General features: G+C 33.9%; 5 protein-coding genes, 1 long non-coding RNA gene and 1 pseudogene across 21 annotated transcripts; 3 read left to right on the top strand and 4 right to left on the bottom strand.

Annotated features, from left to right (window-relative positions):
• Positions 1-33112: 33112 nt before the first annotated feature.
• On the bottom strand, positions 33113-35438 carry LOC110632876 (dof zinc finger protein DOF1.4). The gene is made up of 2 exons (XM_021781240.2): positions 35019-35438; positions 33113-34816 (listed from the first exon to the last, which is right to left on the bottom strand). Exons 1-2 carry the CDS (start codon positions 35073-35075, stop codon positions 33824-33826), a joined length of 1050 nt encoding a protein of 349 aa, XP_021636932.1. The 5' UTR covers positions 35076-35438; the 3' UTR covers positions 33113-33823.
• Positions 35439-40340: 4902 nt separating this feature from the next.
• LOC110632867 (uncharacterized) lies at positions 40341-62246 on the top strand. Of its 13 annotated transcripts, none has more exons than XR_009141433.1 (8): positions 40341-40448; positions 40584-40690; positions 41091-41309; positions 42590-42885; positions 60817-60943; positions 61019-61224; positions 61458-61602; positions 61683-62246. It is a non-coding gene; the product is annotated as an uncharacterized LOC110632867 (long non-coding RNA). The 13 variants fall into 13 exon arrangements; XR_009141434.1 differs by having other exon boundaries at positions 42587-42885; XR_009141431.1 differs by having other exon boundaries at positions 41091-41324.
• Positions 62247-64065: 1819 nt separating this feature from the next.
• LOC110632866 (squamosa promoter-binding-like protein 3) lies at positions 64066-68635 on the top strand. Its single transcript, XM_058130272.1, has 2 exons — positions 64066-64541; positions 68359-68635. Exons 1-2 carry the CDS (start codon positions 64237-64239, stop codon positions 68474-68476), a joined length of 423 nt encoding a protein of 140 aa, XP_057986255.1. The 5' UTR covers positions 64066-64236; the 3' UTR covers positions 68477-68635.
• Positions 68487-72585, bottom strand: LOC110632865 (mitochondrial arginine transporter BAC1). Of its 3 annotated transcripts, XR_009141421.1 has the most exons (9): positions 72130-72585; positions 71903-71992; positions 70589-70690; positions 70183-70290; positions 69994-70092; positions 69738-69926; positions 69527-69625; positions 69261-69392; positions 68487-68830 (listed from the first exon to the last, which is right to left on the bottom strand). XR_009141421.1 is itself a non-coding variant. In XM_021781228.2 (8 exons), exons 1-8 carry the CDS (start codon positions 72220-72222, stop codon positions 69266-69268), a joined length of 915 nt encoding a protein of 304 aa, XP_021636920.2. In that variant the 5' UTR covers positions 72223-72585; the 3' UTR covers positions 68915-69265. The 3 variants fall into 3 exon arrangements, 2 of the variants coding, with proteins under 2 accessions (XP_021636920.2, XP_021636921.2); XM_021781228.2 differs by lacking the exon at positions 68487-68830 and having other exon boundaries at positions 68915-69400; XM_021781229.2 differs by lacking the exon at positions 68487-68830 and having other exon boundaries at positions 68915-69400; positions 70183-70287.
• A 318-nt stretch (positions 72586-72903) lies between these two features.
• Positions 72904-83050, bottom strand: LOC110632868 (glyoxysomal processing protease, glyoxysomal-like; annotated as a pseudogene).
• Positions 83051-125765: 42715 nt separating this feature from the next.
• LOC110632881 (putative E3 ubiquitin-protein ligase RING1a) lies at positions 125766-131319 on the top strand. Of its 2 annotated transcripts, XM_058130270.1 has the most exons (10): positions 125766-126159; positions 126299-126344; positions 128761-128819; positions 128987-129068; positions 129192-129312; positions 129405-129446; positions 129768-130286; positions 130485-130592; positions 130701-130910; positions 131003-131319. In XM_058130270.1, exons 1-10 carry the CDS (start codon positions 126030-126032, stop codon positions 131042-131044), a joined length of 1359 nt encoding a protein of 452 aa, XP_057986253.1. In that variant the 5' UTR covers positions 125766-126029; the 3' UTR covers positions 131045-131319. The 2 variants fall into 2 exon arrangements, with proteins under 2 accessions (XP_057986253.1, XP_057986254.1); XM_058130271.1 differs by lacking the exons at positions 125766-126159; positions 126299-126344 and adding an exon at positions 126364-127655.
• Positions 131320-135873: 4554 nt separating this feature from the next.
• On the bottom strand, positions 135874-137236 carry LOC110632873 (auxin-repressed 12.5 kDa protein). The gene is made up of 3 exons (XM_021781239.2): positions 136956-137236; positions 136630-136846; positions 135874-136236 (listed from the first exon to the last, which is right to left on the bottom strand). Exons 1-3 carry the CDS (start codon positions 137053-137055, stop codon positions 136200-136202), a joined length of 354 nt encoding a protein of 117 aa, XP_021636931.1. The 5' UTR covers positions 137056-137236; the 3' UTR covers positions 135874-136199.
• Positions 137237-144179: the final 6943 nt, after the last annotated feature.

Here is a 144179-nt window from a genome sequence, read left to right as displayed (position 1 = left end):
TTAAAAATATTTATTTGATTTGGGTCTATAATATAATTTACCATGTTAGACCTGTAAACTTATTATATGCATGTATGTTGGACTGGATGAGGGAGCTGAGCTCCCATTTGACTTTATGTTATTATGAGTATGTGGAGGGTGAGCTGAGCTCCCCAATTGATTATATATTATGTTTATAGGTCGGGTGAGTCAAAAACTCCTCATTAAAAGGTCCATTTTATGGACGGACTCTGTTCAGTTGAATACTTGAAATTGGGCCCAAATGGGCCTTAGAGTTGGGTTGAGGAATAGTTAGGCTTACTACGGGCCTCGAGGGCTTTAGGCTGGCCCAGGTCCTAATGCCGGTCGGGCCCATAGGTTGGGTCATGACATAAACGAAGAATTCAAGAAGCTTTTAATTGTTGTGATTTCAGTCATATCATTTCCTGCCAATATTAAGTCATCTACATATACCAAAATGATAGTAAAAGATTGACCAATAGCTTTGACAAAAAGTGAGTAATCATATTTAGATTGAATATAGCCACAAGACAACAAAGCATGAGATAACTTGGAAAACCATTGTCTACTAGCTTGTTTAAACCCATATAAAGACTTTTGTAACCTGCATACTTGATTAGGTTTGGGTGAGTGGAATCTAGGAGGTAAAGTCATGTAAACCTCTTCATTGAAGTCCCCATGTAAGAAAGCATTATTCAAATCACATTGCTACAAATGCCAATGATTAATAGAGGCTAAAGCTAATAAAATTCGGATAGTGGTCATCTTAGCAATAGGTGAAAAGGTGTAAAAATAATCTATCCCTTCAGTCTGTGTATATCCCTTAGCCACCAACCTAGCTTTGTACCTCTCTATTGTCCCATCTGCCTTGTACTTTATTCTATATACCCACTTGCATCCAATAGGAGTCTTTCCTTATGGTAAATCCATCAATTTCCATGTATGATTTTGCTCTAAAGCAGATATTTCAGAGGCCATGGCTTCTTTCCATACATCTAATTTAACAGCTTGTTGATAAGTTTTAGGTTCAGTATGGGTAGAAATGGACAATGTATAATGTTTGTGTGAAGAAAACAAGGAATGATAAGATAAAACAGAAGATAAAGGATATAGAATACCTGAGGAAGACTGATTAGTAGCAGTTAAAGAGGTAAAGATTACAATGGTAATCTTGTAAATATGTCGGTGGTCTTTTGACTTTGTTTGAAGTTCTGGTTGATGAAGCAGGTTGGGAATGGAGTTGTTGAGATTGAGCTGCATGTGTATGATGAGATGTGGAAGAATTAGGAAGAGCATAAAAAGAATTTGGATAAGGAAAAGGATATTCTGATTGAGAAGTTAGAGAAGGTTGAGAAACAGAAATAGAGGGACAGTGGACAACATAGGGAAAAACATTTTCTTAGAAAGTGACATTCCTGGAAACAAAAATTTCCCTATTATGAAGATCCATTAATATAAAGCCTTTTGTGCCAGTTTTGAATAAAAAAAAAATATACATTTTCTGGCCTTGGGGTCAAACTTGGACCTTTCAACAACAAGGGTTAAGGTATAACACAAAGATCCGGACTTTTAGTTGGAGGTAATCAGGTGGATGAAGATACAAAAGTTAGAATGGTGATTGGTTTTGAAAATGTGGTGTTGGTAGTCTATTGATAAAAAAAAAAAAAAAAACAGCATGGAGAATAGTGTAGGACTAGCTTGGACTGAAATAACAATGCCCTTGCAACATTCAAAATATGCTAATGTTTTCTTTCCACAACAGCATTTTTTTGAGGTGTCTCAACACAAGAAGTTTGGTGCAAAATGCCCTTTCTGTTATAAAAATTAGTCATTAAGAATTTAGAGCCATTATCACTTCGAATGACTTTGATTTTTGTTTCAAATTGGGTTTCAATCATTTTAACAAAGGTTTGCACATGCTCTCTAGTTTTAGACTTACTTTTCAACAAAAAAACCCAAGTAAATCTGCTATAATCATCAACTACTGTAAGGAAGTATTTGTGACCAGTTATAGAAACAGTGGAGAATGGACCCCATATGTCCATATGTACAATTTCAAAAGGCTTTATAGATTGAGAAGTATTAAGTGGAAATGGCAATTTCTTTTGTTTTGTCATATGACAAGTATCACAAGCAACATTATTTTTAGTTATAGGAATAAAGGGACATATAAAATGCCAAAACAAAAAAAATTGAATTTGAGGGGTGTCCAAGTCTGTAATGCCATATGTCAAAGGTGGTAGGTTTAGTATTGACAGCAAGAACTATAAAAGAATTGAAAGTGGGTTTAATCAGAACATATAGACCATCTTTTGCCTCAGCTGTACCAATCATCTTCTAGGTACTCATTTCCTGGATAAAGCAATAATCATTTTGAAAAGCTAAACAATAATTGAGTGAGGATGTGATTTTTGTGGCTAAAATAAGATTGAAAGTGAATGCTGCTATATAAAGAACATTAGTAAGAAATAAATCCGGATTGAAATGAACTGTTCCAAAATAGTGTGCAACAATCTGGCTACCATTTGGCATTTTAACAAAGATAGGTTGAATTTTCGTATAAGTGGTAAAAAGGGACAAGTTGGAACATATATGATCTGTGGCACTAGTATCTAAGATCCATGAATTTTGTTTAGAAATGCAACTAAGGGAAAATGAATTACCTTGGGATAAGGAAGGAAGAGTGTTACTAGTATTAATTTGAATACTTATATGTGGTGAAGCTATCAAATTTGGATTCTGAATCAAAGGCAATAATTGTTGTATCTGCTCTTGAGTAAAAGGCATACTTAGAGAATAAGAGGAATTCACTACTTGGATTGACTCAGTGTTATCAGATGGATCTGTAACTTCTTCAGCAGAGACCTAATTAGCAAAAGGTCCAAATTTTTTAATTTAAAACTAGGAGGAAATCCATGTTTTCTATAGCATGTATCCACTGTGTGATTCTGTTTACCATAATAAGTACATACTTTTTTGGTCACATTCTTATTAAACTGCATATTCTAACCTCTGCTATAATTGTTCCCTTTCTGATAATTGTTTCCAGTATTCATCACTTTCATGTTCACAAACACTTTGGAGTTAACAACTTCTCCTATATCCATTTGTCTCTCCTGCTGAACAACTAATGAGAAGACTCTGTTTATAGAGTGTAAAGGATCCATGAGCATAATCTGGGATCTTACACTAGCAAATCTATCATTTAAACCCTCAAGAAATCAAATCACATAATCAATTTTCCAATAATTCGCAAAAGTATCAATTGCACCACAAGAACATGGATTAGGGCATGAACATATAGGAAAAGGCCTAAAATTAATCAATTCAACCCAAAGAGTCTTTAATTCAGTGAAATATTCAATAATTGATAAATCACCTTGTTTAAAGGCGTAGAGTTCTTCTTGCAGATCGGAAATTCTAAAAATATCTCCTTGTGAAAATCTTTCTTTTAAATCTTTCTATACATCAGAAGTCTTATCTAACCAGATGATACTTTGAGCAATATAATGAAGGAGCAGAAGCATAAAAAAAACAAGTTTATACCATTGAACACCTATGGCAGCCCTTGAACAGCTTCTAAAGCTTTTTCTATTAATTAGAAAATTAAGTTTTGCCTTTTAAGAGATTAAAGATGTAAACATGACACTAGAAACGATTTCTAATATTTTTAATTCAAGAGATTATTTGCTAATCTCTTGGAATAGATGAGAGAAGAAGATGAAGAGAAGGGGAACCTCTTGGGTGGCGGCACCAAAGAGAATAGCTGCTAGTTGTATTTTTTTTTCTTTTCATAACAACACTTATATAGGTAGGTCAACACATAAAACCCTTGCCACATGTCACCCTCTGATTGATTCTAAGTTTAATTGACCCAATCACATTGTGCCAAGTGTTAAACCTATATTTAATCTTAATTTTAATCATCTTACATAATTAAAAGACATTTGACAAGCTTATATGTATTGCCATGTGTCACCATCACATGGTGCCATGTGTCACCATCACCCTGTGAAATGACCAAAATACCCCTGTATCTTAATTTTGAGTTCTCAGCCCAAAATAATTATTTCTCTTCTTCTAATTAATTTATATCAAATATAAATTAATTAATTAATCTCTATTAATTAATTTCTCATTAATTAAATTAATATTTAAATATTTTAAATATAAATTTAACTTATATTATACATCCAATAATTTATATTTGGTTTCAAGCCATGCTAGGGACTTTGCAATCTAATTGCAAACCAAACCTATTTAATTAATCAATTAAACTCTTTAATTAATTAATTAAAGCATATTTAATTAGGTGATAACTTATGCATGTGTGTGACTTACTAGGCTCATCACTAATTGGCAATGAGATATGATATCAACTCTTAATATCATCAAAACTCTTTCTTACCATAAATGATTTTTCTAAACCATTTTGTGTACCTCATAGACCATGGTTAACACCTAGCATAGCATGCCATTGCCATCCAATTAGTAATAAGGTTTACCTTAAATTAACCTATAATCATATGTTACCATGCACTAGAATCTCTCTGTTACAAAATCCCAACTCAAGCTGGAGTCATGGTTTATGTCAAACTCCATTTGCTATGAATATTATGTTCTCTTTTAATTCCAGTTCTTGATTAAAAAGATTTTCTCATTAGAAACTCTTTCTGAATAAATCTATCTGTCCTGGCCAGAAACTTGAAACATCAAGAACAATTAAATGAACATAGGATTTTATCTTTATTTTCTTAGAGGAACATATTCCATCTTGATCAATACCTACCTCCATATATAACTAGTAGGAGCCAACACATGCCCATATACCCATACACAGTACAAGTATGAAAGCAGTATCAAACTCAAACTACCTATATACAAGATAACCGTGCTATCTCAGGTCTAAAGATTATATGCACTGATATGATTTATGACAATACATTGACAAGAGTAAACTCCATGTGCTTGTCATAAGTGTCACTGGTTCGGCCTACTTATCATGTATAAGTGCCTATCATGTTTGTCATATGGTATGAGACTCACCATTCTATCTTATTTATATCTCATATAAATAACTTGGGAACAAACATGAATACAATCTTTCTGGATAAGTCATGTCCTTATTGTGAAGTATCCTCGATTGTGAACCTATTTATGATACTTTGTGCTAGAAATGCTGTCACTCATATTCTTAACAACTTAAGAATAGAATTTCTAACAAAATATCAATGGACTTTTTCTATTACACATAAATATATTATGTAAACGGAAAAGTGAAAATGCCTTTTATTAATAAAAGATGTACAAGATACATACTAAATGATATGCTCTAGGGCATACTACTAACAATCTCCCACTAGCACTAGAGCCATTCATTACAATGTTTTAGACCCATCTTCTCAAAATGTCGGTCTAGCTGAGTCTGTGACATAGGCTTATTGAATGGATCAGCTGGATTTTCAGCTGATGATATTTTCTGCATGGCTACATTGCCTCGTCCAACTATTTCTCTGATAATGTGGTAGCGCCTTTCTATGTGTTTGGATTTCTGGTGAGACCTTGGTTCTTTAGCCTGTATGACTGCTCCATTGTTGTCACAGTGTAGTGGAACTGCTGACTCAATGGAAGGAACTACTGCAAGTTCTGTCATGAACTTCTTTATCCAAATAACTTTTTCTTTGCAGCATCTGATGCAGCAATATACTCAGCCTCTGTAGTGGAATCTATAGTCGTGCTCTGTTTGGAACTCTTTCAACTGACTGCACCTCCATTACAAATGAACACATACCCAGAGATAGACTTTCTATCATCGATATCTGATTGGAAATTAGAATCAGTATAACCATCCAATTGCAAGTCTCCACCTCTATAGATCAAGAATAAATCCTTAGTTCTTCTCAAGTACTTAAGGATATTCTTGACAGCTATCCAGTGTTCTAAACCTGGATTGGATTGATACCTGCTAGTCAAACTAACAGCATATGCAATATCCGACCTAGTACACAACATTGTATACATTAAATCCTTAGTTCTTCTCAAGTACTTAAGGATATTCTTATTTTGGGTTGAGAACTCAAAATTAAAACACAGGGGCATTTTGGTTATTTCACAGGGTGACATATGGCACCATGTGATGGTGACACATGGCACTACACATAAGCTTACCAAATGTCTTTTAATCATGTAAGATTATTAAAATTAAGATTAAATATAGGTTTGACACTTGGCACAATGTGATTGGGTCAATTAAACCTAGAACCAATCAGAGGGTGACATGTGGTGAGGGTGACATGTGGCAAGGGTTTTATGTGTTGACCTACCTATATAAGTATTGTTATGAAAAGAAAAAAAATACAACCAGCAGCTATTCTCTTTGGTGCCGCCACCCAAGAGGTTCCCCTTCTCTTCATCTTCTTCTCTCATCTATTCTAAGAGATTAGCAAATAATCTTTTGAATTAAAAATACTAGAAATCGTTTCTAATTAAATATCCTATGATTAATGTATGCAATGTTGTGTACTAGGCCAATTGTGCACTTCGGCTATTGGAAGTTTAATGTATGCAATATTGTGTACTAGGCCGAATATCGCATATGCTGTTAGTTTGACTAGCAGGTATCAATCCAATCCAGGTTTAGAACACTGGATAACTGTCAAGAATATCCTTAAGTACTTGAGAATAACTAAGGATTTATTATTGATCTATGGAGGTGGAAACTTACAATTGGATGGTTATACTGATTCTGATTTCCAATCAGATATCGATGATAGAAAGTCTACCTCTGAGTATGTGTTCATTTGTAATGGAGGTGCAGTCAGTTGGAAGAGTTCCAAACAGAGCACGACTGCAGATTCCACTATAGAGGCTGAGTATATTGCTGCATCAGATGCTGCAAAGAAAGCTGTTTGGATAAAGAAGTTCGTGATAGAACTTGCAGTAGTTCCTTCCATTGAGTCAGCAGTTCCACTACACTGTGACAACAATGGAGCAGTCATACAGGCTAAAGAACCAAGGTCTCACCAGAAATCCAAACACATAGAAAAGCGCTACCACATTATCAGAGAAATAGTTGGACGAGGCAATATAGCCATGCAGAAAATAGCATCAGCTGAAAATCCAGCTGATCCATTCACTAAGCCTATGTCACAGACTCAGCTAGACCGACATCTTGAGAAGATGGGTCTAAGATATTGTAATGAATGGCTCTAGTGCTAGTGAGAGATTGTTAGTAGTATGCTCTAGGGCATACTACTAACATATAAGGTGATAGGGATCTTGTGATCCATGAAAGTACCATTGTATTACACCTTTCCCAGGCTGAATACATCAGATCTGTAGTTGCAGGAGCTAGTCATGTGCCATCGATAAATCTCATCTTATTCTTCAAAAGAAGCGCCATTTTCATGGCTCGAGCCCAAGAGTGATAATTCTTTCCTGTGAGAACAGGTGATACAAGTACAAGTGCTAGATTCTCATTAGGATGAAGAAAATAAGGGTTTGATGGATTCTGCAGGTAATCTTGATTTGCAAGTTGAAGCGGTTGATTAGTCATTGAAGAAATAGAATGAAACCTAAAGAAATCTTAAAGAGGGCAAAATTCGAGAGAAAAGAGAAAAAATTACTCTGATACCATATTAATTTTATAAGAAAGTGAAAAATGAAACTTGTATTGATCAAAAAACATTATTGTTCTTTATATATAGGAAGTAGTTAGCTAAGCGACTAAAGATGAGAAAAAAATTAAAACTAACTAACTGATTAACTCCTTCCTTAACTGACAAACTAAATAAGTTAAACAGTTAAAAAAACTCATCCATTCTCTTCTTGATTCTGCGTTAATAATTATTGCCCTCGTCACCGTCCAATAAGAATTTGGAATCAGGGTGGGAACTTCCCTGTAGGAAAGTACGGTAAGGCAAATTTTCTCATAGAGATTTTTTTTCATTTTAATTTTTTATTTATATAATATAAATTTATTTATTAAAAATAAATTATAAATATAAGTTTTAAATATAATTTTAATAATATATTTATATATTTTTTTAATTATAATATTTAAATACATAAATACATATAAATAAATTATTTTTTAATAAGTAAGGGACTTCTCCCTATCCCCGCTCTGCACAATATTAAGACTAGAGAAAATTAATCGAGTGTTGGAGAATCAAATATGATTCGAAAATAATTACCATCCCTAAGATTTAAGTTTATCTCTGGATCATAAATTTCTAAGTTTAATCACTAGAGTTTTAATATTAAACTTCATTTTTCGATTTTCATTCAATATTTAAAATCACGCAATTATAGAATACAAATATAATGCGAGCATTAAACAGGCTCGAAATAATTAAAAGCAAAATATCAATCCGTTAAATTAAATTAAAACTATAGTTAAAATTGAAGAGTGGCATCCCTAACTTAGAATAATTTTTTTCGATTTAAAAGTTAATTGAATGTTTTCATATTTAACTTTTTATATCATAAAAAAAGTTTATTTTCACGTGAGAAATTATTATCTTTTAAAAATAATAATTGCAAATAATTTAAAATTTTAATTTAGACATTAAATTTTAAACAATATATAAAAAAGTTAGATTAAAAAAATTTAGCATAATTTAAATAGTAATTAATTTTAAAATTTATTATTATAAATCTGTTATTAAATTTTAAATAATCAGTAAGTACTTAATAAATAACATTCATAATTATAATTAACATTCATTGCAGTTTTTTTTTTTTTGACGATTAGAAGATTAATTTTTTAATTTAGAGATTGAGAGTTAAAGAATTAAAGTGTCATAGAAAAATTAAATTAATTTTTAAGAGTTTAACTATATATAAAAATACTCTTAATTAATTAATATTTTAAAAAATAATTTATAATTATTATAATAAGTAGCAACTACAAATTTTGAGTCTATAATGACAAAATAAATAGTGATAATTTTTTATGCCACAATTTTTTTTTCAATATTCAATATGTTTTTATAATTGGTGCTAAATCTAATTTTAAATAATAAATTTAATAAAAAAATTATTCCAAAATTTGAAGAGAAATTTTTAGAGACAAATTGGTAAAATTAATCATTAAAATTAAAATTTTTAATAATTAAAATAAATATAAAAATTATTAAAGCTTTATATCTAATTTTTTTTAAACAATAAGGATTATTTTAAATTTGGGGAGCTGGAGCGCCCCAAAACATAACATTGGTACATCCCTGAGCTCAGGCTGCTTAGGTTGAGCACAGTCTCAACTCATATAGAAAACAAAACAAATATCAATAAGCCAAAGTTTGGCTTGTTTATAAAATAAGTCAAATCAAATCAAGTTGAACTTAACCCTAACAAATTTTAAGTTTAAAGTTATAAAATTCAAAATCATATAGTTTTAATTAAGTTTAAGATAATAAATATAAATTTAAATAATTTTAATTAAATAAATCGATTCACGAACTTATTAAATTTGAGGTTAGTTTGTTTAAGTCAAGTCAAACTTTTATCAACTTTGAGGTTAGTTCGATTCTTAGCTAGATTTTAATTCTTCATTAAAAATCAAACTGTACTGAATTAAAAACGAACTGATAATCAAATTTATACGTATGTTTTTTTTATGATTTGTATATGTATTATATATTTTTAATATAATTATATATTTATATATATGTATATATAATTATCAACTAAATATAATGTAATATTTTATTTTATTTTTTAATAATTTTAGTTATAAATATATTATATTATCTTATAATTTTTAATTATAAGATATATATATATGTGTGTGCGTGTGCACACATGTGCATATATATGTGTTAATTAATAATTATATTTATATCTTATAATTAATAAATAATTAAAATATATATCTCTTATACTACTATATTTTACGGTATATTTAATAATAAATTATATATGTACTTAATTATAAATTATATAATTTAGAAATAGTTAAAAATATATTTTCTTAATATACGTTAAATTATCTTATAATTTTTTACTATTATACTATATAACTCAATTAAAAATTTAAATATTAATTAAGTATAATTTTTAAGAAAATAGTTATATAAAATTATTTCAAGAATTAAGAACTAAATTATATCTTATTAAATCAAATCAAAATTGAAAATTTTAGAATAACGTTTAACTGAAATTAAAATAATAAAAAATTAAATTAAAATAAAAATTATATTAAATTTTTTATTAAATTTTAATTTTTAGAATAATTTTAAATCGAATCGAAACCACACTCCTCTCGTTGGTGATAGGTTGATGCATGGAAGAACAATCCAGTGTCCACCTTTAACACCACATCTACATCTTCATGATGTTGAATTGTGGAGCGTCCTCTCTCAAGTGTACCACAACATTGCACAGGTGGTGATCCCACTTTGTATCGAACGTCCCCATCGGCTAAGGCCCCATTCCCACTACCCTAAATGCATCATTAATTTCTTCAGCAATGTCTTCATGTTACTTTGCTTGTTGGGCAAATGGGTTTTGGGATATTCATAATCTCTTTTCTGGTGATGATTTTGCTTGGTGAATTAGGATTAATTATGTACTTCTACTGCCATTTCAATAACTTGAAATTCTTTCTGAATTGAGTAATCATAAGCCGCTTTTTCATATAGAAATTATATAGTAAAACGAAGATATCATGTCAATATTTTATATAAAATAATAATAAATAAATAAATATTGTAACACCCTAGATAAATTTTACATCGATAAAACACGAGAGAGATACTGGGTCTATAAGTTGACAGTTCGTAACCCCTAGTGACGCATTTTAAAACTGTGAGGGTTTTGACCTAGAACGGATAATATCACTAGTGGCCGAGCTGTTACAAATATAATTATTAAAATTAAAAAAATAATAATACCCGCTTAGTGATTACAATTTTTCAAGACTCATTTTGTATATATATTTATTTATTATTAATTTATAATTATATATAAATTATTTTACACAAAATAACCGATATATAATATAATTTCTCATTTTCACAGGAGTTATAATTAAACATGGCTGTGCTATGGTTGAAGCAAAAATTAAATTGAAATTGATCTGATTAATTTTAGGATTAAAATTAAAATTGATTAATTAATTAATTATTCACTAGAATTAGATTGAAATATTCTTAAAAGAGAGTAAGATATTCACTATAATAAAAGTTAGAATTATTAATAACAAATTTACAACAACATTAATTTTGATATCTATAAAATTAATATGCAACAATAATATAAAAAATTATCACTAATAGTACATAAAAAAAATGAAAATAATAATAATTATTATTATTATTATTAAATTTTTTTTACAATAATAATTATTATCATCGATTTTTTTTTTCAGCAACTACAATTTTATTATAAAATTTATGATATATTATTATTGTAAATTTACGATAGCAAATTTTATACTTTGACATTAATTTTTTTTTGTAAATTGAATAAAATTAAATTTAAATTGGTGTTTTTATTTGTTTGAATCTTTCTTTTTTTAAATAGAAAATTTTGAAAAAAAATTAATGGATCAATTTAACTGAATTCAATTGAAATTAAAATTATTCTTCAATTGAAATCGAATTAAACTGAAATTGTTGAAATCAAAATGATCTCTTACTGTTTAATTCAAGACTTTTTCTTCATGGACTGTAACTGTTTATTATGATCCAAAATAAAAAAATAAAAAAATAAAAAAGTCTGTCTCATTTAAAAAAAAAAAAAAGAGAATAGTCTGAAAAAAATATTAATAAATTGACTTAAAATTGAAATCAAAACCATTCTTAAATTAAAATTAAAATTGATATATATATATATATATATATATATATATATATATATATATATATATATATATATATATATGATAATTTATTTATTCATTTAATAGATAAAAATTTCAAATTTAAGAATGTAATTTGAATCGTTTATTACTTTCACGATTACCAAGTTGGAAATCAAAGGTTCATTTATTTTATAAAAATATTTTTTACTTTTTTTAATGCTTGGGTACTTAAAAAAAAAGAGATATTTTATTGATCAAAGAAAAATTAAGTTATTTTTTAGAAAAAAGATTTTCTCTTTTTAAAAAAGAAAGTTATTTTTTATTTTTTTAGACTTTAATAATTTTATTAAAATGTGAAAATATTTTTACATACGTGAAATAATACATACCATTAATTTAATATTGTAACAAATAGCGAAAATATTTTCATGACATATTAACAAATATTTTTCATATTCAAATTATTTTTCGCATAACAAATGAAACCTAAGTATTTATTAATTTTAAATTTTTATTTTTTTATAATTCCTCTATTTACTTTTTATTGAAAATATTTTATTTTTATAAATGAAATTAAAATTTTTTAATTTATATATTAGTAGCTGTGATAAAAAGTGAAAGTAATTTCTTTTATTCATTTAAATTAATAAATTATAGGTTAATTGTATCAAAATTTTATTTATATTGATTCTTTTGAACTAGGAGCAAACAAAAAAATTTTTACATTATTTCTTTAAAAAAAAATCTCAAGAGTAGAGCAAGCACAGTGATCAAACAAAAGGAATAATTCTTAAAGAGCGCCCTTTCAAATTTGGGGGACACATTTTATTTTATTATTGCTTATTAATTTATAAATTATTATATTTATATTTACATTTTTATTATTTATATAATATAAGAAAAAATTTAAATATAAATTTAAGTTTTGCCTCCAAATTTAAGGTCCAAACTTTTCCATTGCAAAATTAGAGTTGACAATTCGTATTCGCGGGTTATAAGTGTGTCGTGTCAACTTATATATATAACACTAAAATGACTAATCTAAATATAACCCATTTAATTAATTGTATCAAAATATTTGATCATAATATAGATATATTTATGACACAAGTTATACGATATAACATTTGTAATCCGTTTAAATAAATAGGTAATTAACGTGTCATACGATACCTATTTAAATAAGTTGGTCATTATATAAATCTCATATGACACAATAACCTATTTAATAAGTTAAGACACAAAAACATCAAAATACATTCTTATATGTATGTAATAAAATAACATAATTTAACAATATATATAAATGAGTCATAACAGATTTAAATAGATTAAAATTAAATAAATTAACCTGTTAACCATTTAAATAAATGGATGGTTATGTATTTAATCAGATTAAGTAGAACAAACGAGTTAACCCATTTATGACTTCAATCGATTTATATTAAATCCAAAACTGCCTAACTCCATGTTAAATCGATCTATCTTGTAAACGAGTCAAAAATGGCCAACCCTGCTCGAATCCAGCCGGTGCCCCTCTCTCTAGCTATGATGAAAATGAACATAGTTCCTGTACAAGGATTTGGTAGAACGCCCACGTGTGTTTCCCACTTCGATTTTCAATCCCTAATCTTAACTTGCTTTAACATCTGATCATTTCCTTTGACCATGTTTACTTCATAATGATTTCAGTAAATTCGTGAAGTAATTAAAAGGGAAATACTTATGAAGCAAGCAAGGCATGAGAGCTACTTAATGAGAGCTTTTCCTTTCTTTCTTTTTTTTTTTTTTTTATTATATAGTTATTCCAAGCAAAAATATATTAGTCTAAGCTATAATGTTTGCCCACTATAGCTTTTTCTTAGGAGCTAGTTATAGTTCTCACAACACCTTTAAAGTCATAAACATGTCAATTATTCCACCTTATATGATGGTCCCAATTCTAGGATTATACTATTTTTTCTTTCTTGTGTAAAATTAACACCATAACTATTCTTTTAAAAAAAATAAATATTTATAGCACGATGTGATAGATTATTAAATAAATAAATATGTGAATTTAATATTAATTCTTGGCTTACAATGTAAGTGAAAATATATACGAAATATTATAAGTGATAGAATGATTTTGCTGGTACAATCTACTTAGATTCAACTTTTTCATCTCTTGGATTCGTCCACAACTATAAGCGTGTGTCAAGAATTCAAGAATGTGCTGACTAGAAGGAGCATATGCATGCTTAGGGGTGCTTAGAAGCAAAGGGTTGACGCCATAATATTGGGAGCAAATGTACATTCTTGCCTTGGTCGCTAGCTATATTTTTTTTATTGGGACCAAATTTTATACTTTGGCAGTATTTTTTTTTCACTGAATAAAATTAAATTAAAATTGGTGTTTTTAAAAATTTTGAAAAAAATTGGTGGACCAACATAATTGAATTCAATTGAAATCAAAATTATTTTTGAATTGAAATCGAATTAAACTGAAATAACTGAAATCAAAATAATCCCTTACTAATTAATTCAAGGCTTTTTCTTCAATGGACTGAAACTGTTTATTATGATAAAAAAAAAAAGTAGTGTCATTAAAAAAAAAGAGAATAGTCTGAAAAAAATATTAATAAATTGACTTAAAATTGAAATCAAAGCCATTCTTAAATTAAAATTAAAATTGATATATATATATATATATATATCATAATTTATTAATAAATAAAAATTTCAGATTTAATAATATAATTTGAATCGTTAATCACTTTCACGATTACAAAGTTGAAAGTCAAATACAACTAAGGCTTCATTTATTTTAAAAAAAATATTTTTATAAAAAGCATTTCTCGTTTTTTTTAATATTTGAGTACTTAAAAAAATAGGTTAACAGAAAATATTTTCTCTATTAAAAGAAAAAATTAAGTGATTTTTTAGAAAAATAACTTTTTTTAAAAAGACAGTTATTTTTTATTTTTTAAATTTTTATAATTTTATTAAAATGTTAAGACACTTTTATATGCATGAAATAATATATATCATTAGTTTAATATTATAATAAATAATAAAAATATTTTCGTGAAAAATATTTTTTTTCATATTCAAATTATTTTCACAAAATAAACGAAACCTAAGTATTTATTAAATTGTCATTACTTTTTAAATTTTTAATTTTTTATAATTACTCTATTTACTTTTTTTATTGAAAATATTTTATTTTTATAAATGAAATTAAAATTTTTTAATTTATATATTAGTAGCTGTGCTAAAAAGGGAAAGTAATTTCTTTTATCCATTTAAATTAAGAAATTATAGGTTAATTGTATCAAAATTTTATTGATTATTTAGAACTAATTAAGGAGCAAACAAAAATATTTTACATTATTTCTTTAAAAAAAAATCTCAAGAGAAGAGCAAGTACAAATGATCAAACAATGTCACACCTTACCCCTTTGTAAGGCATAACATGATCTCGTAAAATACCTAATGAACTACCGCACTTCATCTATCGATAACTCATTAAGTACCCTACAAAGGATTTTAAAACAATTTTCTTATTTTTGATAAGTGGTAAGCGTTTTCTAATAGGTGTTTAAAACATTTAATTAAGTTTGAAAGCTAGTTGGAAATTTTGGCCCATTTTATTTTTCCACAAATTTTATAAAAATTTTGACAGAGTTCTGTCTGTATTTTGAGAAAACAATTCTTCAAATACCTGTAAAAAACACTTCTAAAAAAATTTCTCTCAACCACTACTTCAATTTCACAATCAAACTCAATCAATTTCAACAACTCCATAATCATTTCAATCAATTTCTCAAGTTCAAAATTCAATAATCCTCAAGGTACAGTCAATCAATTTTATACATTCATATTTCTTTAAAGATAAACAATTTATATATACATCATACAAAAATTTACATTAAGAAAATCCAAACTAAAATTTATTACGAATTTTATACAGATTTTGTACAAGCTGCTCAAGACCGATTTTCATATGTCCATACATTTATGTGCATTACATACATCAAAATAAATATTTACAATCAGGGTATATATTATACCCGATAGCTTCAAAGCAGGAAGATCCTCAATCCTCAGCAGCTCAGTCTGCTGCTCCACTAGTCTCTAAATCTGCAACAGCAATAAAAGCTATCGCTGAGTACTAGGACTCAGTGGTGCACAACATACTAAAATAATCTTTATGCAGAAATAAAATCACATTTATTCAAAATTTGAATTGAGCATGCGAGTTAAACACAAAACATAATTTATGAGATTTTAATCCTAAACAATTTTATTTTGAAATACCAAATCACATTTCATAAAACCCATAATTAGATCATGCCATTCGAAACAAATAGAATCTCAATAGCCAGAGGCTAAAGAGAAATCACATCACAAGGCTAGCTAGCTCAAATATATGGATATCCATTCACATCCTCTTCTACTGGCACACCTCAACACTTCTCCAGAGAAGGAATCAAAATTCGAAACTAATTACCCCCACTAGTCGTGCTAGTGAGGTGTTCAAATATATAGTCATGACACTGTGGTTTCAAAACTTATCTTAACAATTTGCTAAATATTGTCATTTCAAATATACACCATAACTTTCACAATTTAAATCAAAACATCATAAATAAGGTCACAATACTTTCAACAATTCAAAATAAAAGTAAAATGCATATTTCATTCACTTAATCAATGAATTTTTAAAGCATAGTGATGTTGTGCACAAACCTCAAACGAGTCGCCTCTTGGCCTTGACTCGGTTCCTCGGGTTCTTTCCCGGTATTCTTTTCAACTGAAACACACAATTTTACAGTGTTTCGGTACCATAACTTAGCATAAATCCAAAAATAAATTTAACTTCACTTTTACCTAACTCTAACGTGCTAAACTCGACATTCTTGAAATTGTGTTTCGGGTTACTATTCACTACACTATTCAAGTCAAATTATTGACTTTCTAAGGCTTAATAGGTATGGGAATTCCAACTTTACCCACATACCACATTTTGGTCACCAAACTTGTTGGTTTTGGTTGTTTTCTCAAAACTTAGGTCTTTTAGGCAAAATTGCCAATTTTCAGTTTTGGAATCCTAAGTTGCACTGTTCCATTGATCACTTTACTGTTGGAATTTGGCAAAACTTTCTTCATAGAAAATGTTCCCTAATGTCTTAAGTTTATTCTCCTTTTTGAATCACCCCAATTGGAGTTTTGTAACTCAAGTTATGGCCATTTGAACTATGACTGCCAGATTGGACACAACCTAGAATTCTGGGTAACTTAGAAGCTTTTTAAGATTTAGGGTTGAAATTTGTGGGGGAAGAACTAAATTTTTCAAGCTTTAAAAGCTTGTTAATGGAGGAAAGTGAGGGTGAGGGAGAGAGAGGTGAGCGACGGGTTGAGAGATAAGTTTTCTCTTTTTTTTTTTTCTTTTCTTTATGCTTCTTTTATGTCTTATGAATGACCAAAAATCTAATTAATTAAATTCACAAATTCTTATTTTTATGGCATCATGCATGATGTCATGCATGATGTCATCTTCCTACACCTTTTTCATTTTCTTTCTTTTATTTATTTTTCTATTAGTTCTTTAATTTAATTCTCGATTCCAAAATTTTCTTTTCTCCTATTTTATTTGACAGTTAGGTCAGGAGTCAGCTCTCGGGGTCAATTGACCAAATTACCCCTCGCCGGTTCATCCCGGTTTGTAAATAATTCAATATTTTTTCTGGCTCCCTGACCTAATTATTTGACTGACTTAACAGTTCTTTTTTGTGATTTTCTTTTTTCCACTGTGTTCATAAGGGTCCTAAGGACCGCAGCGTCACATTTTACGATTCGAAATTTGAGTTTAAAATGACTTCGCAGTCCTTCCCAAGAAGGTCACCCATCGCTGTGACTCTCGGCTCGTTTAGCTTCTTATGTTCTGTTTTTCTTATTTATACTTAACTAATTGGCAATTACTAATTATTTGTGTTTATAGGTTATCTAGTTGTCTTAAGCGTAGTTCTAATCCCCTTAATTGTCCGGACTGACACCGATCACCGGAACAGTGAAATATACCAGGCTATGCAAATAGGGGTGTTACAATTCTCCCCCTCTTAAAATAAATTTCGTCTCAAAATTTTACCTGATATCAATCTCTGAACAGCTGTGGGTGCTGTCTCCACATGTCCTCCTCTCGTTCCCTAGTAGCCTCCTGGACCGAATGATGGTTCCACAGCACTTTTACCAATGGTATCTGCTTGTTCCGTAGCTGCTTTACCTCATAAGCCAGAATCTCTATGGGTTCTTCTTCATATTTGAGGTCTGGATTTACTTCAATTTCCTCTACTGGTAGTACATGAGATGGGTCTGATCCATACCTCCTCAACATAGACACATGGAAGACATTATGTATCTTCTCAAACTTTGGAGGTAGTGCCAAACGGTATGCCAAATGACCCACTCTTTCTAGAACCTCATATGGTTCGATAAAACGAGGACTCAGTTTTCCCTTTTTGCCGAATCTCATAATTCTCTTCCAAGGAGAAACCTTGAGGAAAACTTTCTCACCCACTGCATACTCAATATCTCTTCTCTTTAGATCAATGTAGGACTTCTGACGGTCTGATGCAGTTTTAAGTCGATCTCTAATTACTCTGATCTTCTCCTCAGTTTGCTGAATAATTTCGGGTCCAATCATCTTTCTTTCACCCACGTCATTCCAACACAACGGGGTTCTACATTTTCTGCAATATAAAGCTTCATATGGAGGCATCCCAATGCCTGATTGGTAGCTGTTGTTGTAAGCAAACTCAATCAAAGGCAAGTGTGTATCCCAACTGCCCTTAAATTCAATCACACAAGCCCGTAGCATGTCCTCCAAGATCTGAATTACCCTTTCAGACTGGCCATCTGTTTGTGGGTGGAATGCAGTACTGAAGTTCAATCTAGTTCCTAGGGCTCTCTGAAGACTACCCCAGAATCTAGAAGCGAACCTAGGATCCCTGTCTGATACGATGGATACTGGCACTCCATGTAGTCTTACAATCTCTTCAATGTACAACTTGGCCAATCTTTCTAAACTATAGTCCATTCAAACTGGCAGAAAATGAGCAGACTTGGTTAGTCTGCCAACAATGATCCAAACTGCATCATGACTCTTCTGTGTCTTCGAAAGTCCCATTACAAAATCCATCATTATTCTCTCCCATTTCCATTCTGGTACTGGTAGTGGATGTAACAACCCAGCAGGTACTTGATGCTCTGCCTTCACTTGCTGACAAGTTAGGCATTTGGAAATAAACTCTGCCACATCTCTTTTCATACCCATCCACTAGTAATGCTCCTTTAGCCCTCTATACATTTTTGTGCCACCAGGGTGCATGGCAAAAGGAGACTCATGTGCTTCCTTCAAAATGATCTGCCTCAAATCAACATCATTAGGAACACACATTATGCCCTGGTGTAGCAGTAAACCATCATCTCTTATTGAGAATTCCAGTTTCTTGCCCTACCTGACTTCTTCCAATAGCTTCTGATACTTCTGATCATTCTGAGCAGCCATTCTGATCTGATTAATCAACACTGGCTGTACATGTCATGCAACTACTGTCTGTCCATCATCATTAATCTCTAAGCTGGCATGCAATGATCTTAACTCATATACCAAAGACAAAGGAGTAACCCGTAGGCTTGCCATAGTCTTGCGACTTAAGGTGTCAGCCACAACATTAGCTTTCCCTGGCTGATAGTCTATTAGACAATCATAGTCTTTTATCAACTCTAACCATCTCCTCTGCCTCAAATTCAGCTCTTTCTGAGTGCCCAAATACTTCAAACTCTTATGATATGTGTAGATGTAACATTTCTCCCCATACAGATAATGTCTCCAGATCTTAAGAGCAAACACAATAGCTGCAAGCTCCAAATCATGTGTCGGATAGTTCCTCTCATACGGTTTCAGTTGGCATGATGCATAGGCAATGACATTTCGATCTTGCATCAATACACAGCCTAACCCATTGTGAAAAGCATCACTGTAAACTATGTATTATTTACCTGGAGTAGGTAAAGTTAGGACTGGAGCTTCAGTCAAACATCTCTTCAATTCATCAAAACTCTATTGGCATTTATCCGTCCACTGAAATTTCACATCTTTTCTAAGCAGCTTGGTCAATGGAGATGCCAACATGGAGAATCCTTTCACAAATCTACGGTAGTATCCAGCTAAACCCAGAAAACTGCGAATTTCTGTGACATTTCTGGGTGGCCTCCAATTAAGGACAGCTTCTATCTTACTTAGATCTACCTTAATGCCCTCTTCTAATACTACATGCCCCAAAAAGGATATCTCCTTCAGCCAAAATTCACACTTCGACAATTTGGCATATAGTTGTTTCTCCCTCAAAGTCTGCGGTACAATCCGTAGATGTCTATCATGCTCTTCTGCATTCCTCGAATAGACCAATATATCATCTATGAATACCACAATAAACTGATAGAGGTATGGTCTGAAGATAGTGTTCATCAGATCCATAAAAGCAGCCGGAGCATTAGTTAACCCAAATGGCATGACTAGGAACTCATAATGGCCATAGCGGGTTCTGAAGGCAGTTTTAGGAATACTCTGCTCTTGTACTTTCAGCTGATAATAACCTGATCTCAGGTTAATTTTGGAGAACACAGCTGCACCCCTTAACTGATCAAATAAGTCATCAATGCGGGGCAATGGATATCTGTTCTTTATAGTCACCTTATTCAACTGTCGATAATCAATACACAAGCGGAGAGTGCCATCCTTCTTCTTAACAAACAACACTGGCGCTCCCCAAGGTGACACACTAGGGCGGATAAAGCCCTTGTCAAGCAATTCTTGCAGCTGCACTTTCAACTCTTTTAATTCTGCAGGTGCCATTCTATATGGCGTTATGAAGATTGGGTCCACACCAGGCATAACATCAATCTCAAACTACACCTCTCTTTCTGGAGGTAATCCTGGCAATTCATCAGGAAATACATCCTAAAAATCACATACAGTAGGGATGTCCCTTAGTGCTGGACTCCCCACTTGGGTGTCTATCACATGTGCCAAGTATGCTTCACACCCTTTCTGATCATCCTTCTGGCTAGTGCAGCCGAAATGATGTTTGATGGCAGTAAATACCTCTCCTCATGTATTACCACATCACTGTACAAAGGGAGACCAAAAGTGATTGTCTTCAGTCTACAGTCAATCATGGCGTGATGCCTGGCTAACCAATCCATGCCCAAGATGATATCATACTCTCTGAAGGGCATTTCAATCAAGTCTGACAGCAAAACATGTCCTTGGATCACCAAAGGACAGTCTCTATAAATTTTGTTGACCCAGACCTCTTGTCCTAACGGACTAGTTACTAGCACTTCAAAACCCATTTGCACACATGGAACAGCAAGTGAACTGACTATGTTAGCACTAACATATGAATGGGTTGAACCCGGATCAAACAATACAAATACTTATTGATCAGAGATAGAAAATATACCAGCTACTACATCAGAAGTCTCAGCCTCTTCTCGTTGTCTCATTGAATAAACCCTAACTGAAGCACTTTCCTGTGCTGACTGACTAATTGTGCCCTGACTGCCTGAAGCAGTGCCTTTACCTCTGCCTCTTCCTTTGCCAACTGACTGTGAACCTCTGGGAGCAGGACTCTGAATAGATCCCTCGGCAGTAGTAGGAGCTGGACCATATCTCGGAGACGGAGCACTAGTGCTGTGTTTAGCTATATGGCCCTTGCCTCCACAGTTAAAACAGGCTCCAGTGGCCCAATAACATTCCCCCCCATGAATCTTGCCACAAGTCTCACAGGGGTGGGCAGACCTAGGGGGTCTCTGTCCGGAAAATCTACCCTTACCAAATCTTCCACCTCGACTCCTGCTGGGTCCACTAAATTTCTTCTTCTTCCCAGAAGTCCCACCAGAACTCTGTTCTACTGACTTTTCCCCCTTGTCTTTTTTCTGATTTCTCAGCTTTCTCTGATTTTTCTTTCACTTGGATTGCTTCTGATTCTATTCTTTCCAACTCAAGTGCTTGAGACATGAGCTCTGAGAAGTTGCTGTGTCGAAATTCCACAACTTGCATCCTTATGCTAGGCTTCAAACCCGTCTCAAAATTTTATGCAGAAATAAAATCACATTTATTCAAAATTTGAATTGAGCATGCGAGTTAAACACAAAACATAATTTATGAGATTTTAATCCTAAACAATTTTATTTTGAAATACCAAATCACATTTCATAAAACCCATAATTAGATCATGCCATTCGAAACAAATAGAATCTCAATAGCCAGAGGCTAAAGAGAAATCACATCACAAGGCTAGCTAGCTCAAATATATGGATATCCATTCACATCCTCTTCTACTGGCACACCTCAACACTTATCCAGAGAAGGAATCAAAATTCGAAACTAATTACCCCCACTAGTCGTGCTAGTGAGGTGTTCAAATATATGGTCATGACACTGTGGTTTCAAAACTTATCTTAACAATTTGCTAAACATTGTCATTTCAAATATACACCATAACTTTCACAATTTAAATCAAAACATCATAAATAAGGTCACAATACTTTCAACAATTCAAAGCAAAAGTAAAATGCATATTTCATTCACTTAATCAATGAATTTTTAAAGCATAGTGATGTTGTGCACAAACCTCAAACGAGTCACCTCTTGGCCTTGACTCGGTTCCTCGGGTTCTTTCCCGGTATTCTTTTCAATTGAAACACACAATTTTACAGTGTTTCAGTACCATAACTTAGCATAAATCCAAAAATAAATTTAACTTCACTTTTACCTAACTCTAACGTGCTAAACTCGACGTTCTTGAAATTTTGTGTTTCGGGTTACTATTCACTATACTATTCAAGTCAAATTATTGACTTTCTAAGGCTTAATAGGTATGAAAATTCCAACTTTACCCACATACCACATTTTGGTCACCAAACTTGTTGGTTTTGGTTGTTTTCTCAAAACTTAGGTCTTTTAGGCAAAATTGCCAATTTTTAGTTTTGAAGTCCTAAGTTGCACTATTCCATTGGTCACTTTACTGTTAGAATTTGGCAAAACTTTCTTCATAGAAAATGTTTCCTAATGTCTTAAGTTTATTCTCCTTTTTGAATCACCCAAATTGGAGTTTTGTAGCTCAAGTTATGGCCATTTGAACCATGGCTGCTAGATTGGACACAACCCAGAATTCTGGGTAACTTAGAAGCTTTTTAAGATTTAGGGTTGAAATTTGTGGGGGAAGAACTAAATTTTTCAAGCTTTAAAAGCTTGTTAATGGAGGAAAGTGAGGGTGAGGGAGAGAGAGAGGTGAGTGACGGGTTGAGAGATAAGTTTTCTCTCTTTTTTTTTTTTTTCTTTTCTTTATGCTTCTTTTATGTCTTATGAAAGACCAAAAATCTAATTAATTAAATTCACAAATTCTTATTTTTATGGCATCATGCATGATGTCATCTTCCTACACCTTTTTCATTTTCTTTCTTTTATTTATTTTTCTATTAGTTCTTTAATTTAATTCTCAATTCCAAAATTTTCTGTTCTCCAATTTTATTTGACAGTTAGGTTAGGAGTCAGCTCTCGGGGTCAATTGACCAAATTGCCCCTCGCCGATTCATCCCGGTTTGCAAATAATTCAATATTTTTTCTGGCTCCCTAACCTAATTATTTGACTGACTTAACAGTTCTTTTTTGTGATTTTCTCTTTTTCACTGTGTTCATAAGGGTCCTAAGGACCGTAGCGTAATATTTTACGGTTCGAAATTTGAATTTAAAACGACTTCGTAGTCCTTCCCGATAAGGTCACCCATTACTGTAACTCTCGGCTCGTTTAATTTCTTATGTTCTGTTTTTCTTATTTATACTTAACTAATTGGCAATTACTAATTATTTGTATTTATAGGTTATCTAGTTGTCTTAAGTGTGGTTCTAATCCCCTTAATTGTCCGAATCGACACCGATCACCTGAACAGTGAAATATACCAGGCTATGCAAATAGGGGTGTTACAAACAAAAGGATTAATTCTACAAAAGGATTAATTCTTAAAGGGTGTCCTTTCAAATTTGGGGGACACATTTTATTTTATTATTACTTATTAATTTATAAATTGTTATATTTATATTTACATTTTTATTATTTATATAATATAAGAAAAAATTTAAATATAAATTTAAGTTTGGCCTCCAAATTTAATAACCAAGCTTTTCCATTGCTCAAAATTAGGGCTGGCAATTCTTGTTCATGGATTATAAATGTGTCATGCCAACCTATATATATAATACTAAAATGACTAACCTGAATACAACTTGTTTAATTAATCGTGTCAAAATATCTGATCTTAACAAGGATATGTTTATGACATAGGTTACACGGTACAACCTGTGTAACCCATTTAAATAAATGGGTCATTAACGTGTCATATGACATGACATGATATGTTTTACCCATTTAAATAAATAAGCCATTATAAATCTCATATGACACGATGCGTTTAACTCATTTGACACATTTAACCTATTTAACGAGTTAAGACATATTAAAATACATTCTTATATGTATGTATTAAAACAACATAATTTAGCAATATATATAGATGAGTCATAAGAGATTTAAATATGTTGTGCACTACGAAAGCGTATAAAATACAAACAAATAAAGCAAACACACAAAACAACAATATTTACGTGGTTCACCCTTTCAACATTATCTTCCACGGGATGTTATCTTCCATTATCTATAATAATAATTATCAATTACAAACTCCAAGTTATACTAACCATTAATCCAATTACACCCAAGAGAGCCCACAGTACATTAAACTGCTTATAGTAAATATATTAGTTAGTCCCTCTCAATCTTCTTTAGAAATAACCTAATATATTTATTATTCTAACACTATATCACAAAGGCTGTCTTTAACTATATGGGCAAAAGTTCTCTCATAAATGGACAAGAATTCCTTCATCTTGAATTATATATCCTTTCTTCACCTTAGATTGAAACCTCTCTCCATTGCAATGGGCAATTATCTCTCATTAATCGGCAGCTCTAAATCCTTAACAACTGGCAAAGCCTCTCTCTACAATGGGTGACAATCTCACTCCATGAGCTGAAAGCCAAATAACCTTTTCCACCATTTTTCTATTTATAGTATTAATTATCTCAATCCTATTCTGATTAGGAGTCCCACTCAATTTAGAAATAATACTAAAATAAGAGTTCTACCCTATATAGAAAATATTCTTCTATCCTATTGAGGAATATTTTGCCATTCAAATTAGAAAAAATGTCTCTCTCCAAATCCCACTAGGATTTTGAGTTATAATTCTAACAATCTCTACCCTGACTTAAAATCTATCAACCATTGCATATCTCGAATTTTTAGGTGTCATCAAATCATCAATTCTTCATGCATGAACTTGAACCCTTTAAATCATCAACCTGTTCAATCTTTATCTTGGATGTAACTTACTTCTTTCTTCAGAAAATCTTCACGTTATCAACTTTCTTGATTTTACATCAATAGCTCCACCTTAATTTTAACTCTCCACCATTATCATTGTTGCATGTGTGACTTTCTACATGTTCCAGTAGCTCTACCTTCAACCAAACTCACCAAGATTATCTCCATGCTTTGATACCAATTATTATGCATTGATTGTGCATTGCAGAAGTATGTAAACTATAAAGAAATAAAGTAAACACATAAAATAATAATATTTATATGGTTTATCCTCTCAACATTATTTTCTATGGGCATGCCATCTTCCATTATCTATAATAATAATCATCAATTACAAACTCTAAGCCATACTACCCATCAACCCAATTACACCAAAGAGAACTCATATTACACCAAACTACTTATAGTAAATATATTAGTTAGTCTCTCTCAATCTCCTCTAGATATAACATAATATATTTACTATTACAATACTACATTACAAAGGGTGTCTTTAATTATATAGGCAAGAGCTCTCTCACCAATGGATAATAATCTCTTCCTCTTGAATTCTATGTCATTTTCTGCACCTTAGGTCGAAGCCTCTCTCAATTGCAATGGGCAAGTATCCTTCATCAATGGATAGAGTCAAATCCTCAGCAATTGGTAAAACCCCTCTCTATAATGGACTACAGCCTCACTCCATAAGTTAAAAGTCAAATAATATTTTTTACTATTCTTCTATTTATAGTGTTATTTACTCAATCCTAATCTGATTAGGAGTTCTACTCAATTTAGGAATAACACTCAAATAAAAGTTATACTCTATATAGAAATATTTTTCTCACTCAAATTAGAAAAAAAGATCTTTTTTTAAATTTAACTAAAAATTTAAACCATAATTCTAACTAAATAAAATAAATTAACCTATTAACCCATTTAAATAAACGAATTGTTACGTATTTAATCAGATTAAGTGGGATAATTCGATTACATCTGTGTCCTAAACAAGTTAACCCATTAATCTATTTATATTAAATCAAAAACTGCCTAACTCCATGTTAAATCGTATCTTGTAAATGAGTCAAAAATTGCCAACCCTACTCAAATCCAGCCGGTGCCCCCCTCTAGCTATGATGAAAATAAACATAATTCCTGTACAAGGATTTGATAGAACGCCCACGTGTGTTTCCCACTTCGGTTTTCAATCCCTAATCTTAATTTGCTTTAACATCTAATCATTTCCCTTGACCATGTTTACCTCATAATGATTTCAGTAAATTCGTGAAGTAATTAAAAGGGAAATACTTATGAAGCAAGCAAGGCATGAGAGCTACTTAATGAGAGCTTTTCCATTTTTTTTTTTTATTATATAGTTATTCCAAGCAAAAATATATTAGTCTAAGCTATAATGTTGGTCCACCATAGCTTTTTCTTAGGAGCTAGTGATAGTTCTCACAGCACTTTTAAAGTCATAAACATGTCAATTATTCCACCTTATTATATTTTTTTTTTCTTATATAAAATTAACATCACAGTTGCTCTTTTAAGAAAAATAAATATTTATAGCACGATGTGATAAATTACCAAATGAATAAATATGTTAATCTAATATTAAATCTTATCCCATAATATAAGTGAAAATATATAAATACTCGATAAAATATTATATGTGATGAAATAATTTTGCTAGTGCAATCTACTGAGATTCAACTTTTTCATCTCTTGGATTCGTCCACAACTATAAGCGTGTGTCAAGAATTCAAGAATGTGCTGACTAGAAGGAGCATATGCATGCTTAGGGGTGCTTAGAAGCGAAGGGTTGACGCCATAATATTGGGACCAAATGCACATTCTTGCCTTGGTCGCTAGCTCTATGTTTTTTTATTGGAGAAGAGGATGTGTCATCACTCATCACTCTTCTAATTATTAATTCCCATATCCAGCTGCTCTTTATTTAAAAAAAATAATCGTGGGCTACTTGTCATCTTCTGTATCGTTCATGAGAGAATGATTTTGGTTCATTAAGCTTCTTATTTAGTATTATTTATCCAAGATTTTTATAATGCATTTGGTGGGTTTTAGTCCTATTCAGATTTCTTTTGAGTTTAATTAAGCTTCGGTGCTTCCTTTGTTAATATTTTATTTTATTTTTATTATATAAAGTCTTTATCTATCGCACACTATTTACGGCAAGGTCAATGCCAAAATTAGCGTAATAAAGAGAGAAATTTATCCCTTTTTAGTCTTTGATTATCTTGTGTTATCATAGACTATATGAAATGTAAGAAAATATACTCTGGTTTATCTTTATTCATCTTTACAATGTAAAAAGTGGAGAAGTCTGAAGTTCAAGTTTCTCTGTTTATGTATTATAAGATAATTCACCTTTATAACAAGAAAGAAAAATGACCACCTTTTATTGTATGGTCAATTAATTATTACTTAATTTATTTAACATTCATTAAATTAAAACAAAAAGTTTTCCCTTATGATTATTATCTTGTGTTCTCCTCTAATGTCTTTGTATTAAGTAATCTTGTTTGAGCTTTGCTCCTCTTAATTATTTACCAAAAAAGGAAAAGAAATTTGTACAAGTTAATAGGCTCCAATCAAATGGACAACTAAATTCATAAGCCCGTTGGATCCAACAGCTTGAATCACGCAACAAAGCCCTTAAGAATTTGTCCCCAATCGCGTCCAAAACGCCAGACTGAGAGCAACCCACTTCTACAGCTTCCCAATGGTTTCTTATTTATGTGTTCTTTTTTTTTCAAAGAGTAATTTATAATTAATTTCTTATGGTATAGCAAAACCCATAGATTAGTCTTTGGTGTATTTTTCTTAATAATAATTTAATTTTCAAAATTTAATTCTGATAATAAATTAATTTTTACAGTTTAAATTGACAACTAATTCCATTAATTATTTTTTAATTTAAGACAACTTAATTTTGAAGTTTTGTTTTGTTAATGAAATAATCTTTAAAATTTTAGTTTATTAATAAATAGTTCATAAATTTTAATTTTATATTTAAGTAAATATTTATTTTATATTTAAATAGTTATATAAAATTATTTAAATATAATATTTAAATTTAAAAACTATTTTGCTAATAAAATAAAATTTCAACAATTAAATTATTTCAAACTGAAAAACAATTTACTTTAAGGATTAATTTGTTAAGAAATTTAAATTTAAGTATCAAATTGTTATTAAAAATAAATTAGAAACTAATATATAGATTTCACTATATTTCAGAGACTTAGTTATAAATTACCCTTTCTTCAATGGAATTTTCTAATAATAATAAATTGTTTATAAAAAAAAATGGTAATGATCAAATAAAAATTTTATGTGAATATGAAAAAGCCTTAGTCCTGTGTAAGGCACTAATTTTCAAAGAAGCAAAATCCAAAGCTTAATTAAGCAGAGGAGCTTCTCACTCATAATTGATTTAATTATGAGTGTAGGTATTATAAACTTGATTATATAAAATGTGTTTGGTTTTTTAATAACATTATACACTCATTAAGATTCATTTAATACACTTAATTTATATAGAAAATAATAATTTATAATTTATTAAATATAACTCGCACTTATTTAGTGCATTTTTTATATAAATTTTCATTAAAATTATAATTCTCCACACAAATAGATGTACAAAGTGAATCTTAATAGTTGGTATGTGCACGCATTAGAAAAACCGAAATAAATTTAATAGTCGTTAAATTAAATATTTATACTGAGATTCTTGTATTTTTATTATTTTAATTATATATACACTTTAATTAATTAGGTACAAATTTAATATAAATATTAAGCTTTTATTTATTTTAAAAAAATAATTTATCTGTAAAAAATAATTTTCATAAAAAAATAATTATTTTCTGTTATTAATCATAGTACTGGAAAATATTTTATGGTGTTTGGTGTGCATTAATAATAATAAATTTTTTATATATTAATTTAATATAAATAGATGAGATAATATTTATAAATCAATGAATATATAAAATTTAAGTAAAATTAAACTAAACCATCATTCATCCATAAAGAGATAATAAAAAAATTATAAATATTATTATTTTTTTAACTTAAAACAAAGATGATGGTGATAATAATATGAAAGCTGGTTTATAACTCGTCATTAAAAATTAATGTAAATAATATTTAAATTAATGATAAATACATGAAAATTTATTACACGAAAAAATATCATATAAAATAATTATATAATTAATAATAAAAATGGATAGATTATTATTAAATTAAATTAATAAACTGAAAGTGAATTAGAAAAATGATTTCATATTCTCAAATTCGAAAGTCATTTTCTCTCAATCGGAAAAATGCTTTCCTCTTAGTTCTTTTTAATTTTCCCAAACAACAGAAAATAAACTATTTTTTATACATAATCAGATTTATTTTAGATTCACCTTTAAATATTTAAATATATTTAAATAAAAAAAAACCTTTAAATATTTAAATAGATGAAGTTTAGGTAAACATCACGTGCGATCATTTTAATTTTAATTTCTTTTATAAAACTCATTAAATTTTAATTAAATTTTATAAAAGTTATTGTAACTAAAAATTAAAAGTTTTTAAATTAATTTGTTGATTTATTAATTATTTTATAAATAAAATTATTTTATTTTATTAATTTTTTAAAAAAAATTAGATGCATAAAACACATGCAACTATTTTTCACTGTCAAACTTATCCTATTTCTTTGTTTCTTTTTCACCAGTAATCATTAGTTAGATAATTTTATTTATAAAATAATAAATAGATCAATAAATTAATATGAAAATTTTTAATTTTAGATTATCATCACTTTTATGAAATCAAATTGAAGTTTAATAAATTTTATAAAAGGATTAAAATTTAATAATTTTTATAAAAATATTTATAAAATTAAGTAATTACGTATAATAATCATCGATGAAGTAGAAAAAGCAAGGACTATTCCCAATGGGCCACACAGTAAATAAAAAGTATATATTCTATTCTATGCACGTTAAAGTTGACACAATAAGTTAATAATACTGATAGATCAATTAAGCTAGCCACTGATCTGATTCTAGTGTAGCATGGACTTGCATAGATCGAAGAGAAGGATTTGGTCCCCAGCATATACCATCCTTGCAATGGAGTGTATAAGCATACATCTTGCACGGAAGCTAGCCATAGCTAGAACTAGAAGAAATTATTGGGCTGCTGAATCCTTTGGTAGATTAGCCGTGGCTCCTCCAAAACCTCCAATACAGTAGCCTATATTTGCATTATTATTCCTATGAATCGAGTACTTATGTCTCCTCAAATTTCAGCTCTTGTGTGAGATTTTTATGCCTTGTCCTTGATCAGTAGACAGATGATTGAATATGGCAATATGCTTCCTAATAACTCAACCAAAACCATGGAAACTAGCAAGGAAACATGGTTTGGGTCTCTCTTCACTTACCTTTTACTTTGCATGCGGCTCTTACAATACATGTAGATCTCTAGCTATTGCTATAGTTTTCAAATATGTTCTCTGTTGGCCCAAATTATGATCTGATCTAAAATAGTTCGTAGCATAATTTAAAATTATATTGGACGCGATTTGAAGAAAATAAAAATCAGAAAACTAATGAAATTGAGAAAGGATTTGAAAAATCTAATTTATCAAAGTAAGATAAATATATAATTCATTTTTAGTTTTTTGCTCAACCCCTTTTTTTAAAAAAAAAAAAGATAAAAATATGAAAATTTAATTCATTAACTTATTATACTAATGATAAACTTTTGATAACTCAATGGCTTCTCCATCCTCTCCTTCAGAATTTTTTTTTTTTAAAACAAAAACAATATTTGAAAGTCAAGCATTAAGAAATGAAAAAAAAAAATCCTAAAATATAGGCTTCTATTACACATATATAAGACTATGAAAGCTTCAAACCTTTGCAGATCTGTTGCAATTCCCTCAATGGGTCATCATCGAATTACTAAGGGGTCATCATCTGTCTAAAATTTTAATTTTTAATTAAGTGTAAATTAAATATAAAAATATGTATAATAAACTCTCACATATAGCTCCTTCAAGTAAATATTTAAAATGTTTGACTTTTTTTTACTAACTCTATAAAAAATTTTAATGAGCTTATTTTCATTTTTTTAAATAATTCAACTAAATTAAAAAAAATAGTGAATTATATTTTAAAAATTTTGTAATTAATAAAACAATAAATTTTAATAAATTTTAAAAAACTTATATTATGGGTGAAGCACACTATAAAATAAAATGCTGTTTCATCACAAGCCCTCTAAATGTTCATGACTGATGCCTGCACGCACCAAGAGATAAAGGCGCACAAGAAAGTGACTTGAGCAGCAAATTAAGACCATATAATATAGAAAGCATTGCAATATTTTATAGCTGTAACCTAACATTGATATAAATTAATTTCCGCAGCCAAGATCGTAGAGGCCATTACGCGAAGCTAGATTCTTCCAAGCTAGGGCAAGATTTTGGGTATGATTTTACCAATGCTATACCTAATTCTTATAAATTAACCAGAAACTAATATAATCACTGTAAAGAACATGAAGTGGCTGTTCTCAAAACTGATGCCCTTTAATTTACCCTCGTCACCACAATGTAACTCTTGTAGAGCAGGCATATATGATTCCAACGTTGGTGAGCTAAAAGCCATTTATAAGGCGCTTGAACTGTTGCATCTTTTCCCTTAAGCATGGTCCATGGCAGAAGGTATTAAAGAAAGCTTTACTTCGGGTCTTCAATTCAGAAAAGGCACCATGGAAGGGTAATGTCATTCTCAATTCCATTAGCAGTTACCTTAATTCTCTCCTTGGGATTTCTTTTGTTCATGTTCTGCGTGAAGCAAATAATGTTGCACGAAGAATTCATGTCGCTTTTTTTGGTTGAATTGGGTGGTGGAGCCTTCAGGTTCTTTTGCCTACCCAATTGGAACCATGTTTCATCCTGGAGGCCTGATGTTTTGGTTATTTTGCTCACCTATGCTATTGCCTTTTTGGCTCTTTGTTTCCTTTTCTTTCGTCGGTTCTTTGTGCTCTGTTCTTTTGCTGCGTTTGTATTTATGGCTGCTTTGGAGTTTTTGGTGTTATAGTTGCTTTTGTACTGGTTTCATTTCATCTTTTGTTTCGTATATTTTCAGGTTTTTTCACTTGGCATTCATTGTTATACGCTGGGTGTAATGTTGAAGTTTGATAACCGGTTAGTAATTGGATAATATTTGCTAAGTATTTTCTGGATATTTGATTAATAAAAATAATTTGCTTATAAAAATAATTCTTGAAAAAAAAGAAAGAAAAATTGAGATTCTTGTACCTCATTCACTGTGAATCATAAACACAAAAATTAACACATGGGTTCTATATTTCTGCAGATCTCTATGATACTAGGGGAATGAAAAATGAAGTTAAGCTCCAGCCGGAATACTAAAATCCAAGTCCTGATCAACTGAAATCTATATATTTTCGACTGGATTCTTGCCAGGCAGAAAATTCATATTTTATAACATGAGAATGTGTACTATAGAATGCACTGTTCTAGGAATTGGCTAAATCATACTAAAATCCAAACCATAACATCGCATGCAGTTCTTAGCCAAATAAAGTCTAAATTTATATACCTAACAAAATTCCTATATACACACCAAGTTTAGTGTGATTACTGGGAATGCATTAATTTCATGTTTAATTATGGTTCCAAAATGAAAATTTCTCAGCATTGAATTTTCTAAAGCCACTATTAATTTCCTTCCAATCGCTAACACCATCAAGTGCAAAAACAAGTGAACAAAGATATAACCAAACCCAATAACCATGCACATAAACAAAAAAGTACCCACATTACAGTAGCAAATCTCCCCCTTTTCCTATACCATTTGTACCCAAATCCAATCCCTTTTATCCCCAGAAAATCCAAAAAAAAAAAGAAAGTATTAAAAATGAAAATTAAAAGCAGAAAAAAATCATCAGTGTCTCATCTAGAGGATTGTAACATATATTCCCCAAAACCTAACCTAAATAACAAGAAGAAAGGAGAACATGTCACGCATATTTACATACAAATTATAAAGTAATTAAATAGACCAACTTATTGATACAAGAAAGTTGCACCTAATAGTTGATCCTTTTCTTCAACACTGTGAGGATGATGATGATGATGTTGATGATGATAGCTGAGTACTTGATGAGATGGAAGAGGATCCGAGGTTCCTCTCAGCGCAAATAGGGATTCTCAACCTTGACAATAAAACAAGTAGGCTGATTTCTTGCAGCTGACATGATCTCTCCGATCCAAGCTCCTCTCATCTTTAATTTGCTTCAATACCGAGCTTTACCTTTTTTTTTTTTTTGCGCCTTTTCTGGTTTGTGATTCCCACCCCATAAATTCCACTACAAACATAAGTGACCAACAAAAGAAAATCTAAGCTGAAGAGACCAAGATTATTGAAGGAAAAAAAAAAAAAAAAAAAGAGGGAGATGAATCAAAAGAAATAGTGTTTGGTTGTGCTAGATCAGAGAAGTGACGGAGGGCCCAATACTCGCCGGATCATGCCATGCACCGACAGTACTGTTTGTGGATGCGTTCCAATAAATTGAAGGATCTGATGATGAGAAGCCAATTTGCTCTATTTGATTCTGGCATGGCATATTCCAGGTCAACCTGCTTTGGTCTTGTTCAATTTTCACTTCTTTCATAGAGATCCCGGATTCACTATTGCCACTCATTTGCAGGTCTTCGAAAGGTGTTAAGGCCTGAAGGTGGTTAGGAGCTCTAGTATCTTTGACACTGAACTTTTGCTGGTGAAAGCTAGAGGAAAGCAAAGTAGCCATGGTTGGAGAAGTTGTGTTGGTGGAAGAAGTAGAACCAAAGATGGAATAATTTGGAAGTAGTGAACTTGAAGTGACCACATCTTGGATTTGCTTAGCGGGGTTAAATCCGTTAGCTTCATTGGTACTCATGATTCTTGATGAAAACCCTAAAGGAAGAGCATTCAGCTGTGGTTGGAGATCATACCCAGAAACAGTATCCACACTTGACGAGACTCTTGAATTGAACCTTCCAGGAAATGGGAGATTCATCTCAGATGGGTTAGTGGGTAACCCATAAAACAAAGGATTGATGTGATTTGAAGTTGAAGAAATATCGATTTGGGTTTGAGAAGGAGTGTTAGGGTTATCACTAGAGACTGAAGTAGCTCCTTCAACGGCAGATGCAGCCCTCTTCTTACGCTTGTTCTTTCTGCATCCACCACCCACAGGAACATTCCTCAAGGTTCCACCTCTGGTCCAATATCGTTTGCAAGCTTTGCAAAAGTGCCTGGGCTGGGATAAGCTGTAGTTATTGTAGTAACAGAACTTGGTGTTAGAGGAGTCGCAGCGAGGACACTTAAAAGCTTGCTGTGGCTGCTGGTGTTGGTGTTGTTGTTGTGATAGTTCTTGGCCCCGTTTCTCCATTAGTTTACTTATCGATGGCATCAAGGCTTTCTCATCTATCTGATTCTGCGGCAAAGAGGAAAAGAGGAAAGGAAAAAGAAAAGAAAAGAAAAGAAGAGTTTCAAGGTGGCGTTTTTACGGTAAAAATAACAACACAAGTTAGATATTCTCTTCCAAAAGCTAAGAAACAAAAATGGGGTCATGTTTTGTCTAATAATTGAAAGAGAGAGAGAGAGAGAGAGAGAGAGAGAGAGAGATAGTAAAGAACCTTTGGCCACTCGTTAGTAGTTGGAGAGATGACAACCATTTTCTCACAGTTTCCCATTTCCTCCCACAAAGGAATCGGTTGAAACAAAGAGTATACAGACAAGAGCAGGTGGCGACGTCAGTCTCTCTCTTGATGGGGTAGAAATATTAGGAGACTCTGTGCGAGAGAGATTTCAGATTGGCGTAAAAAGAGAGAGTTTTTGTGATTTATTAATCAGAAATTCACGTGATGGGTCTTCTCTTCAAATGGCATAACAATATAGGGTTATATTATATATAATTTTTCTTTTAAAGAAAATAATGAAAAAGAATGTATGGAATGGAGGGACATCATTCAAAATCCAAGAAAGGACAGAGAGGTAAAGCGCAGCTCGCAACAGATGAATCTTTAGAGGTTCAAGAAAGAACATTACATACACACCCCACGCATCACTACGTAACATAACATTCTTTTGTACAGATAGACAGAGGGAATCCAATCCCTAGAGCCCAGTACCCGATGCACCCACACAGCAAATCCTACTTCCACTCTAATTATAGCACATAAATTATGCTTATGAGTATGACTTAGCTAAATTTTTCTTTATAGAAAAATGTAATACTGCATATCAGTCCACTTCACGTTTCCTGAGATTATACCATTTTCTGGATTTTGGGATTTCAATTTAGATTTTTCTTTTGAATTGAATACTGTTAATTATAAGCTTGAACAGTTGTTCCAAGGAGAAGATGCAGATTCTTGTGTGGTAGCTAGTCTTGCTAGTAGCCAATAGCCATTGCTCCGTTGGTTGTTGGCATATATAATACTAGTTGGAGACAAGACTTTAAGAGTGACATAGGGATTGTGAGCCAGGTAGAAAATAAAATTAAGCATGTTCAAGATTTCTAATTTTGCTTTTTGAATGAGACTTTTCAATTGTAATAAACGAGAATGTGAAAATTACAGGAGAAAAAGGACAAGAGGGCTCCATGTGGGAGACTATATAGGGCACATCTCAGTCTCAAAATACACCAGAAAAAAAGGACCACGCTTTATTCCCGAGGGCTCAATTAGCCAGCTCTTGCATGCTGTGCTTATTCTTACTTAGTTGATCCTTTTAAAAAACAAAGATTGAGAAAAATTGAAATACCGTTAACAATGTCAGGGAGAGATTAGAGACCACAGAGAGGTGGGGAAGGGAAGCATAAGGGTGCAGAGGCATGTGGTGGGCAGCTCATCTGCAATGGAAAAAGAAAGGAAAAAGCAAAGCACAGTTTGGGGAACAAATGGACTTTGTAGTCTTTCAAGGGATCTTCTCCTCCTCCCTAACATCCCATCATTATTCTTGCGCAGTCCTAGCCCCCCTATGGTTAAACTTTGATCTTTGATAATTAGCACGTAAATTAATTATTACTATTCACTATAACGCATTTTATACTTTGGAGTAATTTTGAAGGGTTGGAGATATAGTTTCAGATTTGGGGCTGTATGCCATTTAATAGCTAATGAAATAAAATAAAAAAAAAATTACCATTTTAAAATTGTGAAATATTCAATAAGTACGAATTTAGAATTTGAATCTCTAATCTTACAGATAAAATCCGTCTAGGGATAGCTCTATATCACTAATCCAACCACTTATTGATATATTATAGTATTTATTAATTTATTGTTAATGAGATTTTGTGAATTAAACTTAGGCATAACCTCTACTATTTGATTTTGTGAACCTACACCCCCAAAAAATTTAATAATTTAGAAACATATGCTCAGGCAAGGAAAGTAGAAGGAAAAAACAAAAAAAAGAAAAAAAACTTAAAAGTGAAGAGAAAATAAAGATAAAAAGTGGTTGAAAAATTTTCAAAATTACAATTTAAATTTATTTATTTTTATTTAGCTTTTTTCATGCACACCTAAAAAAAAAGAAATAATTATTTAATTTGAAAAAGGTAATCTATGAAAAAAAAATACACTCTTTCACACTTAAATTTTACAAAAAAAAAATTCTTGTGGCACCTTTAATTGTTAAAATATCTCATAATATACCTTAACTCCTATAAACATTCAAAAGATATTTTAATTTTATTTTACAAGAGTTGAAGTGTATTATAGAATATTTACAAGAATTGAAATACATAATGAGGCTTTTGAAAAGCTTAAGGTACCATAAGATTTGTTGATAAAATTCAGGATGAAGTTATACATTCTGCCAAAAAAAAAAAATCAACAAAGACTTGGTGGCAATTAGCATGCATGCTTTCGGTCCCACCATAAATGTATATTCACCATCACAATCATCGATTTCTTTTCACATTGTAATGCCAACTTGACCAATAATCCAAATTCCTATTCTTTCTATTATTATGAACAATCTCCAGTTTTGGGAAAATGTTTCACATATGGACGTCTTGTAGTGGCTAGACTTACATATATAAGTCTAAATTTGATGGTAATATATTTGACCACTGGCTGGATGATTAATTAAGTTTACTATATGATTTGAAATTGTATGCTTCACGTTAACGTTAGTGTTCTTAACAATATAATTAGACGATTGTGCTATTCTGTCCTGTGTGTGTTTTTTGGTTAAAAAATAATTGGGATCTATCAATTTCAACAATATCAGAGCTGAATTTTCTTTCATCAATGTTCAGTTCTTCTTGATTCGAAATTAAAATAAAATGAACATGAACATCTCTCAATCTTCTGTAGTTTACTGCCTATGCTCTTGGATTGGTGTGCAATCCCTATACATGCTGTGTGTGCATATCAATGTGCCAACAATATGGGCACCATATAATTGATTCCAGGACCAGGTTTGGCTTTATCAATTCTTTATCTTTATCAAGTCCCTCTCTATATGTGTGTATATATACCACCATCGTGAGAACCCCTATACATTTTGATGTAGACAAAGGATAATTGAAAGATTGGACTGGCATAGGGCCATTGGCGTTGGCTGCCATCCCAATTCAAGGAATTATTCGCCATTAATTATTAACCCTCATAATTCATACTTGTGTATAATATTGTCTCTAGACATGTCTTCCACAAATTGACAAGCATGTTATCCTGTTCCTTCAATTTCTTTCTTGTGATAGAATCCCACGTTACTTCATAATTTACCCATAGATAGATTAAAAGGGTACGAGTCAAGTGTAATATATAATCATAATTAGTAAAAGAATAGGCAAAAGAAAAAGTGTAATCGATGGATCAATTGAATTTAATTATTGTAATCCACTCAAATGAATATAGTATAAATAAGAAAAATTATTTAATGTAACCATTTTATATATAATAAATAGACTTTAACCATTGATTATATGATAATTGAGTGTATACGTAACGTTGATAATAGTTACTCATATAGATATTTGGTTATGTGGGAAATAGAAGTGGTAGTCAATTTAAGAGGGAGAGGAAGGACCTAACCACCCACATTCGCCCAATCACTCACCACCCACTGCCACCGGACAAGAAATGTCAATTTGGAAAAAATGAAAGAAACCCAACAAGCACGTTAAAGCAAAAGTCTGTATCACAGTATTAGCATCAGAGAGAGAGAGAGAGAGAGAGAGAGAGGTGGGTTAAGGGGACCAAAGCAAAAAATCCAAGCCAATTATACACATTAAAGGCTGACCATCATGCACCTCCAAACAAGGTGCAGACAAAGATCTCACACTCCATTTTGGTTTTCTTTCACTTTCTTTGGGCACTCACCATATGAAAATATACAAGAAATTAAAAACATCATCAATTTACATAGTGAAAGTATAATAATACCCTCATTTTTGGTACTAAAACGTACAATGGACTTACAGAAACAAAAGGGTAATAGAGTGGGGAGTGCCCTTTAATTCTCTATCATATTTTAAAATATGAATGCGAGGTACGTCCAAGGGATAATACATGTGCCAACGGATGCTTTGAAACAGCATTATTATTTCATGAATGATTAAAAATGTAACATACAACAGATTCTCTGTAATATATTTATATATAAAGTATCAATTAATCCCCCTTTTTGAAGGTAGATCTGTCAATATTTGAGATAAATTCGAGTGTTGAAATTATTAATTAGGTCTAAGTAAAGTATTTTCATAAGTACCTTGTCCCTTATTATTCTTACGTCTAGAATTATATTGAAATTGATTAAATTTTAATTAAAATTGAGATAAATTCATGTGTGTATATATATATATATATACATACGATAATGCTATAAAACTCAATATATCTATCTCATCTGTCCCAACTCTCTTTATATATATAATTTAACCTTATAAATTTAAACTCTAAAATTTTAAAACCTTAAATCTTAAAAATCTAAACTCTAAACCCTAACATTCCGATTTAAATTAAAAAATTCTAAACTCTAAACCTTTATTTAAAAATCCTAAATCTAAACAGTAAAATCTAATCCTAAATAAAAAGAAATTAAGTGAGACAAAGTTGGGACATGTATAGTTGAATCATTTAGCATTTTCCCATATATATTTCTTGGTTCATTATATATATATATATATATAAAATGAACCAAGAAAAGGTAAAAAACGTAACGCTTCATAAAAGTGATAATGGAGAGCAAATTTTAATGGAGAATCAAACATGTGAATGGAAACGTAAGAAGTAGGAATGTTCATGGAAAATTCCAGTGAAGCTCTGCTCATTTATGGTCTTTAGAGAATCTTCTTTCTTATCACAAAATTAAAATCTTGTGGACTGTTGCTCATGGAAGTTTCAAGTCCTGTGGGTCATAGGGAATGTCGTGGGGGACAATTCTATTTTTTTTATTTTTTCTTTAAAATCTTTTTTAATATAATTTGTCCAAATAGACAGTCCAAAATGTTGGTAGACTCAATTCCATGTGAGAAAAAAAAAGAAGGTTAATTAATTGATTAAGAAATTGGAGATGCTAATTCTAATTCCTTTTTAATCTTAATTTAACTAAAGCAAACAATGTTAAGAAAAAGTATGGAATTAAATAATATCATGAGATGATAATTGTGTTATCCAAATTCTCTAAATTATAACCATAAATCATCAAAGAAATTGTTTATCGTTAATAATTTAACGAGCTTTCAATAGTATAAGAGTGATCTCCAGAACTGTGAAATCTCGGTTTCAAATTCCAACTGGATCAAAGAAAAATGGAAATATTAATTTTTTTTTTATTTCAGTGGATCATTCTCGGTTCTTGGGCCTGCTTTGGTATACTAAACCAAGCTTTAAGTTTTGGGCCGCCGTGACCCAGTTTGATGGGTTGTTGGACCTTCCCGGACCTGATAATTTATTACTGTTCTTAAACGGTGCCGTTTTATTTAATCATCTTCTGTTTCCTTTCCAAGTTTAGCCGAGTGCGGTTTTGAGTTTTCTTGACAGTGGCTGAACGCCGATGCTGACAACATCTCTTCCTTGAGCTGAGCTTCAGGCAGCGATCCTGAATTTGTGAGTATTTTGGATTTAAAAGTTTCTAATTAGCGAGATATTTGATTTTTTTTTTGGTAATTCTCCTGTAAATTTGCCGATTTTCCATTACCTTTTATAGTGTCTGACCATTTCTAATTGCAATATCTGTTGCAGCTGAATTGGGAACAAAGAATTATGTTTCATTTGATTAAGTCTGGTAAAGATAACAATAAATGAAAGAGATGGGTAGATTAGCAGTTGCAGTGATAGTGAGCTTGTGGGTAATTCCCTTTTTTTTTTGGCTACTTCTTTTTCTTTCAAGGTATTAACTGAAGCCCTCACCATGATAACTACTCCCCCTGGATTGTATGCTTTTTTTCCAAAAAAAAAAAATTAATTATGCTTTTTTTTATTTTTTGATTCTCTATCCACATGGGCATTGTCAATTAGTGTTGTTTGCCACATTTTAGCACTCGATTAAGTTTACCTATTTGATCTATTCTTTCAGAAAAGTATCAATTTTTCCAAAAGGATGAAAAAATTGTTGTCATCTCCTACTCCAAAAAACAAATAACTAAATAAAACAGCTGGAAGGCATTTTGAGAAGTGGATGAAATTTAATCCTGTCTGGTGAATTATGTATTCAGAGAAGTTGATATATGCAATGGAAAACTCTTGCAGGTGCTGTCTTTCACTTGCCTATCTTGCTTGTTGGTTTCCAGGCATGTATCTTGTGCAAAAGGTGTCATTGTTTCATGAAGTGTGTTCTGCTGCAATGCTACGCACTATGAATGTTGTTTTGGCGGTATTGTGGAGCATCATTTTATATGAGATAATCACCTACTTGAGACCAACTCTTGATAAAGGAAAAGCAACTTTTTTGGCTGTGATCCTAGCCCTGTATCCCTTCCTCTGGTTCTTCACTTTTCTTGACTATACTGATGTTGCATAACTTGCTGTAATGCTCGCTATGTATCTCACATGCTTGAAGAAGAAATATCACTGAGTGCATTGGTAAAGGAGTTGTCTCAATTGTCATTGTATTGGATGACTACACGACTAGCTTTCCAGATACTACTTAAGACAGTATGGTAGAATCCCTTATAGAGCATTCTCTCCTCTCCTGCTTTATACTTTTATAAGAAGAGGAAAGTTTTTGAGTGAATATAGTGACGAGCTTTTAAGCTTACAATTCTTTCAAGTGATCTTTTTCAGAATGAAAATCTCAACTAAAGGGTTATAATCTCTGATGCTTTCTAAAATTTGGGTCTGCTAGGAAAGGTTGAATAACACTTTATGTTTCGCCACTAGAAACCAATCATGGGCTACACTTGGATGCCTAGTCTATGAGGGAATGTTGTGAGTTGTGATGCCTTGGGCCTAGTAATTTCAATCAAACATTTTGTTAAGCATTCCACATCGGTTAGATATATGGATAATATGCCCCTTATAAAGACTTGGGTAATCTTTCCCTCTTAAGCAAGCTTTTAAGGTTGAGTTAGCCTCATCCCTTCTCTCTATGTGGTGTTAGAACCTCTCAAACCAATATTTAAGCCTCCCATAAGTGTTTCACGCACCAAGCATTAGCCTTGGGTGTGAGGGGTGTGTGTTAAGTATCCTACATCGGTTAGGCATGTGAGTAATGTGCCCCTTATAAAGACTTGAGTAGTCTGCCCCCTTTGAGCTAACTTTTGGGATTGAGTTTAGACCTAGTCCATTTTCCCTACACATTTCAATGTCATCATTTATATCTCAAAACAAACAGTGTTGTCACATAACTATATGCTCATGAATATGCGTTTGGCTCCTTTTTGACTTTGAGTTGTTAAAAGTTTTCTGTGTTGCTTGAGGACCAACACCTCTCAAGTAGAGACCCAAGTAGCATTACTTTAGTAACCTTGAGGTCTTAGTCTTTGGGGTTGGTTGTTAGATGCATTATCAACTTAGAGATGCTAAATTTGAAGAATTGATTGGGAAATGATCTGCAGCAACTTGAATGGAAGAAATTCAACTTTTAGAACAACATCAGCATATTATGCATTGGATTGTAATTTATAGGATAGGAGCAGCATATTATGCATTCATTTCATTTTTGTAAAAATACTTTTGCACAATTGCTGATGGTCTAGTTTTGTGGAACTTACTATCTCTTTTCTTTTTGCTCTTTTTGGCTTTAGCAGCTTGGTACCTTTACAGTTTTCACTCGACAAACAAATGTTATAGGGATGCTTTTTGTCGCATGCACTGGGGTAATAGATATTACTCTGACCCATCCAAGAAATAATGTGAAGATAAATGAGTTAAACGAATCAGTGAAGGAAACTGCCTGATTAACTCCCAATAATTCTTTCTCAACAAGCTCAAACATGAGAAGACGAAAGCCAAATGGTGTTGTGGATGGAAGCAAATGCTCAACAATCACTACAAGTGTCTCCTCAACAACCCAATCTTCAGGTTTTAATCTGCATTATGTAAGGTAACAGACTTGAATCAATCCCTAAAATAGAGATTGAACAGATATTGGACAGAGTTTTGAAAGAACAGACAGAGATGAGGTGAGAAGAGAAATAGAGTCGGATGAGGAGAGAAAGGAATATAGAGATGAGAGAAATTTCATTGATGAATATCATTCTTGAATGAATTATTACAGATTTGCTTACTACTTTCATAGACAAAGTAGTAACTGCCTCCTAACAACTCTAACAGAATCAGTTAGCTAAAACTAATTTAACTAATACAAGTAAATCCCTCCAAAAAGCTGTTACAGCAGTTACAAGCTGTTACAAGCAATTCCCTCCAAATTCTCCAACTAACTACTAACAGCAACTACTGATTAACATTCTTCTTCCTTCTATAATACGTAACAATATCCTCCCCAAGAGAATCTTCTGTTCCCAAGAAGATGAAAATTCTGAAAATTGCACCAAGACGAATGATTGATCCCCTCAAGTAGCTTCTTATGCTTGAAGATGGAGCCACTTTACGGCCGTGAGGAACTTACAAATTATCCCTAGTAAATAACTTTAAGCAGAAGTGGATGCAACAAAAGTGTGACCAGAACTACTGCTAAAGGGAGGAAGTTGTACCCAAATTATCTCTCGTCCATTGACTGGATTGCATTTTCTTCCTTTGTCTCCTTCAAATTTCAAATTCATTTTCTTTGAGCAGTAAATGATTGTAGTATCTTAAAGGACACATTTTCTTCCTCTGTCTACTCCAAATTTCAAATTCATTCTATTTGAGGATTATATGACTACATGATGTCAACTAAATTTTACTATCCCCAAAATTCCAATACTCCTTTCCACATATACCTTCTTCATAATATACAGCTGCATATTACCCTGGAAAAATCTTGCTAAAACTAAAAAGGAATCTATGTTCTGTCTTCACAATAAAGACATGTTCAAGAGATTGTGAATTTTTTTTTATATTCAAAATTCACTTCAGGTTCACTCCTATTTTCTCCATTGCAAACTCTGGTTGCCCATCATCCTCTTCTCCATCATTTTCCTCCTTAGAATCCTCATTCGTACCAAATATATCATCAAGAAAATCTTGCTCCTGCTCAGTGCTCTTGTCATTCTTATTGAAAACTTCACTTGAAGCATTTTGGTCTTCTTTTGATTTGTCATAATTTCCAAGAAGTTGATCTTTGATACAATTTAATTAGACGAGTTCTTAGACAAGAGACACATGTCCCTATATAAAGGAGTTGTAATTTTTTTATTACTAGATATAAAATCCATCATTTTCTTATACGACTACTTTGGCCTGGATTATTCCTTAACTAAAGAAAGAAGGGGTTATATATCCAATTTCGACTTCCAATAAAGGATAAGTATTTTATTCCATTATGAATTTATCAATTACCATTATGTATTTTGCTTATAGATATATATATATATATATATAAAAACATTTTAGATTATCGCAATTAATATAACCCTTCGTGTTTATGTTATGAAATAAAATTAAAGGCTATAATCCCATTTAAAGGTAATTCATGCTCTCTGCTGACCTACTTTTAATAGTTATCTTGGAAAAACAATTCGTTTGGTCAGTTACCCTTGATGAACAGGTTGAGTGGACTAACCACTCAATAAATTCATTGTGATACCTTTAATCTCCATCATCTCAGATATGTCCGAGTCATCATTACCCTAAAATGTATTTTAGACCTCTTGTGCAAATTTCTACGATTAGGATAGCTCACTTGAGAATAAATTTACACGTGTTCATTTGTTATTGGCCCCCTTATTGTGTAAATAGATACCTACCATTTCAAGCAAGAGATAGATTCATGCCCTTTATACTATCCTTTGCCCTTCTCTCATTTGGGTACTAAAGCGTAAGCTTACTTTGGTCACTTACTCTTAAAATCTTGTGAGAGAAGTGGTTGAGTTTGGTTCCCATTCTCTAGTATAGTTTACAGGTAATCAGAAAATCTCCAATCCTAAATTGCAAAAGGCAATTGTACATTCCATAAAAGTATTCGAAGGTAGTCTTATATGCTTAGAAACTACTCAAGTGCTCTTAGTCCCTTTAAATAGTACCCAGTCTATGTGTCCATCATCTAGATGCTCCCGATATCAATAGTTATCAATCTTCATCAATTATATGTTTATCTTCATTCTCAGTTGCAGATTCATTGCTAACAATTCCTTCTTATTGCTGGTTGACTTTCTCCTTTGGATTAGGGAGAATACCCTTATCCTTGAGGACAGCAATAGAGGTTCCCGTTTCTTCATTTACTCTAGGACCACTTCCTTTACTTTTTGTCAGGCAAAGAATCCCCAAAATGTCTCGCAACTCCTCCCTGATCATCCTTCTAATCTTTATTGCACTCTGCAAGGTATGCTACTTCATTTCCTCCCTCAAATCATCCCTATCCTTCATGGATTTTGTTTGCAAAACCCTTTTCCTCCAACTTAAAGACTCTTGAGTCTTGAGTAACTACCCTAGATCTGATCATTCCTGCAATCATGGTTTCAAATTGTGGTTGCGGTTGTGTTCGTGGGTGATGGAAATAGGCGCCGTTATGCAAATTTTTTTGAAAAAATTTCAAAATTCATAAAATGACTACATATGAGTAAAACTAAGATACATAACTATATAATTAGCACAAATATATCAAATAAAAACATTAAATCTATCATTTTTTACATTATTAGCATTAAACAATTTATAGCTAAAATAATTATGTAGATATAGTAAAAAAAAAAAAACAACCTTATTACCACCAAAATAGCACATAATGAAAAGAAATAGCAAGAAATAACATATAACTCACCTTTTTGTAAGAAGTAGCTTGGAGAAGAGAGATATTTAATGATGATCATAGCATAGAAAATAATAAGGGAGAGATTTGCAGAAGAAAGAAGAAATTTGGGTGAAAATTTTGAGAGAATAGGAAAGAAACAACAGTTGTGGAAGAGAAAAGCACACAGACAATGAAAAGAGAGGAAAAAAAAATTTTTGTTTCCATGTGATTTGTACTAGATGCATAATTGAAGTAATGGCCGTTACCATTACATAATGGTAAATAACAATCGTTACTGTTACTTAACTATCGTAATGGTCATTATACGTTCAACTCAGGATTTGCCTATAAATAATAGGTAACGCATAACGGGCCTTCAAAAACCTATAAATAATGGCCGTTATGTAACCATGCTTGCGATACGAGTGGAATGGATTGAAAGCAAAACTCACACGTGAAGAACTTTAAGAAGCAAAGAAAATTAAGAAAGAGTAGAAATCTAGTCTTCGGAAAATAGAATAAGAAGTCAGGGAAAGGAAATTTTGAGGGACAATAAAGAATATAAGAAGAGAAAATTAGGGAAAAAGTGGAGGAAGTAGCATGTTTCTTTAAATTATAGCAGAAAGTGAAAAATTAAAGAAGGAAAATAGAAGAAAGAAATAGAAATTAACAAAAGAAAGAAATTTGATTCAAGAATATCAAGAAATAACAGAAAAGAAATCTGAATATAGGAAAGGGAAGATGATGCGTCCCATATTGATTCTGCAGGGAAGTTTTAGGTGTTATATATATAAGTTTGCAAACCTCCCTTTGTAAGCTAGTTTTTGAGGTGGAGTTAGGCAAGTTCATATAATTTGGAATGAGAGCCTCACTCTGCGCGGGTCGATGGGCCAAGGCCATGTGCAAAGGTTCCCTGACATTCTTCGAGAGAGATCGGGGTGAACGAGTCATAACCCCGTTGCTTCACGAGGACGCTCAGTCTAAAGGGGTCGGGAATGATGCATCCCACATCGGTTCTGTAGAGAGGTCTTGGGTGTTATATATATGAGTTTGCAAACCTCCCCTTGTGAGCTAGCTTTTGAGGTGGAGTTAGGCAGGTTTATATAATTTGGTATTAGAGCCTCACTCTGCACGGGTCGATGGGCCAGGGCTATGTGCAATGGTTTCCTGACGTTCTTTGAGAGAAGTTGGGGTGAATGAGTTATGACCCGTTGCTTCACGAGAACGTTCAGTCTAAAGGAGTCGGGAATGATGCGTCCCACACCGATTTTGCAAGTAGTTCTTGCGTGTTTTATATACATGAGTTTGCAAACTTCCCCTTGTAAGCTAACTTTTGAAATAGAGTTAGGCAGGTTCATATAAATTAATACAAGAGAGGCACCATGCACCGTATGCACCATATCTTCTAGCTCCACATAATGTTTGTAGGGGGTAGGGCGTGAGGCGAAATATCATCCATTAGAATTATATAAAATGCACCAGGTAATGCCCAGGAAAGATGGTGGAGTCACAATGGTCTCACTTAAGTACCACCTCCTTAGACAGCATTTCCTAGACATGCACTTCATACAATCCTAATAGAATCAAACCACTAGTAAGTACCGTCTTCCCATAACACTACCACGGTACTAAGGATTTATGCCACGAAGGCATAGATAGACAGGAGTCGCCACTCGGGTAATAACCGGGACATATTCAGTGTTTCTTCCGAGAGTCATGGATGACAACTTACTCCTTGCAGAGTTTCCATAATCGTCATTACCATAGCCCAATGTCTAGGTTCGGGATAGTAGGTACGTAAGGGAAACGCCTGGTCTAACCTCGTTGATTCGAGTGCTAGTCCTCTGCTAATGTTTCTAGAAGTCTTGTTTATTATTCTTTTATTAAACTTTATCCTAAAAAATACAATTCTAATCGTACACATGCAAGTAATTCACAAAAGAGTTGTTGTTTACACACAATTTTCATGCACAAGTAATTCCTATCTATGGGGTTGCTAATTATTTAAATGATATTTACCAGATGACTAAAATTAATTTATTATTGAGAATTTAATTTACAAACAAATTCAATTTCAAATAACCCTACGTTTCTATTTAACCTAATTAATTAATTTTCACCAAGTTACCCTAAGGATAATTGAACTAAGTTAATTATGTACATGTGTAATTTATTCTAATATCACATAAGGCCCAAACAATCACAACCTAATAAAGATTTCTAACATGCAAATTTATTTTACAATTACCAAGTATTAAATTAAATTTATTTACATGCCAATGTTAGTTTAATTTACAAACAAGATTAATTTTAATTTACAAAGTATTTATTTAAATTAATTACATGCAAAAGTCATTTAAATTAAAAACAAAGTTAATTTTAATTTACCAAATAAAAGTTCTATTATTACTACAATTTCATACCAATGGTTATTCGAGAAGTTTAGAGCTACTTACCTGTTGGTAAATGCAGTTGCCATTGGGGCAAGCTACCCTTAAAAAAGGGTCTTCTCTTCTAGTATGGCAATGATATCCCTGTCTTACTCCCGTTTAGCTCCATATAAGGTACACGCAAATGCCCTCTTTGGTACTTACCTTAGGCTACTTACCAATTTTGTTTGTAATAAAAAATAAAGAAACTAAAGAAAATAAAAGAAATAAAGAAAACATTAATAACAATTTACATTGGATTCTAACTCTAGTCTCCTAAAGGGTTAAGATTCCTAATTAGTTACAACTACCTAATGGTCTAAGTCTTCTAACATGATCCAAACACTTTATAACACTTCTTGAATTAAAAGAATACAGAAAATAGATCAAATATCAATTAAAACCTAAGAAAATACAAGAACATGCATAAATATACAATTTTCAAATTCTGGCAGATTAACAGTAGCAAGAAATTCGATTTTTTAAAAATAGTTAAACATGCCTAAAAATCATAAAAAAATTACAGAAGATAGCCTACATATCATACAATAACATAAAATTTATAATCAAACAAAACCCTAGCCGAATGATCTACATAAATCGTAACTCTTCTAAGTGACAGAATCGTACTACTTTTTTGTAAAATTCATAACTCATTAACCACAAAAGATATGAATGCAAAACCAATTGGAAAAGATTCATAAGATTTTGAAGTTAATTTTAGACACTAGATTTGCACAAAAATATTAAGGAACAAGGGAGATATGGGCTCCACAAGTCGGATATCCTGCAAATCAGATTTTACAGAACTCTAACTTCAAACAGCCATAACTTACAAAATATTAAAGCTTTTTTAGTGATTCTTAAGCCTAAAATTAATGGAATTTCGTGTAGAATATGAATATAATTTTTACAAATTTTTTACAGATTTAGAAAATAAAGAAAAATAATAAAAATACGAGAGACAGAAACTAAACATGTGCAGAGTTGTGTATCCAATAAAATTAAACTTTATTACATTATCTATATTAACATATAAAATAAATTGAAGACAAATAGCATAAAATTAAAAAATTGCGTGGCATAGATCTTAAAAAGAAAACAATAAAACTGACCTTCCGAAATCTTGTATGAAAATCTTCTTGAAGAAAAAAATAATAAGGAAGAACTCAAAGAGTCTTAAATATCTCTAAATTTCTTATAACTCTGAATTTTCTCTATCTCTCCTCCTTTCATCCTCCCTTCTTCTCTTCTCTAGTAGGGTATTTATAGGGTTTTGGGAGAGAGGTGTGATAGGGTTTGGAGTCTTAGGATGATAAAGTTTAGATGACTTAAACAACTACAATTGCGAGTTCGAATAAGACTGGGATATGGGTGAGGTGTTTCAACCAATAGGAAGACAGGAAAAAAATGGAAGGCACCAATAGGGAATGAGGAAGAGGTGTGGTAGGATTTGGAGTCTTAGGGTAATAAAGTTTAGATGACTTAAACAACTACGATTGTAGAATTCGAATAAGACTGGGATATGGATGAGGTGTTTCAACCAATAAGAAAACAGGAAGACAGGAAAAAATGGAAGGCACCAATAGGGAGTGAGGAAGAGAGTGGGGCCAAGGAGGAGAGAGATATTTTATTATTTTAAATTTTAAAAAAAAAATAATTAAATGGGTCCCATTTAAAATTCCTAACTAGGCTTTCTTAGGCCCATAGAGCCCAATTAAACTTAATTAGATCCATTTAAGAACTACCCATATTAAATTTAAACAAAATAAAATTTTATTTAAATTTAATTAAATTAATTTCTCCCAAAACTTTATTATTATTTTTATTTTTTCAAGATCATGCCACGGAATTAATAATTCATCTCCATGCCTTCAATTATATCTTACATTAATATAATTTTTCATCATCGGGTTTCCCACGGCCTCAATGCACATACTCATCACAAATTAAGGGTCTACAGTTTGCCCCCCACTTTGGCGAAAGTTGAAATCAATGCGAAAGCATTGCTCAAGTTTCGTCAAAGTGAAACTCAAAAATCTAATAACTATGAAACATTAGCTATGAGGATCAAGTATATCTTGCTCGGTCGATATACTCTATGTTATGAGACTAGCTACGGTCTCATAACAGTAATAACTGTGTCATGTGAAAAATGAGTGTATCTTGCTCTGTCGATACACTTTGCGTCATGAGACTAGCTACTGTCTCATAACAGTGATAACTGTGTCATGTGAAAATTGAGTGCATCTTGCTCTGTCGATACACTCTGTGTCATGAGACTAGCTATGGTCTCTTGACAATGGCAACTGTGTGATTTGAAATATTGTGGATTCGTATTTAAGACCGCAGTCCTAAACTACCTACGTATCCTCCTCATTATCCTGAGGAAGAATCAGACCCACTCGTAGTTCGACACTTGAAACTGTGGTGATGCATGTTATTCTATGCCTTACACACCTACAGGTGACATGTTGATGCGTGTTCTTCTACGCCTTACACAACTATGCCATGTGCCCTAAACAACGTCTAAGGACTTACCAAAAAAACATCTGTCATGAAATATTGTGGGTTCGTATTTAGGACCATGATCCTAAACTACCTACATATCCCCCTCGCTATCCTGAGGAAGAATCAGATCCACTCGTAGTTCGACACTTGAAACTGTGGTGATGCATGTTCTTCTACGCCTTACACACCTACAGGTGACATGTTGATGCGTGTTCTTCTACGCCTTACACAACTATGTCGTGCGCCCTAAACAACGTCTAAGGACTTACCAAAAAATATCTAATTCGTGATTTGAAAAAAATTGGGATAACTTGGTCTCAAAATTCTCTCTGATTTTTGTGCTTCCTGCATGCTATTTCCTATCATGAGAATGCAAATTTTATTGGAGATTCTAAAAAACATAGTCCTCTGAGGATCTCTTTGCAAAAACTTTCTTTTAGCCTCAAAATTTTTGAGAAAAACCATTCACTAAAAAGACTTCCTTAAGGTCACAATACAATTTCCTCTGATTTTTCTTTTTCTTCTCTCCCCTATGGTTTCTTCCTTAACTCATTTCTCTTCCATGAACTCCATTCTCTGGCCCTAACTTTTTCTGAAATGCCTTTTGGTTTTCATCTCAAAGAGCTTGCTCTAACTTTTGCCTAAGCGGCCCTTTCGGGTTTTCCACTTAACGAGCTCTCTTTTTCTTTTCTTTTCTTTTTCTTTTCTCTTTTTTTTTTCTTTGAAATTAGACAATCACCAGGATATTCATATCAAGCACCTATTCTATCATGCTCACAAGACAATAGGTTAAATCAAAACAATGCAGTTCAATTACTTAATCTTTTGATGTATCCCTCAAGACACAAACATTCACAATCATAATTAAATAAAACATATTCTTGGTTAATGCAATAAAAACTTCTTTATTTATTCAGGTACACCATTACTCCCCCTTACATTTAGTTTTGCTAAATTTCTAACCTTCCAAAGTTAGAAATAAGCTTTATAACCTGCCGAATGGCCTTTTCAGGTTTTCCATCCAGATCTTCTCTCATCTCTCCTTTTGCTTAGACTGCCTTTTGTAGGTTTTCAATCTAGCATTTTTTTTTCTTTTCTTTTCTTTTGTCTTTTTGTTTTTTTGTCTTTCGTTCTTTTTTCTTTGACCCTTACTTTTGCCTAGACCGCCTTTTGCAGGTTTTCACTTAGCGAACTGTCTCACACAAAGTACCATTTAAGCCTGTCTAAATTGACTGGTTCTTGAAATTCATCCCATCCAGGTCTGATATTCTTACAGTAGCAAGATCTTTTTGACTATGTGTAGACCATCCCAGTTTGGCTTAAACTTTCCTCTTGGATCAAAAGGGATGGGTCGAGTTTGTTTCACAACCATATCTCCCTCTTTGATCTTTCTTGGCTTCACCTTCTTATTAAAGGCTCTAGTTATCTTCCTTTGATAAGCCTGCATATGATACAAGGCTCGCATCCTCTTTTCATCAATCAAAGCTAGTTCTTCATATCTCTTATAGGCCCACTCATTTTCTAGGATCTTAGCTTCTAGCATCACTCTTAAGGATTTGACCTCTTGCTTAATGGATAGCACTACTTTAATCCCATACACTAAAGAGAATGGGGTTGCCTCCGTGGATGTCCTTGTAGTACTACTATAACCTTAAAGAACATAAATGAAATTTTCAGGCCAATCCTTATATGTTTCAAACAATTTTTTTTCCAACTAGAACCTTTCCATTTATATGGGAACCACACATTCCTGCATGTACTTCTTTCATTATTTGCTCAGCCTATTTTTCTATCACACATAAGAGTTTATAGAATTGCCCCCCAGCTAAAGTAAGTTGAGCAGCTAATTTATGAATTATTGCTCTATCTCTTTTGTAGGCTTATTGCGAGTATTCTCTCACTTCCAGAGACCTCCTTATGTCTTCATATCATTTTCCTTCTCCCTCTAGGTCAAGAGGTGCCACTTATTAATTCTTCATAGCATGAAATTTTACTCCTCATTAGGATAACTAGCCAAGTCAACTTTTGATCATTCTTTTCCTATGGGGACATTAGCTTGGCTTGGGAATCAGCCATCTAATTTTAAGCTCGAGGCATGTGCTTCTTGGTACTTTGTTAACAAGGCTATAAATTTATCTCTTTCTTCTTGGGTTAAATCTTCAGCTAACTTAATGTCTTTAGGATTATTTGGTGTACCCAAATTAATAGAGATCGATTTTGATGCATCAATAGAAACTGATTCTAAATGATTATGAATGCCATGCATATGCCCATTAGAATAAACATCAAACAAGTAAGCAGAAGGACTGGTCATGTTGTTGATCTTCGCCTTAAAATCAGCATAAAGTACATCAGAAATGGAAACATCTGTATCACTACTATGAGCATTACAAAAGATAAACTCAAACTTAGGAGTGTACCTTTAGGTGCTTGGCTTCCATGCAGTCTTTAGATCAATGGTGCTGATTTTCTACTCTAATTCTTTCACATGTAGTAACCCCTAATTATATGTTCAAGTAATTGCCACCTCTTTCAAGAACTTAGGAGGCTTTGGCTTTTCTTTCTCTTCTATTGGCTCATAGTCCAAGCCATGACTCGTGATCTGCCCCTTCATCTCAAAAAAAGTCACCAGACCATCTATACTTTCTCTTAGGCCTGTGCTAAGAAAAAACTTCATCTCTTTCTTCATAGTAGCCACTTTTAAACCCATCAAGTTTTCATAGATCCCAACAACTTGAAAATCAGACACTAGTGGAACTGAACCATCTAGTTGTAATGCAACTATCTCCTCATCAGAATCAGTCCAAACATCCAAAGGACCCTCATCATAGCTAGAATTATCACAAATGTCAACAACCATTATAGACTGAGGTTCATTGAGCTTTTGGATGGGTTGGATAGGTTCATTGGGCTTTTGGATGGGTTGGATAAGTTCATTGGGCTTTTGGATGGGTTGGATAAGTTCATTGGGCTTTTGGATGGGTTGGATAAAGTTAATAATTCTGTTAGGGTTTTTTGGGGTGATGGAGATCATGTAGAGACCTGGTGTAGGTGGAAATTTTGGCTAGACATGGGGCTTTTGGGTTGATTTTCTGGGTCAATCATCCTTTTGGCATCAATTAGGTCTTAGATATCATGCTTAAGTTGAAAGCATCAGTCGGTGTCATGACTGTGGGCTTGGTAGAACTGGCAACATTGGTTGATATCATAGCTAGGTGGGAGTGGATTTAGTAGTGGTCTGGGTGCTAAGAGCTATAGGAGGTCTTGAACTTTGAGACCCTCCAAAACTTCAGATAAGGGTTAGCTGAATTGGAAAAATCTCCTTGGGGTGTGAGACATAATTTGAACCTCAATAACTTTAATGCCACTTAATTAGCCTGCCTCAGGGCCTCTTTCTAAAGTTGACCACAATTGTCTCTTCTAGCTCAAACATCTTGGCATTCAATATTTCATCAAGCACGGCCATAGTTTTTTCCATCTTAAGTAGTGCAGGAGAAATCCTTACTAGTTTCTTCCATTCCCTAACCCAAGTGACCTAATTGGAAGTCTCTTTGGTGTGCTTTGAGGCTATGTTTGCTCAAAAGAATAGGATTTAAGGGTTAACCTAAGCATGCTATGTACATGAATGCAATACATGAATGGACTATTTTTTTTTTCTTTTTTTTGCCTTTACTTTTACAAAACCAAAATCGAACCATACCACTAGAACAAAAACTGAATCAAAATCAGACCATATAAACTGAACTAAAATCGGACCAAAGACTGAATCAAAATCGAAAAAAAAATCTCCAAAGCTGAATCTTCGCCCCCTTATACCTTCAACTCTCACGTGCAGGGTAAGAAAAAATTTTATCCTAGGCTATGGTACACTGGACACACCAACAGGGGTAGTTCAGGACGATCCTTCCCTCACAAACAAAGGATTTATATCCTTAAAGTTTAACCATAAGTAAACATCCTCTTGCTTAACATGGGTTTTGAAATGGACTTGGGCCTATACACACATTGGGTTTATGCATAGGCCTAGGTTCATCTCAACTACCACTAAAACTTATGGTTTGAACAGTAAGGATACGAATCCAGCACAACAAAAATCTACGGGGTACCTAGGGTTGAAATCTATGGCTCATGGGCTTTATTGGGTAGGAAAAGGATCACCCATGCGAGAGCTTGTCCATTAAGCACAACGTGGCTCTTTTATATACTCGAAGGTACAGGCATGGGGTGCTAGCATTCACCAATTCGTCATAGCTCGAGTAGAACCATGGTCTCCTTGGCTAGTACTAACGAGGCTAAAAGGGTAGCGGTGATCCGTGTGATAGTGTAGTGCAATGCAAAAAGTTTAACAAAGGAATAATATTAGACTAATAGAAACATGATAGAGTAACTATCCATTTAGTCCCCAGTCGCCAAAGTAGGGGTAGGCGTGAGGCGAAATATCATCCATTAGAATTATATAAAATGCACTGTAATGCCTGGAAAGATGGTGGAGTCACAATGGTCTCACTTAAGTACCACCTCCTTAGACAACATTTCCTAGACATGCACTTCATACAATCCTAATAGAATCAAACCACTAGTAAGTACCGTCTTCCCATAACACTACCACGGTACTAAGGATTTATGCCACGAAGGCATAGATAGACAAGAGTCGCCACCCGGGTAATAACCGGACATATTGATGTTTCTTCCGAGGGTCATGGATGGCAACTTACTCCTTGCGAGTTTCCACAACCGTCATTACCATAGCCCAATGTCTAGGTTCGGGATAGTGGGTACGTAAGGGAAGGTGTTAGGCACCCTTACGCTGGTCTAACCTCGTTAATTCGAGTGCAGTCCTCTACTAATGTTTCTAGAAGTCTTGTTTATTATTCTTTTATTAAACTTTATCCTAAAAATGCAATTCTAATCCTACACATAAGTAATTCACAAAAAGGGTTGTTGTTTACACACAATTTTCATGCACAAGTAATTCCTATCTATGGGGTTGCTAATTATTTAAATGATATTTACCAGATGACTAAAATTAATTTATTATTGAGAATTTAATTTACAAACAAATTCAATTTCAAATAACCCTAAGTTTCTATTTAACCTAATTAATTAATTTTCACCAAGTTACCCTAAGGATAATTGAACTAAGTTAATTATGTACATGTGTAATTTATTCTAATATCACATAAGGCCCAAACAATCACAACCTAATAAAGATTTCTAACATGCAAATTTATTTTACAATTACCAAGTATTAAATTAAATTTATTTACATGCCAATGTTAGTTTAATTTACAAACAAGATTAATTTTAATTTACAAAGTATTTATTTAAATTAATTACATGCAAAAGTCAGTTAAATTAAAAACAAAGTTAATTTTAATTTACCAAATAAAAGTTTTATTATTACTACAATTTCATACCAATGGTTATTCGAGAAGTTTAGAGCTACTTACCTGTTGGTAAATGCAGTTGCCATTGGGCAAGCTACCCTTAAAAAGGGTCTTCTCTTCTAGTATGGCAATGATATCCTGGCTTACTCCGTTTAGCTCCATATAAGCTCCACGCAAATGCCCTCTTTGGTACTTACCTTAGGGCTACTTACCAATTTTGTTTGTAATAAAAATAAAGAAACTAAAGAAAATAAAAGAAATAAAGAAAACATTAATAACAATTTACATTGGATTCTAACTCTAGTCTCCTAAAGGGTTAAGATTCCTAATTAGTTACAACTACCTAATGGTCTAAGTCTTCTAACATGATCCAAACACTTTATAACACTTCTTGAATTAAAAGAATACAGAAAATAGATCAAATATCAATTAAAACCTAAGAAAATACAAGAACATGCATAAATATACAATTTTCAAATTCTGGCAGATTAACAGTAGCAAGAAATTCGATTTTTAAAAATAGTTAAACATGCCTAAAAATCATAAAAATTACAGAAGATAGCCTACATATCATACAATAACATAAAATTTATAAATCAAACAAAACCCTAGCCGAATGATCTACATAAATCGTAACTCTTCTAAGTGACAGAATCGTACTACTTTTTTGTAAAATTCATAACTCATTAACCACAAAAGATATGAATGCAAAACCAATTGGAAAAGATTCATAAGATTTTGAAGTTAATTTTAGACACTAGATTTGCACAAAAATATTAAGGAACAAGGGAGATATGGGCTCCACAAGTCGGATATCCTGCAAATCAGATTTTACAGGAACCCTAACTTCAAACAGCCATAACTTACAAAATATTAAAGCTTTTTTAGTGATTCTTAAGCCTAAAATTAATGGAATTTCGTGTAGAATATGAATATAATTTTTACAAATTTTTTACAGATTTAGAAAATAAAGAAAAATAATAAAAATACGAGAGACAGAAACTAAACATGTGCAGAGTTGTGTATCCCCTCAAATTAAACATGATTACATGATCTATATGAACATATAAAATAAATTGAAGACAAATAGCATAGAATTAAAATATTGCGTGGCATAGATCTTAAAAAGAAAACAATAAAAACTGACCTTCCAGAAATCTTGTATGAAAATCTTCTTGAAGAAAAAAAATAATAAGGAAGAACTCAAAGAGTCTTAAATATCTCTAAATTTCTTATAACTCTGAATTTTCTCTATCTCTCTCCTCCTTTCATCCTCCCTTCTTCTCTTCTCTAGTAGGGTATTTATAGGGTTTTGGGAGAGAGGTGTGATAGGGTTTGGAGTCTTAGGATGATAAAGTTTAGATGACTTAAACAACTACAATTGCAGAGTTCGAATAAGACTGGGATATGGGTGAGGTGTTTCAACCAATAGGAAGACAGGAAAAAAATGGAAGGCACCAATAGGGAATGAGGAAGAGGTGTGGTAGGATTTGGAGTCTTAGGGTAATAAAGTTTAGATGACTTAAACAACTACGATTGTAGAATTCGAATAAGACTGGGATATGGATGAGGTGTTTCAACCAATAAGAAAACAGGAAGACAGGAAAAAATGGAAGGCACCAATAGGGAGTGAGGAAGAGAGTGGGGCCAAGGAGGAGAGAGATATTTTATTATTTTAAATTTTAAAAAAAAAATAATTAAATGGGTCCCATTTAAAATTCCTAACTAGGCTTTCTTAGGCCCATAGAGCCCAATTAAACTTAATTAGATCCATTTAAGAACTACCCATATTAAATTTAAACAAAATAAAATTTTATTTAAATTTAATTAAATTAATTTCCCCAAAACTTTATTATTATTTTTATTTTTTTCAAGATCATGCCACGGAATTAATAATTCAGCTCCATGCCTTCAATTATATCTTACAGTCATATAATTTTTCATCATCGGGTTTCCCACGGCCTCAATGCACATACTCATCACAAATTAAGGGTCTACAATGTTGCAACTCAATTAAATCAGCTATTTCTTTATTCAAACCACCTAGAAATTGAGCCGATGTGGCTTCCCTGTCTTCCTCAACATTTGCCCGAATCATAGCCATCTCCGTCTCCTTATGGTATTCTTTCACACTTTTTGTCCCTTGTGTGAGTCTTTGCAACTTTTGATACAATTATCTGTAATAATGGTTAGGGACAAATCTTCTTCTCATGACAACTTTCATCTCATCCCAGGTGTCAATAAACCTCTCTCTGTTTCTTCTCCTACTCAAAATTATTTGATCCTACTATACAAGTGCATAGTCAATAAATTTAACAGTAGCAAGTTTTACTTTTTTTTCTTCTGAATAATTGTGACAGTCAAAGACTAGCTCAATTTTGCATTCCCACTCAAGGTAAACATCTAGATCATTCTTTCTTTGGAAAGATAGAATTTTCCTTTTGATGTTTCCAATGTTTCGATCAACACCATCTCTACCCCTGTCATTTCTTGTTGGCCTCCTTTCATGCCTTTCTCTCCTCTGATAAAATCTGCCCTTCTTTATGATTGAAGCCCGATCATCATTATTTTCATCTTTTCCATCTTGCTCATTTTCAAACTCTTCAGGGGGAGAGTTATTGTTGTTGTGTATAGCTTGCCTTCTAGCATTAGACCTATCCCTTTGCAGGTTACCTATAGTAGCATTTTGCCTATTTAGTCTAGCCTCTTGCCTTTCCATTTGATTCCTCATGTCTCCAAGTATCAAAGCCAATTGCTCATACTGTTGTTGAATAACTTGCATTATGAAGAACTGATCTGGTTTCTCTTCTTCACTATTTTTGTGTGATATAATTGTAAAACCTGCAAAAGAATGTTAGCAAATATCCTGACAATGCTCCCTCGCGTATTTACACTCAATCAATGTCACTCCACTCGTGATTCACACAATTTAGACTTTTACCCTCTTATGTGCTCACATATTCTTGCCTTTTTGTACTCTTTAATTTTTCGTTTTAGCTCTTTAAGGAACTAACCAAACTCACTCAAAGTAACCAACTTGTAATATTTAACAAATTTGAAATTCAAGACAAGATTGAAAATACGAAATAAAGAAAAGCAATAGAAAGATGAATACAGAAATAAAATGATAAAGGACTCTAGAATTCAAAAAAACGGAATAAGACACTAAATTATTAGAAATTGAAACAAACAAAACAGTAAAGAAGCAATAGCCTAGGTGAAAATTCAATAATTTAGGGTGTGTAGTGAACCCTAATTGTGCTACACCAAATTTGCCTCCTCTTTTATTTTATTTTATTTTATTTTTTTAATTGACTAATAGCCGATCTGAAATTTTGCAAAAAAAAAAATCTACAATTCTTTTTTTATAATTACTGTAGTGGCAGATTTAAAATTCTGCGGATAAAATCTGTAATTTTTTTTTTAAAGCTACCGCAATTCATTTTTTATTTTTTTTTGAAACAAAAGACACAAAAGAAAAGGAAGAGAAAAAAAAATTTAAAATTAAGAATTACTAAAGAAAATGCAAAATATAAAAAAACAAGGAAATTGATGAATAAGTTATGAAATGAAATAGTACGATAAACAAAGAACAAAAAAGAAAACACAAAAGGATAGATAGAACCTGATTTAGAGCCAACGCTTTGATACCAAATTATATGAATTTGTCTAACTCCATCTCAAAAGCTAGCTCACAAAGGGATGTTTGTAAACTCATATATATAACACCCAAGACCTTCTTGCAAAACCAATGTGGGACGCATCATTCTCAACCTCTTTAAATTGAACGTCCTCATGAAGCAACGGGGTCATAGCTTGTTCACCCTGCCCTCTTCCGAAGAATGTTAAGAAACCTTTGCACATAGCCCTGGCCCATTGACCCATGCAGAGTGAGGCTTTGATATCAAATTATATGAACCTGCCTAACTCCACCTCAAAAGTTAGCTCACAAGGGGAGGTTTGCAAACTCATTTATATAACACCCAAGACCTCCCTACAGAACCGATGTGGACGCATCAGAAGAGAAATAGAAGAAAGAAGAGGAGGAGAAGAAGAAGAAGAATAGAGAGAGAAGAAAGGAAGAAATCTCAGAGAAGAAGAAGAAAAATTAGAGGGAACAAGAGAAAAGAACAGAAGAAGCCTAGTATTGTGGTAAGAGTAATCTGCCATAGATGCAACTCCCATGAAACAATTTTCAGCAGTTGCCCACTGATCTAACACCTCTGATACCAAATGTAAGGTAACAGACCTGAATCAATCCCTAAAATAGAGGTTGAACAGATACTGGACAGGGTTTCAAAAAAACAGAGAGAAATGAGGTGAGAAGAGAAATAGAGTTAGATGAGGAGAGAAAAGAATATAGAGATGAGAGAAATTTCATTGATGAATATCATTCTTGAATGAATCATTCATTACAGATCTGCATACTACTTTTATAGACAAAGTAGTAACTGCCTCCTAACAACTCTTAACAGAATCAGTTAGCTAAAACTGACTTAACTATTACAAGTAATTCCCTCCAAAAAGCTGTTACAGCATTTACAAGCTGTTACAAGCAAATGCCTCCAAATTCCCGAGCTAATAAACTACTAACACCAACTACTGATTAACATTCTTCTTCCTTCTTCTGTAATATGTATCACATTATGATAGAGTTTTTGTGATTGGTGAATTTTTGCCTAGTTGTGCTCTGCAAATACTATCCCCCATCTGTTATGGGACTGGAAAATGAATTTGCCAACTTGGTTTATCCTGCACCACCTTTTGTTTTCCTCATTCTCAATACTAAAATCGCATCATTTGAGATTATATTGCAGGTTTTCTTGATGAGATTCAGGAAATAAGTTTGACATCATGGCATATGGAGTGGAAACTTTTTATATGTTCTTTATGGTTTGGCAGCCTTCGTTGCTTTTGTCCATTGGAATGGGAGTGTAGTTCTTGGTACTACTCTTATCTTATCATGCTGTATTTTATGTAGTAAGAATTTGCTTCTCGCTCTGTTTCCTAATGTTTCAGGTGCAAAAGAAGCTCATGCATGTTCACCTCATTTTGCACAGATAATGTATTTTAGTGTGGTTTCTACTCTGGCAACAGCTCCTCTGCATTTCTTTTTAAGTCATGTTGCTAATGTGTTCCATTCATTCTGGAAGAACAGACCCTTAGTTTTTTTTTCAACTGCTGGTGGCTCTTACTGCTGGCTTCCTCTATCTGCATTTTTTCAGGTCAGTACAAATCTGTATTATATGCTGAGCATCATGATTTATCAGACATATTTCATGGCAAAGTCTGCTAGAACTTCATAAAGTATATTCTTGTAGGGAGATTTTTTTTTTTTTTTTGTTGAATTGATAGAAAGGAAGCCGCACATTTTCATCTTTGTTTTGTATGTTGACTTTTTTTTTGCACTCTACCGTCTGCCACTATTTCGTGATAGAGTTAACTACTACTGTTACAGCGTAGCTCATCCTGTTCTTTTTGCTGAGAATCGGCATTATACCTTCTATCTCTGGCGGAAAGTGTCATCAAAGGACATTGGTTGATGAAGTACCTTTTGGTTCCATTTTATATTCATGCATGGTTTTCCATCTTCAATATTTTGGGTTAGTATTATCTGTCTTTGTAATTTAAGTTTAGGTGTGTTTGAACTTCATTTTGACCTTGTTTTATCATTTATTGACAGGGAAAGTTCAACAGAAAATGTGGGTGTTGGCATATTTCTTTCTACAGCTGCAGTCCTAGTTCCTGCTCCATTAATTGAGTTCAGATACTATACCATTCTATTTCTTGATGCTTAATTCCCACATGAGAAGTAATCAAAGTTGGATCGTTATTGGACTGATGCGCGTAGTAATCAATATCTTCATAATGATGATGTTATTGTTTCGACCATTCCATTGGAACCACGAACCTGCGGTGCAGAGGTTTATTTGGTAGATGGGCTCTTGAGAGACGCTTCATAATATCTCGACACAAGACTTTAAGCAAGTTACAATTTCATTTTTGCTTTCAAAATTTCTATCACTCAGCAGCCAACGCACTGCCCTTCTGGGATGTAATTTAGCTTCCTAACCAATGAAACGAAATTACTTGTAGTAAATTGATGACCATGGGATTCCATCTATCCCTTGATCATACGCTTTGAGCTGATTCTTTTTTAACTTTCTTTCAATGATAAGAACTTTTTACAAAGTTTAATATTACTTGTACTTTGTTTTTTATAAAATAATTTTTATTTTATTGATAATTATCATCAAATGAAGAGATCTGTTGAAGGAAAGGTTGTTGTTCTTTGGTTAATATTCTAGCATTTTGGATCAATCCATGCGTGTAATATAGCTGGCTGTAGCTGCTTTTTGCATTACTGTCTTGGTAAAAAGCTAACCAATGCACCGCCTCCACTTCTTAATTGCTCCTGCATCGTAACAATTTTATTTATTTTAACACCCAACACTTTCTAGGACCAACCACCTTTTGACACTTGACACCGATTATGTCGTTTTTTCTGGTAATAATTCCATGGTGAGTCTGACTAAGTAGCTTTGAAGCTTTTAATTTTTACTGGCATTCAATGGTAGGCTATTTTTTATCATGCAATCAAATTTTAAATTAAATCTCAATATAAAATATGATTATATTATATTGTGCCACGGCCTACCAAACGTAACATTCTTTTCTTGATGATTGAGCAATAGGAGATTCTTATTTACTTATTATTATAACTGTATGCATTTAAGGGTCGAATTTTGACACTTCTGCCACTTGCAAGAAGATGGCCTGTTAAGTGTTCTATGTTTCTTAGTCATCAAGTCCAATTAATCGGTTAATCCTGCAAGTAGGGAATGGATTATATATATATATATATATATATATATATATATATATATATATATATATATATATATATATATATATATATATAAAAGCATCAGAAAGCCCAAGTTCTTTGTCTAACTAATATAAAGCTGCCACCATAAAGAGGTCTTGTCATGATTCAAGAATGGATCCAAATAGCTATGGTTGGCAGGCTTGGTGTTTGGTTAGAAACCTGAAACATTTGATGGATGAATATCTATGTTCCATGTGTTGAAATTGAATGCTTTGGGTCCTTACTATATTCCTTCACTCCTCAGAGACCTACACGTGAGCCAACAAAATCACATTGGATTTTGAACAAAATTCGCTTCATTTCACGCCTACAGTAGTACAAGGAGCTGCCCTAAGACAAATGGGGACCAACAAAGACGATAATGTATAATCACAGTAGCAGGAACGTGGTCCTAATTTGGTGAAAGAAAACAATAATGCATAAGAGATGGGTTACCTACCCACTTTGCTTAAAAACCGTTGGCTGCAGCAAAAATATGAAAACAAAGAGGGGAAAGGTGAAAAGAGGAAGAATTAGATGCCAAGGACACATAATAGATTGTGTTTGCACCATATGCATCTAATCTTGATAGACAACTTTGGAAAATTAATTCTTGAGCCATAGGTTTTTCACCTTTCACCTTTCATCTTTCAATTATACACTTGAGCACATATGCAGGAATCTCTTGATTGAAAAAAAAAAATAGGTATATTTTATTATATATATACATGGTATAATTTTTCTATAGAGAGGCTCCACATGCATATATATAACCTAGAAAACTTATATATATATATATATATGGTACAAGTCTACAAGAACACCAGCCAAGCCCAAGAAAACCTACCTTAGTACAATTTTCTTTATAAATGAAAATAAATCACTGCTGAGTTACTATGCGTTTTCCACAGAAATTCCCGTAGATTTCAGAGAGTTAGATTAGACTTCCTATTCATGACCTAATTCCATTATTTAATTAATAGCAACTTGTTCATTTGAAAACTCGAAATTAGAATATCTGCAATAGGCTTGATCTATATTAATTATCCCTAGCAAGAAAAAAAGAGTATATATAGCAGTATATATGTACGTGTTCTTTTACCCTAAATACAGTCATAAAGAAAAAAAGATGTGTATTTTACACCTATGATTTTCTTGTCTTGGAGCTAACTTAAACCTTAACTTTCATACCCTTCTACTATTACCCCTATGGTGACGGAGAATAAAAATGAAGTCTGTAGACAGTGGTCCTCACACATAAATCTTCTTCTTTCTCAACACCCATTTATCAAGGTCTTGGTGTTCTTTATTTTCTTCTTCTCCTCCATCTTGCTTGCTTTTTTTGTTGCCTTCTCTTGCTTCTCTTAGTATGGAAACTAGCAGAGCTGAGGGAAAGAGGAGCTTGAAGGGGATGGAGGATGAGGAAGAAGAAGAGGATGAAGAAGAGAATAGTGGGTTAGGGTTTGGAGATGATGACAAGAAGAAGAAAGGCAAGAAAGGATCTAATGCTAGTGGGTCAATGCCGGCAGTTTCTTGTCAAGCAGAGAATTGCACCTTTAACATGACCGATGCCAAGAAATACCATAGACGCCATAAAGTGTGCGACTTCCATGCCAAGGCTCCCTTTGTCCTTGTTGCCGGAATCCAGCAACGCTTCTGCCAGCAATGTAGCAGGTGAAACCCTAATTTTAATGTCCTTTCTAATCTCTCCACTTCTAACTTTGCAAACCAAAGTCTTGATTCCACTCTAGTTCAGGTCCATTAATTAAGTCATTTCCAATAATGTGGGCAAAATCCTAATTTCTGGGTCATTTTTAGGATTTATTCTATTTTCATTAATTTGTTAAAGTAATTTTTTAGATTTCATACCATCATATTCTTTTTCTAATAAAGCAATTAGAATTGAAATTATACATATATATAATCCTTCTTGTGATCCATTTCTTGGACTACAAAATTAATGTTTTAATTAGATTTATATAAGAAAATTTTCTATTATAATTGAAGTTTTAACTATTATTGCCAATTACATATCATTCATACCCTCATCAAGAAAATTATAGTTATAGCATAGGAAAGAAGATTTATAATATAGTTAGATTAGTAATTTGATGTTCAGGTATCTAGATCTAATCTTATCCCCTGTTTAAAAACTAGAATTTTAAAAAATTCATTTGCCGGTTACATATCATACATACCCTTATCGAGAAAATTATAGTTATAGCTTAGGAAAGGAGATTAATAATATAGCTAGACTAGTAATTTGATGATCGGCTACCCAAATCTAATCTTATCCCCTGTTTGAAAATTAGAATTTTATAAAAATTCAATTCAATTGACCTCTTTTACTTTCATCAATTTTCATGTTTGAAATGAAAGAATTATATTATTTTCAACTTAAAAAAAATATTTTAGAAAAATAGAAATCAAGTATGATTATGTGAAAATTCAATTGAATTATTTTCTTACAAATGATTTATTTCAAAGGAAGCCTTATGAAAATACTCAGAAATACTATTAATTATGATGTTAGGTAAATAATAAATTATAACTGAATTACTAGCAAGGTGTGCTAAATATCTTATTTATATAGATGTTATCAAGAAATTAAACAAAATTTTCTTTTGTAGACTATTTCTAATTCAAAGAAGAAGGATAAATAGATATGTTTTCAATTGAGAATAATCTTAAATAAAAGATAAATACTAAAATTAACTTAAATGTTCCTGTTTTAAATATATTTATGAAGAAAGATTGAACTAGTGTTGTATACTTACATATATATAGATAACCCTCCTTTAATTTCACAAACACAAATGGTAGTTTTCTCAAAACTCATTATATAAACTGATTTAATTAACTATCACTGAAATAGATTAGATGATAATTACATATATTTTATACTAATAATTCCTAAATAATACCCAAACATGTTCTATATTTTTTTTTCACTCTTTTAATTTAGTCTTATAGCCATATCAATGGCACAAATATGTGTAATTAATTCTTTCCTGAGTAAAGATTATTAATTATATATATAGTACTTGCAATGAAATTAGTTTCTGGTAAAAACAAAATAAATGTGAAAGATTTATTAATATTATTTGAATTATATCTATTACATATTGTACTAAGAATATAGCTTTTAAATCAAATCTAGCACAGAGTAAGAGTGCTTACAATTCACTCATAACAAACAGTAGTAAAAAAGACAAGGAATGTGAGCTGGAGATCACAATGATACAATTTATGAATCATTCCAGAAGCATTAAAAGCAGCAGACCATAAACTCCACTTGCATTAATTATCTTATTTTTTTCCCTTTTTTTATTTTTTTTTATATGAATCAGTGAATATCCTGTTCCAAGTCTTTATTATATATACCATCCAATGACTTATACAGAAAATATATTTTGATTAAGATCTCTATATGACCTTAATTAGTTGCTAATAGTTTTAACTCCTTTTCTTTTTCCTTTTTTTTTTTAAAGCATTATTCCAGTATTTGCATTTCTTGGTCTAGGTCTAGAGCTTTGTGAATTGAGGCAATAGGAGGCATATGTTCTTTTTGTCCTTTAGTTTGAAGCTTTGGTTGATAAATCAAATATAAATTTTGATTTGTCCTTAAAGTTCCATTGATGATGAGAATTTTCACTTTAAATCCTATGTCAAGAATAAATCATGCATGATAATCATTTCCTTATAAAAATCTCATCCATAGTGCCTTCATTACAAGTTTGTTTCTTTCTCTCTCTCTTTATATTTATATATATTTTAATTATATTATCTATAAAAAAATTATTAAATATACTCCAATAAATACCTTTTTATTCACATAAATATAATATATATTTTTATAATTTATAAAAAAAATTATGTGTAAATGTAAAAAAAAAATAAATTCTTATATATATATATATATATATGAATATAATTAATAGCTTTTTTTAAGTTATTGTATGAATTATTTCTTTCAAGGATTGGTTTATGATGGGATGTGAATAAATTTTTCCCTTCATTTGTATATTTTATTTATGTAAAATGTAATATAATTTATTAAGTTTTAAGAATTATATGTGTAATATAATTTATTAAGTTTTAAGATCATTTCAAACCCAAAACTCCTCCTCTTTGCCATCCTTTTAAAACAAAAAAAAAAAATTAAATAGATTAGTTTTATTATGAAAATGATGTTGGCAACTTGGCTTTAGAGTAAGTATTGCTATAGCTTCATGATTCTTTGAGTACATTAGTGCTTTGGGTTTGACGTTTGAAGATTTTCTATAAAGAACTACTATTTTTCTTTAATATTTTGATTTATTAATTGTCCCAGCGTTTGGTTTGGTTACTTATTTTTTAATTTTTGATTTAAAATTTATTTTTTAATTTATAAATTAATTTTAAAAAATAATTAATTATTTAATAAAATTACTTAAAAATTATTTTTAAATAGTCTAAATATTTAGATAAAATATACTTAAAATTAATTTAATTTATAAAAATAAAACAAATAAATATATAATTGAGTATTGTAGTTGTTAAAATGAAAATAACATGAATATTTTTTAAATTTATTAAGATAATAAGTATTTAACTTTATCAAAAAGTAATTTTAAAACAAATAGATAAATTATAAATCATAAAAAAAGTAATTTATTTATGACTTTTAACTTATTTTAAATATATATTTTTTTAATTTTTAAGTTAAATCAAATAGTAATTTACTTTTAACTTTATATTTATAAGTCGGTTTAGCTGACTTGTAAACTAAACAAAATACCTTCTTAAATTCTTCTATATATATATATATATATATATTAATTTCCTTTTCTTATGGGATCACACAACATTATAATAAAAGGTATATTATTCATATCTTTCTTTAAAATCAAATTATAATAATTTTAAATTTATTTGATTAATTAAGGCAATAGAATCTAATTGTCTAATAGTCAATTCCAATATTTACTTTTCTCATTTTAATCTTAATTTTTTTTTCTCTTTTTTACTGTTAATTCTTCTAAGAAACTTTCCTACGTAATTTTTTTTCCGTCAAACAAGTTAAAACATTTTTTCAATTATCTTCAATATTTTTTTCATTTTTTTACTTAAATTTCAGGTTAAATCTTCTTTTATACAATATTAAAATGAAATTTAATTAGAATATTTTTGTTAAATTATTTTAAAATATCTGAAATCTAAGTAATATTTTAAATAATTCAAGTTACCAAATTAAAATATAAGTAAATTAAAATATTCAAAATTAATTATAATATAATTATTCCAACAAATAATTGACATAATGTAGGTAGGACACAGAAAAAGATTTTAGGCGCTTCTCAATGTTTGGTTAAGAGTTTTTGGGTTTATTTTATTTTATTTTATATTATATTTTTTGCTGATGAAATTATTTTATTTCATTTTTAGACTTTTCTGTATGAGTTATCTCAACTTGCTTCTTTTTTGTTTTTTCTAAAAATGGTACGTACAGGTTCCATGCATTATCAGAATTTGATGACAATAAAAGAAGTTGCCGGAGTCGTTTAGCAGGGCACAATGAGAGGCGCAGAAAAAGCTCATCTGACTGTCATGGAGAAGGCTCAATTTGAAAGTAACAAATAAAAAATAACAAGGTTTACTACTCACTGAGGAGGTATAGGCTTACAAAATAAAATTGCCTCTTCTACGGCCAGTTATATCTAAATATGTCAACTCTAGCCATATGCTCTCTCTCTTCTGTCAATTTAATAATATATAAACTTCCATTATATACCAGCTAGTTCTTTCTCAATGATCTCTGTGGATGTGTTCGATTAATCCCACAATTATATGCATAAGATCATCAGACAAGTACAAGGTTCCCACTAGGACAACATAAAGAGGTATGAATTCCATAAGAGATGATCTTGGAGACGCAATTCATCAACTTATACCAATTGCTTCGCAGCATTAAAAGCAAGAAGCTGCATGAAGGCAAATTCACAATTGAATGCGTTAGTAGGCACAAAAACTTGTTTAAAATCAACAAGGTTAAGAAAATGCGACTGTTACTGTAGAAAATGATGTAAATCATTCCCAAGGCCAAAGCCGATGATAAAATGCTTGAGCATGACTTACCTGAGCAACATCTACTAGACAAAACATAAATATAGCAATCCTTCCAGTCCTATACTAATATTCGGAGGTGATCTGCATGTATAACTTAAAAGTAGATCACTGCTAGTTTGCCAAGCCCACAAGAAATAATATGCAAATCCTTAATTTTCATAATAGAACCCACCCCAGTCCATTTTACAAAAAACTTTGCCATCCCAAAATCCCGATCAAAATTCGCTGCAACCCACCAAAGCTTGTAATGACAATGAGAAAATTGAAATTCTTGGTAATATTTACCATTCTTAATCATGCCTGATCCCCAACATTTTCATGGCAAGTTCCCAGGTGACTATTGCAGCCGCATTAGCTGGAAATGCTCGCACTATTGTGGGACCCAGACCTGCATAGCATCCTTTAAGTCCAGTCCTCCTGTAAATCTAACATAAAGGACTCATTTAGCCTCTTTACCCCCCCCCTTATTTCATCATCAGGCAAAACACCCAATTCCTGGAGGTTGGATGTTATTCCAAAATTAAAGAACAAAGAGAATGAGGACTTCTTACCTTGTTAAGTACTCGAAATGGATTTCTGGTGGAGCTTTTATCTGGAGCAGTCTGGATAATAGTTTTCGCCACATCCAAGGGCAAAACAGCAGACCAGGACTGGATAGCATGGGAACAAATAACACTAGTTAAAGTGTCACAAATAAAAATATTAAGCATCTGAAATGTAATATTCTAGTTCAGATATATCCAAGGCTGTCAGAATGCTTACAGCTACACCACCAAGGCCACCACTCACAATTCCAACTCCCATGTCAATAAAGTTGTTGTGGACAGAAAAAGAAGCTTTCAATTGTAAATGCATGTAATAACGGACATACTCATAAACGCTAAAGAAAACTGCATTTCCAAAAGATTCTCTTAACAGTGTTGTAAAACCCCCTCGAAAAATGCCTGCAACCTGAAAGGCTTTCCATCAGACCAAGACTATGTTAAAATTAGGTAGCCAATACACAGGATTTTCTCACCCCTTCATTTTTCACTGTTTGAAGGGCACAATCAAGAGGACTATTGTATCTACTGGACTTTGGAACCAAGGAGTCAGTACCTTGAACTTGCATCCTACACTGGAGAAACTCAGTTTCATAAGAATTGACACCAAAAACCAATAATATGGGAGAAAACAGAGCAACATATGAACTCTACAAGTAACTGACCTTTACTAGCTCAGATGGACATAATACAAAACTTATAATTGCTCCACCATAAGCTGCAGAAGGAATTATTACTTGGGGCATTGGCACATCACTACGCACTCCTCTCTTCTTGAGTATCATAAGGAGAAAAGGTCATAAATATGGAATAGACTCAATATGAATTTAAAGAAGTATCCACGAAATCATTAAGACAATGGGTTTGCAACAATATCTAGCAGAATAAATTCTGTATATTAATGCTGTTAATATCCCATACTGGTTTGGGATAGGGGTAATGTGTCCTTTTTATGGCCTTGGGCACTCCTACCTTGAGCTAGCTTTTAAGAATGAGTTAGGCCAGGCTATTTTCTTAAGAAATGCCAAATAAAGTAAGCAAATAGACTTATCCAATTTACTCCTTACATACCTGCAAGGACTGCTTTGTTTGAGAATAAATCCCAAAAAGAAGTGAACTCTCAAAAGCCATCCCAATAAATGATGATGTTGCACCCCTGTAAAGTCCTTTAACCTGACAAAGACAACTATCACTCGCTTATCCTTTGAAAATACTATCATTCAGAACATTCAGATCCCAAAAACCTTCACTCCATTCCATCAAAGGGAGGTGAGGGACAGGACCCTACATCTCTTGAAACAAGAAACTGATGACAGTTTTTTTTTTTTTCCTGATAGAATGCAGTATATGACCTTAAATTAGCTGACCTAGGGTTATAGGAAGCTCTGATAAGTTGTTCTAATTAAGTCATATAAAAATTTGTTTGAATGTGATAAAATAACGCCAGAAAATAGTTGAAACATATGGCAGATCATAACTGAAAAATTGCGTAAGTTTCCAAATACAATTGCAGTGTGATGCATCCAGGCTTCCTGCTTACCTCATTAACTGGTAGCAATTATAGGAAGGGCACTTGTGGCAACCACATAAAAGAAAAATGATTTTCTAAATGTATTTAAATACAAATGAAACTGGATAGCTAGATATCAATAATGATATTAGAAGTGCGAAACACTCAACCAACTAATACAAAGAAGAGAGAGGGAAACCCTTCCCACCAATGCAAAGAAATATGGTCGGATTAAGGCTTAGTTGTTATTGTTGTTGTTCTTGGGATAGGTGTAGAGCAAGAGAAGATGCTAGTTCAATATCCATGACAATGACTCTCTACATATCCATATTTCATTGTTATAGTGCCCCAAATGAATAAACGTTAACGAAAAAAATGAGAAAAGGAAACCCAACACACTAAGAAAAGGGTGATTTCAATTGCATACAAGATAGCAAGGTCCAATTCTTTATATTATGATATAGTCTAACATAATGAGTTCGTTTAGTAGAGATGACTCCCATCATTTCAAACGCATATTTTTATAGGTTTCATCTGTTATCACCAAACACCACACCCCCCCACCCATAACCCAACAAATCCAAACAAGTTAAACAAACTCCAAGTCTAATTCACCAAACAAATAACTAGAATACCAAAAAAATAGCAAGTTCATTCATGTAAAACACTAGCCAAAATGAATCTCATCTCATTCTTGAAATCAGTAAGAACTCAGCGGCCTATAATATGCTTAAACTGTTTCTTACTTACATTTCATCCTATATTAATATAACAAGTGAATGCACAAGAATTATTACACAATCAATCTGACTTGCGTAATAAATTAAAGACCAAGTTAATTTGTGGCTCACAATAAGATGTTAAAAGAAGCATACTCCTTCTGTCTTTAGGATCCTAGTCGTGCAATGCAAACCATTCCTGTACTTAATAGCATGCGCTTCCGCATTGTGTTTTTGCAGCTTTACCTAAGAAAAATGAATAAATAAACAAAATAATTACAAATACAAAGAGAATTTCATTAACCCATTTTCTTGAAGCCACTATGTGATAAACCCTCTCTAGTATTTGCAGAACTGCAAAATCTAGAGCTACCCAGATATACCTTGACGGTGTCGAAGGGATGACCGGTGATAACTGTGGCAACACCAGCGAGTAAACCGGCTAAGTATTCCTTGTAAATCCCAGTGTCCCCCATTTTCCGTTTCTCTCTCTAAACCCCTAAACCTGTGGACTCAATATTGTTTGTTTATAATAGGGGAAGTAAATAGTGACGGTGGTCCTTGTCATCACCCACTGCACTTGCGAATGGTGTGAATCTACGACCGAAAGAGAGATTGAAGATACGGAGAGTGGATACCGGCCAGAAATGGTATATGTAAATTAGAAGAAAAAGATGATGGAGAATGCAGAGTGACTACTTGTTGGGTCGAGTTTATATATTGCGACATACAGGACCTATGATCTGCTTTGGTTCATGAAGCCGCTAATGGGCGAATATACTTCTTTCTTTTTTACTACAATAATAAAAATTTTGACTTTATAATAAAAAACTTCGCCCTCTTACCTTTGCTTGATTAGGCAAGAATTCCCCTTTCCCATTAAGACACAATCAAATTATCATCTTTATGCTTTTGCTGCTCTTGTTCTTTTTTATTTCTTAAGTTAATTTTTTATATTCATGTAACAGTGTCGATTCTTGAAAACGAGAGAGAGAGAGAGAGAGAGAGAGAGAGAGTTTTATCGTTTATGGAAGTATTATTTTGCCCGCATTTTAATTAAGACAGGAAGTCAACAAATCTCAACTCCTATCTCCCACCCCACCCCCCACACCCCCCCAAAAGCAGTCTCTTTCACTGAGCATTCATTCTTCAACCAGTTCGGCACATGGATGAGATGTTATTGCAATAAATGGTTTTCATACTTGATTCCACTATTATGCTGATGATATGATATCTTCTTCATTTGGTACAGAATGGTACATGGTCATAGCTTACTAGGAATAATCTCGCTAGAACTTCTAAGCCTTGTCTCTTGCAGCTATGAATTTAGCAATTTTGGAACCCTTCTCTTGTTTGTCACAATCTTCCAGTAGTGACACTGGTAGTTTAGACAGGAGGGCTTGGCTTGGTGGAGAGTGGTAGCATCAATGCCTATACTGAAGAAAGGTGTTGATTTGGTTGATCAAGATTCGGCAGAAGTAAAATATCCTGCATATCTGTCTCAAGACAACCATATTCATCAGATATCACAAGCACACTTGCCTGAAACTAAATTATAAAATTCAGGCAACGTAAAAGAAAACAAATGGAACATTTATTGTTTTATAACTATTTTAAATTCTTTATTTGACTTGACTACTGCTTATATATAACAAGAGTTAAGAATTTTATCATAGTAACATTTTCAAAATTTTTGTTCTTCAGTATTCATAGATTTGGAGTACACAAGTATATTACATTAGGAATGGTTAACTTGACGCACGCATTGTGCAGGAATAATTTAGATTAGCTTCATTTCATGATCAACTATCTTCTCAAAGCAGAAGTTATGGTAAACAACCTTTTGCAAAGTCAGAGAGAGGCGTCAATAGTGCACAGGGAATGCTGAAGTTAAGATGTGATATAATTATCCTCCACCATGCCTGGCATTGCCGAATCGAGAATACATCTAATTAAATACAGTACTTCAATCTGCAAGCACTGAAGAACTTAATTAGGAGAAAATGAACAAAGAACCTTTAAGGGCTCATAAATATTGCAAGTATAAGATATTTGCCCAATCAAATATAAAAAATTTTTCCATTATATCGTTCACGAAACATCCTATAATACCAAATCCATATACAGGTATTAAGATCAAGTAGTGCGAGCATGACACATCTCCAATAGTGTTCAGAGAACATAGAGTGATATTGGAACATAAATAACAAAAGAAATGACATCTGCCATTTTCACTTGCTCAAGGGCCCATGGCCCACCCAACCCAACCAGTAAAATAACCTGGCTTGAACAGGAACTTTTTCCTTCAACCTAAACTGACCATCCTTCAAGCATAGTTGGGATTTATTAATTTCAGCCAATCCTAAGACCAAAACATGTATAAAATATGGTATTCTACATAAAGCACATTCAACTTTTCACAGAAGTACGTCACATTATGAATAAGTTATTGTTACAACAACAATAACAACTAAGCCTTAATCAAAACAGTATAAAATATAGAATGTGAAATAATGGATAACTAACATTTTTGCAGAACTTTAATTAACTATACCTGGTAATAAGTCCAATCATATGACCTTTTGGATTAATGACAAAACGACCACTACCGCCATGGTGTACAGCAACTGTTGTTTCAAGCATTGCAGGAAAATGGGGATCCCCCTTGTGTCGATAATACGGAGGAGCTTCAGCTTTAACTATTTTTGCTACCACTCCAGAGCAAACAGAAGGGGAAAAGCCTGCAATAATTAAAGTGCAATTAAGTTCAGAGGAAAGGACAAAGTATAGAAACAGAACCAAGAATATTTAAAAGTTACCAACCACTGGAATTATCTATATCAGTAAAAAGATAAAATTAATTAGCAGAGGATACATATGTACATTAAATCAGCCCTTTCCAATCATCCAGAAAACAATATTGAATCTCCATGCACCACATACACCAGCATAAATGACAAGTAACGCATCTGATTCTGAAAGTCTCAAAATTTTGGATTAAAGGATAAGGCCTTGGATCTTAACATATTGGTAGAGTACATGAGATTTATACAATTATTTAGACAAAACAAATTAAACTTCACAGAGTGCAACATGCATTCATAAATACGTTGTCTAAGATTACAGCCTGCATCATATATTTATTATTTAATAAGGAATATTCTATAGATATCTTAGTTAATGATACGCCAATAGCAAAAGAGCTTCTAAAAGGAAAGAAGCCAGCAGAATGTTTAGATGAACACTGAACTGGATATTCTGCACATGTATCAACATCAATCACATATGAAGTTCTCTAATCAACAGGAAACTGGAATGAGGTAACTATAGAAAAGGGATCTAACATTTTGATGCTAAACAATTGAAAGCATCATTCCTGAAAGAAAAATCTAAAAATAAGGAAACACATCTATGCATGAAATGAACAAAAATTAAGCATACGGATTCTTTTCCTAGGTCACTCAGACAGTCCAAAGAGACATAAAAGGTAAGGAAGCCTGTTACCACATGTTGGTCCAAAGAGTCCATGTCCAATAACACATGCCTTTGATCCCAAAATTGGGCAAGCAAAACCCACCTTGATAGGGCAAAGTTGATCTGAAACACATTCAAGCTGCGGTAAGGCAACATCAAAGGACCCTTGCAAATATATACTACTTTAGCATCACAAGAAATCCAAGGGTTGACATTATCCAAGCGAACACGTATATTTCTATGGCCTTTGTAAGACAAACTCAATTGATATCCATTGCTTTGATCAACCACAGAGAAATTCATTCTCTTACTGCCTCTGGTTGTAACCTGTGACTCTTCTCGTGGTTGTCAACATTGCTGTAGCCAGGAAATGCAGATTCTTCAGGCAGGAGGAAAACTGCCTGTGACTTTGCTCCATCCCTTCTGCCATTTGCAGTTGTTTTCCCAAAACTCCATGGTCCTAACAGGCAAGCATTGGTGAGGATCAAGCCTTGATCATTGAGCAGAACCCCAGATCCCATACACCTTCATCAATGGTAATAAGACAAACAGAAGCCATTACCCTCTCAACTGGCAGTGATGAAGGGAGGGCGATGAGAATTAAGTGGCTAATATGGGTCCCTTTTTCTGCAATTTTGGGCTCCTTCAGCAGCAAGCCACTGCAAGCAGTTGCAATGGCTTCCCACGGAATCACCAGCTGTTACCCAAGACTAAAATTTTGCATAATCCATTAACTACCACAGTTTAAACAATTTAAAATGAGTTTGTTTCCCTGTTACCTGAATTTCAGCACCACTACTCTTTTGCCCTAATCAAAATGCCAATTAAATGTGCATGATCACCAAAAACTGGAACACCTTCCATTCCTGATATATTTAGTATACAACTCAACTCAACTCAACTAAGCCTTTATCCCAAAAATTTGGGGTCGGCTATATGGATTCGCTTTTTCCACTCTGAACGATTTTGGGTTAAATCCTCAGAAATGTGTAATGCTTCTAAGTCATGCTGTACTACTCTCCTCCAAGTCAATTTAGGTCTACCCCTTTTTTTCTTTCTATCCTCTAGCCTAATGTGCTCTACTTGTCTAACTGGAGCCTCCGTATGTCTACGCTTCACATGACCAAACCACCTCAATCTCCCTTCTCTCAACTTATCTTCAATTGGCACCACTCCTACCTTTTCTCTAATACTTTCATTACGGACTTTATCTAGTCTAGTATGACCACTCATCCACCTTAACATTCTCATCTCTGCAACTCTTATCTTAGATGCATACGACTCTTTCAATGCCCAACACTCACTACCATATAGCATAGCCGGTCGTATGTCTGTACGGTAAAATTTTCCTTTTAATTTATTGGGAATCTTACGATCACATAAAACTCCCGTGGCACGTCTCCACTTCAACCATCCGGCTTTAATCCTATGACTAACATCCTCCTCACATCCCCCATCTACTTGAAGGACTGAGCCTAGATATTTAAAGTGATTATTTTGGGACAGTGCCACTCCATTCAAACTAACTCCTTCCCTATCACCAGTTTGGCCTTCACTGAACTTGCAATGCATGTATTCTGTCTTCGTTCTACTTAACTTAAAACCCTTTGACTCTAGAGTACTTCTCCAAAGTTCTAGCTTCCTATTGACTCATTCTCGTGTCTCATCTATCAGAACAATATCATCCGCAAACATCATGCACCAAGGAATACTATCTTGTATATGTTTCGTCAGTTCATCTAAAACTAATGTAAAAAGGTAAGGGCTTATGGCTGATCCTTGGTGTAATCCAATTGAGATCGGAAAATCTCTTGTGTCCCCTCCCACTGTGCGCACAATAGTAGTTGCTCCTTCATACATATCTTTCAATACTTGTATGTACCTAATAGATACCCTCTTTTGTTCTAACGCATTCCATAAGACCTCTCTTGGAACACTATCATAAGCCTTCTCCAAATCAATAAAAACCATGTGTAGATCTTTCTTCCCATCTCTATATTTCTCCATCAAGCTTCTAATGAGAAAGATCGCTTCCATAGTTGAACGACCAGGCATGAAACCAAATTGATTGAGAGAGATAGAAGTATCATGACGTAGTCGATGCTCCACAACTCTCTCCCACAACTTCATAGTATGGCTCATGAGTTTAATTCCTCTATAGTTTGAGCAACTCTGTATGTCTCCCTTATTTTTAAAAATAGGTACTAAAATACTCTTCCTCCATTCATCAAGCATTTTCTTTGAGTTTAGAATCTTATTAAATAATTTAGTTAACCATGCCACTCCCATATCTCCCAAATACTTCCACACTTCAATTGGTATTTCATCGGGTCCACAGGCTTTACCTACTTTCATTCTCTTAAGTGCTTCCTTTACTTCTAAAGATCTAATCCTTCTAGTATAATTTACATTCTTTTCTATTGTTCTATAATCTATATTCACGCTATTTCCATTTTGACTATTATTAAAGAGATCATTAAAATAATTTCTCCATCTTTCTTTAATGTCCTCATCTTTCACCAACACTTTTCCTTCTTTATCCTTAATGCACCTAACTTGATTGAGATCTTGACATTTCCTTTCTCTACTCCTTGCTAATCTATAAATATCTTTCTTCCTTCTTTAGTTCCAAGTTTCTCATATAACTTTTCAAAGGCACGTGCTCTTGCTTGGCTAATCGCCTTTTGCCTCTTTCTTTGCTATCTTTTATTGTTCATATGCCTCATTATTATCACATTTAGGTAATTTCTTATACCATTCCCTTTTTCTCTTCACTGCCTTTTGTACTTCCTCATTCCACCACCATCTCTCTTTTGAGGGTGATCCATGTCCTTTAGACTCCCCAAGTACTTTTCTAGCTACTTCTCTAATCTTTGATGCCATCTGTATCCACATATCATTGGCCTCCATATCTAGCTTCCATACTTCAGACTCAAGAAGCTCATTTTTGAACTTCACTTGCTTTACTCCTTTGAACTCCCACCACTTTGTTCGAGCTACACTATTTCTTCTGACCTTACTTGAATTGTTCCTAAACTTGACATCCAAGACCACCAACCTATGTTGACTTGTTAAAGCCTCTCCTGGAATGACATTGCAATCCTTGCATAGAGCTCTATTTGTCTTCCTGGTTAAGAGGAAGTCGATTTGGCTTCTATGTTGCCCACTTTTAAAAGTCACTAAATGACTCTCTTTTTATAAAGTAGGTATTTGCTAGTATTAGGTCGTATGCCATAGCAAAATCCAGGATGCTTTTTCCCTCCTCATTTCGACTGCCAAAACCAAAACCTCCATGAACATTCTCATAACCTTGCCTATCACTTCCTACATGTCCATTCAAATCTCCACCAATGAAAACATTCTCTTCATTCGGTATGCTTTGCATTAAATCATCCATATCTTCCCAAAACCTTTGTTTACTCTCACTGTCTAGTCCTATTTGTGGGGCATAAGCACTAACTATATTTATTGTTTCTCCGTCTAGTACTAGCTTTACTAGTATAATTCTATCTCCTACTCTTTTCACAGCTACTACTGCGTCTTTCAATGCCCTGTCTATGATTATACCCACTCCGTTCTTGTTTCTCTCCTTTCCGGTAAACCACAATTTGTAACCTGAATTACCCACTTCCTTACTTTTCTCTCCTACCCATTTAGTCTCCTGAATGCAAGCAATATTCACCCTTCTCCTTTCCAAGGTATCCACAAGCTCCATTAATTTTCCTATAAGTGATCCAACATTCCAAGTACCAACCCTGATCCTCCTCCTATCCTGCTCCTTCCTAATTGGTCTCCTTCTATGATATCTTCTATTATTTTCTATGTCTATCTTGTGTTCTGTTCCACTGTTTGTTCTATTATCTGTCCTATGGACTAACTTCTTTACCCACACCCGTCCATGATGTGGGAACCCTTGCTCACTTAACACCACACCCGGGCGCCGGCATGGCGCGTCGCTTTCGGTGAACGCCCTACACCCTTACATATTTATCACTACACCCGGGCTCCGATGTAGCGCGTCGTTAGTAGAGGACGCCCCAACGTTTATATCATTTGAATCCATATCATAGGGTATGACGAAATTTTTACGCTGGTTGTCACCTACCGCAACCCTCCTCCTTTATCCGGGCTTGGGACCGGCTAAGCGCAAACTACTTAGGCGGAGTTCTGATATATTTAGTATCAAAAATGGAAAAAAAAAATAGTAGCATGAAAAGATCAAGACCCAATGGTAATCTAGGAGAGAAATGTCGCACCTGGAAGACACCAAATGTCAGCCATTAGCAATGAAAGTAGATGATCTTGTTGAATAGCATTGGCAATAGATCCCACTGATTAGCTGGTTCAGGTAGTTAAGGATGAAATTTAAAAAAAAAAAAATGCATGTTTTATAATGTTAGACCTATCAACAGATAGTGTCATCAACAATCTTACTAGAAACATGGACATTAGAAAGTAAATGAGAGAACATGAAAGAATACCTGCTAAAGAAACATGAAAGAATACCTGTTAAAGAAGTGCAAAGGAGACAGGACACCGAAAGGAGAACCCACTGCTAAAAGAGAATCCCCCCTTCTATTAGAAGGTGTTAATGCAACGTTTGGCAGAACCTGAATAAAAATAGCCATATCTATATTATATAGCATGACCCTGCTTATGAGCTATACCAACACAAAAATTATGTACATGGTTTAAATTTTAAATAATAATAACATAAAGAAAGAAACATATGGAATAGAAAATTGAAACAGAAAGGACTCCAAGAATAGCAATAAGCAGTTGTCTTGCTCACAAGGCTGGCATTGCCAAATGCCTGTGTCCCTCCATGAAAGATGTATTACCACCCTAAGTCTAAAAGGATTACTTTAATGTTTATCACCATATATCACGTCATGTAAGGAAATTAAAGTTAGCTTTCTTACTGATTGTCATCACCACGTTAAAAATTCAACGAAATCTAACCTTATTGAAACAATATAAAGTTAAGTGACATTCATGTAAAAAACTGAAATTAGGTGATCAAGCTGAAAATTAGTGATAAGTTTGGTGACTATGGGTGAAGTTAACCCATTGTCATGGGCTGGAAAGAAGATGTGCAAAACTACGGTACATAAATCTTTATGTTGTAGACACTACATAAATAAATACAAGACCCTGGTTATTGACCATTTATCACTTAAAAATCAAATGCATCTACCATATAGCCTCAAGGCTTCCATTATCATAGCCATGACAACACATGAATGCATAAATGTGCGTATATAGCTCTCTCTCTCTCTCTCTCTCTCTCTCTCTCTCTCTCTCTCTCTCTCTCTCTCTCTGCGCTGATTTGAACCATTTAACAATGCAAAAGATTACTGAAAGCTTCCTCATTTCAAGTAGATAACAAACAAAATGGTGCATTTGATCCAACACTTGGCATTGCTTATCGTCTTTCAACTAATTATATACTTTTTTTCTTATAACTTATATATGTATAGACTCTATACAAAGGACTATAGTAACTCTCGAGGATTATTGAGTTTCTAAAACAAGCAAGAAACAAAACCAAGGTTGCAGCAGGTGGGCAAGAGGCAGCATCCATTCTTGTCATCTTATCAAGCATAACTCATTTGTTCTAAACTCAAAATTCATAATAATACTTATGGGATGGATACATCTCAACAAAATGCCAACTGTAACCAACCAAACAATCCCTTAGTCATAATGGCTTCAAGTTTTTTTCCTAGAAGGACATTTCTTTTCTCATAATTATTTTTTTTTTGGTTGGATGAACTTCGAAATCAAAAGAAAGAGAAGAATGATCTTGAGGCAAATTCCATAATACATTACTGGCACAAGAGAAAGACATGCAAAATAAACATGAAAAACACACGGTACCTTACTAACCTGTGTTTGAATTACGTCCATAAAATTTTGAGGACCATTATCATGTGAGGCCAGAGAACAGCCAACCTCCCATCCATGATCAAGTGAGCATGAAGAGGATTCAACGAGTGATTGGACAGTGAGGGAAGATACAAGAATATGGACCTTCATATTGAATTGGTTAATCAAATAGCACATTATTTTCATAAATAATCAAGTCAAATAAGTTAAAGCAACATTGATGATTGAACAAGAAACTTATACTTCTTATTATTATCAAGTATCAGTAGCAAGTCAAGACCAAAAAGACACTTTAAATGTAGCCAGTTCACCATAATATTGTAATCACAAACGTATCATTGACCCATGTTCTGATATCATACATGAGTCCCAAGGTGCATTTTGCATTTAGCATCCACCAAATCACATTGCATTTGAAGCCAAAAAAAAATGAAGTAAAATATGAAGTAAAATTCATAAAATATTTCAAAGTGGGTTTTTCACCATCATTTGCCTTGAGACCTTGACAATCTCACTTATCATAGGCTATCCTCACTTAGCGTAATGAATTTGATTAGAAAATCAAGCCCAAAACGATAATGCTTCCATTTAAGGGCCACAATTGGAAGCAGCGTTACACAAAACCAATGTCCAGGAACAGGCATTGTTGTCCATAGCAATCACAGTGATGAATCCACAAAACCATAATGCTCCATTTAAGGGCCACAATTGCATGAGGAACTAAATGAAACTTAAAATTCAATAATTAGTTGAACTCATTGCTGCTTAAGATAACTAGAATTCAATGCAGCTATGTCATTCTTTAGCATAAAATTATATTTAAGGATACTTTCATCTTCAAGAAAAAAGATCAGCAATCCATGCGCTTACCAATCTTATAAGTTTAGCAATGAGCCAACGAGAAGGTCCTTATCCAAACTCCCCTCAGCATCTCTCTCCAAACCCAACTTTTCCTGAAAATCACCATACTCAAAACATCAAATATCGAATCCTAGAAAGCAAACTGAGCTACTAATCATTTCAATTAAGTAAACAACATTTTATTATCTTCTACCTCTAGAATCACATCGATGACTGAGCACCAGGAATCATCTCGGGTTGGCTCCGTAAAGAACAAGAAGCACCACCATGACGTAAAAAACCACGCAAACAACAAAAGCAATCCAATTATGCATGCTATGTTATTATAATCTAAACCTGAGAAATGCTCTCTCTCTCTGTTTCGGTGACAGGAAAGACTCGACAACAGAAGCAACAGTCACAACCAGCGCCAGAGCCTGACCCTCATTACCATTGCTGCCCAAAACTCACTTCGCCAAGTCAGCATCGGAAAGGGTGTCAGGCAATAACATCCCAGAAGCTGAAAGTGTTGTCTTGCCATAACTGCACATACCAGGAAACAGAAAAACTTCAGTGAAACGCATTTAAAAGAAAAAAAGGAAAGCCAAAAATGCCATACCAAGTAGTATTTGAAACATTAGTCACTTATATTGATGAAAAGCATGTTTTCGCATCTTGAGCTCCTTTGGGTCCCAACAGAAGTTCCAAGAAAACATTAACCCACACAAACAAAGGCATATATTTTCCTATGTATCAGACAGAGAGAGAGAATTACAGAGTTAGAGGGCCGTTGACTCTGACCATAACGGCGAAGTGGCGGACAAAATCAACGGTTTTGAGAAAACCCATTAGGAAAATGCTAGAAAAACGATGAAAGCCTGGTGTTCCTTGAGGCTAAGCTCTTGGTTATGGATACCACCGAATCATATCGTGATAATTAAAACAGCTTCTGTGTTGCTTTTCGATTCGCCCACACAAGAATGGGGGCATCAACTTCTATTCAGCAAATTATTAGGTCACCCTCACTCGAATGGGTTTATGTTTTGTTAGTGCACTGGATGTATTCTATAACTCACCTTTTGCTCTGAAGAAGCAAAGGTAAATTGCAGTGATGGGTTCAGTGAGGTGAATTAAGCAAAAATCGAAATTTTTTAGAAAAAAAAAAAAAAAACCAAATTATTTAGCTGAAAAATTAAATCAATTAAATTGAATCAATTTGATTTAATTAATTTAAATCAAAAACTACTCACCCCGAATTATTTATTATCAAAATTTATGCCTTTAATGGATGTGTAACTCTATTAAAGTTGGAGCTTATTTGAGAAAAAATTATGAGTTCATTGAATTGATTATTGGCCTAAATTTGAAGGGCTTTCTTATCATTTACCTCATGACTAGGATATCTTTGAGTTAGTTTGCATGAATCGATAGTAAGTTTTATTTTAAGTATTATTTTCGTATTTTTTAAAGTTTTTATATAGTGATAAAGAAATGATCGTATGACTTCATTTTTATAAAAAAAAAAATTAATAATTTATTAAAATATTTTTATATTTAATTAAAATGAAAAAAAATAATGAGAAAGAGATAAATACATGGGAGATATCAAAAGATAAGAATAAAATTAAAAAAATAATTAATATTCCAACTAAATAATTTTGGACTGCTCCCTAGCAAAGTTAAATCCTAATTAATGAGGAATGATTTATATTTTTACCAGCTGAACTATATATATATATATATATATATATATATATATATATATTAAATCCAGCTGAAATATATTAAGTATTTAATTTAGTGTATAAGCTTAAGATTGCAGGCAATGGCAAGTACTATGACTTCTTATGGCAAGAGGAAAAAAATTACAAAAATTAGATTAATCAATTAATTGACTTTCATTCTGTAGTTTGATTTTTATTTTAAAAATATAAATGGTTTAATTAACTGATATATTTATATTTATTTATGTATAAATTTAGGGTAGATATACTTCAACAATCATAAGGAGTAATGCCACAACATATTAAATATTAGGGAAAAACACACTTTAATATCATATGGTTTGCGTGTTTTATTAATACGGACATAAAATTTATTTTTTTATTTAAAAATTTATATTATTATAATATTAATATTTAAAAATAAAATTACTAAATGACATCAATATATGTTGACATGGTAAGTCTGTCTGTGCTTTTAAGCTAATATGATAAGTAAGTCTCACATATTTAATTATATATAATCATCTTATCCATCAGTGCCAAGTTAGAAAGAACAAGAGAAAATATATTATTTTAATTATTGAAATAAATTATTATAATTACTTAATTAAATGCAAAATATAAGACATTTCTATTATTATTATAAGTAATTTTTTTAATACTTATTTTTTTTCTCTAAGATTAAAAAAAATTATTATTTGTTTTATTTTTCTTTTACACTTAAAATATAACTTTCTGTTTTCTTATGTTTATGGTTACTATTTTTAATTAATTTATAATGCATTATTTTTTTTACCTTATTTCTTTTTTATTTTTAAATTCTAAATTATAATTTTACAACACCACCTTTTTCTTTGAAAACGGTTGGACAAACTGTTATTATAAGATAATAATCATGTTTGTAATTACAAGCTTTATAAAAAAAAATTTCAAAGCATAAAATGTCCAAAATAAAGGGGCCATAAATATATTTATTGTCAAGATATGAAAAAAAAAAGAAAAAAGAAAAATATCAAATTAAAAATGTGAATTTTTTTGTAAATTTAAAACAAATTATATAAAAATATTCATGGATATAATGGAGCTTGTCTATTTGTTAAATATAAAAATAGAAGATATGCATTAATTTTTTTTTTCACTTGTTATAATAGATTATTATAATAACTTTTATGAACCATAATTAAGCCAATCAATTAAAATTACATTAAGAAATTGTAATATTGACAATTTTGACTGTGAAAATAGAGTAGCACTAAACTTATGTATTTTATTTATGATTTTTTTAATGATATAAATATGCACTCATTAAAATTTATTTAATACATTTTATTTATATACAAAAATTATAATTTTAATAGTAATTACTGAGTGTAAATTATATTTAATAAATTACATATTATAGTTTTCATATAAATTAAATGTATTAAATAAATTTTAACAAGTGCATATTTATACTCATTAGAAAATAGGGCTGAGCAGAATTCGGTTCAAACCGAAAAATCAAATCGAACTTAATCAATTTAGTTCAATCGGTTCGGTTTTAAATTAAATCGGTTCGGTTTTATATTATAAAAATTTCGATTATTTCGGTTCGATTCGGTTTTGAAGAGAAAAAAATCGGTTAAACCGAATCGAACCGAATAGTAATTTATATAGTCAAATCAAATTAAATCGAACCGAATTGATTTTTGAATTAATTTATTTTTATGAAAAATTTATGAATTATATTTAATTATATATATATTAATTATTTAATTTCATTGATTAATGGTTATTAGGTTCAAACCAAAGTTAAAATTAGACCAAATAACTTAAAAATCAAGTATAAATTAAAAAATCAATAAAAAATCAAACCGATCGGTTTAAACCGAACCGAACCGAAATAGAGCGGTTCGGTTCGATTCTGTTTTTCACCTATTTCGTTTCGGTTTGGTTTCTAAAATTTACGGTTCGGTTTCTAAAATTTAATTCGGTTCGGTTCGATTTGAACCGAATGCTCACCCTATTAGAAAATCTATTTTATTTAATAGAGATTTAATGAGTTTCATAATAATTAATGTGCTATACAACGTGAAGCCTTTTTCTTTTATTACCATAAATATAATTAATCTTTAAAGAAGTAAATGAAGAAGACAGAGAAAACTCAATGTAATTACCTTATATGTTAATACTTAGGATTCATTTATATTTATATTAGTTTGATATTACAATTTTTAAGCTAAATTTCTTATTTATTATTGTTGATGTCTTTTTTTTTTTTTTCTTGATGGAAATCGTTTCTCATATTTATACTATGTTTATTATTGATTTATTTCTCCATATGTTTATCACAACTTTACTTTTAGCTTTTCTTATAAGTAATACTCCAATAATATCATTTAAAGATCAAAATTATATGCTAGGGTATGAGCATGTGCCACGCAAAAATATTAATTTAATTTTGTTAATTTAAATTTTTGTATATTATATAATTAATATGTACATAAATATATTTTAAAAAATATTTATAAAATTATTTATTTTAATTTTTATTTATCAATTTAAAATAAAGAAAATAGGAGTTTTAGCGACGAAACAAATCGTCGCTAACAATCAAAAAATTGTTGCTAAATGTTTTAACAACTAATTAAAATCCGTCGCTAAAGTCTCCATCATTGTTTTTTTTCTTAAAGAAAAAGTGACTCTTTCTTTAATTTATCTGCCCCATTTGATTTTTCCCTTCTAAAATTAAATTTTTGAAAATGAAATATTGTAGAGTTAGTATTATTTTAAATATTATATATTATTACAGTTACATTAATATATGTATAAAAAATTTATTGAACTAAATTAATTAAGTTTTTTATTATTAAATTAAAATTTAATTAATGAAAATCAAACCAATTAAATTCTTAAATTGAATGACATGGAAAAAAATTCTACAAATATCTTATTTTTTAAGGGGATAGACGTCTTTTAACTTTAAAACTATAATGGTTTATCAATTGGGCATTGGTCCAATTTAATTGATCCAACCAAGACTTATAAGTTTAAGCAATCTGTTAATCCCAAGTGGTTCGAATTACAGATAATAATTTGATCACTTGTGATAAAAATAAAATAAAATGTCAATTTATTTATGTAAGGTTACCCTCCATTTGAAAAGAGGCAGAGTAAAGTAAGGTTTTATAAAGTAAATTTTTTCAAAGTAAAGTTTCTATAGTTTTCAAAAATTCACAATTTTTTAGTATTTATGAGGAAATGAAGGTTTTCAAAAATATGTAAAGGTTTTAAAGAGAAAACCTCATTAACCCACCAATAAAATAGGTTAGAAAATGAAGGTTTTCAGAGGTTTTTAAAAACTCAAAAAACTATACTTTAAAAAATCTTCTATTATCCCAAATAAAAGTTCAAGATTTTTAAATCTTGAAAAACCTTCAATTATTAAAAAAAAAATTCCTTAAAAAATAAAGGGTTAATTACACTAAAACAAAAAAAAATCAACGACAGATTGATAAATTTTTCATTAAATCTGTCACAAAATATAGATTAACAATGAATCTATCATTGATCCATTGCTAAAGCCTATCATTGATGACCATAATTTATCGTTAATTAATAATTAATTCAAAAAATTAACTTTTAATGATGGATTTTCATCATTATTAAAACCCTCATCGCTAAAGTTTCAGCTCGGATTAATGAAACACCAGTGATAGATCAGTCATTGATCCGTTTCCAATCAATATTTTTATGACGAAATTTTTATCCATCGCTAAATTTGTCTATGATACTTATGTTTTCTTGTAATGTTACCGATATACAATTTTCTCTCAAGAAAATTCTTGCTTAAAATTTTAATTGATTAAATAAAATAATTCAAGAATATATTAATTTCTTTTCCCATAAATTTAGGGAAGAGTTACATTAAAAGTATTATTATCAAGTTAGGTCAATTTGAATTTTAGTAGATATAATTGTTGCCATGATATTCAATCACTTGCAAGCTTTACTTGTAAATTTCCTCACCAAGTGATTTAAATAATTTCTGATCTGTTATCAAACAATTCTTCATATCCAATTGCAACAAGTGAGGGAATCTAATATTATAAATTGTGTTTTCTATTATCAAGCTAATTTTTTTATTTTAATTTTTAATTTTAAAAATATAAATATGTACAGGAAAAATTAAAATTAGCCCCAATTAATAAAAATATCCATCAAATTATTAATTAAGTTTTTTTAATAATTGAATTATACATTCTTTAAAAATTCAAATAAAACACAAAAATTGTGTTTCATATTGTTCTTAGTCCTTCTAAATTATAACTTTTTAATATTTCTACTTAACCTGAACTTTAATAATAAATGAATTCCATTACAATAATCTATAATATTATAAAGTTAAATAACTCATATATATATATATATATATATATATATATGAATTATAATATTTTGTATTTTTATTTTTTATTTTATAATTTTTATTGATTATATAAAATTCATAAAATAAAAAATTTCTCATTTTATTGTTAATTTTAAGATAATGATAAAAATTATAAGCAACTATGATAATAGTCACTACAATAAATCTAGATTTTAATAAAATATCTTATATGACGTTAAAAATTTAAAAGATATGTTGTTAATAAAAATTATCAATAAACATTTTATGATATATGTAAATCTCGTAATCTGAAGTCTTTAATAACATTTTTACATTAATTTACAATAATATTATGCATGATGTTGTATATATTATTTATTATTTTAGTATTATATATAAAATGATGTTAAAAAATATTGTTAAAGTTTAAATTTGTTATAGTGAGTAACGTGAAAAAAATGTTTTAAATTTGGGCCCCAGCATCAAACGGCAATAAAATCAAAACTGTAGAATGTGATGATGTTCAAACCTTATATTTCTGTAGGATCTCTTGAAATATCAGGATTAGGATTTGGATTTGGATTTGAATTCATCAGCCTAAATTAGGAAAGTTTTTAGAATTTCGATTATATTTTGTGATAGGATTGGAACAGTGCTTAATCTTAAACTTTGTTGATTTTAATGTGTAAAGTGATTTAAAAGTGAAGATTTAAATAAGGATATGCACTGTCTATTAATTAATAGGTCTATTCTTTAAGGTGAATTATAATTTTGTCTTTATAATATGGCAATATTAATGATTAAGACGTTGTTCGGTAATATTAGTTATTCTATTAGCTGTTAGTTGTTTTAATAGTTGTCAGTTGTTTTAATAGCTGTTAGCTATTTTACTAGCTATTAGCTATTAGTGGTTAGCTGTTTATATAACTATTCAAACAGAAGTATTCGATAAAAATAGCTGTCGGATTAACTGTTAAATGCAAAAATAGTGATACAACCTTATTGATCCTAGTCAAAATACCCTTTTAATTTCTAAAAGTTATGAGAGATAACTTTTTATGAAACACTCTCTCAAATTCTAAATACTAGCACAAACACTATGCCACCGATCATAGTAAATGAGAGAGATAGTATTTTAACTAGAGTCAAAACACTAAACGCTACCTTAAAAGCTATTATCAAATAGGGTCTTAATTTCTATATTTTTAGTTATGTTAACAAATTCATTTAATTATGTAACATCCTCACTTTAGCTAGTTTCGCATACTTTATCGTTAGGTGACCATGTCGCCTGCATACCTAGAACGCCCGTAAAAATATTTAAACTAAAGTGAGGAACCATAATTAACTCAAATATTAATAAGAAAAATTTAGGAAAAATTTTAGAAATAAAATACAACCAAGTTAAATGAGCCGGTGCCCTAGCAATGGGTAACCTAGTAAGAAGTTGCAGTTCTCGCAACTAGGAGCCCTAGACCCGGGGGAAAAATTATAAAATAATTTCTGGGACTCCAGAGAAGGGTTATTGAGGTTCTTATAGCATTAGAATGCCAAGAAAATATTTAGAAAAAATTTTCAATCGGTACAGACAATTTTGGCCCTTTAAGCCAAACGAATGGCATTTTGGTTATTTCGCCTTCAGAGGTGATTTTTGGCCGACTTGTCCAGTTAAGTAAATAATTATTATGACATAAAATGTGAATAAATATTACTAAAAATTGAATTGAAAATGAGTAGAAAGGAAAAGAAAAAAAATGAATTAAATGGGAATTTATGACATCACATGATGTCATTAGTGTGCCTTCACCCAACCCAATGTTGACACATGGCATAACTATATTTAAAAGAGACAAATGGGTTGAAAAATGAGAGAAAAATCAGATTTCTCATTTCTTCTTTCTTCCTTGCCGTAAACCATTCCTTCCCTAACCTTCATGGACAAGCTTTTTCAAGCTTGGTTTTCCCTAGCTTTCACACCATAAAAACTAGTTGTCTTCACAAAAAATTCACCCCACACCTTGAGGAAGCTTTGGGCAGCAAAATTTTGAAGAAAAATTAAAGTTTTGGTTGGCGTGGATTTGAGCTAAAAGACGTTAGTGACTTAAACTTATGTTTCTCTTCAAATTTATGTTGAGTAAGTATAAATGAGTGTAAATTACAAAGAAAAATTGTTGAATACCAATTGTATGTAAACCCTAAATTTTTGGCAGCCATGGTTAGGGTTTGTTTATGATGATTTAATGAAGTTAAAAGGTTATTATGGCTGCCCTTAATGTGCATTTTGTAAGTGGATTGAAGAAATGCAATGAAAATGCATGAATGGTAATGTTTGAGTTAGGGTTTGGGGTGGAGAAATGGGACTTTGACCATGTGATGATAAAAATGGGTTTTAATGGTCAATTAGTGACCATTTAGTTCTGTTTAAACCAAAAATGAAGTGTGTTGAGTGATGGGATTTAGGTTTAGTGTGGTCGCCTAGGTGACTGCAGACTGGACATGAGTCCAGCAGGTTTGGGCAGCCATAACTTGAATTGTAGAGGTTCAATTGGTGTTTAGCCAATTGGACATGAAACTAGACACATAATGGCAGAACTTTGGTGAAGAAACCATGCCCATAAGACCAAACCAAGTGGACCAAAAGCTTGCCCCAATCTGGGTGACCTGCAGTCTGTTTCTGCAGAATGACCAAATGAACAGTGTTTGGTCATTTGTTGGTCATTTGGCCATAACTCAGTTTAGAATGGTCCAATTGACCTGAAAGTTTACCCACAACAAGCTGAGATATAGACCAACAACTTTCATGAAGAAACCTAACCCAAATTATGACTAGAACCTATTCAACAAGTGAGTTGAATTCACTGTTCACTGTATTGTAGATATGGTCAGTCTAGAAAAATTTCAATCTGGCCAGTTATGGTTTTTGGACCATAACTTGAGCTACAAAACTCCACATGGAGTGATTCAAAAAAGGAAATTCAACTAGACAAAATAAGGAACAACTTTCATGTTTATCATTTTTCCAAATTTCCACTCAATAAGAATTAATGGAACAGTAAACCCAAAGCTTGAAAACTGAAAATTCTGTCCAATTCACATTAAGCTTAGAGATGGTATTGGCAACCAATACCAACAAGTTTAAAATGCAAAATGTGGTATGTTGATGATATTTAAACTAATTTACCTATTGCCAATGCAAAAGTCAACATTTTGGTTGACCAATGAAATGAATAGTAATCATAAAAATTCAATTTCAAAGAATTACATAAATAAAAAGTATTAAATGCTCTAGTAGGCCTAATGTGATTGGTTTGGATAGGTTGGCATGCCAATAGGGTTCTGTTAGCAGTACTGCATATGGTTTCATGCCATTCTGTATTTCATGGCTTTCCATGCCATTCTGTGACATAATAACCTTTGGCTATGATATTGAGTCGTTATGCTCGAGTTTAATCCCCGATAATTATTACAGCTTATTAGCTGTTCTGTTGCACACCGGGAGACACTATGTGACCGATGGTGTGATGGTCCGAGGTACTTAGTGCCCAGTATCAGTTTACCCATTTATCCAGTCCAGTCAACTAGTATAGGTTACTCGGGCAATATTAATAAATCTTACCAAACTTTAATCGAATAATATTGCAATAAATATTTGAAATTAAGTCTACCAAAAATGTAAACATACATTCTGCATACATGTTATTATTTTATTTTATTTTATTTTATATTGTCACCACTAAGCAGAATTGCTTAGCGCGTCACTTTTGCCACGCTGCAGTATCGAGACATAGCCGGGAGTCCAAAGAGACCTCATACAGGGTGAGTTTTCAGATTTACACTCAGAGTTCAAAGTCACCTCACAAATTGCAGTGCATTGGTAGGACATTGGGCTACCTAAGTCTTTTGTATTTGTAAACTTTTGTTATGTATATTATAAACTCATGTAATCATATTTTTGCTGTAATACCTATGAGCTGTGTTCAGAAATAAATATGAGTATTTCTCATTGAATTGGGTGTGATATGAGATGAATGTGAATTTTGAGATACTGAATTGATTTGAGAAATTGTTGAAAAATGTTGGTGGTTGACTGAGATTGAGATTATAATTATATTGGAAGTGTTTTTAAACAGGTTCTGAAGAACTGCTTTCCAATTTATAGCAGGCACTCTGCCGGATTTTCTATAAAATTTGTGGAAAAATTTAGATTTATCAAAAATTATAAATAAATGAATAAAAAGGGATTAATAGAAATTGAAACATGAATTGGTATTCTGACACACTGAGTGGCATAACTTGCTCGGCTACACTGTAGACGGGTAAGGAGTGTCACATTTAGTGGTATCAGAGCACGATTTAGGCGTTTCTGGGCCTAGATTGAGTCCATACCATGCATTACATTTGTAAGAGTTGAGGTGACACTAATGCAGATCTGTTGTCTTTGTTAAATAGGATATGGACCCTTCATCTCAGAGGGCAGTTGAGGAGGAAGTGGAGAGTCATGCTCCACCTGCCGTAGCTGAGACTGGGAGTAGGGGAGAACCTGCTCCACCAGCTCCATCAGAGCCTGCTCAACCTCCATAGGCCGTGTTCCAGCAAATGGCTGAATTCTTCAAACAAATGGCTGGGGTAATGCCACCGCCACCACCACCTCCACAACCGAAATCACACATGGAAAGATTGAGAAAATTTGGAGCAGTGGACTTCTTTGGCAAGAGAAAAGATGATTCTATTGCAGCCGAAAATAGGTAAAAACAGGCAGAGTTTTAAAACAACTCCACTGCACTCCAGAGCAAAACCTAGAAGCTGCCATATCTCTATTACAAGACGATGCACATGAATGGTGGATACGGTGTCTAGTGAACTGCAACCAGAAGTAATAACTTGTGACTTCTTCCTCTCAGAATTCAAGAAGAAATATGTGGGTAGTGTATACCTGGAAGAGAGAAGAAGAGAGTTCATTAACCTGAGGCAGAGACAGCTGACAGTGGCCGAGTATGAAAAGGAATTTGTCAAATTGAGCCGCTACGGAAGGGAGATAGTCCCTAATGAAGCTGAAAGGTGTAAGAGATTTGAAGAAGGATTAAATGACAACATAAAGATCATGATTACTGCCTTGGGAATCACAGACTTTACCAAGTTAGTGGAAGCTGCAATAAAAGTTGAAAAGGTTAGAATAAGTGAGCGCACTGTAAGAGAGAGAGCGTAAGAGGGGCCTGGTCAATCTAGTTCATCTCCTACACTGAAGAAGTTCAAAGGTCCACCTGCACGAGTTCGAGTCAACCACAAGGTCGTGGTCACCTTAGGGGCCTGTGCCACGCTACCCCTAGGAGAGGTCACCCACACCATCAAGGGGCGCCTCCAGTGGATGGGGTTCAGGGACCACCCAAAGATCTTCTCGCATGTCCACATTGTCTGAAATGGCATAAGGGGGAGTGTTTGAGAGTGACTGGTGCCTGCTTAAGGTGTGGGTCGACAGAGCATCAGCTGAGGAACTGTCCACGCAGAACTAGTACAGCTGCTCCAACACAAGCAGACAGACTTGCTCCTGCACCACAAAGAGGTAGGAAATCTGGCAAATCTGAGGCAGTGGGACTATCACAGAGGCCTGCATCTGAGCCAGCAGAGAGGCCTGAGGGCATACCACTTGCCAGAGCCTATGCCATGAGAGCTCAGGAGGAGCAAGATGCCCCAGACGTCATCAGGGGTATGTTCTCCCTCTGCAATACATCTGTGCATGCATTGGTAGATCCAGGATCCACTCATTCATACATCTGCATCAACCTGCCCGTAGAAAGGGGGATACTAGTAGGGGAGAGTGACCAAGACATTCTGGTCACTAATCCATTGGGCCACAGTGTAGTGGTGAACAAAGTGTACAAGGGTTTCCCGTTAAGGATTCAGGGGTATGAATTCTTGGCAGACTTGATTGAGTTGCCTTTCTATGAGTTTGACGTGATTTTGGGAATGGACTGGTTGTCACGTCATCAAGCAATGGTTGATTGTAAACTGAAGAGGATTTCTTTGAAAACTCCTGGGGGCAATAAGATCACAGTTGTGGGGGAAAGGACAGATTTCCTGTCCAATGTCATCTCAGCAACAGTTGCAAGAAAACTGATGAGAAAAGGCTGTGAAGCCTACCTAGAACACGTGGTTGATACTAGGCAAGTTAAGCCAAACCTGAGTGATATACCCATAGTAAGAGACTTCCCAGATGTATTTCCTGAAAAGTTGCCTGGTTTACCACCAGAAAGGGAAATCGAGTTTGCTATTGAGGTAATGCCGGGTACAGCACCCATTTCCATTGCTCCTTATAGGATGGCACCCATTGAATTGAGGGAGTTGAAAAATCAGTTGCAAGAGTTGCTTGATAAGGGGTTTATATGCCCCAGTGTGTCACCATGGGGAGCTCCAGTGCTGTTTGTGAAAAAGAAGGATGGGACTTTGAGGTTATACATTGATTACCGGCAGTTGAATAAAGTGACAGTGAAGAATAAGTATCCATTGCCTAGAATTGATGATCTGTTTGATCAGTTGAAGGAAGCAGGAGTGTTTTCTAAGATTGATCTTAGATCAGGGTATCATCAGTTGAGGGTGAAGAATGTAGATGTGCCAAAGACTGCATTCAGGACCCGATATGGGCATTATGAGTTCCTAGTGATGCCCTTTGGCCTAACAAATGCACCAGCGGCATTCATGGACCTTATGAACCATATCTTCCATCCATACCTAGATCGGTTCATAGTGGTCTTTATGGATGATATTTTGGTGTATTCCAAGACCAGGGAAGAACATGATGAGCATTTGAGAATTGTTTTGCAAACCCTGAGAGAAAAGAAGTTGTATGCTAAGTTGTCCAAGTGTGACTTTTGGTTGAATGAGATTGCATTCCTTGGACACATAGTGTCAGCTGATGGGATTAGAGTGGATCCCAAGAAAATAGAAGCAGTGATGGAATGGAAGCCTCCCAGGAATGCAACTGAGGTCAGAAGCTTCTTGGGGCTAGCTGGGTATTACAGGAGATTTGTGAAGGGATTTTCCTTAATAGCTGCTCCAATGACCAAGTTGTTGTATAAGAATGTCAGATTTGACTGGAATGACAAGTGTCAGACTAGTTTTGAGAAGTTGAAGGCTATGTTGACAGAGGCACTAGTATTAACACAGCCAGTGTCAGGAAAGGACTTTGTGGTCTACAGTGATTCCTCTCATAATGGGTTAGGGTGTGTATTGACGCAAGAGGGGAAGGTGGTCGCTTATGCATCCAGGCAGCTAAGGCCACATGAACAGAATTACCCTACCCATGATCTAGAGCTTGCAGCAATTATCTTCGCACTGAAGATATGGAGACACTACTTATATGGTGAAAAGTGCTACATTTACACAGATCACAAAAGTCTAAAATATTTGCCAACTCAGAAGGAGCTCAACCTTAGACAGAGACGATGGATTGAGTTCCTGAAGGACTATGATTGTGTAATTGACTACCATCCTGGGAAGGCAAATATAGTTGTTGATGCTTTGAGCAGAAAATTCATCACAGCTTTGAGAGCATTGAATGCCCGTCTATCTTTGGTTCGAGATGGAGCTATTTTGGCTGAGTTGCAAGTGAGGCCAAACCTGTTACAGCAGATTTTAGATGGGCAAAAGGCAGATAAAAAGTTAATGGCTATTATGAGCAAAATCTTAGAGGAAAAAGCAACTGACTATGAGGTGAAAGCAGATGGGTGTCTGTACTATAAAGGAAGAGTATGTGTACCAGATAATGGGGAATTGAAAGCCAGTATTCTGAAAGAGGCACATGCCAGTGTGTATGCTATGCACCCAAGAAGTACAAAAATGTATCATGATCTGAAGCTTCAGTATTGGTGGCCTGGTATGAAGAAGGACATAGCTGACTATGTGACTAAATGCTTGACATGTCAGCAAGTTAAGGTAGAACATCAAGTTCCATCAGGTTTGCTATAGCCTATACGCATATTTGAATGGAAATGCAATCGGGTCACCATGGATTTTGTAAGTGGTCTACCTCTCACCCAAAAGAAACATGATGCAGTATGGGTGATAGTAGATAGATTGACGAAGTCAGCACACTTTCTGCCAGTTAGGACTGACTACTCACTGGAGAAGTTAGTAGAATTGTATATCAGTGAGATAGTTAGATTGCATAGAATTCCACTTTCCATCATATCTGATCGAGACCCAAGGTTTACATCGAGATTCTGGAAGAAGTTGCATGAGTCCTTGGGTACACAACTCCACTTTAGCATAGCTTTCGATCCTCAGACAGATGGGCAATCAGAAAGAGTAATCCAGGTAAACAATTGAAACCAATTAAACTAATACACATATTGAACTGAAATGGTAATAATAACATGAAATATATGTCAGGTCCTTGAGGATATGCTGAGGAGTTGTGTCATTGAGTTGGAGGGAAGTTGGGATAGATACCTCCCACTGGCAGAATTTGCATACAACAATAGCTACCAAGCTAGCATCCAAATGGCCCCGTATGAAGCATTGTATGGGAGAAAATGTAGAACTCCAGTGTGCTAGACTGAATTGGGCGAAGATAAAATAGTAGGGTCAGACCTGGTGAAATAGATTGAGGAGAAGGTAAAACTAATCAAAGCCAATTTGAAGGTTGCCTTAGACAGACAGAAATCCTATGCCGACTTAAAGAGAAAAGAAATAGAATATGCGGTTAGCGATAAAGTGTTTCTCAAAGTCTCACCGTGGAAGAAGGTACTGAGGTTTGGAAGAAAAGGTAAGTTAAGCCCTAGGTTCATTGGTCCATATGAAGTCATTGAACGTGCCTATAGGCTAGCTTTACCACCAGAGCTGGACAAGATCCACAATGTGTTCCACATATCTATGCTAAGAAGATACCGCTCAGATCCTTCACATGTCATCTCCATGGAAGAAATTGAAGTACAACCGGATTTGACATATAAAGAAGAACCCATACGGATCCTAGCTCGGGAAGTGAAAGAGTTGAGGAATAAGCAGATTCCACTGGTGAAAGTGCTTTGGAGGCACCACAACATCGAGGAGGCAACTTAGGAAAGTGAAGAGATGATGAGGCAACAGTTCCCTCAACTGTTTGCATCAGATAAATTTCGAGGACGAAATTTAAATTAAAGGGGAAGAGTTGTAACATCCTCACTTTAGCTAGTCCGCATACCATCGCTCCGGTGACCATGTCGCCTGCATAGTTAGAACGTCCAGAAAAATATTTAAACTAAAGTGAGGAACCATAATTAACTCAAATATTAATAAGAAAAATTTAGGAAAAATTTTAGAAATAAAATATAACCAAGTTAAATGAGCCGGTGCCCTAGCAATGGGTAACCTAGTGAGAAGTTGCGGTTCTTGCAACTAGGAGCCCTATACCCGGGAGAAAAATTATAAAATAATTTATGGGACTCCAGAGAAGGGTTATTGAGGTTCTTATGGCATTAGAATGCCAAGAAAATACTTAAAAAAAAATTTTCAATCGGTACAGACAATTTTGGCCCTTTAAGCCAAACGGAGGGCATTTTGGTTATTTCGCCTTCAGAGGTGATTTTTGGTCGACTTGTCCAGTTAAGCAAATAATTATTATGACATAAAATGTGAATAAATATTACTAAAAATTGAATTGAAAATGAGTAGAAAAGAAAAGAAAAAAAAATGAATTAAATGGGAATTTAGGACATCATATGATGTCATTAGTGTGCCTTCACCCAACCCAATATTGACACATGGCATAAATATATTTAAAAGAGACAAATGGGCTGAAAAATGAGAGAAAAATCAGATTTCTCATTTCTTCTTTCTTCCTTGCCGTAAACCATTCCTTCCCTAACCTTCATGGACAAGCTTTTTCAAGCTTGGTTTTCCCTAGCTTCCACACCATAAAAGCCCTAGTTGTCTTCACAAAAAATTCACCTCACACCTTGAGGAAGCTTTGGGCAGCAAAATTTTGAAGAAAAATTAAAGTTTTGGTTGGCTTGGATTTAAGCTAAAAGAGGTTAGTGACTTAAACTTATGTTTCTCTTCAAATTTATGTTGAGTAAGTATAAATGAGTGTAAATTACAAAGAAAAATTGTTGAATACCAATTGTATGTAAACCCTAAATTTTTGGCAGCCATGGTTAGGGTTTGTTTATGATGATTTAATGAAGTTAAAAGGTTATTATGACTGCCCTTAATGTGCATTTTGTAAGTGGATTGAAGAAATGCAATGAAAATGCATGAATGGTAATGTTTGAGTTAGGGTTTGGGGTGGAGAAATGGGACTTTGACCATGTGATAATAAAAATGGGTATTAATGGTCAATTAGTGACCATTTAGTTCTGTTTAAACCAAAAATGAAGTGTGTTGAGTGATGGGATTTAGGTTTAGTGTGGTCGCCTAGGTGACTGCAGACTGGACATGAGTCCAGCAGGTTTGGGCAGCCATAACTTGAATTGTAGAGGTTCAATTGGTGTTTAGCCAATTGGACATGAAACTAGACACATAATGGCACAACTTTGGTGAAGAAACCATGCCCATAAGACCAAACCAAGTGGACCAAAAGCTTGCCCCAATCCGGGTGACCTGCAGTCTGTTTCTGCAGAATGACCAAATGAACAGTATTTGGTCATTTGGCCATAACTCAGTGTAGAATGGTCCAATTGACCTGAAAGTTTACCCACAACAAGCTGAGATATAGACCAACAACTTTCATGAAGTAACCTAACCCAAATTATGATCAGAACCTATTCAACAAGTGAGTTGAAGTCACTGTTCACTGCACTGTAGATATGGTCAGTCTAGAAAAATTTCAATCCGGCCAGTTGTGGTTTTTGGACCATAACTTGAGCTACAAAACTCCACATGGAGTGATTCAAAAAAGGAAATTCAACTAGACAAAATAAGGAACAACTTTCATGTTTATCATTTTTCCAAATTCCCACTGCAACAATAACTAATGGAACAGTAAACCCAAAGCTTGAAAACTAAAAATTCTGTCCAATTCACATTAAGCTTAGAGATGGTATTGGCAACCAATACCAACAAGTTTAAAATGAAAAATGTGGTATGTTGATGATATTTAAACTAATTTACCTATTGCCAATGCAAAAGTCAATATTTTGGTTGACCAATGAAATGAATAGTAATCATAAAAATTCAATTTCAAAGAATTACATAAATAAAAAGTATTAAATGCCCTAGTAGGCCTAATGTGATTGGTTTGGATAGTTTGGCATGCCAATAGGGTTCTGTTAGCAGTACTGCATATGGCTTCATGCCATTCTGTATTTCATGGCTTTCCATGCCATTCTGTGACATAATAACCTTTGGCTATGATATTGAGTTTTATGCTGGGGTTTAATCCCCGATAATTATTACAGCTTATTAGCTGTTCTGTTGCACACCGGGAGACACGATGTGATCGATGGTGTGATGGTCCGAGGTACTTAGTGTCCAGTACCAGTTTTCCCATTTATCCAGTCCAGTCAACTAGTATAGGTTACTCGGGCAATATTAATAAATCTTACCAAACTTTAATCGAATAATATTGCAATAAATATTTGAAATTAATTCTACCAAAAATGTAAACATACATTTTGCATACATGTTATTATTTTATTTTATTTTATTTTATATTGTCACCACTAAGCAGAATTACTTAGCGCGTCGCTTTTGCCACGCACAGGTACTGAGACATAGCTGGGGAGTCTAGCAGACCTCATACAGGGTGAGTTTTCAGATCTACACTCAGAGTTCAAAGTCACCTCACAAATTGCAGTGCATTGATAGGACATTGGGCTACCTAAGTCTTTTGTATTTGTAAACTTTTGTTATGTATATTATAAACTCATGTAATCATATTTTTGCTGTAATTACCTATGAGCTGTGTTCAGAAAAAAATATGAGTATTTCTCATTGAATTGGGTGTGATATGAGATGAATGTGAATTTTGAGATATTGAATTGATTTGAGAAATTGTTGAAAAATGTTGGTGGTTGATTGAGATTGAGATTATAATTATATTGGAAGTGTTTTTAAACAGGTTCAGAAGAACTGTTTTCCAATTTATAGCCGGCACTCTGCCGGATTTTCTATAAAATTTCTGGAAAAATTTAGATTTATCAAAAATTATAAATAAATGAATAAAAAGGGATTAATAGAAATTGAAACATGAATTGGTGTTCCGACACACTGAGTGGCATAACTTGCTCGGCTACACTGTAGACGGGTAAGGGGTGTCACAAATTATGTTAACATTTAATTATGTTAACACATAGGGAAACATGCATTCAGATATATCAGACATGCAATATAACAAAATAAAGGGGCTCAACTTGACCTCACAACCTATAAACATTAGTATGATCATAACATAGCTAGAGAGCTCAGTTCAATAATCCTCATAAATGCATGTTATGTAACCACTTAATTTGATCCTAATGAAATTCTATAATAGAGATACTTTTGTAGAAGTATAGGGATTGAAGCTGTACAACAAAATAAGATAGGGAGAAAAGAGGAACCAAGGAGGGGAATATAAAGAAAGAGGAGACAAAACGATAATGATGATGATATTTAAAGACTAAATAGTTGTTTGTCTTTAATATTAGGGACAATGTCTGAAAAGATCCTAAACTTTGAGGTTTTTAACTATTGTGCCCCAATTTTTTTTTTTAACAAATATACTCTAAACTATTAACATTGAAACAATTACATTATGTTGTTAAATAGAGCTGTTAATGTCATGACCCAACCTATGAGCTACATCAACACTAGAACCTGGGCCAACCTAAAGCTCCCGAGGCCCGTAGTAAGCCTAACTATTCTTCAACCCAATCCTAAAGCCCATATTGAAATCAATTTCAAAAAATCAACTGGACAGAGTCCGAACATAACATAGACCACCCAACCGGGAGTTTTTTACTCACCTGACCTGTAAGCACAATATATATCAATTTGAAGAGCTCAGCTTACCCTCCACATACTCATCATGTCATAAAATCAAATGAGAGCTCAGCTCTCTCATCCAAGCCAATCATACATGCATTTAATAGATTTATAGATCCAACATGGCATTATATTACAGACCCAAATTAAATAAAATACTTCGAACACATGCGGAGTTCTATAATTTAGTAAAGTTATACAAAACATAACAGATATTACTAAATGACCTGGGAATGAGAGAGGCAAGTTAAAACTCAACAAGAAATCTCCCGTATCCTGAAAAAATAAGATGAACAAGAGTGAGCGCTCGACTCAGAGAGTAAAATACTAATTTTAAGTACAATTTCTATAGCTATCTAAGGCTAGATATATATATGAGAACTGATCCCCTAAACAACTCTCTTAAATCCAACATCTGCCAGTGAGTATATCTCAAGTCGGATTTTCTCTTAATAGTCCAAACGCGAGGGCCAGCGAGATTAACTCAAGCTGTGCCTACCCCGTCTTAACCACAATAGGATTGGGTCCCAGCGAGTCAAGCTTCAATCACGTCTACCCATATCCAATATCACAACACACACACACACACACTACACGCACACAGCTCCAAATTACCATAAAACAACATCCATATTTATTTCATCAATTAACAATGCAATATAAAGCGTGTCTAGTATTTAACTACGTAAATATATATTTATAAGTGATGCATGGGCATGCCTTGAAGATATATAATATTGAAATTATAGTTAAAATTAATGTTTTACTCATAGACATAAACCGAGGTCACTGTGGTGGCTGGGCGGAGGAGGAAGGCTGTTGCGGCTCAGCTGACAATTACATTACAATTATTTAATATAATTGACTCAATACAAGCTTAAAAAAAACTAAAGACACCCTAAGTTATATCGAAAATTTGGTAGAGTCCCCCCTATACCTAGGATCTACCCAACCTGCAAAGTAGTTTAAATCATACTTCTAAAGCCATGCCACTCCCAACCTATATTTTCTTTGAGTTTATAATCTTATTAAACAATTTAGTTAACGATGCCACTCACACATCTCCTAAACACTTCCACACTTCAATTGGTATTCCATCAAGTCCATAGGCTTTACCTACTTTCATTCTCTTAAGTACTTCTTTTACTTCTAAAGATCTAATCCTTTTAGTATAATTCACATTCTTTTCTATTGCTATGTAGTTTATATTCCGGCTATTACCACTTTGACTATCATTAAAGAGATCATCAAAATAATTTCTTCATCTTTCTTTAATGTCATCATCTTTCACCAACACTTTTCCTTCTTTATTCTTAATGCACCTAACTTGATTGAGATCTTGACATTTCTTTTCTCTCCTTCTTGCTAAACTATAAATATCTTTCTTCCCTTTTTTAGTTCTAAGTTTCTCATATAACTTTTTAAAGACCTGCGCTCTTGCTTGACTAACTGCCTTTTTTGCCTCTTTCTTTGCTATCTTGTATTGTTCATATGCCTCATTATTATCACACTTAGGTAATTTCTTATACCATTCTCTTTTTCTCTTCAGTGCCTTTTATACTTCCTCATTCCACCACCATATCTCTTTTGAGGGTGGTCCATGTTCTCTAAACTCTCTAAGTACTTTTCTGGCTGCTTCTCTAATCTTTGATGCCATATGTATCCACATACCATTTGTCGCAAGGGATTTTGCGATCGCCTGAACGAACCCTCACCGAAGTGGAAAAGAATGAGGAGTCGCCACCTTAGTTTTGAGGGAAACTAAAGAAAACCATTTGTGAAGACAAATTGAAATAAAACCACTTCAAAACAGAGATTCTAAGTTCGGGGTCCGTAAACGGGTGGGGAAGGTGTTAGGCACCCCACCTCGTCCCTTAATAAGGGTAAGTAGATTTAACTTCGCATTTTTTATAAATTAGTTAGGAGGGCTTGAATGGAAATATTAATCCTTTTAACAAAAAGGAATATTTAATTTTTCACTAAATTTGGATTACCCAGATACATAAGTAAATGAGATGACCTTAGTGAGTTACTGTTGTATATTAGTTTTGTTTGAAGGGCTATTTGGTTAAAATTCAATTTGAGAATCGGATAAGAACTCTCCTCCGATCTCTTTTAAAAATTTTGAATTGAGAATCGGATAAGAACTCTCTTCCGATCTCTTTTAATATTTTAGCTTGAAGATCGGATAAGGACTCTCCTCCGATCTCTTTTAATATTTATTAAAATTTTAGCTTGAGGATCGGATAAGAACTCTCCTCCGATCTCTTTTAATATTTATTAAAGTTTTAGCTGAGAATCGGATAAGAACTCTCCTCCGATCTCTTTTAATATTTATTAAAATTTTAGCTCGAGGATCGGATAAGAACTCTCCTCCGACCTCTTTTAAGTTGTTTGTTAAAGTTTTAGGTGAGAATCGGATAAGAAACCCTCCTCCGATCTCTTTTAAAATTATTTGCTGAAATTCTAGTTGATGATCGAATAAAGACCCCTTTCTGCTCTCTTCTATTTAAAGGGCAGTCGGATAAGGGTCTTTTCGATCTCTCTAAATTTTACCTATCGAGAGGACCTAAGGCTAAGGGTTCTGACGTTCAAAAGTGTCAGGGGGTCTGCGCAAGACCTTTTTAACTTATTGGTACCTTAGGACTGGGCAGGGGATGCCAAACCGAATCCTCTGACCTTCCTATATGGTCGCTCCACCAGCATTTTTGGTAGCCGATCTATTCCATTTAGTTATCCAGGGTATGGTTTTACTCTGTCTTATGACGTCTTGCCCTATGACCTATTGAATTATTCTAGTGACTCAGCTTTACCATTTTCCAGGCTTATTATTCAGACCTTTCATCATTTTAAAAGGACTCTTAAGCTGCCATTACCTACATCTCATCCAACTACTTATGTATCGCTTGGAACTAGATGACTTACGCTCAGAAATAATAAAGGTTAACAAAGGTATCGATACGGAAATAAACTAGAGCACAACCTTCTTCTGTATCTTTCTAGCGTGATATGAACTTAAAGAAAATAACATACATAAAGAAAGAAGAATGGAAATGCGTAAAACAAGAACTAAACTTAATAAAATGGCAATATGAATACTGACCTGTAAGGAGTCGATTCTAGTGAACTAACCGAGAATCACAAAACGCAATAAGATTGCAAATTGATAGCCAGGAGACTAAGGTTCGCCTTGGAACAAAGAGTGCTTCACTAAATGCAATCGAGTCAGAATTATACCCGAGTTTAAATGAGATTTGAGCATGGGCGATGGAAGTGAAAATAAAGATAACAAGGAACTGCAAAATGTGAACGCCATGGATGATGAAGCAGGCTAAAAATGGAAAGTTTCTGTGTTCCAAATCTTTTAAGAAAAACCTTCAGAAAACTGGTTCCAAAAGTTCTTCTTATGAAAGCGGAGTAACGACCTGAATTAAATTTCAGAGTTCTTCCGCTATAGTAACTTCCTTTTTTTTCTCCGTCCCTCCCTTTGAACAGTTTTCATGCAGGTATTTATAGGAACCGGGTGCTCCCCATGAAGGGTCAGGATCTATTTTGAGGGAGATGGAGGGTCAGGATTTCGAAGGATATGATCTGAGGCTCAGGAATTAAAGAGGATCAGAACGGACGGCTGAGATCCCCTTCATAATATTTGTCATTTTCTTCTTCTAATCTGACGGTCCCAAATTCTCTTGTCCGGGGCGATCCGAGGGCTAGGAGTGAAAGGCGCTGATCTTGTCATTTTCTTCTTCGGTGGAGATTAGGATGTACAGCGCTGTCCTAACGTACGCATGTCAGAAATGCGGGCGATTCTGGGGCGTGCGGTTGAGATTTTACCTGCAGCGCTTTAACTACCTCGGCTCTGATTATGGTGACGGCGGTAGGTGCCTTATTCCTTTTGTTTTCTGCTCTCTCTTCCTTTCTGATCTTCTTAACATGATCCTTCTCCGATCTTTCATACCGATCTCCCCTCTTCCGATCTCTATTATTCCAATATTTCCCTTAACCAGGCCCGGTCTGGTCAAAGCATTAATTCCCCTCGATTCCCGAAGCGTCCACTTCGTTTTCTGCTTAGCAATAAATGCCCGATTTTCCCCTATATATACCCCTGACAGAAGAGACTTTCTTCATTCGATTTTCCTCTCTTCCTTCTTACTTTCCAGTTCTAGCTGCTCTGGCAGAAGTTCCGGCCATGATTGTGGCTGTTGATCCCTTTCCGATGGACCTCTTTATTCCCCGACTGAAAATTTACGACCCCGGTGCTCGAATAATCGTGATAACCTTGTCTGATGATGGTGAGAGAACTGGACCAATTAACCGATCTAGATCGTGGACCTTGATCGTGCCGATCTCGAGTCGTTCGACCGGTATAATCGGCGAACCGATTTCGGCCGAGAAGACTACTAATGTTCCGCCGACCCTTGGCGGTTGCTCTTCCAAGTTTATTCAGCTTCTCACCACATTGGGTGTTTCGATAGCGGCTTTCCTCCACATTGGGTGTTCTGATAGCGGCTCGGTTCCGGTCGATGACATCCTTTGGATCAGTCACAATGTTGACTTTGACATAGGTCCTTTAGATGGGATGTTCCACCGGTCTCTGAGATCGCCCAAATGATATATTTTATTTTCAATGTAATCTGACATAGGTCCTTTGGGGTTTTCGCCTTCTTTCACACATTTTGCTAGGAGCGCCCTTTCGGGTTTTCACCCCTACCCCCTTTTCTCCAAGTTATTCCCTGTAAATCTCATTGTAAAGTACGTGAGGTTATCAATTGTCAAATCCTAATCTTATGGCAAAAAATTTTAACAGATTAATAGCGCATTAAATAACAAGATTGCAGAAAGATAATGTTAAAGAGTGAGTATAAAGGGAAGATAAAAGCATAGGGAACGAAATATGACTTTATTATAGCTTTAATAAAAACAAAGATAGAATTTCAAAGGAAAAGGGTACAAGAATAGATCTCACATATTCCTTGTGGCTGGCTTTGAAATCCCTTAACTGCCATTATTTCAAACATTTCTGAAGTTTCATGTCGTGATGATTCATTTTCCCTTCTCGGTTTCGTGCTTCTCCCTTATTTCTCCATTTTCTGGTTCCAGGGGCGCCCTTTTTGGGTTTTTGCTCCTAGATTTCCTCCTTTTTTTTTTTTTAGCTCGCTCTTTCAGGACGCCCTTTCGGGTTTTCATCCTTCACTCATTTTACAGAAAGCGCCCCTTCGGGGTTTTCGCCTTCTTTCACACATTTTGCTGGGAGCGTCCTTTCGGGTTTTCACTCCTACCCCTTTTTTTTTTTTTTTTTTTAGGCATAGTATCTCTTGACGGTGTCAGCATTCATAGGTCTTGGCAATTCTTCACCGTCCATGTGGGTCAAGATCAAGGCTCCTCCAGAAAATGCCTTTTTAACCACATAGGGTCCCTCGTAGGTTGGTGATCATTTACCCCGGGGATCGTTTTGATTTGACAGTACTTTCTTCAGAATCAGGTCCCTGGGTTGGAATTTGCGTGGGCGAACGCCTTTGTCAAATGCCCTAGCCATTCTCTTCTGGTATAATTGCCCATGATATGCTGCTGTTAACCTTTTCTCGTCCAGCAAGTTTAACTGATCCAACCTTGACTGGATCCATTCTGACTCATCAATCCCCGATTCCTTCAGAATCCTTAAGGAAGGAATTTCAACTTTAATAGGTAATACTGCTTCCATCCCGTAAACCAATGAGTATGGAGTTGCACCAGTGGAGGTCCTTACAGAAGTCCAATATGCGTGAAGAGTGTAGGGTAGCATATCATGCCAATCCTTATACGTGACTGTCATTTTTCGGATTATTCTTTTGAGATTTTTCTTTGCGGCTTCCACCGCTCCATTCATCTGGGGACGGTATGGGGAGGAGTTGAGATGTCGGATCTTGTATTGATCACACAATTTCTGAATCTTCGGACCATTCAGATTTTTGGCATTATCAGTGATGATTTCATTGGGGAGGCCATGCCAGCAGATGATATTGTTTCTGAGGAATTTGAGAAACGTGTTCTGTGTAATATGGGCGTATGACGTGGCTTCGACCCATTTAGAAAAATAGTCGATTGCTACCAGGACAAATCTGTGCCCATTGGATGCCTTAGGGTTGATGGGACCAATCACGTCGATGCCCCACATTACGAAAGGCCATGGTGAGACGAGATTGAACAATTTGTGAGGTGGGACATTTATCGGATCTGCGTAGATCTGACACTTATGGCATTTTCGGAAATATTCGATGTAGTCTTTTTCCATGGTGGTCCAGAAATATCCTCGTCACATGATTTGCTTAGCCATCATATGTCCATTAGTATGGGTGGCACAGTTCCCTTCATGAGTCTCGAAAAGGATTTTCTTCGCCTCCTTTGCATCCACACATCTCAACAATTCGCCGTTGGAGCTCCTCTTGTATAGGGTCTTTCCACTGGGGAAGTATCCCAATGCTAATCTCTGAATCATCCTCTTTTCGTTTTTGCTTGCCCCCGAAGGGAATTCTTGGGTTTTGCAGTAGACCAGGATGTCATGGTACCAAGGTTCATCATCAGGTTCTTCTTCAATCACGAAGCAATAAGCTGGCTCATTCTTTGTCTTAATCTTCAATATCTGAGTCATCTGCCCTTCTTCGATTTGAGCCATAACAGCTAGAGTAGCTAAGGCATCAGCAAATTGATTCTTGTCTCTGCTAAGATGAGTGAAAGAGATTTCTTCGAATTTCTTAATCAGCTCTAGTAAGTACTTCTGATACGGGATTAGCTTAGGATCCTTAGTTTTCCATTCTCCCTTGACCTGATAAATGATCAGAGCTGAGTCTCCATATACCTTTAACTTCCTGATTTTCATTTTGATGGCAGCCTGTAGACCTATCACACAAGCTTCGTATTCCGTGACGTTGTTGGTGTAGTCAAATCTCAACTTGATAGCTATCGGAAAGTGTTTTCCATCCGGGGATATCAACACAGCTCCAATTCCATTACCGGACAAATTGACAGCTCCGTCGAAATACATTTCCCATACATCGGCTGGCCCCTCTTCTTCGCAGTCTACTTCATTAATATGCTCATCAGGGAACTCGAAATCCAGGGCTTCATAATCCTGAATAGGATTTTCTGCTAGGAGGTCAGCGATCATGCTACCTTTCACCGCCTTTCAGGTCATATAGACTATGTCATATTGGGAGAGTATGACCTGCCACTTGGCTATCCTGCGTGGTACGAATAGGCTTTCGAATACATATTTGATAGGATCCATCCTGGAGATGAGCCATGTCTTGTGATTCAACATGTAGTGCTTGAGGCGGTTTGCCGTCCAGGCTAACGCGCAGAAAGTCTTCTCTAAGAAAGAGTACCTTGACTCACAATCATTGAACTTTTTACTCAGGTAATAGATAGCCCTCTCTTTTCGGCCAGTGTCATCATGTTGTCCCAAAACACATCCCATCGAGTTCTGTTGGACTGCCATATACAGGATCAGAGGCCTTCCCGCCACGGGTAGAACCAATACTGGTGGGCTTGACAGATACTGCTTGATTATCTCGAAAGCCTTTTGACAAACTGAATCCCATTGAGTGGTGTTGTTCTTTCGGAGCAGTCTAAAAATAGGCTCGGCCTTAGTGGTGAGATTGGAAATAAACCTTGATATATAGTTCAATTTTCCTAGGAAACTGCGCACCTCCCTTTCTATTCTTGGGGATGGCATCTCTTGAATAGCTCGAACTTTATCGGGATCTACCTCTATTCCCTTCTCGCTCACTATGAATCCCAACAATTTCCCTGACCTAGCTCCGAATATGCATTTGGCGGGATTCAGTTTCAACTGATATTTCCTGAGTCTCTCAAATACTTTCCTCACCATCTGCACGTGGCTCTCTTCTCCCCTAGATTTGATGATCATATCATCCACGTATACCTCCACTTCTTTATGCATCATATCGTGGAATAATGTGACCATAGCACGTTGATAGGTAGCACTGGCATTCTTCAACCCGAAAGGCATGACCCGATAGCAAAATACTCCCCATTGAGTGATAAAAGCGGTTTTCTCTTTGTCTTCCTCATCCATTGGGATTTGATTGTACCCAGATGCCCCATCAATGCATGAACATCTGCCCAATCCCGCAGCATTGTCTACTAACACATCAATGTGGGGGAGAGGGAAATCATCCTTTAAGCTTGCTCTATTAAGATCCCTGTAATCAACGCACACCCTAACTCTCCCGTCCTTCTTCATTACCGGGACAACGTTAGCTATCCATTGGGGATATTTGACTACTTCCAGGAATCCAGCATCATACTGTTTCTTGACTTCATCCCGAACTTTGAGCAGTGTGTCAGGATTCATTCTTCTTAGTTTCTGTTTCACCGGGATTGTCCCCGGAATAAGGGGAATTTTGTGTGCCACTATCTGGGGGTCCAAGCCAACCATATCATCATAGCTCCAGGAAAATACGTCCAGGAATTCTCTAAGCAAACTGATCATATCTCCCAATTCTTCGCTCTCCACAACCTTAAGTTCCCTCTTCACTTCTTCCGTGCCTAGGTTTATGGTGCGTGTTTCATCGCCACAAGGCACTAGGGAAGGTTCATCCCTTTCATCGCTTTCTTCTGTGAGCTCCACCTCAGAATCACTTGAAGTAATGGCAGTTATAGGGGTTTCAAAATTAACCAGAGGAATTTCCGAGTCTATTGAATTATTAGGTGTTAATTGATGAATGTTCCTGAATGAGCGAAAATAGAATGTATTATAAGGATGGAATTCAAATGGAGAAAAGAATTGGAAATAAATGCGCTATTAATTCATTAAAAATTTATGACATAAGAAAAGGGTCCATTTACAATGTTACACTTGTCATCATGGACGAAATGATCAAGTGTAGATAACCAAAGGTACTTTACTCGAAATTAAGTACAGGGATGTCCTCTGCTGTCCAGTTGTCCAACTCTTGCCCCTCAGCTATCGGCGAGACCAGAGCCTCATACAAGGAATCCAGGTGGATGACATCAATGGATGGTTCATCAAGTGATTCTTCCACATCTGCCGGATTTTCAATGACCGGTTCGGTGAAGATCTCCGCGATTCTCGGGACTACCTTCCCTTTTCCCATTTTTTGGTCAAATCTTTGATCCCGAAGCATTTTCCTCATCCAGAATCGCCCATTCATAAGGGCATCTTCCTCATATCCCAAACCGCAGCGGCCTATCTTCTGGATAGTCGGTATGGGTTCAACGATTCCCTGTAATGTGGCGCCTAGGCCTTTGCCTTCTTTGTACCCACTCCTTGACATTATCTTGGCTACCATAGCCATAGCCCCTTCATTTCTGGTTTCTTGCAACTCAAGGGCCTGGAAGGAGCTTTCCAACGACTCCTCGGCCGCTTCCACATAAGGGAGTGATTGTGGCTTGGTGACCAAAATGGCTTCTTCTCCTCTTACAGTGATGATTTTGCCGTCCATAATGTATTTTATCTTCTGGTGCAGAGTTGAGGGAACAGCGTTTGCAGAATGGATCCAAGGCCTCCTCAGCAACATAGTGTAGGCCGGCTCAATATTCATCACCTGGAATGTGACGTTGAAGGTACATGCGCCAATTTGGAGTGGTAAATCAATATCTCCCAACACTTCTCTTCTGGTACCGTCAAAGGCTCTTACCACCATAGCACTTTGACGTATATCTGATTGATCAACTGGCAACCTAGCCAAGGTAGCACTAGGGAGTACATTGAGAGCTGATCCGTTATCAATAAGTACCTTGGCTACTATACAACCCTTACATTTCACTGTTACATGCAGAGCTTTAGTGTGCCTTAAACCCGCTGGGTCTATCTCGTCTTCCGAGAAAGTAACAAAACTGGACGCCTGGATTTGTCCCACTATCTTCTCAAATTGTCCCGGAGTGATGTCGGGGTTTACAAAGGCCTGATCTAGGATTCTCTGCAAGGCTTGTCGGTGCACTTCTGAGCTCAGGATCAGTGATAACAGTGAAATTCGGGCAGGTGTCTTTCTTAATTGCTCCACCACATCATACTTACTTTGTTTCATTATTTGGAGCAGCAGCTCCTCCTCTTCTTTATGTCCGGCAGGCTCTACTTCCCCTGTCTTTTCAACCTCCTCTTCTGTATTCTTCGGTGACTCTCCCATCTTTACTTTCCCTTTTCTCTTTTCTTTCTCTTCGTTCCCGTAACACCTCCCACTTCAAGTTATAAACTCGACTTCTTGCTCAGGTGGGGAGGATTTTGTGGCAGCAACGGGCTGAAGATTAACCTGGGGAGTAGTACTGGCGGTAGGTCCGGCATAAGTCATTTTAAAATGCTCATGAGGAGTAAAACATGGTTTTGGTGGTGCCGCAGGTGAGGCAAGATTAGGAGCTGATGTACTGCTTGACGCTCCTTGAGTGAAAACTTGGAAATTATAGTTCCAAGGGACAACGTGAGTATTGGTGACAGGGAGCTGAGGAGGAGCTCGGATAACCGTTACTGGCGGTGAGGCTACTGGGGGTGAGAAGGTGATTCTGGGTTTAGAGGTAGAAGCATTCTAGCTGTATCTAGTTGTGTTCACTCCCCCTTCCGTCTTAGACCTTGTCTGGCACCTCAGAACTTTGAGGGATAATAAGTTCTGAACCTCTTGCTTAAATTCCTCACAGTCCTGCAGCTCATGATCAGCTGCCCCCCCATGGTAAGGACATCCCGTATCCTCTACTGATTTTGATGCCTGAGGGCAAAGGTAGCCTTCCTTCATTGCCACGGCAAAAATATCCTCAAAGTGAGGAATCAGCTCGTCTACCTCCGGTGTCGACCTCTCTCCGTCAGACTCTATCATATTTACACCATTGCCCGCATTATGGTTGGGCAATGGGTTTGAGGTAACATTAGGGAGGGAACCATTTCCCTCAATTTTCAGCCATCTATTCCGGATTAAAGCGTGCACTCTCCCTCTGAGTGCTCCGCAATTGTCAGTTGAATGCCCTTGTGCCCCTCCATGATACTCACAACGGGCAGTGGCATCATACCACCTGGGATATGGAGGCTGAATTGGGTCTAGGGGAACGGGTACAATCTGGTTTATACTGATAAGGTATCGGTATATTTCACTGAGCGAGAGGGGAAGAGGTGGATCAGGGTTTCTCGGGGGTCTTGGATTGTTTTGTGGTGGTCTCGATTGAGCAAGAGGAGGAGGTGGTCTAGGTTGGTAATTTGTAGGTGGGGGATACTGTGGGCGCGGGTGTGGATAATTCGGGAAAGGAGGCGGCATGTTTGCGATGGTTTGGCCATGAGGGGAAGGATATGGCCGGTAGTTATTTTGGGGAAGTGGGGAATAATTATTCTGCCGGGTGATGGAATGCACATCACCCTCCTTTTTCTTGCCAAAATTGGCAGTCTTCTTTGCAGGGTTCTCAGCCAACTCCTGCAGTCGTCCCATTCTTAAATTGGCCTCTATTCTTTCACCGGCCTGGATGATGTCGGAGAAGCTGTTGGAAGTGTTTCCAATCATCAAGTTGAAGTAAGGAGCTTTCAAAGTCTCGATGAACAGAGAGCATAGCTCATTGTCGGTCACCGGGGGGTGTACTTCTGCCGCCTTTTCTCTCCATCTCTGGGCATACTCCTTGAAGCTTTCCCTGTCTTTCTGCACCAGGTTCTGGAGGTCCCTCCTTGTAGGGGCCACATCACAGTTAAATTTGTACTGTCTTAGGAAGGCATCAGCTAAATCCTTCCAGGAGCGCAGTTTGCTTCTGTCCAACTGAATGCACCACCTTAGGGCTGCCCCGGAGAGGCTCTCATGAAAGAAGTGGACTAGCAGTCTGTCATCATCTGTCAGAGCGGACATCTTGGCGATATAGGTGGCCAAGTGAATGCGAGGGTCTGAATTCCCAGTGTACTTATCGAAATCAGGGACTTTGAACTTGGGCGGCACTACCACATCAGGAACCAATCTAAGCGATGCCACATCGACTGAACCATACATATTCAGTCCTTCGATTGCTCTCAATCTCTCTTCTAGAGCAAATAGTTTCTCGTTTTCTCTCGTCTTATTTTCTCCTCCCACTGCATGAAATGCTCCCCCAGTTGGGAGGTGAGGGGTGGAGTGAACTGGAGGGATTAGAATTGAAGGGTATGGGTTGGTGTTTGAAACGGTTGGGTAATGAGAGTAAGGTAGGTCATTATTCATGGTAGCCGGATTGACAGTGATTGTCGGGTCCGGAATAGGCGACTGAAAGGTAAAAGAAGTTGAAGCTTGGTGAGGATCCATTGTTGTAGGAGGTGGAGGAGGTAGTGGTAAGTTAGGTTCTGAAGCAGGTTTATTCTGGGACATTTCCCTCATTAGTCTCATAAGTTCTGAGACCTGATCCTTCAATTCGGAAACCTGCCCTTGTAGGTTCTGTACTTGTTCCTGATCTTCCATTATCTTCTTTGTTCGAGATCTTGTTAAGTACACTCGCTTGGGTTGAACCGTGTGCTTGGTCAGACTTGCCTTGTTTGAAGCAATGTTGATTTTCTGTAAGGAGTAAAAAAAGGTTTTAACAAATTTAGAATTTTGTAAAAAAAAACTAAAAGTCCTGGTCCGGACGAAGGATACAGTGGCATTTGGGAGCCAGAATGAAATCTGCGAAAGGATGGTTGCATCAACTTTATCATGGCATCATTCGATAGTCTGACTGTGAATGACTGGATTGAATGCGCATTTATGATACCTGTCCATATAGCTCATTCAATTTTCACATAACCCTAGCGAGGGAGTTCCTACAGGAGTCATATTATTCATTCACAAATTTGCTAAACAATGGTCCAAAAATTATTTCATTAACTGAATAATTTGTACACCGTATTCTTTACATCGGTCTAGGCTCTGGGAGGTTCTTTATAATGAGATGACATTTTCTAAGATACTCATATAACCTTTCTTCTTGTTTGGCAGGGTCGAATGCTTTCAGAGCATACTCGGATTCAGGTAATAATTCTTGTTTTCCCTGTGCTATCGTTCTCTCCAGCTGGTCGACATTCTCTTTCAGCTCTTAATAGAGAGCAGCTTGTCTTTCTTTCTCCTTCCTTTCCTTAGCACATTCTTTCAAGATATCGTTGATGAGTAGTGCCTGTTCTTTCAATTCGAGCTTCTTCTTTTTGTCTTCTTGTTTATACTCCTCAACGAGTATTTCTTGGTATTTTATTTTTCCTGAAGCTTACTATTTTGTATTTCTACTTCTTTTACCACAGCTTGGAGAAAGTCTTTTTCCTTTTCCCATTGTTCCTCTTGCTCTTCGAACCCTATCTTTTCGGCCCTTGCCTCTTCCCTGAGTCTTCTCACCTTTCTTTTAAGGTTCTACTGTTGGTCCTCCAACTGTTTCATTTGTTCTTGCAATTGTGAGTTCTCGGTATTTGCCTTTTGTAGTTAGTCAGCCAGACGATTATCAGCTTCTTCTAATAGGACGTTTCGGCGAGGGTCGCTGTCTTTGAATTCTGCAGTTGAGTGTTCTCGGTCCTTGTCAGCCCTCCATTCAAGATAATCGCGTGTGGCACATGGACCTTTAGGCGACCTTTCCATCAGAGAGATGTTTTCCCAAGATCTGCGAGCCATTTTCAACCCTTCCTCTTCCTTGAGCTCATGGTAGAAATGACCTTGGTGGTATTTTTCAATGTTGATTCTGGACTGTGTTGAGCCAAACTGCCTCATTACCAATGCTGGAGTGTAACTTGTGTATCCGGTTACTCCGATTAGGATCTTGTCGATTACCTCCCGTGCTGATCAAAACGGATTGGCCTGATGCCCACAGTTTCCTCCAACAGTAATCATGGCTATTGAAACTCAAAATCCGTTCCCGCCACTGCTGTTCATTCTTCGGACTGATTACCAACCGGGTCATCTTCTCGATGGGAGGCTGGTCAAGGTACCAAGTCCATCCTTTTGTCTCCACAGGACACATGTGACTGATAATCCAGAGGTACAACAATTGAGAACAACACTTAATGGACCCTTTGCCCTGTTGTCTGCAGTAGGTAAGGGTTAATAAGGTCTCCGCAAGAATTGCCGATGTCGGATTGACCTCCGCTTTTTCGCCAGAATACTTCCCCCGTGCTGCAGGTTATGATTCCCGATGGTCCCGGGAACAAAATCAAGCCATAGATTCCCAAGGCGAGTGTCACTGAAGCTCAATCCCACTGTTCCTCTTGGATGTATTGATCTAACCACTTCTTGAGATGTGTCCAATACCAACCATGCGTGTTTCCTTTGACAGTTTCTTTTGACTTTACTTCTTTTGGGGAAATACCCATCATATGTGCCAATCGTTTCCAAGCCTGCCTATGCTCGAGATGAAGGTAGATCCGATTTTGCGTTAGGTAAGGAATCTCTAGTAATGTCTGATATTCTTCCATAGTGGGAACTGTATCAATATCATTGAAAGAGAATACTCCATACTTAGGACTCCAAACCGACAGCATGGCCTTTAATGCCGGGATTTGGACATTGACTTGCATTAGGGTTGCAATCCTCCCGTACTTCTTCTCAAATCGTGCCTTGACCTGATCGGGAAGCGACCTCCAACCGTTAGACAGACCCTCGAGGCTGTTCATTCTGACCTCAATTTTATTCAGATCCAATGAAGGTAGCAAGTTAGCATGTGCCTTGGAAACATCATTTTGCGGGGGTACTGGAGTACGAGCTGATTTGGACCAAAGTTTAGCATTCTGAACTTCTTCTGCCGACTGACTCGAGGATGCCATGATAAAAATGATGCCTATCATTTTTACAGACTTTTGGTTTGGTGATGCCTGCGGAAAAACTCGTTAGCAGGATAAATTCAGGTAATCTTGCATTACATTGTTGGCAGAGCGGTACCTACACATTTATCAAAGTAGGAAAATGTGTAGGTTTTCTTAACAATATGATTCAAGATTACCTTTAAAAGTAAGAACAAAATAAAATAAACAGAATAGGGTAAGAGTAAGTATGCCCCTTTTGTCCTAGGATAAGGAGACTCCTGATACCGGATGAGTGCTACCTAATTGGATAGTTCTATCTTATAAGGTAGCTTACTACGACTTTCAGCTATCGTGATGGTTTAACTCAGGATCTAGTTTTCTAAGAGCCACAGGTTCCCAAATTGCCCCTACTATAAATAGTAGAGCCTCATTCTATCCCCATGATATTGTCTGGAAAATTCCACGGATATCACAGTGAATAGAACGAGTTTCAATTTGAGCAGAAGCATTCACGGATACTAACGGGGTAGAACCCACGGGTACCGCTACATGACCCCCTCCTACTTTCCTAAAAGGGTAAGAAAGCCCGGGTATAGGGCTGAAGTGTGTGAGGACATCATGTGACTGTTCAGTGTGTGAAGGGACATCTTTACCTCTTCCCAATTCAGGGGGATTTTATTTTTCCCATTTTCTTTTTTTTCCTTTTTTTTCAAACGAAGAGCACTGTAAGGAGTAAAACAAGCAAAACAAGCGGAACAGTTAGTAGGAATAAACAAAAATTAACACATAAAATATTACCAGGTGAGCCCACCTAACTATAATTTGATTGAAAAATTAAATCTACTTTTGGACCTCTAGACCGGGGTTGAGTTGAAACAAGGTCCCCAGTGGAGTCGCCAAGCTGTCGCAAGGGATTTTGCGGTTGCCTGAACGAACTCTCACCGAAGTGGAAAAGAATGAGGAGTCGCCACCTTAGTTTTGAGGGAAACTAAAGAAAACCATTTGTGAAGACAAATTGAAATAAAACCACTTCAAAACAGAGAATCTAAGTTCGGGGTCCGTAAACGGGTGGGGAAGGTGTTAGGCACCCCACCTCGTCCCTTAATAAGGGTAAGTAGATTTAACTTCTCATTTTTTATAAATTAGTTAGGAGGGCTTGAATGGAAATGTTAATCCTTTTAACAAAAAGGAATATTTAATTTTTCACTAAGTTTGGATTACCCAGATACATAAGTAAATGAGATGACCTTAGTGAGTTACTGTTGTATATTAGTTTTGTTTGAAGGGCTATTTGGTTAAAATTCAATTTGAGAATCGGATAAGAACTCTCCTCCGATCTCTTTTAAAAATTTTGAATTGAGAATCGGATAAGAACTCTCTTCCGATCTCTTTTAATATTTTAGCTTGAAGATCGGATAAGGACTCTCCTCCGATCTCTTTTAATGTTTATTAAAATTTTAGCTTGAGGATCGGATAAGAACTCTCCTCCGATCTCTTTTAATATTTATTAAAGTTTTAGCTGAGAATCGGATAAGAACTCTCCTCCGATCTCTTTTAATATTTATTAAAATTTTAGCTCGAGGATCGGATAAGAACTCTCCTCCGACCTCTTTTAAGTTGTTTGTTAAAGTTTTAGGTGAGAATCGGATAAGAAACCCTCCTCCGATCTCTTTTAAAATTATTTGCTGAAATTCTGGTTGATGATCGAATAAAGACCCCTTTCTGCTCTCTTCTATTTAAACGGTAGTCGGATAAGGGTCTTTTCGATCTCTCTAAATTTTACCTATCGAGAGGACCTAAGGCTAAGGGTTCTGACGTTCAAAAGTGTCAGGGGGTCTGCGCAAGACCTTTTTAACTTATTGGTACCTTAGGACTGGGCAGGGGATGCCAAACCGAATCCTCCGACCTTCCTATATGGTCGCTCCACCAGCATTTTTGGTAGCCGATCTATTCCATTTAGTTATCCAGGGTATGGTTTTACTCTATCTTATGACATCTTGCCCTATGACCTATTGAATTATTCTAGTGACTCAGCTTTACCATTTTCCAGGCTTATTATTCAGACCTTTCATCATTTTAAAAGGACTCTTAAGTTGCCGTTACCTACATCTCATCCAACTACTTATGTATCGCTTGGAACTAGATGACTTACGCTCAGAAATAATAAAGGTTAACAAAGGTATCGATACGGAAATAAACTAGAGCACAACCTTCTTCTGTATCTTTCTAGCGTGATATGAACTTAAAGAAAATAACATACATAAAGAAAGAAGAATGGAAATGCATAAAACAAGAACTAAACTTAATAAAATGGCAACATGAATACTGACCTGTAAGGAGTCGATTCTAGTGAACTAACCGAGAATCACAAAACGCAATAAGATTGCAAATTGATAGCCGGGAGACTAAGGTTCGCCTTGGAACAAAGAGTGCTTAACTAAATGCAATCGAGTCAGAATTATACCCGAGTTTAAATGAGATTTGAGCATGGGCGATGGAAGTGAAAATAAAGATAACAAGGAACTGCAAAATGAGAACGCTGCGGGATGATGAACGAGCTAAAAATGGAAAGTTTCTGTGTTCCAAATCTTTTAAGAAAAACCTTCAGAAAACTGGTTCCAAAAGTTCTTCTTATGAAAGCGGAGTAACGACCTGAATTAAATTTCAGAGTTCTTCCGCTATAGTAACTTCCTTTTTTTTCTCCGTCCCTCCCCTTGAACAGTTTTCATGCAGGTATTTATAGGAACCGGGTGCTCCCCATGAAGGGTCAGGATCTATTTTGAGGGAGATGGAGGGTCAGGATTTCGAAGGACATGATCTGAGGCTCAGGAATTAAAGAGGATCAGAATGGACGACTGAGATCCCCTTCAGAATATTTGTCATTTTCTTCTTCTAATCTGACAGTCCCAAATTCTCTTGTCCGGGGCGATCCGAGGGCTGGGAGTGAAAGGCGCTGATCTTATCGTTTTCTTCTTCGATCCGAGGGCTCCGAGCTCGTCCTTACAAGTAAGATCAACGGTGGAGATTAGGATGTACAGCGCTGTCCTGACGTACGCATGTCAGAAATGCGGGCGATTCTGGGGCGTGCGGTTGAGATTTTACCTGCAGCGCTTTAACTACCTCGGCTCTGATTATGGTGACGGTGGTAGGCGCCTTATTCCTTTTGTTTTCTGCTCTCTTTTCCTTTCCGATCTTCTTAACATGATCCTTCTCCGATCTTTCATACCGATCTCCCCTCTTCCGATCTCTATTATTCCAATATTTCCCTTAACCAGGCCCGGTCCGGTCAAAGCATTAATTCCCCTCGATTCCCGAAGCGTCCGCTTCGTTTTCTGCTTAGCAATAAATGCCCGATTTTCCCCTATATATACCCCTGACAGAAGAGACTTTCTTCATTCGATTTTCCTCTCTTCCTTCTTACTTTCCAGTTCTAGCTGCTCCGGCAGAAGTTCCGGCCATGATTGTGGCTGTTGATCCCTTTCTGATGGACCTCTTTATTCCCCGACTGAAAATTTATGACCCCGGTGCTCGAATAATCGTGATAACCTTGTCTGATGATGGTGAGAGAACTGGACCAATTAACCCATCTAGATCGCGGACCTTGATCGTGCCGATCTCGAGTCGTTCGACCGGTATAATCGACGAACCGATTTCGGCTGAGAAGACTACTAATGTTCCGCCGACCCTTGGCGGTTGCTCTTCCAAGTTTATTCAGCTTCTCACCACATTGGGTGTTCCGACAGCGGCTTTCCTCCACATTGGGTGTTCCGACAGCGGCTCGATTTCGGTCGATGACATCCTTTGGATCAGTCACAATGTTGACTTTGACATAGGTCCTTTAGATGGGATGTTCCACCGGTCTCTGAGATCGCCCAAATGATATATTTTATTTTCAATGTAATCTGATCTCACCGAAATGATGTAGTCCAATTTTAATGCAATCCGATCTCTAGGGATCGCCCAAATGATGTAATCCAATTTTAATGCAATCCGATCTCTAGAAATCGCCCAAATGATGTAATTCGATCTTTTGGAAATAAAGATTTTATTTTATCAATTATCATCTTATTATTATTGCATTAATTATTTTTCGATCTCTGAAGTATTTACCCGATCTGACCTTTAATTTAAATGACCCTAAACCGATCCGCAATTCAAAAGATTTATCTTAATCTGCCGATCTCTAGTTAGCCGATCTCTTTATGGAATTTTCTGAATATTCATGAGACGTGTCAGAAACAGCTAGCAAATCTTGCTGACCGATGCACCGCCTGGGATGCCGTGAGCATTAAATGCTCGGACGAGTATAAATAGGGGTGGGGGTTAGCCATTTGCTCTCTTGTGTCATTTTCAGTTTCTCGCGAACAACTTCAAAATTCTCTCATTTTCTCAAGCTCTTCCGACTCCGATCAAGCTCCGGTAAGGGTTTTGATCCTTCTTTTAGTTCAAATTCTTTATTTTCTTTGAAAATGAGCGGCGCCGAAGGTCAGAGAGCGGCGAGCCCTCCTTCCATCCAGTTCTCGTGGTCATCTGATGAAGTAGAGGTGGTCGGGCCAAGGGTGCGACCTGAACCTCCTAGAGTCTCCGTTCCAGCTCGGGAACAAGTGACGTCATCAAGGCATGCGCCTTCTTCAGGGAGAGAGAATCTTCCCATGGACGAACTGCCATCGGTCCTTCAAGAAACCGATCTGCAGTCATTCAGCCAGGAGTACAACATTAAGCCCAATTCATATGAACTTATCCGGTGTCACGGCGATCTCCGGGCCGATCATTTCTTCGAAGAGAACGACATGATTGTGGTATACGAAGAACAGTTGAAATCCGGACTACGGTTCCCTCTTGACGACTTCTTTAAAGAAGTCTTAAAATTTTTCCAAGTGTGCATAGCTCAAGTTCACCCGAACTCGTGGCGGATCTTAGTAGCCTTCCGAGGCCTCTGCCGAGCTAAGGGATTCCGCCCTACGCCTAAAGTATTCGCCGAATTACATAGGTTAACTCGTCGAAAGGACGATGAGTACTGGTTTTTCCAGGCGAAGCCACATTGCGGGCTCTTCGTCGATCTGCCCTCCTCCCTGAAAAACTGGAAGAACTGCTTCTTCATTCTAAGGAGCAAAATTCCGAACGGCTTTGAGGGTTTCCCTCATAGCTGGCTACACCAAGGCCCCTTAATTCCGAAGCGTCTCGTGTTAAATAGAGAAGAGGGCGCAATGGTGATGGAGTTGAAGGAGCAGGCGTCCAGAGAGAAGTTCTCTTGCTTGGATGCAGTGACCGCCGAACTGCACCATTGGACTATGGAATTGATCACCGGAAAAGATCATGGGCTTCAGCTCTCTAACCTCGGCATCGGTATTTTCTACATCTCAGATCTCAGGACCTTAGCGATCTCACTGACCTCTTCTTTGTGCAGGTATGGCAAGCGGCGAAGCCTCCAAGGAGAGCCAAAAGCGAAAGAGGGAGATCTCCCGGAAGGTACGGGAGATGAAACGAGTTGAGGAAATGCAGACACCAAGGCCTGAGCCCGGGGAAATACAAGAAGGCTCGTCTCAACCTTCGGGACCGGTGATTGCAGAAGTGGTCCGATCCCCTCCTCGCCGGGAAGAGCCGCCTCCACCTTCTCCAGTTGCTCCGAATGCAGAAGAGGGTTCTTCTCAACCTAACGTGAGGACTATCTCTCGCGGTGCCCAAGTCTTAGTCCACTCATTGGAGAAGAATCGTACGGTTCGAGAAAACCCTGGTTTCGCTAAGGTCTTGGCGTCCTCTATCTGTCTTCGAGAAGATCGGGATAGGCTGTCTCCGGATAACCTTGATGATATCTTGACCCGATCCATGAGCCTGAACGTGGAGTGCTTAGTGAACCAGCACATCATATGGGAGAAGGCGCATCGCCTGAGTAAAGAGGTCGAGAGGATGGGTCATGAAGCAGCTTCCCTCCGATCTCAACTTTCATCCGCTCAGGGTTACATATCTCAAATTGAGGGGCGAATGAAGTTTTATGAGGACAAGCTGGCCGAGCAGGCCCATGCTTTTGAAGAAGTGCAAGCACTCCAGGCCGATGAAGCTGCTCAACTCGCTCACCTTGCTGAGGAGCTCAAGGTGAAAGAAGAAGAGATAGTGACTGGAGTGGCCAGCGCTTATGTGAATGCTCACAGAGATCTCCTGGCTGAGCTCAAGAAGCGTTACCCTGAGGAGGACTTCTCCTGGATGGCCAACCTGGTTCCCGAGGATGAAGGTGAGGAGAGTGAGGAGGAGGCTGAGGGTGAGAGAGGGGACGGACAAAATGTAGATCAGGCTGGGGGTGATCCTCCAGCTGAATAACTTGTACAAATTCTTAAAATGAAATGAAATGAAATGCCTCTTTTGTTCGATGAATGGTTGTGATCGGAAAATTTCTAAATTATTTAAACACTTGATTGTCTGAGTATAACTGAAAGTGATTATTAACCTAAGTGTGAGAGATCGGAAAACACAATGAGCACGAGATCGGTAGGGAACCAACGCTGAACGGGACTTGATTAAAATTAGAAATTTGGCTTGAACATTTAAGATCGGGATCATCAGTAAACCAGAACGAAACCTTTGATTATTCTTAAACTTTTGAAAGGGATATCGGCAACAAAAATGGTAACAAAGATCTAGTGTCAGTTCAATTTCGTTTGTCAACAGAGATCAGGAATATATTTGACTGGTCAGGAGATTCGACAATGGGTTTGAGAGATCGGTGAGTGATTTAATAGACCGGTAAGGCTTTGACTGATGTGAGGACTTAGCATTAATTCAATTCCTTGTGAGGAGAGGTCGGAAATGTGGTTATCTAGCAAAGAGAGATCGGAAATGTGGTTAGCTGTCAAAGGGAGACTTAGTACTGGGGATCGGTTTCAAAGCTTATTAATTCTGGGGATCAGCCAAAATATGGTGTCGACACCATTGGCATCCACATCCAGCTTCCATGCTTCGAACTCGAGAAGCTCATTTTTGAATTTTACTTGCTTTACTCCTTTGAACTCCCACCACTTTGTTCGAGCTATACTATTTCTTCTAATCTTACCTGAATTGTTCTTAAACTTGACATCCAAGACCACCAACCGATGCTAACTTATTAAAGCCTCTCTCAGAATGACCTTACAATCCTTGCATAGAGCTCTATTTGTCTTCCTGGTTAAGAGGAAGTCAATTTAGCTTTTATGTTATCCACTTTTGAAAGTCACTAAATGTGACTCTCTTTTTATAAAGTAGGTATTTGCTAATATTAGGTCGTATGCCATAGCAAAATATAGAATGTTTTTTCCCTTCTCATTTCGGCTATCAAAACTAAAACTTCCATAAACATTCTCATAACATTGCCTATCACTTCTTATATGTCCATTCAAATCTCCAATAATGAAAACATTCTCTTTATTCGGTATGCTTTGCATTAGATCATCCATATCTTCCCAAAACCTTTGTTTACTCTCACTATTTAGTCCTATTTGTGGGGCATAAGCACTAACTACATTTATTGTTTCTCCTTCTAGTACTAGCTTTACTAGTATAATTCTATTTCCTACTCTTTTCACAGCTATTACAGCATCTTTCAATGTCTTGTCTATGATTATGCCCACTCCGTTCTTGTTCCTTTCATTTTCGGTAAATCGCAATTTGTACCATGAGTTACTCACTTCCTTGTTTTTCTCTCATACCCATTCAGTCTCCTGAATGCAAGCAATATTTACCCTTCTCCTTTCCAAGGTATCCACAAGCTCCATTAATTTTTATGTAAGTGATCTAGCATTTCAAGTATCAACCCTGATTCTCTTCCTATCTTGTTCCTTCCTAATTGATCTCCTTCTATGATATCTTCTATTGCTCTCTGTGCCTATCTTGTGTTCTGTTCCACTATCTATTCTACTATCTGTCATATGGACTAACTTCTCTACCCACACCCGTCCTTGATGTGGGAACCCTTGCTCATTTAACACCACACCTGGGCACCGGTATGGAGCATCGCTTTCGGTGAACGCCCTACACCTTTGCATATTTCTCACTACATTGGGCTCCGATGTAGTGCATCGTAAGTAGAGGATGCCCCAACGTTTATATCATTTGAATCCATATAATGAGATGTAACGAAATTTTTACGCTGGTTGTCACCTACCGCAGCCCTTCTCCTTTATCAGGGCTTGAGACCGACTAAGCACAAACTATTTAGGCGGAGTTCATTTCTCAAAAGAATGATTAACTTAAAAAATAATAAAAGAAATAAATATTAATGCTTTTGTCTATTTTATCCACAAATTTAATTCAAGTGAAAATTCATGTTGTTAAACATTCAATTAGAGTAGATATATCTATAGTAGTTAATTTTATATTGAATTGTTGGTCATCTTAATAAGACAAAGGAATAAAGGTATAAAAAACTAAAATTTCTCTAATCTTTTTAATTGATTTCAAATTTTAGTTATAATTATATTTATAGAAAAATTATTATTTAGTTTTTATATTCTAATAAAATTAATTATTTAATTTTTATATTTTGAAAAATATACTATTTAGTCTCTATGTTTTATTTTTGTTAAATTATTTAGCCTTTCATTAAATTTTTTGTTAGTCAAATTACTGCTTAGTCTTTTTATTTTAGTAAAAAACTACTTAATTAGTTTTTGTATTTGAAAAAAATATATTTGTTAGATATTGTAATTTAGTTTTGTTAACTCTTTAGTCGCTTTATATATTCTTTTATACTCAAATTGTCTTTGACTCTCCCCCTTATATCTCTCTATACATAATTCTTTCCCTTTGCACCTACACCATTCTATCCCCCATTATCTTTTTATTTTTCATCTTTTATTAAAAATTGATACAAACTATATGCGTAAAAATAGTTAATTAATTTATCAAAATCACCAAGTAATCAAGATGTTAATTTCGAAAAATTCTTTTTTAATAGAGAAAACACAAAAATAATTTTAGGAAATTGAATAAAAATACTTAAATAATTTAAAAAAAAATATTTAGATTCATATTTAGTAAAATTTTCATTTTCATCTAGGAATGTGTTTTTCAAAATATTGTATTTTCAAAACACAAAGACTAATTAATTAATTTCAATAAAATGAATAGACTAAATAGTAGAATTTTTCAAAATATATGAACTAATTGATTAATTTTACAAAAATAGAGAGACTAAAAAATAATGTAACAAGTATTGACTGACAACAAATTTAACGAAGGTGTTATATAAGCATTATATAGAAATTAATAGTATATTTTTCAAAATATAATTAGTTTTGCTAAAATATAACAACTAAACAATAATTTTTCTATATTTAATTATTAAAAATGAGTTAAAATTGAAAAGAAAAATTATACCTTATAATAAAATTAATAAAAAAAATAATTTACTTACAACACGTAGAGGGTTACAATTAAATTCGATTGTTTTTATTATTTAAAATTGACAATTAATTTTTTTTTTCAATTTTGATTAATTAGATAAATTTTAAAATATTAAAATTAAAAATACCATTTAAAATGAATAATCTCATTCTCATAAATTTTTCATGAATTAAATTAATTTTAGATCAATACATTTAAGTTAGTAGTTAAAATTATCAAATTTTACAAGCAGAGTTGATACAAGCATTATAAAATTTATACCTCTTAAGTAAGGTTGAATGTTTAATTCTTATAAGTATAAAAATTTTTATTAGAAGCGCTTTATCCTCGTTATGAATCTCCCTAATACAAATAAATTTAATTAAAAAGATATTTATAATTTATTATAAAAAAAATTAAAATTTAAAAGTTGAAGTCAATTATAAAATTAAAAAAATTAATTAAATAGAATTCGTCTAATTGATAAAGTGGAAACCCCATCCCTTATTAATTAGGATTTGAGTTTACATATCATAACTTTAAAATTATTTATACTGAATATAATGAGACAATAAATTTAGTTTTAGTTTGAAAATTTAGTCCGAGAATATCTCGCTAGTTATTATAAAATGTAATAAAAAAAAAATTGACCATACAATAGGAATAGAAAAAACAGAAGGGTGATGTTATTGTTATATATAAGAGAGTACACATACGTATAATACAATAGAGGCCCGGTGAGTACCACGACCACGAGAGACAGGCAGCCTCTGCTCATACGACTTTCTTTATAATCTCTCTCTCTATTCTCTAACGCGGCAGGGAGGTCAAGCTATATTCGACCACCTTCAATCTCTCTGGCTTTCGCTCTTCCTCTCCGCGGCCCTTTATCTATATAATCGAGGAGCAGCAACATTAACCTTTAACATCTTTGCGGCAGAAAAAACATCCCATAAATTGCTTTCATTGTTGGATTTTTCAATATAAGCAAAAAAAATGCCAGCCCAGAAACGCCCTTACGAGACCCATCAAAAGGACGATGATCCTCTGCAGCGAGACCAACCCAACAACCACCATGAACTGCAGCAGTCGCCGCCTGGTGATGGTGATGATGATGTTGCTGATGGTACGTGTACAACTACACAATTTTATAGCAGAGTAAAGGGAAAAAGAGAACTCACAAAGTTTGTGCATTTTGTTTTCGGATTTGATTGTCGTTTAGCTGAAGTTCTTCTCTTTGGCGTTGTTTTTCTGTTGTTTCACAGAATCCGATCGAAGCCCATCTTCGAGTAATGAAGAGGAGAAAGAGGAGTACGTAATTGTCTGTTTGTTGCTTGTTTTGGTTGAACATTCTTTTCTTCTTCTTCTTCTCTGGATCGCCACGTTCTATTCGATTGTATTGTTGCTTTTGATGCGTGAATGGTGAGGTTTTGATTTGGGATCTGCATGCTTTGTTTGTCTGCTGCTGTTTTGCTCGTCACATTTTACGAGTATACTAAGGGATAAGCTTATATGGGTTTGTAGAGGATTCCCGTTGTTAAAATATCTATCGTTGATTTTTCAAGCTTTTGCTGGCTGGCTATGGTTGGCTTAACTTGTTATTGTTTAGATGTTATCTCTTTCTTTGCTGTCTTTTCTGTTGATGCGTAATCTTGTCTTTAATGACGGTAGGTGGAGTTCTGTGGTGGGCGTTACGATACGTGGTGATTTTGGCTCGAATTGGTGTATGAGCACTAGAGTTAGTTTCTCCTGTTATGATTTATGGTTGGTTATACAGTTGCAGCATCGTATTGGGATTTGTTTATGCTGGTGAAATTTGTGTCTGAATGCTCTGTAGGAATCCTGTGGCTGCGTGATTGCTAGATTATTAGTTTGCTTTCTAGTTTCGGATAGGAAGAGGCTAAATCAATGGAACTGAGATTTTGGTTTAACTGGCAGCTTCATAATTGCGTATTGGCTGTCAAATTCTTGGCCAACCTATGTTATGCAAATCCATTATAAAGGAACACGATTCACCGAGTATTCTAGCTGTTTTGACATGTTAATTGTGTTCCCTTTTGCGTTATCGAGGGTCAAGAATCACATTGCGTTTGTTTGAACTAATTGGTTTGACCCATTTCTTATTCTTCTTGTTTTTCTTTTTTGGTATGTTAATTTCTATCAGAATGCTGTTCTGTTGGTCTTTGCATTTTATCTCAGTAACTCTAGAAGGTTTGTATTTCATAATGGCAATTTTGTTTTTATTTCCCTTTTTCTTTTTTTGGATTACACAATGTATCTCATGGAACCATAAAATGATATTTACCAAATGTTGCAACAATGGGGATTATGCAATATATTCATGATTCCAAACATAGTTTACGTCTTTGTTTTTAGTAATTTTACAAATTTGTTGTAATTGAAAAAATCTCTTCTGAAAAATTTCATTGCACTATGTCATAATTGGTAATCATTTTTTTTCACAGATTGCTGGATTTAGATATCAGATCTTGACAAACTACAACATCTGACTATTTGGTGTTTTTATTGGGTGGAAATGCTAAACCAGCATGTAGTCTCATGTTTGTAGTGCAGCATGTCACACTTAAGACAAAGTATCAACCCAAAAGATGAAACGAATGGGTATTGCCAAATGTCAATTGTGCTAGTTCATGTTAGGCTTATGCAACATATTGATTATCTATATAGATTGGCAGAAATTTAGTTATATTATGCAATTTGTTTTGAGACTGAGGATTTTACACCACCAAGCTGCTATTGATAAGTCTTCATTTGATTGGTATCCATCTGAAAAATGTCTGTAAAACAAAATTCTTTTGATTGCATATATGGTTGGGGGAATTTCAGAGCCTGCTTAATCTATTGGATTCATTTATATAAAACACCATATTAGCTACTTATGCTTCATTTGCTATATGATTGATATACAATGGAAACTATATATCAAGGCTTTTTGGGGGAGGTGCTTCATATTCTTAATGGATATGCCTTTGGGACATTTTTGGCTTTTTCTATATGGTACAAAAACTTGTGATAGGGTGAAATTGGCCTCCAGAGAATCTTTTCCAGTTCCCCAGAAGAGATGTTCCTTCTTTTTCCTTTCTTTTGGAAGCTCCAAAGCTAGGCTTGTGCCTGAAAAGTTATTGAACCACATTCAAATGTCTGATTCAGTTAAACTTTTAGGATAATATTTCATGATAAAGACATGAGTCTTTGTTGTACCCACAGTTGATTGAACTCATATTAACATGTGAAACATAAAGATCTCAACTTTGAAGCAAAACTTTAAAATATTAACCTTCAAATATTTTGGGTGTCCTTTTATCATACATTACTTCAGAAGGATTCTGTATGTCTCAGAGCATTCTGCTAGTCACATTTTTGTTATAACTCTGAACAGCCAAAAAAAGTGCAGCCAAGTTTGCATTTTCCTTTGATCTCCCCATTCAATAGTGCTACCAATACTTTTCTGATATGTAAAGTCTCAATTGGCTTTTCTTGTGATCTTATAGTCACATGAAATAGTTTGGCATATTGATATGCAGCACAATTAGCTTTACTGTGACTTCACGCATTTGAAAGGTCACTCATTTAATTTAGAGATTAGAATCAATAGATGCTTGTGCATGGAAAAGGAAAGGCAAGAGGCAATGTAGCATCAACAACTAGTCATGAACAATGTAATATGCTGGAAACTAATATTGTTTCTGGTCTTGCTTCTATGCAGATATGTTGTAGTGAAGTTGTCTGAAATACGCAAGGAAGTGCAATGTCCAATCTGTTTAGGTATGGGTTTTAGCTTGTTGTATTTACTTTCAATTGCTAATAAGTCCCAAATTTCAAGTAGACATAATGATTTCTATTGTTGGAATGTTCTGCAAGAAATTTTTTTTTTTTTTTGGGAAAACCAGGAGAGTGATGGAATACTTACATTTAACCCTTTGTATGTCTAGGGATTATTCGAAAAACCAGGACAGTGATGGAATGCCTGCATCGCTTCTGTAGGGAATGCATAGACAAATCTATGAGGCTTGGGTAATTCTTCAACCCATATCCAGTCTCTTTCCTGAATCAATTAAATTCATATTTCTTTGTGTGGATCTCCTGAAATCCCTCTAAAACATTTATATTGAAAATGTTTGCTGAAATGCAATATAGGAACAATGAGTGCCCTGCTTGCCGCACCCACTGTGCCAGTCGTCGTTCGCTGAGAGATGACCCAAATTATGATGCACTAATAGCCGCTTTGTATCCAGATATTGACAAATATGAGGAAGAGGTATAATTTACTGAACATTCATATCTTGAAATGGGTTTTTATCGTCCATATTAAAAATTGCACAAGTATTAATTATTGTGTATTTGCTCTAGGAGTTGGCTTTTCATGAGGAGGAGAAGGCTCGCAATAAGCAGGTGAGTTGTTGAAAATTTGATTGGAAGTCTTTTGGAATGCATACATGCACACAATTTTTGAGTCCATCTTGGATTTGGTGTTCAACCAAAGAAAGTAATAAAAAGAAAAGACTAATGAGTCTTTATTTGTTTGTGAATCCATAAGTTCTACCTTCCTATGTGTCTGTCGGTTGCAGACTACCTCTAAACATGGCTTTTAGAGGTATAATAAGATAGGATCTTGTTTAGGTCTCGCTGGTGATCCCTTTGCAGCAAACATATGCAGATCTCTTATATTATTCCAAAGTTCTTGAAGGTTTTATCTTTGTGTTTTCTGGACAGATCCAAGCTTCCATTGCCCAGACTTTTCGCCGACAAGCTGAAGCTCTTGGTAGGAAACGGACAACATCTAAAGCCACAATAGCTGCATTTTCTAGGAGAACACCAGGCCGTCACAGAGATGCCCACCCAAGAGGGAGGAGAAATTATCAAACAGCTGATATTCAAGGGTCTGATGACAATGAAGATGCCAATGGTGATGGATGCAAAGATTCATCATCTGCTGAGGAGCACAGTGCAGAAGTTAAACCAAAAAGATACAAGAGATGGGGGGGTTCTCACTCAGCAGCTGCTTTTGCAGATGCAGGTGGAGATGAAAATGATTCAGAAGTGAATAGAGAATCCATGGGGTCTTCTGCTGGGCTTGTTGGCCCTTCAGAAAGGCTTGCCTGGGGGAAAGGTGGTATGCGGAGTCACACAAGATATGGCAGTGCAAATGCTGGCAATGGAAAGAATGTCCGGAACAGCCGGATCTCTAAGTTGGCAGATTATCTTCGAAATTTGGAGGAAAATGATAATGAGGTAAAATATATTCATTGTTGGTGATCCTCTGGACTCCATAGTAAGGAAATGTGGCTTTTTTTTTTTTTTTTTGCTTCAAACTGCATCACAACTGGGCAATAGACACTACACTGAGATCATTGTGTTTCTGGCGTATTATTTTCTCTCGGGGCGTCCTTAAATGCTCTAAAATGATTGGTTCTTGTCTTGCATTTACAGTTGGATTTCCACCTCATGCTTGTTTCTTTTGATGAACAAAGACTACCTAGTTTACAGAGGCCGTACCTCTGCTGCAGGCCAACTTTGTCAGTCAAACACTTATGTGAGGTAATTATTCTTCCACCCTAAAGCCTGGTTCCTATTAATGATGCTTCATTTTATTTTTATAACTCTGTTGCTTACTAAAATTGGTTACAATTTCCTGTTTCATTGAAGTATGTTGCTCTCCAGACTGCTCTGCCAGCAGATGAAGTTGAGATATACCTGGTGAAAGAGTTGAATTCTGTATCTAATTCTTCGACCCGCAGAAGTCTATCAATTTCTATGCCTATTACAATTGATTCATGCAAAGATAAGTTGCAGGTTTTAGAGGACAAAGAAACTCTGGCAGGACTTAAAACCGGTGATTTTACTCAAGGGCATCTGGTGAGTTTGTGTTATTTCAGCTTAGTTCTATATGATGGTAGATAAAGGTGTACCTTAATAATTTTCTGTTTCTGCTGCTTTAATTATTTCAGCTTCTGGCATATCAGAGGAAGCTGTGGACGTCAAAACGGTGACAAGGTTGCCTGCGATCTTTATTGTTTTTACAGAAACGAAAGTATAGATATATAGATACACACTTGCAACAGGGAGTTGTCCTTTTCACATGGCATCCATGGTCTAAACTGTCAGATGCATTATATTACAGAAATGGTGGTAATTTTTATAGGTTTTGCACACAAAGATTAAGCTATATATAATCTGAAAAATGGTTGTCAGCCTCAAGTGTATTCAGTGTAAGCTTTATCAACCTTCTATTAATATGCAATATTATGATCATGATTAACTGAAATGCTGCATTCCCTTGGCATGAGTTGGCCTTTGTAGTATGACATGCTTGCAATGTCGTCTATTTCCACAATCAAATTTGCATATCCCTGGACAGCTTAACAATTCATACTGGTCTTCGTTGAATTTTTTTATTCCCTTAATTTGATAAAAAATGATTTTTTTTTTTTTAAACCCTTCTTCCTAAAAACACAATTCAGCCCTTGCTTCAAAGAAAATGCAATTCACTTTCTATTCCTTAACCCTCTCTATCTCTTTGAATATTCAACTATATTGCTCGATTACTCTTATCTCTATTCCCGCTCAGTGAAGGATAATCTCAAACAATGAGTCTGTTTTTATCTCTCTCATTTATGGTTTCTTGGATTCATTTTTCTTTAATCACATTTTTTAGGAGGACAGATTAATTATTCAAATGAAGTTTTGATATTTGTGACTTAGAATTTGATGTTATTAATGATTTTACAATTGCAAATTTCAAGCAATTGATATGTTTTAGAGAATTTAGGGTTATGTAATTGAATTAGAGTTGATTTATATGAAAAAAAAATTGTGGCTTGAATCTTTGAGCTGTAATTTGAAATCATGATAAAAAATATCTCTATCCCATAAATATTGACTTGCTTCTATTTTCACATAAATTAAGAAAATGTAGTTAATATAATTAAAATAATAATAATATATATTTTTTCTAATATACCCTCCAACCACTAAAAATTAAATAGTTCATGTTATTAAATTATTCTTAAAATCAATAAATTTTATTTTTTCAATACATATTAAATAGGGAAATATTAGTAAATTACTAAATAAAATAACATTTAAAAAAATAAATGTCTATAATTTGGAACAAATAAAAAAAGGAAAATAAACTAATTTTTATGAGATAGAAGGAGTATAATGTGATGCATAAATTGATGAAAAAAAAATATTTTTTCTTTTTAAGTTGAATAAATATAATCATTTGAGTGATTGATATTCATTATAAAAAATTATTTATAATTTTTAAAATAAATTATTATAATATTATTTAATTAAAAATTATACAAAATATTAATTAAATAATCAATAGGTCTAAATTATTAACAATTATCAAAATAAAAGATGAGGATGGTAATGGAGAGGTTGAGGATTGCTTCCTATTCCCATTCTGCAAGATCTTGGGGTGGGAAATTTTTTCATAAATATAAATTTATTCTTAAAAAAAATTAAGTTACACATAATCTTAGTAATATATATATATATATATATATATATATATATATATATGTGTGTGTGTGTGTAATTTTTTATTAAAATTAAAATATTTAAATACATAATATTTAAGGGTAAAGTAAAGTTAAAGAAAATTAGTCAAGCATGTGATAAGTCATTGTTTTTTTTTTTTGTCAAAAAAAAAGAACACATGCATTCACGTTAATGACAGGATTAGATCACTGATAAAATTATGATAATTTTAATAGAGTTTTTAATTCTATAATCCACACACACACTCTCACCGCGACAAGTCAGGTGGAGGTGGAGGTGGAAGTGGAAGCAATTGTGATACCTAATAAAAGATTGAAAGGATCACTTTTTTGGCTTTTTTTTTTAATTTTTTTAATCAAAATCATTACTACTTAAATATTCCCTTTATTTTTTTTTTTGTATTTGAATTTTTCTTTTGTTTAAAATTATATATCGCATATAAAAAATAAAGGAGTATTAATTATTTTTTTTTTTAATTTTATTCATTATCTCTACTAAATGCTATAAATATTTATATAATGAGTAAGTAGGTGATATAAAGGGTAATTTAGTCAGTAATATGTATTTATAAAAATAAAGTTATTAAATAATCTTCTTAATCATCATGCAAAATCTAAATGTGATAAATAAAAATGGACAAAAGTAATATAGTTTATCAAACACTTTAAAGTCAACTAATAGACGTACAGGAAATGCAATAGGTAAGATTTTCATGGGTACCAAATTCAATCGAACCCTAATAAGATGAATGGATTCGGATTTAAAAAATAATATCCGTAATGAGTTTATATCATATTCGAATTTCACATGTTAGGTATTCATTATTCGAATTTATTTATATAAATAATTAATTAAATATAAAATATATATTTTTTATAATAATATTTATAAATTTCTATATATTTTATTTTATATAAAATAAAATTTAAATATTTTATGGAGTTATTAAATTTTTAAATATAAATTATTAATTAGAATATATAAAATTAAACATATTTAAGTTTTTTTTTAGTAATAATAATAATCAAATTTGAGTAGAATTTAAATAGTTTATAATAAATTTTAATGAAGTTTGAAACACTTCGAACTGTGATAATATTAATCGAATTCTGACACGGTAATTTTCGTGACTATTTTACTCATTGTCATTCATGATTTAGTGTTAATCACTGAATCAAAACACCAAATCAAATAATTTAAGTATTTTTTTATATTTGATTTTAAATTTATAATTTTAGTATCACTCAATAAAAATTGTCAAACAAATTACGTGGTACACCAGCTTGAAGTTACGTCTAACCTGCAATTTGTATATTAAGTCTGAAGTTACTATCAATGTTATGAGCCAATTGATTGTTATGCTGGTGACTGTATTTTGAGCTTAGGGTTAATTTCATAAACTAAGTTTCCAAGAAAATTTAAAGGTGGTTGGAGTCCATGAAAATATAATTGTTAACTTATCATCTATTAAAAAGAAAAAAGAAAAGAAAATTAAAGAAAACAAGCAATTCTTGAGTACAAACTTGTCCCACATGGATATGAACATGAACTCATTAATATTATGTTTAATATTTTATTCAATTATTTGTTCTAATTCTTTTTTCGCATTTGTAGGATTGCACAACAGTCCAAATGTAATTTTATTTTCATGGAAAATTTGATAATTCTTTAATAAGCATAAAGAAAAAAAAATATAAAAATAGACAATTACAAATTTCTTTTACAGAGATTATTTGATAAAAATTCAAAATTTCTGAATCAATAGTTACAATAAAACTCGTTAAAATGGAAGAAAATAGGACTTCAGGTAAGGGATAATAATTTTTTCTTTTTTTTGGGTCAAAAAATGAGAAAACAAGACATTAAGAGGCTGTCAAACTAGCCACACCAAACTTATCATGCAAAAGACAAGGCAGGAGGCCATCAGGAGGACACTCCAACCTATGAAAATCCAAAGGAAATGAACTTGCATGTCCAACAAGCCAATCGGCCGAAACATTTGCCTCTCTGAAGACATGAACCACCCGCACTTCCCAACCAGACGCCAATAACACTTTTATCTTATTCACCATTGCCCTTTGACTATCGGAAACTTCAATTTTATCCAACAGCATATTCACTACCTGTAAATTATCATATTCTACAACAATTTTTCCAACTCTCCTGAATTTGGCCAGCCTCAACTCCATATAAACAGCCCAAAGCTCAGTCATAGGGATCGAATGCCTTCCCCAGCGAGCCACAAACCCATCAATCCATTGCCCCATCTGCCCCCTTAGTAACCCTCCACCAAAAGCTTCTCTCTCCTCCCCCTTGACAGCTCCATCCGCATTTAACTTCAAAATACCACCAGAAGGAGATTCCCACATAATCCATCGAAGCTCTTTCCCAATAGAAGGCTGAACTTTAGACATCACCTTATCACCTCTCACAACCTCCTCAACCACCGCAAGAATTCTACTAAAATCCTCCCCACACCCACTTGAACATTAGTAAAAATGAACTGATTAGGGAGAATAAAACTTTAATAATAAAAGAAACCTCATGTCTATATTTAATAACATAGATATGAAAAACTAAATTTAAATTTATTATAAATTAAAGTAAATTTAAAACTTTATTAAAAAATAAATAATTTTACTAGTGCTTATATATATAATCATTCCATTAATATTTTAATTCTTAAATTAGCTTTTTTCTCGTTGTTCTGCATTATCATTATTACCTTGATAATGTGGACATCTTACCTAACTCTTTTGATTAATGGTCCCACAGAAAATGGATAGCAATATCTCCTTGGATATGGTGACAAGCCTTCCCCAGCTAAGAGCATTAATATTAATATTAAATTATAAACAAATTTTATTTTATAAGTTTATATTAAATTATTTTAAAAAATCACATCAATTAATTTAATTCAAATTTACATTTACACCCCTCAACTTCATTTCAAATTAAATTAAATTAACTTACGATTAATAAAAATTTTAATTTATATAAAAATAAATTTATTAATTATTAAATTAAATATTTATATAAAATTTATATATATTATATAATATATTTTAATTAATTTTATATATATTGCAATAAAAATATTACCTATATCATACGCACGCTCAATTTAATTCCTCAACTCACCTAGTCTTCCGCCGCCCCCATGGCCCCCTCTCTTCCTCCTTATCCATTATCGATGGCAAGAGGAGGGGACCACCTCCATTTTGTATGTCCCTTAAATATTACCTAATGACCCTCTTATCCTCGCTAATCACTTAATCAAAGTAATTAATTAAATAAGCACAACCTTGGATAGGCACTAAGCTACACACCATGATTACATAATTGATAATATCAAAGAGATACATGAAGCCCAATAAATTATTTAATAACAAAAGTAGATCCATCACCACCGTCCATGGAAGATCTCGACTGGCGAAGATCAATCAACCGTGACAACATTCCACACCTTAGCATTTTACTCACAAAAGCTGTAATACTTCTAGTCAGCTTGTAGCCATAGACGCTAGATAGTACTCGCTACTCGTATCATACCAACCATTAAAACGATAAAGATGCAGTGCAGATAGGGAAACAAAACGACAATATTTACATGGCACCCCTTAGTTGATTGCCACCTTAGCGATGCTTGCTTCTGGTTTCTCCACTGTAAAGCCTGTAATCATCACATGCGACCCACCTCATTTTAAAATCAAAAATCATATAAGCCACTGAAAACCTAAAATGGTTGAAAAATGAAACTCAAGAACAGTAGATCCATGCCATCTGATGAGCAAAGTAAATAGATCGCACGGCTTGAGTCCACCGAAGGACATATTAGTTGACATAATAATAGCATATATTCAAGATGCAAAAAGATGATGAAGATCTATTCCCATGAGCACTATAACACCTGAAAATATCTCAGATGTATAGAGCCAAGATACTTTTCACCTCATGTTTGCTTCCACAGAAAAAGAAAATGAAATTAAGGACCCTGAACGGATTCTTTTTTCTTTTCCATCTATCATGTACAAGCAGACGCAACTATGGAAATTAATTTATATACCAGTCATAGACAGTGGGGGAGTTAGGCTGTGGCTTGTCGAAGAGCTGAGCACCAAGACCCTTAGTGGCAAGGTTGCTACCAGGGTTGAAAACGCTCCTCCATACGTTGTCCTTGCGAACCGAGGCAGGAGTTGTGGGCGTCAACGGTGTAGAAGGTGTCCCTGGACTTGCTGGCATGGAGATGGATCTCTGGAACTTGCTTGTCTCTCCTTCCTTATCTATACAAAATCAAACGAAAATATTAACCATGAATACAAGAATAATTATTTCTTTCTAATTAATAATTAAAGATTTGGGTTTGGTCAGCTTTCTCTCTGATAATGATACCTATGGTCAGGGGTTTGGTGCTGATCTTTCTGAGTTTGCCAAGGCCACGATCAGGCTGAGGCCCGGCAACAACGTCGTCCCACAACTTGTCTAGCAACATTTCTTCTTCTTCTTCCTCTCTTAGCTTCCTAAGGCCTGAGTGAGGACTTTTGTTCTCTGCCTAGATCAGAATATATAGAGTCCTCAAATATCTATTATTGATGGGAAATTTGCAGACAAGCTTTTTCCTACTTCCAAGCACTATTTAGTCAGGAAAACAAAGGGCTGATGAAATAACAAGCGGAGTGGAAATAAGAAAAATGGTAAGTGATATAGATAAAGAAGATGGATAAGGATGAAGACGGTAAATTAATATCTGCTTATGGACTGATGGGACAAGTTTGGTGCTTGCTGGACAACTGTAATTAGTTTGTCCAATTCTATGGACAGTTGTGGGGTCCAGTGGTGTGGAAATTGTTATGGGTTTTGTCACTGATGGTGATACGTGGGGCCTACTGATTTGTTGATAATGCGATTTTGATTCTGGTTGTCAGTATGGTGCTTGATGAGTTATTAATGATTAGAATGGTCATTACAATGCTAATTCTTGATTATTATGCCATGCCTCGGAGGTTAGATTGGAAAACGGCTTAAGTTCAAATTTTTCATCTTTATAATGAAATGAAATCTTTCTATTTTTAAGATAAAATCGAATTTTTATAATTTTAATTCGTTTACAATAATGTATATTTCTAATTTCGATTGGTCCTAGAATAGAATGTAACTAACAGAGCTTTAATGAGGATATTGGATATCCTTTGAACGGGATCACATTTTGAGGTTTTTTTTTTAAATGTATTTTTTTATATAAAAAATTATTAAATAGTATATTATAAAATAAAATAAATTTTTAAATGAATGACAGCGTATATTATTTATGATAATAAAAAATTTATATAATTTAAAAAATTGTGTACTTAAATACTGTATATCCATATATAACATCATCTGCATTAGATATTGATGATCAATGTTGTGTCACACAAGTAAGCTATAAAAGGATTAAATTGTCTTTGCTCGATCCCACTCTTGAACTAGATCTACAATATAGTTGTCCTAGGACTAATTAGTCATAGTAAAGACTTGAGTCAAAAGTACTCGAAATAATAAGGGATAAATCAGTGCAATACACGGTATTCTGATGAAACTGGGAAATTTATCAAATATCCAATATTAGGCCATTGAATAAAGTATACGAATTTGAATTGTGTATCATTCTAACTAGTATAAGCTTAGAAAATTGAGAAATTGACCGTACAAGGGTGAGGAAGAAATAAAAATTATTAAAATTGAGTGTGATGTGAAAAATTTACCTGATCAGGGTGAGAAAAGCCAAGAGCGTAAAAACGCTAGTATTAATAGCGTTTTAATGTCCAAAGTTTAAAAAAAACGTAAAAAACGGAAGCTATTCAATTTTTTTTTAAAAAAAAAAGCTGGACGCTACTAATAGTAGTGTCCAGCTTTTGTTTAAATTTTTTTAATATTTTAAATAAAATATAAATATTATTTATAATAAAAATATATAATATATATTATTAAATATTATAATTTTATTTATTAAAATAATATTTATATTTTATTTAAAATATAAAATAAAATAATTAAAAATTTAAAGAAAAATTGGACGCTAATTATAGTAGCGTCCAATTTTTCTTAAATTTTTTAATTATTTATTTTTTTAATTTTAATTTTAATTTTATTAAATTTTTAATTTAATTTTAAATTAAAAATATTATTTATAATAAAAATATTATAATATATATTATTAATATTATAATTTTATTTATTAAAATAATATTTATATTTTATTTATTAAAATAATATTTATATTTTATTTAAAATATAAAATAAAATATTTAAAAATTTAAAGAAAAATTGGATGCTACTATAATTTTTCTTAAATTTTTTAATTATTTATTTTTTTAATTTTAATTTTTATTTTATTAAATTTTAATTTAATTTTAAATTAAAAATATTATTTATAATAAAAATTTATAATTTATAATATTAAATATTATAATTTTATTTATTAAAATAATATTTATATTTTATTTAAAATATAAAATAAAATAATTAAAAATTTAAAGAAAAATTAGACTACTATCCAATTTTTTTTAAATTTTTTAATTATTTATTTTTTTAATTTTAATTTTTATTTTATTAAATTTTAATTTAATTTTAAATTAAAAATATTATTTTTAATAAAAATATTATAATATATATTATTAATATTATAATTTTATTTATTAAAATAATATTTATATTTTATTTAAAATATAAAATAAAATAAAATAATTAAAAATTTAAAGAAAAATTGGACGCTACTTATAGTAGCGTCCAATTTTTCTTAAATTTTTTAATTATTTATTTTTTTAATTTTAATTTTAATTTTATTAAATTTTAATTTAATTTAAATTAAAAATATTATTTATAATAAAAATTTATAATATATAATATTAAATATTATAATTTTATTTATTAAAATAATATTTATATTTTATTTAAAATATAAAATAAAATAATTAAAAATTAAAAAAAAGGTTGGACGTAGTGTCCAACCTTTAAATTTTTTTTTAATTAATTTTTTATTATTTAAAAGAAAGCTGGACACTATTTTGAATAGCGTCTAGCTTTCCTTTCAAATATTTCATCCGGACGCTATTATAAATAGCGTCCGGACCTTAAAAACGCTACTATAGTTAGCGTTTTGCACTCAGCCCGTCCACCTCAGCAAAATTCACCCCTTTTTGGTAATTAATTTCAAACTCACCTATTTTGGTAAATTTTATTTTTGATTACCCATTTTTGGTAATTAACCCTAGAAAATTTCTAGTCAGTAGGTCAATAGGTCGATATAGCCACTCATCCCAAACAAATATACCAGATGAGTCATATGTCATGTCACTCCTACAGGTTAGGAATCGGAATGATCAACCCACACTTGTCAAAGCTATCATTATCTTAAAGACAACCTGATTAGACCTGAAAAAGAAGTTGATGCTTGGGACAACCCACTCGTAGGGGGTTATAGGTGCCCCATGAACATTGGTCCTTCAATCCTATAAATAAGGGTCCAACCCCAATTAGGAGGATCAAATTTTACTCAGCCATTCTTATGTCCCAATAGGATTTTCTGAAAAGAGGATACTGTAGAATCATGTTGTAACAAAGTAGTCGTATTAACCAAAAAATGCCCATTCATTCACAAAAAAAACCCAAACCTTTTAAACACGTATTAACCTCTCTTATAACCAACAACCCTCAAATTATCACTAAAAAAGGGTGATAAGGAAATTAATTATCAAATAAGAGTAAATTTTTATTGAGTTAGACTTATCCAATACCAAATCATGAATTTGACTCGTGTCTAAATATAAAAAAATAAAAAATTACCTTGATTACTATTTAAAAGAAAAAAATTCAAGCATGGCATTAGCTTTTTTTATTTTCTTCAAAAGATAATTTTCATTATTGAAAATCAAAAAGGTTTTCATTACTAAAAAAAAAGGTTACATAGAGATAGGTCCATAACAGGAAAGTCCAATTACAATAAAAAATTTAAAACTATTAAGCCCAATGTAACACTAGCCTATAAAGTAAAATCCTAAAGACAACTAGGTCAACCTGGATGAAAGAAGGGCATATCTCATGGTTGTTGTTGTAGCAATGCCTAAAAAAGGAAGTGAGAACAAAGGAAAGGGCAGTGATACATTATAAAATAGATGAGACCACCGATGGCCGACACGTGTACACATTCGAGGGAGTAATACTTTTCATAAGGGTTAGGCAAACAACTCCTTAGACACAAAATATTTGTACGTATGAAAAAAGTTGTATGTATTTAATTGCGCGAATCTGGCATCTTTGGGAAAAATGACGCATAAGCCCTCAAAATGAGTCGAATATACTTTGGATCACGATAACTCGAGTACTCTTTTTTGGAGTTTGACCCCATCAGACACAATCTTGCTTTTACTCAAGGATAAAAGAAGTCATATAACTAATTCATAGTGTTAATAGGAAATTACACCATGTTGGGGGGTGATGATAATAACCGGTCATATGCATAAAGAATCCTTTTAGCATTATTTACTTCTATTGAGAAAGGTAAGCAACGAAGAAACTTCCCCTAACAAAGTAGTCAGCACAACGAGTAAGAATATAGACATAAGAATTGGAATAACCTATATTGTGGCCACATTTTGTTGACTGACCTACATATTGTTCAGACAAAATAATGATTATAGGACCTGTTGTGCTCTGATATAACCACTGTTACTTCCGACTTGTTTGAGTCGAAAGCACTTCAATTAGTAAGTCGGGAAATCTAGTTGATTCAAATGAACCAATTGGATAGATAGATTATTAAGCCAATATGACTGGACATTACTAGTCACTAATTGGCCCAGGCATGTCAGAGCTAGTATTACCCTACAACAACTTGAAAAGACCATGAGATAGACTCCCGTGACTAAGACAATCCACTCGTAATAGCTTTACACGTATCAAATAAATATATGTTCATTTATTATATAACTAGGAGCTTTTCTAATAGGGATGGGTAGATTTTTTTTTTTTTTTGCCACTATAATACTTCATTAATCCACTAACTATCCCAATGTAAAAGTAATAGTGTTCTCAGGGAGTACTATCATTCTGTTGGTTCCAAACCCTTTAACCACGTGTCACCAGATTAGATACCCACCAAATCCTTAACTATCATGCAAGGATGGTCTCTAATCAATTAACGGACTAGCATGACAAGAAGGCTTGAAATAATCCTAATAGAGAACACATCTAGTCATCAACCCCACAACAACCAAAACTAAGTGCCCCACAAATAGAACAACATAAACACTAAGACCACCAATTGTGCAACCTAAAGAAAGCAACATAGGAAAAACAAACAGCACACTGATGGTGATAAGCCAAAACTCCAATCAACAAAGAACACCTTGAGATCGGCCATGAGAGGCTAGGTTGACTAGTGACCCCTGAGTTACCAACATCCTAAGCCATACCCCTCGCAAAGCCCATAGATATAAAGCAAATATGAGAGCCAAACCTACATGCAAATATATAGCAAACAAACAATAAAAGAAACAGGTACTTTGGAGCTACCATAGCCATACTAGGCCCTTTGTCTCCTCCATCTGCATTCCTAGACACAAAACACTATTTACAAACCTAACTAGAGTGGAGAGGGCAGCCATGAACTACCTAAGAGGAAGGACGGCCTTCCCTTGCCTAAAGGGGCAGAGGAAGACCGTCTAAAGTAGTAGAAGAAAGAGTCTTGAGCCTGGAGAAAGCAAAGAAAACAAGAGAATTCTTCTCTCTCCAAATAAAAGATAATATTTTTTTATTGATTATAAGATAAAATAATTGTGTTTTTTTTTTTAAATATGGTTCCTTGCTAATGATCAATTCTATAAGAAAATTAGAGACCAATAAATCCTTGTTAATATATAATTTATTTATCTGAGGCATTAAGCACATGTCTTGCTAGATTTGCAATTTTCCCTGCCCCTTGGGGCAAGAGGTAGTCTATCTCTCTCCTATCCCGGTAGTGGGTTTTGCTCTTCCCCTTTGGGTTGGTGGTGTAGATAAATAAGGATTGTGGTTTTTGGTGGTAGATTGTGCCTATTAGTGAGAGTTGTTGTTGATTTACCATGGTTGAAGCTGTTTATCTAGTGTTGGATTTGCTTGTAGATTTTGGTGCTTCTCCTCTGTTTTGATCTATCTGTTTTGGTTCTAAGAGGTTTTCATTTTATGGATGTTGGCACCTCATGGTCCTTTACCGATTAAACCATCTATGGCTAACCCCTTTCGTTATTAAGCTATGAGTTCTGCCGCATCACTTTCCTTTAACTGACCTATGATGTTTCCTTCAAGTGTTGTCCAACTCTTCTTTTGGCTCTGATTTGGTTCTTCTACCTCTTGAGGTTGCTGTAGTTTAGGGAATTTCTCTGTTTTGCTAGTTAGTTCATGGCCAGTTGTCCCTTGTGCCTCGTCAGGTGCTTTGTTTTCCTTGATTGATTGCATTATGACAATGATGTTCTTCTTTTCTGCTCAGGTTGCTCGGCTGTGGGGTGGATCCAAAACTCTATGATTTGTTTTGGGCTACTAGATTTCTTGAGTTAATTTGGATGGAGATGCTCATTGGACCAACCAAGCCTACTAGCTTTGGGTCTTTAAGGTATTGCTATGTCGTGCTTGGTGCTAGGTTAGAGCTTATATTATTGTTATTCTTAGTTTGACTTTTGCTTATAATAGGGCCAAGGCCTTTTTCCATTATTAAACTATATCTCTTAAAAGCAAAAAAATATATATAATTTATCTATTATATATAAATGTAATTTGAAATTATATAATTTCTAAAATATAGTTTTTATAGAATAAATATAAAATAAATAATTATTTAAATACAAAATTTAGTTGTAAGTACTGTTTATTAATAAAATAAGATTTCCAAACTAAATTCTTTCAAATAAAAAAAAAGTTAATGGAGTTAATTGAGTTAATAATCAATTTTTAATGATAAGAACTAATCTGTTAATGGAATCAAACTTTCAAAACTAAATTGTTACTCATAAAAAAATAATGACTAACCTATAATTTTAGCATACTTTAAAAATTAATTTATAAATTATTAAAAAAATAAATATCTTACAAAATATACAAGATTTCTAGCCCAAACCCCAAATTCACACATTCTCTCTCCTTGTATTTTATGTATGTTACCTCTTTACAGGAGTAAATTATAATCCATATAGAATTCCCTAATCTTTCATTAAAAAAATGTTAAAGTTTTCCTTTTTATCTATTAAACTCTTTAAAATTTTATTATTATTTTTAATGTAGTTATTTCAATTCATCCAAAATCAACTCTTTGGTGTTCAATATTTAAAAGTAAATGGATAGAAATAACAAAAGTATTATATTACTAGAAAAAAAATATAGAGAAAATAAATATCAAAATATAAAATATTTCATTTCAACTATATATATATATATATTATTTTAATATACTAATGCGGCAGATATATGGCAGAACTTTTTTTTTTTGGTTAATAGTTTTTTCTAAGTTCAAACAAGCTCTTATTGAAAAAGTTTAAATAAGCTCAATTTAACTTTTGTGCCAAATATATTTACATTGCCAAATTGACTTTTTTTCAAAAAAAAAAA

This window comes from Hevea brasiliensis, chromosome 11 (assembly GCF_030052815.1).
Source record: "Hevea brasiliensis isolate MT/VB/25A 57/8 chromosome 11, ASM3005281v1, whole genome shotgun sequence".
NCBI lineage: Eukaryota > Viridiplantae > Streptophyta > Magnoliopsida > Malpighiales > Euphorbiaceae > Hevea > Hevea brasiliensis.
Note: the sequence above shows the minus strand (reverse complement) of the source record. Positions and strands in the feature narration are given on the sequence as shown.

What these genes read in the sequence shown, in the direction of transcription:
- LOC110632865 (XM_021781228.2), bottom strand. Translation starts at nt 72,222, where the DNA reads ATGGGGGACACTGGGATTTACAAGGAATACTTAGCCGGTTTACTCGCT. An exon ending in ATCCCTTCGACACCGTCAAG is followed by an intron (nt 71,993 to 72,129) that starts GTATATCTGGGT and finishes CATTTTTCTTAG; the next exon opens with GTAAAGCTGCAAAAACACAA. An exon ending in AAACAGTGAAAAATGAAGGG is followed by an intron (nt 69,927 to 69,993) that starts GTGAGAAAATCC and finishes AAAGCCTTTCAG; the next exon opens with GTTGCAGGCATTTTTCGAGG.
- LOC110632866 (XM_058130272.1), top strand. Translation starts at nt 64,237, where the DNA reads ATGGAAACTAGCAGAGCTGAGGGAAAGAGGAGCTTGAAGGGGATGGAG. An exon ending in TTCTGCCAGCAATGTAGCAG is followed by an intron (nt 64,542 to 68,358) that starts GTGAAACCCTAA and finishes TGGTACGTACAG; the next exon opens with GTTCCATGCATTATCAGAAT.
- LOC110632876 (XM_021781240.2), bottom strand. Translation starts at nt 35,075, where the DNA reads ATGGGAAACTGTGAGAAAATGGTTGTCATCTCTCCAACTACTAACGAG. An exon ending in CTACTAACGAGTGGCCAAAG is followed by an intron (nt 34,817 to 35,018) that starts GTTCTTTACTAT and finishes TCTTTGCCGCAG; the next exon opens with AATCAGATAGATGAGAAAGC.
- LOC110632881 (XM_058130270.1), top strand. Translation starts at nt 126,030, where the DNA reads ATGCCAGCCCAGAAACGCCCTTACGAGACCCATCAAAAGGACGATGAT. An exon ending in GCAATGTCCAATCTGTTTAG is followed by an intron (nt 128,820 to 128,986) that starts GTATGGGTTTTA and finishes TTGTATGTCTAG; the next exon opens with GGATTATTCGAAAAACCAGG. An exon ending in TGGAGGAAAATGATAATGAG is followed by an intron (nt 130,287 to 130,484) that starts GTAAAATATATT and finishes TTGCATTTACAG; the next exon opens with TTGGATTTCCACCTCATGCT.
- LOC110632873 (XM_021781239.2), bottom strand. Translation starts at nt 137,055, where the DNA reads ATGTTGCTAGACAAGTTGTGGGACGACGTTGTTGCCGGGCCTCAGCCT. An exon ending in CACCAAACCCCTGACCATAG is followed by an intron (nt 136,847 to 136,955) that starts GTATCATTATCA and finishes GATTTTGTATAG; the next exon opens with ATAAGGAAGGAGAGACAAGC. An exon ending in TCCCCCACTGTCTATGACTG is followed by an intron (nt 136,237 to 136,629) that starts GTATATAAATTA and finishes TGATGATTACAG; the next exon opens with GCTTTACAGTGGAGAAACCA.